Source organism: Micropterus salmoides, unplaced genomic scaffold (assembly GCF_014851395.1).
Source record: "Micropterus salmoides isolate LMB-PRFRI ecotype aquatic unplaced genomic scaffold, ASM1485139v1 Ms_hic_scaffold_6, whole genome shotgun sequence".
Taxonomy (NCBI): Eukaryota; Metazoa; Chordata; class Actinopteri; order Centrarchiformes; family Centrarchidae; genus Micropterus; species Micropterus salmoides.
This window is the reverse complement of record NW_024044348.1, coordinates 22090634-22234812: the sequence shown is the minus strand read 5'-3', so window position 1 is coordinate 22234812 and position 144179 is coordinate 22090634. Positions and strand designations below refer to the sequence as shown.

Below are 144179 nucleotides of genomic sequence, written 5' to 3'. Positions count from 1 at the left end.
GCAATGTAGCAGGATTACACAGATGTCCAAAGAGCCACATCAGGGAGGCTCTTCTCCATCACTTAAATGTCTTTCCACGAAACCCTTTTTGTTATGATATCTTTTGCTGTTTTCATCACTGCACTGGGCTTTTTATTTTTTAATGGTGATGAAGATCCAAAAGCACTTGATGATTAATTTAAACTCCATTCCTCTGTATCCCAAAGACAGAAAAAAGATCAGTTAAACCTATTATTTCCCTTTCCTTCCATTTTTGTGAATCCCTTGGTGCCATTTAGTGTTCACCTCATCAGCTTTTCATCTCACTTTTTGTCAATGCCATTGACATAGGAGATCAGGTCTGATTTTGCTACTTTGTCATGTTATCTATCATCCACAGATAGAGACTTATCTCTCTGTCAGCACCCGGCTGCTTCATGTAAGCTATCACACTCTTGGTGACAGGGTCTCCTCACCTGTCCATCCATCACAGCCAAGGCGCTCAGTGGCATCACTGGGTGTTTGTGTGTTTATCAGTAATTACAGGGGAGGTGTTGAGACTGAAACCAGCTGGGTGCGACTCAGCATTTAGTCAGCTGACACGACTTTGACAGGGAGTGGACAACAGCAAGGGAGCTAAACCTCTTCAACATGTCTGCAGGTCACAGTATCCAGTGTAATTTCACACGAGCACCGCTAAGATTGCATTCTGCCTCTTAAAGTAATTGCTGGAGATGAAGTGATATGCACATGGGAAGTTTTTTATATGAAGCACATGGTCAGTTGGAGAGGGAGGGACTCAATACTGAGCTCAAGGACACTACAACAGAGCAGATTATTACTGACATGAGGTTTTGCACCAGAAGCCTTTTGGTTGAAGGGTGGTCTCTCCACTCACTACACCGCTCTCTGAATGCCATCATTAGATAAAGGTTTTAGAAATACTTTGTTGTAGTTTTGTGTATATGTGCATGCCTACTATGTGGGTCTGCCTGTGTGCAGAAATCCGGCTGTGGCAGTGTTCTCCCCTCTCTCTTTTTCTTCATGTGTGTTCCACGTGTTCCAGCCACATTTCTGCAAATATTTATACCGGGTGTAAAACGCTCTTGATCTCTCTCGCCTGTTTACTCTCCTGTTCTTTCTCTCAGCCGACTCTCACACTGACCTTTTTTCATCCTGACTGAGAGTGACAGGAGGGAGGGTACAAAGAGTCAGGGGGCAGAAAAAGAGCAAGTGAGTGTAGAGGGAGGTCAGGGGAAGAGAGAAGGGAGCAAGGAGAAAGCCTTTGGTGGAGAGAGAGAAAGAGACCTGCTAGTGAGAGAGAAGCGAGCAAGGGGAGCGAGGAGAGAGCGTTTAGCGTGATGGATGACTTGTCATCTTATAGAAATCAAAAGCCCAATCAACCAAGCTCTTTTTTAGCAAAAGCACACAATGCACTCGTGCAAGGAGGCCCATTGGGCTAATTGTGGAGTAATTTGACATCTGTTGACGTCTGAAAACATAGCTACTAGTGAGAGAGCGAGAGAGGGTGGTGTTGTAATGATACCTGCCTGATTTCTGAATTAGGCACATGCTGCTGACCAAGCTGGGTGCACACGCCTCTGAAATGAGAACAAAAACACAGATCCAGTTACAGGACAAAGTATCACATTTGTGGTCTTTGTCATCAGCTCTGCTGCATTCACAGCGGCTTGGGGTTCAACGGGGTTTGTGTAATGATATTTAGCCTGAAACATGAAGTGATGTGTTGCTGAAACTAATAAGCTTTGCTGCTGGGTGGCCTATTGGACACCACACACGCACACTTACAAACATACATCTTGCTCCTCTTCCCAGCATTCACTTGTGCTTTCTCTGTCATGATCAATAAAAACAGTCTGTAAAATAATGCTGGCTTCTAACTATGATCCTAACATGTGGCTGAAATTCCTTGATCAGGGTCAGTAACGGATGTTATTTTACAACCATCAACAGCTGTATTCCATGAAAGGCATCACATCAGTCATGTAATTCATGTATTTTGAGGATACCTGTCATCAGATATATGGAGCATTTTATTAAACTAGCTGTTAAATCATTAAAATCTCAGTAACGGAGAAACCATTTCTGCTGTCAAGACGACATTAGAAAAGCTAATTCGTGGATTATTTTTCAACATTTGAAATTTCAAAGCTGCTAACAGGGTGCTAACATGTCTCCAGCTGTGATGAGTCCTTCAACTCTACCTCCAAATTCCTTCCAGTGTAAAAAGCTGCTGTTTTCTGCCTGTGGAAGGGAAACAGAGCTGGTAGCTGGATTCCTCTGCATGGTGTTGGCAAAAGCTGTGGAAGAGGCCTCAGGATCATTAGTGAGGCTGGCACGAGAGGTTGAAGGAGATCTGCTAACACTCTGCCATTATTCAGCAAGAATGAAGACAGCTTTTGCCTGACTCTAATCACAGCGGCAGTTTTATCCTCTTTTAAATGGCAGCTGTCAAAATAGATCCTTTAACACAAAACTTTCGGGCAGCGCAGGCATGTTCCAAGTCTCTGCCCATAAATAAATTGCAGACCGCGGCATGCTGCAGACCACTGTGTCCTCCCTCACACCCTGTGCACAGCCTTTTCACATATTTACCAGACTGGCCTTGCTCTCTTCTGTGCAGAGTCTTGGTGAACACCTGACTTAAGCGAAGCAAAATAAAGAAGTTCAAGACATACAGAAAAGAGAACATGAACAAGAAGGATGCTGTAAGCAAACATAGGCGAAATGGAAATTTGTTGGATATAAATGAAGAATCTGAGGCACGACTAAAGGATTAGGGAGGGGGAAAAAACAGAGAAAAGCTGTCCTCTCTATGCACCAGTGCATGACATCACAGCACTCCCAGCTTCCATTAAGGCCTAATAAATGAAGGGCTAACGAGGCAGAGTGGGTGGGAAATATGGGAGGAGGGGATGGAGGGGGGTTGCCCTGCCACTCCAAGCCTCCATCAACCCCGTCAAGAACACTTGAAGGAGGGGTGGGAGTGGAGAGACGTTTGCAGCAAAGCAAGGGTGGAAGGAGGCTAAAAAAACCTCTCGGCCCATTAGAGAAATCAGGCCGGGACTCTAAAAACACCCTGAGAGCAGAGAGGCCGAGTGGCCCTGGTGTAAACATACGGTGGGTGGCAGCCCCCGAGCGCTCTGACAGCCAACGGCGGCCATGATGGATCTGTGGAGTTATCTCATTTTCCACTGTTTTAATTAGAGGCCAAGCCGTGAGCCTCGGCAGCTGGCTGTGCTGTACTGACTCCTGCGGCCTGACAGAGAAAAATGTCCACTGATACTGCTGCCAAGTTCAGGCTGACCAGAGAAAGAGAAAAAAAAAATCTACTTCTTGGATCCATAACCCTGTTTACTGAGTAGGTTGCACTTTTATCAATATTACACACACAATAATTTGAGTTGACTTCTCTTCATATTTATGTACCTTTGACAATGTGTTTCGATTTTCTAACACAACTCAAATGAGAGAGTGGCATGTGCATAATTTGGAGGAGAAAAAAATCACCTATATTTACAGCTAATTAGAGCCATGCATCTTAGATGACAATGATAGAATGAGTTAAGGTATCAGGTATCCGTCCACAAAATGGGTCTGGAGTAGAACTCATGGTGCACCCTGTTATTAGGTGGCGCTCTCAACCCTGTAATTCAGCAGAGCACCACAGTGATGGGGTAAGAGAGGATAGAAGAGCGACAAAAGACTCAAACTACCTCACATAGTTTCTGAGGAGCACATAAAGTTTATTTCTGCATGTATGCAATTAAAGGTAGTCGGGTATGAAGGGCACAAAGTTTATTTAGTCAAATTAAAAAAGACTTAAAAATTAAATCTTGGAAATATCAAAAGTTATCAAAACACTGTAATGTAGGAAAACCTGAAATGTTTTCCACAGTTGTTCTGTAATTTCAGTGGATTTAATTGGTCTAGTAATCTGGTAAAACGTTTTTAAATCCCTTTTTTTTTTTTTTTTTTTTTTTACAGTTCTGTAATTTAAACTGATTTAATTTAAGGTTTATAGGGATACAGAGAATTAAAGGCTTTGTAGGGATCGGGCTCAGTAGTGGTCATTTTGGGAAAAACCCGTCTTCTCTAATCTAAAATCAATAAAGTCTAGTTAAAACAACTTGTGAAACAAAAATCAGATTTCATTTCATTTGAAAATGTCCACGTTCGTTTCAGTAGTAATTTATACTTTACTACTACGTTTTGTGGCTGCAGCTGTTTAAATTTGATGTGTAAAAACTAGATAAAGTTCCAGACAAATTCCTTATGATGATATACATAATTTCGACTGATGAACTTTATTGAATATTATTAGAGCTTTCTTTTGCCTATGTGCACAGTTTAAATGTTGTATATGTATATAAAGGTAGTCAATGGAGTCAGCTAAGGGATATGAGTGCAGGTTGTGAAATGTTTAAATTCCAATAAAAAGTCCTCAATATCTGAATAATTCTCTGTTATTTCTTATTAGAGTACGAGCAAATAATTTATACAAGTGACATGTGGATGACAAGAGAGAGAGAGAGTTAAAAAGAGGAGCAATGAAAAGAAAGTGCAAGCGTGAAAGTTGTTATATTGAGAACTCGAAAAGAGGAAAATAAAATCATGTCATTGTTGTTTACACTGGACCCCCCAACTGAAGGCCTGTGTGTGCAAGTCTGTGTGTGTTCCTCCATTTTCACTGTTCAGACTTGGTGTTATTGTGAGTGGGCCTCAATGGAAATTTTGAAATTCACCACCATCAGAGACCAATTTAGAGTTACTTTGCTGCAGAGTCTTTATTGTGCCGTGTTCACACGCAAATTCATATGGAGATTTTTAAATATGTGTATTCAGTTTTTAAATGAATGTAAGAAAGACAATAAAAAAATGCAGAAATGTGTACAATATTTTACAGAAAAATAGACCTTATTTCAAGGTAATATGTGAATATATTATTTAGGCACACACACACATTCCCTAGCCCCTAAATCTAACCATAACCTTTTTGTAACCCTCAAAAAGCATTCTCTACCCATTGGGTAGAGTCTCCATGGGTTAGTGTGCGTTCAGGTCAAAGTCCCCACAGGTATATAGGAACATGTAACACACATATACATGCACACACATGCATTCAGATGCACACATAGATGCTTTATGACTTCAGTGAGTGTATTGACTGTTTTCTCGTCCTATACCATGTGTTGACCTGCCTCCTGGTTTTTACAAACGGTCAGTATCTCACGCCTACCTTATCTCTACCTTTTCTCAGTTCACTCTCTTATTGTGTCTCTCACCACACTGCTGCTGCAGCCTCTTCGTCTCTCCTTGTTTCTCCAGAATTTCTCTCCCTCTCTTCTCCTCTCTGCCTGTTTAGAACGAACAGCGGCCTCCATTGTAGAATGGCAGGGTGTTATGACAGCAGGCTACTGTTAACTGTGTTTGGTTTGGGAGGACAGGGGAACACACACATACAGACGCCCTGCAATGCACACTCACACACACATCCACAAGGACACTGACATCTTTATCTTCAGAGCTGCAATTGTACATGAGCATGCTCTCACACACACACACCAAGAGACACACACGCATTCACAAACCCATGCGTATCTGGCGTCAGCTTCACCAGATGGAGCTCATCCCCTCCATGCCTGCAGTGATATTTTGACTGTTTACTCAGAATTTCTCTATATCTGGCCATTGTTAAGCCAGCTTGGCTCTGTGAATACATTCAGAAACATGTTTGAAGTGGGAGTATAGTATATGCTGCATGTGCCAGCAGAGAAGCACTGCAGTGTGTGTCTGTGTGTGTGTGTGTGTGTGTGCGCGTGTATGCATGTATAGTATAGTATATGCTGCATGTGCCAGCAGAGAAGCACTGCAGTGTGTGTGTGTGTGTGTGTGCGTGTATGCATGTGCACGTGTGCATGTGCTTTGGGTGAAAGCAAAAGGATTTCACTAAGCACTAGGTCATGAATGTGCAAGTGTTTGGTGTGCAGACATATCTGTGAGGCCACAAACTGTTTGACCTGCGCAGGTGGGTGTTATTCTCCGAAGCGCGTCCTGCCTCCTCAAGACATTTGTTTGTACACATGATGAGTTAGTGTAAGCTGCAGCAGGATGTTTGGGACATGAACATGTGTGAGAGAGTGCACATCAGTGTGTGGGTGGGTGGGTGGGTGGGTGGATGGTTGGTGTGTGTATGCGTTTGCACCCAGACGTTACCATGAGAGTTTGCAAATGTCCTTAAAAGTCGTGTTATCCCTCTAAATTAAAGGCTTTCATGGAGAAGCTTGAAATCTGTCATTGTGTTGAATTGCACGCCTGATTATAGTGGTGTAATATATAGTATACCATAGCTGCTGCAGTGAGAGGAAAATAAACACGTTTGAATCTTAGAAAATAGTGGAAAAATGAAATGGTCGACAGAGCGGAGCCTCATTGCGCTATTGTCTTCCTCTTCTCCACATTCAGATTTTCCACATTTAGCATTGGCTGCTTTGATGCATGCTGAAGGAATGCATGGTGAGTAATCATAAAGGGGGAGAGGGAGGAGGTAGGAAAGAGGTGGATTACACTGATGAACTGAAAAGGTGATGGAGACAATTAAAGAGGCCACAGGGTGAGAAAAGATGGACATTTAAGAAGAAAGAAAGGGAGGACAGAGAGGGAAAGCAGGAAAGAGAAGAAGAAAAAGAATAAGAGGGGCCTCCCTGGTCGGCGTTACGCCGTGTGCGATCATTTGGGTTGATTTGGATTAATGCTTTAATTGAGAAACACACACAGACCGTTAACATCTGTATCCCATAGCAGCGGAGTGGCAGCCAAGACAAACCAGTGCTGCGTCACACTGACAGATTCCCTCCAGTAACAAGAGCGCTCAAGCAAAAGTGAGAGAGACAAGAGTTTAATGGCAAAATAGTCTGTGCTTAAAACTGGGGAGCTCTAGGTCATTAAAGTGGCACTGCCAACCCAGAGCTAATATCTCAGACACACACACACACACACACACACACACACACACACACACACACACACAAAAAAGCATCTGTAGAATAGCAGAGAGCTGGAGATTTACAGTTTTACATCTGTTTCACAGAATTTTCATAGTGCCTTGTGCATACAAAAGAAAACGACTCACCACCATTTACAATTCCCTGAAATATTGTTTGCTGAAAGGCTTCCACGTCGTTGTTTTTATTTTGTACTACTAAAAGTAGCAGACTCAGCAGGAAGGTTTGAGAAATCAAAGGTCAAAATAGCACAGCCAGGGTTTAAGTAGAAAAACAGCAGCAACGCTTAATGATAATAGTGTTGCTGAATGTTTCTATCTACAGTACTTGAGAAACAAGTTGTTGAGAGGGAATTAGCAAATAACTGAATCAGAGGTGATGAGTGACATCATGCACACAGTTGGTCATCCAAAGAAGATACAGTGTCGGTACAGTAGCTTGTGTCAATAAACCCTGCAGCATCATGAGCTATCAAGTCAATTTTATGTGTATTACCCAAAATCACACAGTTTGATCAAAGAGCTTTAGAGCACATGCACCCTCAACCCTTAGACCCGTAGTTTGTACATACTTATTCTACCTTGTCTTTTACTGTGAGATGGCTTAAACCTGACAGTTTGTTTCATTATTTCGAAATTAAACATCTACATATACATAACAAATCTACAAAAGCACAGTACACTGAAATGTCTACAAATCTACATACTGTATGTCTTATGTAAGTCCAAGGCTTGTGACAGAGGGGTAACACTCTAGCAGACATGAGCATAAAATTCATGAGCACACATTCTTACAGACAATTGTGAGAAAGTGTTTCATGGTGACACACCGTCATTCATACAGACGGCCTGCCTCAGAACAATGTAAGGCTACACACCCTGTCTGTGTGACTTCGTGACCTCTGGGACCCTGTCCCCCTGACTGCCTCTACAACCCAGACTGGATCTCTACTACACAACTCCAGCGCTGACCCTCATTCATTTGGACCGACCCTTCTTATCAGGTCTGCCAGTTTTGGCGGTCGCACACACATACATGTAACCAGCCGCTCCTCCCGTTCCCTCTCCACCTCCTCCACTCCACTCTCCCTCAACTACACACATGTCAAATTTCTCTTGTTTCCTTCTCATGCGTTCGCACACATCTGAAACCACATGCTGTGGGAAACCATGCTGACTCGATGTTCACGGGCAGTGCAACGAGCAGAGTCGAGTGTCAAGGCCCCACATTCAGCGCGTGAGGCCAGGAAATCAGACTTTGTGGAGGGTGATTAATACAGCAGAAAGGCCTGGCTTAGTGAAAGGCCGCAGCATCCAGAGAGCATTCCAGCCAGGCTCGGAGTGATGGTGCTCTCACACACACACATACACACACACACTGACTGCCAAGACGGCTTTCGTGACTGCTTCCTCTGGTCCCTGTATGGTTTCACATTCATCCCACTGCGTTTGATCATGCAAGCCTGTAACATACTCACATCACCATACCTAATTAACAACGAATGGTGACTCTTACACACACGCAAACACACAATAGCAAGTACATACCCCCCTGGCACGAAAAACAATCCTGAGCAATATGACCCCCTTACTCATGTATGGATTAACAGTGCTGCTTGTCAGATACACACAGTTGCTCTTTGGCCGGGCACCACACACAGTGACAACTGGCTCAGTAGCAACTTACGCACACTGTCTGCAGTAGAACACAGCAAAAATCTACATTATTATAGAAAGTGACATATGAATGGGAATGAAAAGGAAAACAAACACATCTCATAAGGAAACTCCCTTATTCACTGTGCGGGAGTACTAACAGTAGTGGAAGATGTTTCCAACACAGATAACGACTACTCTAGGCTCAGATTTCATTTCAGGAAACTTGCTGCGCTTAATGATCGGTTTCCATCAAAACAGCAATCTGACTTGGAGGAAAGCAGAAAGAGAGAGCGAGAGCTCTGACATCTTCCCGACACTTTAATGACCGCCTGTCTTCACTGCAGCATGTTGACAAGTTTCACCTCAGCAGATCCCACTCTGGCTCAGGCCGTGGTGCTTTGTTTTTTTTTGGCAAACTTCACCTCACAAGTGTGAAAATGTAACATGCCTTCACAAGCCAGTCCTGTGCTAATGAGACATTAGAGCACCCCAGAAAATAGATGGATTTGGCGTCATTAGAAAATAAAATCATTCACTTCATCTTTGTATAGCTGTATTGCTCTGAGCCACAGTTACACATGCAGCAACTGGTACTGTCGGATTAGCTCCATTGTTAACTTAATGAAGCTATAAAAAAAAAAGCTATTCCTTCCTCGCTATGAGGGATTAACACGGATGTGATGGAGAAAATATACTGTTAATATACTGTTTTTTATGAGTTGGTCTAGTTATAGGTGATCCCCCCTCATCATTCACCAGCAGAAAAACAGAAAGATCAGGCATGCCCCAGGGAGTATAAACAAGGGGGGGGGGGGCAAAATTATGGGTGCTAAAATGTGGCAGAGAAAGGTGGTTTCTTTGTGACTATCTACTGTCTAAAAATACAGCAATGCCAACCCCAAAGGACTGCGTGCCCACAGAGGTATCCGTGCCAACACCTTTTATATAAAGCATCTTCTCTTAACTTGGGAAGTGTAATGAGCATCCTGAAGCATTCAATTACAGATTTTCTACTAACGAGGTAAACAAAGCATCCAACGCAGCTCAAAACAAAGCTCTTGATGAGAAGTTTGTAGTCAGGTAACACTGGACGTCTGTGAAGTTACGGGGGTGGAAAGTGTTGACAGTGTTAGTGAGACAACAGCGTTGGCGTTTTCCCATATTTACGTCAGTATTTACGCATGTGTGTACAGGTCCTTTGAGAGGTTTACATATTGAGGGTAATAGGATAACTCTGGCCTCAACCAGCAGAGAAACAGGTGCTTATCTTGTCAAAGCTGTTGTGCTAAGCCAACCTTTGACCCCTGGTTAAGAGCCAATTGAGAAATTAAAACAAATTTGCACGCCTTCGCCCCCTCCCCGCTCTTTACTCCTCTCTCTTACATACTTGCAGGCACAAAAATGCATGCATGTGGTAAAGGCCAGATGATGAATCATTTTACAGCTATTTCCCAGTATCCTTCACTGGTGTTCTGCAACCCAGCTTGCTGAAGAGAGCAATAAATGAGAAGGGAAAGACTGGGAAACAAAAAACTGGAATGAACAGAGGGACATGGAGGGTGTTTTATCACTGGACACAGAGTTGAGTTTGGGGTTTCTGGCGTAATGTGGAGGAAGGGAAGATCGAGGGGTGTGAGGGGGAGTGGATGGAGAAAAGATCACCACTGTGTGGGGTCTGTCTCATGTGCATTCACCATCAAGGCCTGGGTTATTGATTTTCAAGCATGAAGCAGGAATATTGTCCAAGGTTTTACTTTGCTCTGCAGAGCCTGCCAAACTCTTTCTAGTAAGCCTCTTCCAATTACACGTCTCTGTCTGACAGATAGACCGACACTGTCTCCTCATAAATATAACTGCAAACTGTAATATAACCGCTTCATAAGACTGCACAACTGTGTTATTAACAACAGTGAGTCTATTCATTCCACTTTCACAATCAGAAAGTCATTGAAAGTTTTTCACATTGATGTGGCAAGGCTCTGACATTTCAGGTTACGCCAAAGTAAATACATCCTAATTTTAGCTTTGTGATTTTACAGTAATTCCATCTAAATAAAAAATTATTTTTTTAAAATTTAATCGACGTGTCTCCCTTTAATGACTGACAGCTGTTTTCACTTTGACATTTATTTTTACAATTTCCATGTAAAATCTTACACGACAACATGGACAAAAATGCGCCAAAGAATTAATGTAGTAGTACTCTTTGTACTGCAAAATGTTTTGACTTACATTGACTCACATGACTGGAATCACATTCTTGACTAATACTGCCAGGATCACATTTATCATTGTGATTTTTTCATAACAAACAAATAGTAGAAGATAAAATATTTCATAACATAACAAATACTGAGTATTATTTCAGAACATTTTATCACTGTTTTGGTGAAATCGACTATAATCAGATTATAGTCTCTATGTCATCAGATTCATAAATGTTATTATGTCTAGTTATCAGGCTGAGAGTGTGCTAGTGATACTTATGAGAACTCAACTTCATTAGCGTTTGCCATGTCCATCATCACACCCCTCACACCACACATAAAACACAGACATAAGCATACACACAAATGCATGCCGACGAAAACACTCCTTCACTTATGCATAAACATGGATGCATAAACAAGCAGCTGGATAGCTTAAGGAAGTGCTCAGACACACTAAAACAGACACTCAGTACTTGGTGAGAGCTAAATTATATGAGCGTTGGATATCTGTTACTTTGAAGAATAAAGTGAAACTCAAAGCACAAAACACCATTTCATTTAGGACTCAACTTATAATTTCAAAGAAACACATAAACACCAGCCAGTGCATTGCAATCAAAAGACATTTTCACAATATATTTGATTCAGAAGAGTGCTACAAAATGATTATTTGGGTAAATGTGTGAGACATCAATCATGTGCCACTGATGGGACAGTGGTTCACTTCATAAAAAGAGCAAAAAGTTAAACAAATGAAAGCAGTCCAGTGTTTTGCCACTCAAAGAACGTGGTGAAAAATACATGGCCATGCAGCAGATACCGGGGGCCAGGAATAACAGCGTGAGGTAAAAAGAAAAAACTTTCATAATTATGTATTAACACATCTCCTTGGCCCCAGCTGCAATGTTTCCCAAATTTGGGGAGAGCAGCAGCCTGGCCGACAACCTGACAGCACCAGTAACCCTGTTGGTCAGGCCTCAGTCCAGAACTGTGGCTCTGAAAATGATTCAAACTGTCACAATTAAGAAATAAATGATAGCTGAATTGATGAGGATTTTGTTCATGTCTCCCGCTTAGATGTGAATAAAATATATTATACCTTTTTTGCATCATGATGGGAATAGATGGGCAAGGTTTACTACATCAGGACAGATGACGAAACTTTAGTAAATAAACATACTCTAAAATCCTCTGAAGTCTCTAATACTCCATGTTACAGAAAAAGATATGAATATACAGTTTAAACACATCAGAATATGACATAAATGTGTCATTTTAAATTATCTTAATGAATTATGCCATTGCCAATTATGTGTCCATACTAAAATAACTCTTCTTCTTTTGTGGTTGTAAATGTTAAACCCTGCCACCCACAGAAAGAAGCTGTCAAGTGTTTGGGGTTAGTTAAACTGAGCCTCCGTGTCTCCCCAGTAATCTTCAGGCTGCAGATGGCTATGGAAGGCAGAGAGTAGCCTGCCCTTATGCAGCCCAGGGGCTCAGAGCAGATCTGGGATTGAGGTTGATAATGAGCAGGGGGATAAAGTAGAGTTATGGAGGTCTTATCACCCTGAGCCCCCAGGTCACACGGCACTGCTGGTGGTCACAGACCCTTAATCATTACAAAAACTCACAGCTCTACACAGCAAACAGGTATCAGCTGTGCATAAAGAGGTGAGTCTGCTGAAAAACTATATGTTTGGCTCCTTGAGGAGGATACTAAATAACTGCAAAAGATGTAGTATTCATGTGAGGATTGAAAATATACAGGTTACAGTTTACAGGTTACACAGCCTTGCAGTACATATATATTTTATTTTATACATATATTTTTTGTTTGTTTGTCCAAAATGTGACCATTAAATTGACTGTGCTCCGTAACCCAGCTACTGGGAGACTAGAGGACAGGATGGCTTGACTCCATGGTCAGTTGAGCTTTAAAAAAAAACAGCCCCTGGGTGATATCTGTTTTGGGTGCTGCACCCAGTCAGAGTGAGCTGTGTGGGGGTTAGAGAGGGAGACAGAGATGAGTGTGGTGGTGGGTTAGCCAGACCTCAGGCTGTGATTTGTTGAAGTGCATCAGACGGGAGTCGACCAGTATCTGAATAAATCACCTCAGTGGCACCAGTGACAAAACCTTGATAATGCCCCCATTTTAAGTGCATTAGTACACCTCTAAACAGGCATTAATTAATGTGAGCCAATAAGCGGGCCAGTTGTTTAGTCACATTTTTAGAGAGAGGAGTCCCTTTTCATTTCAAAGATCCCCTCTAGACATGTTTTAAGACATAAAAAAAATACTCTGCTTGGAATAATAATATACTGATAATTTTGACGGAAAGGGTTTTTACACAAAAAAGTTTCATAAACTAGTTAATAATTAGTAAAATTGCATACACTCCTTCTCCCTCATTTAATATATGAATTTGCAAATATTGTTTGGGGTTTTTTTGAAGTTTAACTGCTGGACATGAGATGTCTTCGAATTCACTGAAAAGTCCATCCTGCATACTGGAGGCCACAGGTTAACACGCTTGTGTAAGCTGCATCTTAGACCACAACTGGTTTCTAAACTAGTAGTGATGTCACAAAATCATGCTCATGCACACACGTCTTAAAGTGAGATTTAAGGTAAGCAGAGGTATTTAGGAATACTGCACAGCAAAGGTCCAAGTGACATAGCAAAAAGCAAAACACTTTTTTGAGTGGAGTGGGACTTTAAGCCAGCGTCCTTAATAATAAAATGCAGATAACAGTGGAACAGCTACCCAGCAAACTTGCAATGTTGCACAATACAAAGATGAATTTGCGCTGGCAAAGAAGGGAATAGGAGGTCAGTGTAACTTGTAGGAGTATCATGCATAATTCCAGCCAGGATGAGACAAGCCAGTATTGTCTTACCATTACTATTCTTACTCTAGGCCGACCGCAGACACAGCAGCTGATGAAAAGATTGATTGGAGGAGGTTAAAAAGCCATTTGATACTGCTGAGTTTGATTTAATGACGTGTTTAAGGATTAAAACCGTATCAGCAGCAGTGGGCCAGTAAGCAGAGGGGCTGACAAGAAACAGAGCTGCTTCTGCTAATCACTATAATTCCACTTGTTAGGTAACTTTCTATCACCCTTTAAAAAAAAATCGAAATATTTTTCACAACAAACGTCAGCTCAGATAGTCAGGAATGGCAGCAGTAGTTCATCAGTGTTTCCATGGCAACAGTGGTGAAAACAGGAGCAGGCCTCCACTTCTTCCCTCATGTCAGTATGTATCCCATTATGGTTGTACTGTGCGGACAGAAGAGCTCTGCCTGCTCACCACAGCTTTATTTATTTTACTGTCTTTCATCTGCAAACCACCACCAATCTGCATCAGAGGGAAATCCACTCTGTGTATCCCATAGGTGTCATTTAGGATTGATTCCCTGGAATTAGCAGACGTCAAAGTGGAACCATGTGGCAGTCTGTCTGTCCATCTGTCTGTCCTTACAAACACCTGTGATAAGACTCTTTGGACAAGGAGAAATGGCATTTCACTACCTTTGGTTATCCGCACATTAATTATGGCCTCCTGGGATCAACTGAAAGTTCCCCTCTTGAGAATTCAGAAGTGATAATAAGCAAGGAGTGAAATCCACAACTATCTAAATCTGAGATAAATGCTTCAGAGGCTCCTGTGTTAATGCCAGATTAACTATTTTCCCCTTGCTAAAACATTCTCTAATGAAGTTTATCCACTTACCAAAAAGACCACGGCAGCTTTGCCTGATTCAGTTTTAATTTTTTTCCATCTCTGTGGGATGAAACCAATAAAATGTCCAAATTCTGCCATAAGAGACAGCAGAATAAACACACTGACTTTATTTCTAGGTGGAGATTTTTTAAACCATTTTTGAGCTCTTCTGGTTCATATGACCTCTTCAGAAAAACTGATAAATCAGTGTGAATCCACTTTTAGCCCTGCAGAAACCAAAGTCACACAGAGATAACTGGCTTCCAGCATTTAAGACCATCATATATCAGACTCAGGCCATTATTGATTATCATCTTTGAGTAGTAGTAGCTACTTATTTAGGTAGACCATGTGGACAGTGATCCATAACCCTTTGGTTGTTGGAGAAATTGTATAACACTGAAGTAAACAAGAGGACCACCAACAGCTTCAATATTGCTGAATTTATCCTCGCTGTGTTTATCATACGAGTCTCAGCACCACCACAGAAAAACAGGGAATTCATCATAAGGTCCTCAAGTGGTTTTTTACTTGAATTTTGGCAAAGGGCAAGACTTTGAGGCTTAAATTAACTCTAACAAAGTGGTTTCACACGTAAAAGAATTTGAACGAAGAATGTTAATTAAAATTCAATTTAAAATAAAAAATAAACTCTTTATTCAGTTCTTTGGCCGGCCTCCTTCTGTGACCGTGTCTTTTTAGTCTTCCTGTGCATCATCTTCACTTTTACTCAAAGAAACTCTATTCACAACCCTAGCTGTTTTTGACCGAGTCCAGTTTAAAAGCAGATTAATTTTGTTTGTTTGTGTGTCTTCACATAGTCATTTCTGACTATTAGATTAGCTATATGAGACTGGCATGGGGAAATTGGGAAATCAAAGCAAGTCTACAGTACAGAGAAAAACTTGCTCAAATAAAACTAAAAGAAATGTGAACAGGCACCACCACTGACTTGCGTTAAGTAGAAATGTATTAATGCATTGAAAATGGAAAATAAATTATAATTCCATTATTAATATTACATGCAACACTGCCACAGGAGAATGTATTGACACAACATCAATGTGAAATACATTATGAATAAGGTGAAAATGTATTTATTAAAAGAAAACACACAGAGCATGCAATACATAACAATGAAATGGATACAGTATGATTGTAATAGGTAATATGGGAACAATTATTGCACAAAACACCCTCATAAAACACCTTTAAACCTTTTTAATAACATATCGGCCTACGTATTTGTATTGGATATAAAAAACTGTCCACTTTCAACATTATGTATTTCACTTAGTGGATAGAAATTCCCCAAATCTGAATGAACAATGGGTAGATATTAGCACTGCAGGTACTCACTGATAAGTACAGCGCCATCCTCGCTAACTGGAGTGATGTGAACAAGCACATACAGTCTGGTGGCTGTATACACAAGAGAGAACCTACAGTGCTCACAGTACAAAAGAAAAAAAAACATCATCACATTTTTCACATTGTTTAAGGATCAATCACTTTATGCACACTGTTCCTTAAATTGGCCTAATTTTTTTTATTTTTTAGATTTTTTAAATAACATGGCATCGCTGATGTTTTTGTCTGCCTGAATTTACATTTTCATTTCATTGCCACATGCAGTCACTCAAGCATTTCTTCCTTCGTTTGGTTGAAAGGGAGAGTAGGACAGAGTTGACTGATCAAACATGAAACATCTGTCACCTGATTGATTCTTGAATCAAGTTGCCCATGGCAACGGCTCAAGCTTGGGCTTTTAAAAGAGCTATTTCACCCTTATACATGGCCCATTACCAAATGGCCATTCATCACATTAACCCTACCTCTAGAGAGCTGCCAGTGCCTCAGTCAGTACAGTGCCACAGTGCTCTCTGTCTCCAGTCAGGACACACTCAGCAGCATGTCCACTTTGCCATGACTGTGTTTACCTCAGGAATACACAAACGCAGCCTGCCACAGGCTCTATTAACAAAGCGAGAGGAAACCTCTGCTCATACAGATAGAACATAGACTGATTGACCCTCTCGTGTTATATATGCAGATACTGTACTGCATGTACCTTATTTGTCATTAGCAGGTTTTACAGCAAGGTAAAACAGTCTATTATTACGTATTGAAAGGCAAGATGTTTACACTATGCATGCAGCTTATGCGGTATGATTTTCTCTCCACTGTCCTTTATAATAACTGTGATCTCTCTGATGAAGATGCAACACTAAAGGGTGGTACTAAATGTTCCAGAGAGGACACAAATGCAACAATCAGCGCACTCTCATAAAAACACAGGCAACTATTTTTTAAAATTTCACAAAAATAAACACTTTCGCCAAACCTTTAATTAGCATGTAGCCATGTGCTTTAGCTGGAATTAAGGAGCTTCAGACTCAGCTGTGGTAAGCCTGATTACTTAATAATATGGTGATAAACACAACTATCAATCAAAGCCCCTGACAGGACTTACAATTCAGGAGAGATCAGCCAAAATAAGAGCCGCTGACTCTCTCATTGTGGTGGTGTGTATGGGGGTGGGTAACAGGATACTCGCTACAGTCTGCAATAAAGTTACTTGCACCAATGTAATGATGGAAAGAAATAAAGTGTCACTTGTATTTACAGAGCACAACTGCAGTAACTACAGCTGTCTCTTGAAAACAACAGTTGTGCAATCTCAAAATCTTAAGTTGCTCAGTGCGGGGGACAACAATGACACTATGTTTGAAACACTGGTCTTAGCCACTGTAAACACACCTTACAGTACATTGAACATACAGTCCTTCCGAGTGCAGTGCAATGCAATACGTGTCTGGTGTGTTTCAAGCACAATTCACATGTATCATGAACACATTTGAGCAAATTCTCTTCGGTATATTGTATTTTTGAGGCCAAAAATTCTACAGTGACCTGTTGTCAATATGAACTGGTGCACAAATGTAACATCAACGCAGTTTAAGTGAACGGTGTAAAGACATAAGCACCATGTCTACCTCTTTAATAAGAGTGGGAGATCTAACTTGCCACTTTTATTAAAGTCGAAGACAATAAAATTACTTATGATTTTGCATAGGTGTCTGTCACTGGGGACACTGTGTACATGTCTCCACCACTTTTTGAAAGTAATGTTAAAAAACAAATGAAATTATTTGAGAAAGGTTTATTTGCACAATAACAAAACATGTAATGCAATGTAAATATCTAAGAAACAAATGTACATTGTCCAAGAATTTTGTGTTTTGTGTTTACATAAATAAACCATTCAACTATAAATTAGTGTGGAAAATGTCTCCAGAATGCAGAAAATGAAGTGTTAAATGCTCAAAATCTTCTGGGGGAGGACGCCCAGACCCCCAAAATCATACATCGCACCACTGAATATTTATTTTAATATCTTCTTGTCTTGTTCTCATGACCCCATTATTGTGCATCGTCATGTCTCGTAAGCTAAGTGTATTACCCCTAATGCACCCCTAATCTGAGTCCTTAAATATCCCCACCACTTTTCAGCACAAAATGACGCCCTTGTGTATTTGGTATATTTGGTATATTTGGTATATCTTTGTCACAAACACACACGCTGCAGTCATTAGCGGTGACTCTGACTGGCTTGCTTTCATGAAATCTGCTTTTCACTTAAATATAGTAAAATCATAATTATACATATACCACTATGATGATTATGTAAACTTTGTTTCTAAACTGAGCAACCTGTGATAGACACAATATCAAACTGGCATAATAAAGTGCTGCATAATCATTTCTTAGGTAGATGTTTAGTTAGGGCCTTCAATTGTTTGATTACTTCTTTTTTTTTTTTTTTACATTTTTCTTTTGCAGGAAATCATAACCAGAAATTTGCATTGTGAATTAAATTTTAATTATTCAAGCTTTTAAATATTGTTATCAATATAATTTATCAATGATAATAAAATAAATTCTGAAACTTGTGCTTATGATATCATAAATATGTTATTGAAAACCCGTGTAACAGTTCTGGTGATTTAAATTTTTTTATTTATTAAATTTATCAATCAGATATTCTCCTTGTAGCTAAGGAAAATAGTTTATGAAAACAGTTCAAAATGACTGACAGTGAAATGTGCATTCATCAAACTGAAAATGTTTTTTCTTAGTTGAAGAATCATGGGAAGTTTGAAGATACAGGTTTTACATTCTGAGACTGTGATATGTGTGTTCTATCTGCCTTTAATAGAAAGCAACCGGATGTGATCAACACTGTGTGTTTAATAGGATTTTCAGAATTTAAATTTGTATGTTTTATGTCTTGAAGTAGCCAGTGACCCTTGCTGCAATCAGAATTGCCTTTTCCTCATCAACAGTCTACTGTGCTGCTAATGTTGCTGTTTTCTGCTGGTCAAAAGACCTCGTAGCCGAGATGACGTGAAATAAATTCTGACTCTCAGAGGTAAATCACTGCGGCGCTGGGGGACTGCAGCTATTCTCTCTCACCTCGCCACTTTTAGCAGACCGTGGCTGATTTCCTTCCTTGCGTGACTCCAGAGTGTAAACACACAGCCAGAGTGACTCATCACTATTTCTCACTTCCATGGTCTGATATAAACACATGAAGGGGTCAGGTGTCATTTTGGGGTGGTGAGTGGGTGGGTGGGGGGCCAGTATGTCTCCCTATAAGACATCTTCCATTCTCCAAAGAATTCACAGCTTCCTGTGGCCAAAGCCGCACGCCTGCCCACTCCAGTCTGGAGGAAGGAGAAAGAGAAACACAGTTAGAAACAGGGAGAGGGAAGGACAGATCATTTGAGTGATAGATTACCTTCTCTGCCACGCTGCTCTTCAGCAAAATGGAAAGAATGTAGATGTGATGAGCTTGTATCTCTTTTCATACAGGACAAGAAAAAGGGTGGTGGTTGCAGATGGAGGGGATACAGTTGGGCTCAGTTGTGTGGCATAAGTTAACTTCATTCTGTTCCTTCTAGTGGCAAACTGATTTATAAGTCATGAAACCTTGTTTATATGCGCCTGTCAACTTGTCTTTTGGGCCAATTGGCACTTTGTTAAAATGGGATGTCTAAGAAAGTCCTGATCAGCACTTTGCCCTCTTGATCCTTTTTATTATTGCAGGGTAGTCGGGGTGGAAGGGAGGGATAGCCACTTCCTTTCAGGCCCCAATCTGAAGAAGGGCCAAATACAGACCAACATCAATCACTTTGCACTCCACAGCTTTCCTAGTACCATTGTTATAGAGCAGACCAACGGAAAGAGGCCAGTAGCAGGTGGAAATAAAAAGCCCTTTGACAACTATAGATATATAGATCGTCACAACATTTACACAAGCCAAAGGGAGCAATGTCTGGCTGCCAGCACAAGTCTGTACACACACACACACACACACACACACACACACACACACACAAATATTTTGTCAGCAACATTTTGACATGCATTGATACACGAACACTTGCAGCCACAGACAACCATTACAGGCATGCAAAACCAAAGGCAGAAACACAGTTACTGATGTTTTAAACTGCGCGGTTACAAGATGCAGCCATGGATATACATGCGCACAGAAAAACAGACACAGATTGGTGGAGGGACACAAATACACATTCTTATAACAGGATTCCTCCTACAGTTAATGTTACAGACAGTCTTCTTCACAGTTATATTTGCCAGATTACTCAGTTGAAATGACTGTTGAAAATTGTGTTTTAAATCAATTAAGCGCAATCGACATCCTTTTGCAGAAGGAAATTTATTAGATACATTTTTTATCAGGCATATAAGTGAACACAAATAGAAGCAGATAATGGGCTCTGGACAGATTTAAACAGTGTGCAAATTTTTGCAGAAATATTTTTTCATTTTTCCACACTTTGTCACAAACATCACACCCTGTCCTCCCAGAGTCATAACTCTGCAAACACACAGACATGAATCCATTTAACATTCATGCAAAAATACTCTCCTTATAACTTCTAATATTTGATCATAATCATCAGATTCATATTTTTCATCTGTACAGTGCAAATAGAAAGGTGTTACTAGCCCAATCAGAGTAACTTTTCATGATGCACATTTGCCAAAAGTTAAACAAATAGGCTACATTGTAATAACACGGAGTAGATACTTTTAAGTTTGCCATTCAGACATTCACCAAGGGTCATCCAAAATTGATTTGTAGTTGTGCTATGCAGGACAAAGCTTGACTGATGTTGACGTGTTATTTTTACCTCATGGTAATTGAATATTGAAGCTTGGCATCTTGTGCAACTTGACGTCATACATGCGAACTGACAATAGCTTTCAAAATACATGTTTAAATCATAGACACTTCAGTCCAACGTTATTTTCATCTGGACTTCCTCCCATTATACAACCTCTAGTTTTTAAATGAAAAACAGCTGTTAAAGCTGTTAAAATCTCTTGTTGTATTTCCTCTATCTGTTTTCACCCAGAGCATTATCAGTTACACAGATTTTATGTAGACTCAGTTTACACTTTTAAAAATAATTGAAGGTGGGGTTCTGATAAAAATCATGTTTTTATTATTACATTTTTTTCAGGTATATGGTTAAAACATTTGTTATTTTGTATATTTTGCAAGCTGCTAAACTTGTACATATAGATATGCTTATGAAAATGAAGCAGCATAGCGCAACATTTCTAACAATAAATTTGTTAGTTTTGTGAAATAAACAGATACAGACAGTACACCTCTATTTTCTACACCCTCCGCTTAATCACTTCATCACTAGCCTTTCCTTCACAGGTTGCATTAGAACAGCTACAGTATTTTGTGCCCCTCTTGTCTTCATTCTAGCCTCTCCCTGTCCTCTCCATTCTTTCCCTGACACTGCCCACAGCGTCCACTCCACCTCCCCCATAGCTGTACTCCTCTCCACTCCTCTCTTCACTTGGGATCATAGGCTAAAACCTGGCAGGATCACTGTCACATGATGCCCATGCATGTGATGCTTCGCTGGGACCCCCCTCCACTCAGGAAATGCTCTCGGCCTTTTTCCCACCCTAGTGTTCCGCTGTGGAGAGCTGGGCATTACAACTGAATCCAGTTACCATCCCAAAGCATTCCTGACTGATTCCAACCACTGCCTGGCTCTGGGTTCCCACAGACAATGAGGATATGCTGTAATTTCAAACCGACTAGAGCAATGGGTATCAAGTTGTGAACTACCAAAGCTGTTTATGGCAGAACAGAGGAGTTTGAGCTCCACAATGGGCAATTACCATGCCCACTCACCCCCCTCCCCTTCTTTCAATTTGTGGTTTGTCTGTAGGTGGGTCCGGTTGTGCACAGATTAAAAATAGCCAACCCATTCCAGACAAAAACTTCGAGAGACATGGAACACACATTGCACAAATGATATCTCCCATTGTGGTGTACTGTTTGGGAATTCTTAATTGCTTTTTCCGAAGCAGCTTGCCACAGGAAAATCCCCCTTCAGAGTTAAGAAGAAAAAAAAGAGTTGGTGGGCTGTGCGTAAACACCATAGATATTATGTAAACGTGCAAGTAAACACATACGTATAAACCCATGTCTCCCCATGTGCACCCATCAAACTGCCATCAAGGCCGTATCAAAGGAGCTAACCTGCAGCAGACCCGGTTGTGGCCTGCATCTGCCCTCCCTCTCTCTTTTGTGTTCTTCACTGTGGTTTCTGCTTCAGCTCTTATTATTGATGTCTCTCCCTGCATCAGACAGACCATGATGGACTGGCCCTGGGAGGTGTGCAGAGCTGCAGGGTGGGGCACCAAACAAGCTCCCACTCACTGTGTGGGACTGAATCGTCCTAGAAAGGCCACAGTAGCAGAGAGGAGCTGTGAGGCGAAAACATGCAACATGTCAGTGTGTTTTCACTGGAACTTTTCTGGGAATAAAGAACTGAAAATCAATGCACACTATTTTATTTATATATATATATATTATATAGTGGTGGGAAGACAAGAAAGGTGCTATATGAGTATACAGTCCATTTACCACTTTGTGATTGCTATAGTTACACTGTGGGTGGTCATACAAGCAGAAATCACATGTGCTTTAACTTAACATACATCAAAAGAAAATATATAATTACCATTAATATGATAAATTAGAAAAATAAAAATCCATCTTAAATAAAAAAAACATGATTTATTTGTTTAACATGTTATCAGGGAATTCTAAAATCAACTAATAATGTAAGGTAAAAATTACTCTTAAAACATCAGTAACTCATGTAATTATTCAGCAACCCAAGAATGTTTAATTTTAAATAGTCCGTATTACATTTGTATGCACTTTTGCTTTCAAATTAATAGATCCAAACTTTTACTTGAAGACCACACACAAACACAACAGTGGAAGGCAATGAAAACCAAAAACTCTAGGGGATGACACATTTTGTAGTTCATAATTTAACCAAAACAACTTATTAGTTGTTATTTGTCATTAACTTTGATGACCAAACACCAGGGACAATACTGTAAATAAGTTGGACTTTATCATTCTATCCCTGACATGGTCTGATATGCTATATTTTATAAATATATTAGACACTAAATAGTCTAAAAATCTGCTTCCACCCATTTAACTGTAAAAGACAAACCCTCTATCAGCAGGCACAGTCCACACTGAACCCACAATCACGTTTTCCTTCATGCTTTAACCTTGAAGTCTAACCTTGAAGCAAGCAGAATATGCTCATATTTTCGTTGTTTTAACGTTTTTTTTTTCTTTATGTTTTGGGTGTTTTGTCTCGTTTTATACAGAAAACAGCAACGTGCCGAAATTCCAATTCGCTATGAACAGGTATTCTAAATTATGGAACTGTTCCCCTGCAAGTGCTAACCACATTCGGACAGTTTGGAATTTGTAAAACCTCTGGACCTGCCAAATCCTCCCCACTGCTGTCCTTCATGTCAAATTATGTGGTACTGCCTGCAATCACACAATAAACCAGAAAGAATTGTACATGTGCCTTTATTATTTTTCTTTTTTCATTGTCTGAAAGGCACGATTTCTTTTCAACATACAGCTGTCAGAACCAAAGCTGCTTTTAACATGCGACAAACTGCTGAACACTGAAATAAGAAAATTTGCAATCTGACGATGTGAGTGGGCTATCTTTAATTTGACAATATAGCACACACGGGACCGATGCGGGAAGGCATGTGAAGTTTTGCAGAGGAGGCCGAAGTTCTCACAATAACGTTTGCACCAATGACTCATGTATTTTGGCATGATGAGCTCCATATTTGCAGAGCGTTGGCTGTGTAAATAAATAGGCCTACTTTGTGTTCAATGCGCCATGATCCAAGATACAAACGTCAAATGACCCAAAGCTCAGAGCACTCTAGTGAACATTTTATTATCTCTGTTGTGGTAGGTCCTCATGAGGCTTGAAATTGGTTTAAATGAAGAATTTCACACTACACATCGAATCCAATATTCAATTAAAATCGCTGATATCAAAGTTTAATGTCGAAAAATAAATTCAATTTTATTAAAGATCTGCAATATCCAAGCATAATCGACGACTATCAATTATAGCTGAAGTCTTACAGCTGATAATTGCGTGGCCGCTGCAGCAGGTGTGCAGTGGAAGACAGACAAGTGGGCGTATGTCGGTGTGTAACATGTGACACGTGCAATTTACCAACCAATGAGAAATAACAACAGGAACTCCGGCCAACTATTTACTTATTACTCTAACCATTATAATTTCAAAAGAGTCTATGCACTGCAATGTATAAAGAGGTATTAAAGAATAAACATCGAGGCCTAGTGATAACGTGGAAAATTCCAAAGGTGTGTAAATCCCAGTCGAAATATTTTTAGGGAGAAAATATTAATGGAAAGCTAGATTCTTATCAACAGTCCGTTATTAAACTTGATCGAATCTAGTAGTCCATATCTAAATTACAAAGGCGCATCCACGATTAGCCTCCGCTTGAAGAACCGACAAGCCTTTTTAAACAAGTGAAATGCGATGAAAGATAACAGCACTGAATTAAATGTGATATCAGATTAATAAACGCATATTCCCATGAGACTTTTAACACACTCAATAGGGCGCACGAGCTGAAAATATGAACTGATGTGTCGTTTTACCGCTTTTAAAACTCTATTGAGTCAGACAGCAGGGTCCGCAATGCCCATATAGCTGACCTGGGCTTGGTGTCATGCTCAGGGACACTTCAGCAGGGCGGGTGTTTGCGAACTAGTTTCATTGAGTTCCAATAGGCCTGTTTCGAGCGTGGACATCGCTGTGAAAAGTGACATTAGCGCACACATTCAATGAATCAACCCATTCTGTGAGGGATGCTGTGCCAGGGGGACTACTTTCCTCTGCGCCTTCACAGACACATAACAGGGCGCGCAGCAGATATCTTGCCAAGAAAATTAAAAAGTCATCGAGCGCTCTTCTGCTGCAGCTGATTACTGGAGAGGGTGGTGCCCATCAAATACACTTCAAATCCATGTAGAGACCCAATGCGCGCAATCAGCGGTCTGCTAGCAATCCCGTCCTTTCTCGTTCACATAAACACCACTTAAACGAAAATATACACGGCCACCTACAGCGCAGGGAAAGTGATGAGGGGGTACCCACCTCTACATTACACTGTTTTCAATTAAAGCGACAACACTGAGTGAACTACAGGCGACATTGCAGCGACAAAGAGACAGAAAACCAATTAGGGTGCATCTTAAAACTATTTGTTGGACAAAAAAAAACGTCAGTGAAGACAGTGGAACATCTTGTGTAGGCCTACACATAGATTTGTAATCAAAATTATTTCACAAGATTAATTGTTTCATCATAGAAATTTTAATTTGGGCAATTAATGTAAATCAATACAAGATTGAAAAAAAATTATAAAATGTGTTTATTTCAGAGATCTTGTGATATAAAGAAGAGATAAACCACCAGTACTGGTTTATTTTCTAAAAAGCGCACGCACAAATATTTCCGCGCAAAACAAGTTTGCCAGTTGTCTGTGCATCTCGGAGTTGCATTATTTGCATTGTCTTTCACACGTAAAGTCCAACATCACACGAGAAAATAAAATCAGAGAAATAAATCCGGGAAATCTATTATTATCAAAAAACATATATTCTGCTATCAAACTGCAGACCCTCTGACTGCTGACCCTTTGTAAAAATCCGCTGTCACTGAATATCAACTTTTAAGTCTTTATGGGGTTTTTAAAATGTACCGATCTATGTATTTATTGCATATAATATTAATGAAAAAAAACAACATTTGACCTTTTCTCTCCATATTATAAATGAGACGACATCAAACGCGTGAAAGTTTAAAGAAGATAAACGTCAAACTTAAGAAAGTTCATTAGACTGTGTGATTGCCATATATAAATATTGCTTCAAAACCTGATTCAAGTTCAAGGCGGATGAATTTACGGCCAGTTGATCAATCACTCCGTCGCACTGTCCTCCAAACAAAGTCCCTGCGGCCTCTCGGTGACCCTCTGCGGCCCTCTTTCCATGCAGAGGAGGGAAACTGGTTTATTTCTCGAAGATGTAATAAATAAATGTAATGCTTAAACATTTTCTTAGTGACTTTATATCAGACGTGATCTCCCCAACAGTTTCATCTGTTTCTGTCAAATCAAAGGCCAAATCAAATTATACTGCTGAGCGCTGCAGATGTTGGATCTATAATCCGCCTGGTGTATTTGCCTAATTGGTATGAATAAGCAATACCTTTGAAGTTATCCATGTCCTGACTTGCTCAGATGATGTGACACAATGTAACCTTGTGAGGAGACCTCAGCCTGTATAATAAAGCCCAATGAAACAAATCCTCAAATAGGCTAAGCGGCACAAGACAACACTGAATTTAGGGCCTAGCAGTTATTATCGAAATAGACAATCATTTTGAGATTACGAGAAAAAAGCCTAAAATATCTTCTCGGCCTTTTAATTTAGTGTTCCACTGTGCCAGTGTTTAAGCTGACTGAATGAAAATGTAACCAATTAGAAAAGTACATTATGCAGAACGTTACAACATCGCAATTTTAATGGGTCAGACATTGGTCTCAATACACTAAATAACGGCCCGGAAAGCCTGTCAGGACTGTACACTCTGCGGTGTACCTCCACCTAAGTGGCCGAGCATTCCTGAGGATGCAGCGCTGTCAAATATTTCATGATGGGACGTCATGGAAAAGTGCATGACTTCGTCTGCGATAGAGCAACAGGGAAGCTCTGACCTCGGGACTCGAACCTCTGTAGTGACGAACATAATCTGCCACCGACACTGTTGCAGCAACTGTGACCTCTGAACGAGCGACGTGATCTGAAATTCTGGATTGAAATTATTTTTTATGATGCAATAATATTATGATATTAAGATCAGGATCCTTGTTATTTCCGATTGATTACTGCACTAACCTTAGGTTAGCCTATCAAAAGACAACTGATTTGGGAGCTTTTTACTGGTGAAAGAAGAATGCAGTGGGGAGTAGCGCATCAGCATCCAACACTGATGGTTTGCGTAAACATTTAACCACGGACACTGGCTTTGGATGGCTAAGTTTCAAAATAGTCTATAAATAGGCCTATATATGACAAAGAAAGAATAACACGACATGGGGCGAATGAGCGTGTGAGGGGGAAAAAAGCGCCCTAATGGAATGAAGTCATCAGTGGTAATTAAATGCAGTGGGCAGAGAGAGGACGGGAGCGCGCCTACCCCTGGTGCGCGCTGGGTGGTCTGCTATGCTGATAAATTTGTGTCCCTCACTCCAGGCGAGTGGCCGAGCAGGCACCGGTTAAAACAATACTTACATTCATTTATCTACGGATTTAAATCTCCCCTGCAACAGCAAAAACTAACAGTGGCACGTCTGTCACCTTTGGGTTGACAATGAAAATTTGCCAATGAATTGTTATATCGCTTTCCCTGTGGCAAACCGCCTGAAACCTACAAACAAACAAAAAAGGCAGCTGTTCCTGTTTTGGGGCTGGACAGTTCCGGTAAACATCAATAAACCATTTAAAATTGCACTTATGTATCGGAATTTAATTTAAATATGCTTCCTAAAATTGAACTAACAAACATTCTGCCGCATTATTTAACACAAATATATTAGCCTATAAGAGCTGCTCGTGGTCTTCACTCACGGCCAACAACGTCTCCAAACATTTTCATGGTTTTATGCAGAGGCAAAAATTGCAAAAATGTTCAGCCACTATATTCTCCTGAGTTATTTTCCATTGTGTCAAAACCAGCAGGCATCAGCAGGTATCCACTAGAAACAGTTACGCCGGCAGAGATCAGAGCCACAACACGCTCAACTAACTGAACCCACGGAGAGGCGAAAGGTTGCGGGCTGCAGCTATCGAGATCTCCAGGGAACAATAAGCAACCTACTGTCAACAGTTTTAGGTTATGGACTGATCGTCTTTCAGTAGCTCTCCCAGGCAGGCAGTAAAACGAACTAAAATAAAGCTTTTCGACTTTGGAAACACAAACCGATAAACAAACTGGTGCGAATCTTCTTCTGAGCGAATTACAACTCAATGAGAGCCAAAACATTCTGTGGAGCTTAAGGGATAATTTAGACTTCGTTTATAAATTATCCTATAAGATAGTATGCATATAAAACAAACTAAACACCCCATGGTTTCTGTTGTGGCACTAAATTAAAGCGGCCACAGTTCTGCTGGGGATGCTCTCACTGAAAAGTGTTAAATCCACTTTACCTTCATTCCTGGATCATTCGATGGTAAACTGCCTGCGGGAGTCGAGCTCAAGTCCCCGTCCGAGTTTCTGCGCTCACAGTTCGGCGGAACCTCCATCTCGCTCCTCCTGCGTCTCTGCGTAAATATTATGACTGCATTACACAAACAATATTCATGTGTAAAAACGTCCAACATCTACACAAGATGCTGCGAACAGACGGGCATAACGCATCAGATTGAGTATTAACTGATCTAACGGGGCTTTAGCTTGATTTTTTATTTAAAGAAGGCCAGGGAAAATGTTTACATTTTGCTGTATAAACATCCTGCCCATGTTCCTGTCTATCTTTTACAGAAATCAGGAGGGTGGTTTTGAATATGAGGGGCATGTTTGCTGTTAAATGCTTTTCATACACTAAAAATGTTTCATATATTATTTCAAGTTTAATAATAATGGAGAAACGTGATCTATTTGCCGTGCTGGTGCATCAACCATGTAGCCTGATATGGAGATCCTATTTGCACTGCAGGCTTGTGATTCCACACTGTTTATATCACAATATTTCGAGTTGAAAATAAGAATAAAAATAAAATAAAGTCATATTAGAAAGCAAGGCAATCAAAATCTGTATCTAAAGGCCCCAGCCAATATACTTTCTATCAGTGTGTGATGGTGCAGTATATTATAATCCAATTAAATGTTTTTCCATTCTATGGTATATAGTACTATAAAGGTTATTAAAGGCTATATGGGAGATATATTCCCTATTTCAATGTAAGGAAGGGGGAAAAACATGTCCCTGGAAAGTGAACGCACACAGATGTGCTTGCTTGCAGCCCACCACTGGAGTAGGAGGGAACTGGGCGGGTCCCAACATTAGGATGGCCAAGACATCCAGCTTCCAATGCGCTGATGGCAACAGATAAGTAAAAAGTGAGCTCCTCGGACGCACGACAACACACCAACTGAAGTGGAAAGCGGCTCCTGTTCTGCTCCTTATCCCATTTCGGACGCTGAGTACAAGGCGGTACGGCTTCAGACTGCTGCAGGACAGACTCAAAAGGAAGAAGTCAGAGTTAAGAAGACCGTCTCGCCTCTGGCTTTTGCGTTAAGTTTGCCCACTGATCTTTTCTTTTTGGCTCTTTATGTCAGCGAATTAGTTTCCGACTTTGTAGTGATTATTGGTGGAAAGGTGGAAAGCATCAATTTCCGTTTGCCATCTCGAAGACTACATTTAACTAATGACGGCAGAGGTCCAGCAGCCCCCAGCGCAGACTCCTGCCCAGAGCAGCCCGATGTCTGCTCCGGAGAAGCCGCACGGACAGACGGGGGTGATGGAAACCGCCTCCTCCACTACGAAAACCAAAAAGACAAACGCAGGGATCCGCAGACCTGAGAAACCTCCATATTCATACATAGCTTTAATAGTGATGGCTATCCAGAGCTCACCAACGAAGCGCCTGACTCTCAGTGAAATATACCAATTCTTGCAGAGCCGCTTCCCGTTTTTCAGGGGCTCCTACCAGGGATGGAAGAACTCCGTGCGTCACAACTTGTCCCTGAACGAGTGCTTCATTAAGCTGCCCAAAGGCCTCGGTCGGCCTGGCAAGGGCCACTACTGGACTATCGACCCAGCTAGCGAGTTTATGTTCGAGGAAGGCTCCTTCAGAAGGAGACCCAGGGGTTTTAGGCGCAAGTGCCAGGCGCTGAAGCCCATGTACAGCATGATGAACGGCCTGGGATTCAACCACATCCCCGAGTCCTACAACTTCCAGGGGAGCGGCGGGGGCCTGTCCTGTCCGCCCAACAGCTTGTCTCTGGACAGTGGGATTGGGATGATGAATGGACACTTGGCAGGTAACATGGACGGGATGGGTCTGTCCGGGCACACCATGTCACACTTGTCGGCCAACAGTGGACATTCCTACATGGGAAGTTGTACAGGATCCACTGGCAGTGATTATCCCCATCACGACAATTCCGCATCCCCCCTGCTCACCAGCGGAGGAGTCATGGAGCCTCACCCAGTGTACTCGAGCTCAGCCTCGGCGTGGGCTCCGGCCCCCTCGGGCTCGCTGAATAACGGGGCCTCCTACATAAAGCAGCAGCCTCTGTCTCCATGTAATCCAGGTGCCAACCCGCTGCAACCGAGCTTGCCCACACATTCACTAGACCAACCTTATCTGCACCAGAACGGGCACAGCACTACAGATTTACAAGGTAGGCTAAGCTCGATTGTACTATTTCACCTATAGGTACCTAGACCTACTTAAACGAAAACTGTAACATGTTGTCTAAAACTGGAATTTATGAAGAAAACCTATAGACAAAGTGAAATCATGGAAAGAAATGTGATCCAGGAATATTAAACACCAAACCATTTATGGGCTAAATTATATTTGTAGTTAAGGGTAAAGTATTTGTTCAAGTATTTGTATGGTCTTATGCCAAACGTGGTCCTAATGGAAATATAGCGCAGCCTGACATACCTCATTTGAGTGTGCATGTATTTTTATTTTTTTTTCTGTCCTTAAACACTTGCTTATATATAGTGTAGGTTACAAAAGACATCAAGGCCATTGAGGGAAATGATGCAACTTAAAGAAACCACGTATTTTCTCCCACGAAAATTAAGCTTCGTCATTGTCATGCACCCACTTAAATAGAGTAGCAAACAGAACTCCAAAATAAAACCCAGATATCAGGGGGGTTCAAACTCGCACGTTTTCAGTTTCTGGAAGTGGTTAGAAAAATAGGCACGAGAGGACAGGGAGAGCCTATCTAGAAAACTTTACAGCCGTGCCAATCTCCGGGCAAGAAAAACAAGCGCGGTTAGGGCCAGCCTGCCTAGCCCCGAGGCCCTGAGTCCTCCGGGACTGGCGTGCAAGAGGGCCACTGTCAATTAGCCCTGCGAGCCCGCCTCCCCCTTTGACAATCTTAATCTTGCTTGCTAAATGGACTTCGGGTCCGTGCGGAATATACATATGTAGAGGAAAGCTCTACATCCGGCCTCTACAAATGAAATACTGAATTTATCTTAAAAAAGGATGAAGATATAGTAGAGCTTCCTTTAACAAAAAATACCATAAAACAGGTGTTGAAAAAAGAGTTTAATTTAACATGTCTGTTTCAAGTTACCACGACAAATATGAATATATGAATATATTATTATATTATTATTATTATTATTATTATTATTATTATTATGTTAAGACGTCTTTTATGACTACTACTAGATCCACAATATCAAATTCAAGGCTAAGACTGCTCTTAGAGGACTGACAACCGCTTGACAAAAGAATGACAACCACTTAATACGTACACAAGTATTTATCTAAATGTTATAATAATTCTATTATTCTTAGATATTTTATTCAGAGCTTCAAACAGCTTTCTCAGGATTGTCAAAGTCTCATTAAACCTCCGTCAGTTGGCCTACAATGAGGTTTACATAGTTTTGTAGACCATGTATACTTAATATATATTTTAAACTACCTCTTCACAGGTATTCCTCGGTACCATTCCCAGTCTCCAAGCATGTGTGACCGAAAGGAGTTCGTCTTCTCGTTCAACGCCATGACGTCCTCGGCGATGCATTCACCGAGCAGCGGCTCTTACTACCACCACCAACAGGTCGCCTACCAGGACATCAAGCCCTGTGTCATGTGATGCCTCCACGGACAATCTGCAGACCAGAGGACGGCGTCACAGACTTGAGCCATGTAGCAGAGTGAACAGAAACGAGAACAAACGAGTAAAATAACCACTGCGAGACAGAGAGGCCTGCCCCGGCCCCGGAGAGTGCGCCCTGCTTCAAGCAGACCGGACTACTTTTCTGTACTTTTCTACACAGCGACAAAGACACGGAGACAGGCCAATCACAAAACAACCACATAATAATAATAATAATAATATATAATAATAAAAACTTTTTCATGCCATCAACATCGGCCAGCGGGGTAAAGACTGGCTGTATGAAACCCTGCTGCTGTTTGGTACTTAGTCCTGCAGAGCGGATGACTACCACTTCATACTTTTGTTAATGTTTAATCTTCTTGTTAAAGTAGGCCAATGTAAAAATGCACACGTCCATTTTCTCCGTCTGAACGTTTTACTTTTCTTTGACAAATTAGACCGAGGCTCTTTTTTGGGGACTTTCATACCAGCGTTGAATTTTGAAATGAACGATTACGGGCATCACATATAGGACATGTCCATGTATACTGTATAAAAATGATGAAGGCACTTTTTGAATAGCCTATAAGCGCAACTTTTTATTTATTCTGTAGGCCTACATATTTTAATTTCAGGCGAATTGGCCAAGGAGGTATATGCTTTATTGGCAATATTTGTCAGGACGCTTGTTATTTGTTTTAAAATGAAAATTGAGGATATATTGTAAGCACTGTTATGTCGTTTGTGTTAGATATATGTAGACCATTACTTTCAGCACTGTATACTTATATATTGTTAGGAATATTAGCAAGGGTCCATCAATGAGGGCTAATCTTTAGGCTATATTACAGCAAACCCTTTGTAAGAAATAAAATATATCTGTTGGGCTGTTTAAGCCTAAATCCACAAAATACATAGGCTTATTTCGATTTCATCACACAACCACAATTCACGGGAAATGTTTCCGGACACTGCAAATGAATGTCCCACTATGTTAATGTCTGTAGATCTCAGGTCAAGCTGATGGGTCATTTCTTTTTTTCCCCCCAAAAACAGAAACATCACAACATTTATCGTAATTCGACAGGATTCATATATACATGTAGACGTTAGACTTGCAATTGATTAATTAAACCAAACTAAAAATGAGGGTAAACTGAGTGCATATGGTTTTAATTTAGTAAACATTTCGTGATACTGAAGGCGAAAATGTAAAACGATGTAAGGTCCACACCACAGAAATATGCTGAATATCACAGTGGTGTCTTGTTACAATGCAATAAATGATTGAGGCCAAAGTCTGACAGTTTAACCAGCATAGCAGTCTGTTTTGGAGCAGGTCATGTCTGTTATTGTAAACTAACATTAAATGAACAAATCTGATTTCCCATAAAACAAGGATTAATTGATTAAAGATTTAAAACAAATGTTTTTAAAAAGTCATTGGTATTATGCCCTCTACATAACGACAGTGGGCTCAGCAATTAAAGGCGTAACAAATCAGAGGCAGAGATCTCACCCACGTTTGGTTACAGGATGAAAACCTGCAGCATGGCTCTGGTAGGCCTACAGCTGTTTTCCTCTAAAGCATTTTGTCCAAAGGGTTGATCTGGTGAATAGCTCAGGGTTGCCCAAGAGGAATACATTTCTAACAATCTACACACACAAAAAAATATTGGCTTTAAGAAAATAAACATCCCAGACTTACAATATCCCCCGACCCTGTACGCAGGATAAGCGGTTGACGATGGATGGATGGACTATCAATATCTAAAGAGAAAAAAATATTCAATGGGTTTTTACATAAAGTATAAAAAGGGATTATGTGCAGGTGAAATATTTATTTCTCCTCTTAAAAACACCCTTGTTTTTAAATATTACAGAGACATCAAAATGGAAAGCAGAGAGATGGGAATAAAATGCAACTGAACATCAACAACTGAGCACACAAAAATAATATATGTCTTATCACACCATGGAAAAACATAGCCACTAGTTATATAACAGAATATTACAAAAGACACATGAACCAATCCTAAATAATCTTCATTGTATTCCTTATTATTTATAACTTAGTTACATGAGAAGGCTGCATTTTAAGGCTCTTGCAAGTAATATTAATTGGATGAGAAAAATGCAAAAGTGAAGGCATCTTGGATTTTAGGTTCTCTTAGTTTCAGTTTCTCTGTGGTGTTAAAATTAATATCAGGTGCTCTTAATGTAGAAAAATATGGTGGGCAGAAATCTATTTTGTGAGCATTCACATAGTTCACTCAGTCAGATTAGACAAAGTAACTAAACTGTAATTTAGAGGTCTTATTGTTACTTTTATTCTGTAAGTAATGCTGTTAAGGCGCGTACATATCTGTACTTGATGCTGCAACCTGCTGTGTTTTAATACTTGTGTAGCTTTGAAATCTCACAACATGACCACTGACTGAACCCCAGTAAAATGAGCATACCATGGAGCACAAGGGTAACAGGCTCAACAGAATTGGAACAGGACATTAACAAACTGATGACATTTGCCGAGGTTCAGTGCTCTGGCGGGGCTGAGGGAGTGAGATTGGGCTCCACAGCTGTTCCCTTTGCCAGGCCTGGATGACAGCGCCATAAAAAGCCTGAGGTCTGCTCTGTGCAGACAGACATGCTATGTGCTTGTGTCTCAATACAATCAGTTAAAACAGGACACTTGCAGTGCAGACTGACAGGAGAGTGATCAGTTACCAGGTAACTTCTGTGCAGAAACACAGATTGATACAATTATGACATTACAGAAAACAAGATGCAGGTTAATGGGTGCTTAAGTCTGGATGAGTGGCTTGTGTGCGTATGATCCTCTTAGTATATATTTTAGTTTGAGTTCATCTCTTGTTCTGTTTGACAGCCAACCTGGGCTACTACATTTTTCAAAACAAGGAAACAATGGTCACTCTAAATGATGTGCGTTACCAATCAAGAGAACAATAGCTGGATGCATATTCCAAATTTGCTCTAATTCATTAATGTAACAGATAAATTAATTTAAAGTTTAAAAGGTTGACCAGTTAAACACTGGCTTTTTATTTGTGAGATCCATCAGCTCTCTGAATTTTGCCAAAATCCGATCAGTGTTCTAAGATATCATGCATAAGTTTAACTTTTCCCCGTTAATTACTGACTATTCAGAAGTAGAATCTGTGTTATTTGTAAGGATTGTTTGAGGGGTAACACACTGGACTTGTTACAACTGGACATCAACAACGTAGGAGTTGGGTGTTTTCAAAGTTTGCAGTCTAATGCCCAAAAGATGCAATCATCATTTTTAAAAGCAGAAAATGATGTGAAGACGCATCATCCTTCACATATTTCTCAAAAACAGTAAGAGTCTGCACAGTGTTGTTAAAAACAAAAGACACCAAGACGGCAAGTACAGCCAGACGCTTTAGTAGAGAATGTGTTACAAACAGATGCATTAACACTAGAACAGTTCATGGTAGCATATCTTAAATGTGAGAATGGCTTCATTCTCAAACTGACCTAGCCAGACAATATGCCATGAATATATCAATATTAATAAATGGTTCTAATATCTGTTTAAATGTCTATTTCCAAAATATTCTGATAAAAAAAAACTTAAGTACAAAGTACAGTAAACAAGCAGAAATCAAAAAGCGTAACTCCAACAAGGCTGCACTAACTAACATCATTAAATAAAGTAGGTTTACAGGTTTATAATCTGCATGTAGATCCAGATCTTTGTCAAAGTACACTGAGCCAATCATGTTAATTTTTAGAGAATGCCTACACCCTATGTGCAAGGATGAGTTGAAATTCTCAATCATGACTAATGCATCTTATTGCTGCAGTCTGTAATCAAAATTGCATAACAATTTGCTAATATGTTCACGTCTTCTAAATTTGGATGAAACTAAACAATATAATCAAGAATAATGGCAATTTATGTCAAATGGGCCTCAACTTTTTCACAATTTGGCAATAAGATGTGGGAAAAAAATGTTTCTAGGGTCATTCAAATGGTGCAGAATTTGTGAAGATTGGATAAAATGTATGTGAAATTAGTAGTGAAAGGTGTATTTTGCAAAACAATTCAAAATGGTGGAAGATATGTGTGGTCAGAAATGGGTGGGGCTTATATGGATAAATAAAATGTTAGGCCAATTTTAATACTAGGCTTAATGGGCCAGGAATCATAAGGACTGTATGAGGTGAATGACGACCACAAAGCGGCGCTATCCGCAACAAAAACTACTTCTTAAGCCCATGGCCTTAGTTAATAGTTTTAGAAATAACCAACAAGAAGACAAATAGGTGTGAAAATATGACCTTCTTAGAGGAGGTAATTGCTGTTGGTTGTGGAAATAAAATGTGTATTTTAACAAAAGATTGTAGGGTCTATGGTTAGAAAGGGAAATAACTAACTCTAACAATTACCCAAAAAAGCACCTTCAAGAAATGAAGGCTCTGGGCACCCAGACCAGGAGGGGTGTGTGAATAAACAAGGCACATAGATGTATTGTTAATATAGTGAACTGGTATGAACAAAATACTTTTCTAATGCAATGCTTTATGATGCTGGGATTCAGCAGTTGCATATTTTAATCAGATATTGTGAAGTGCATTAGCCTTAGCAGTTACTTCAGATGGTTCATATAAGTGAGGTCAACTTGTAATAAATCCAGAAATATTACAAAGAAACTACTCTTAAGGCATTTAACGTAGCTCCACAATAAATACTTGTTGGGCTGCGTATTGCCTATTGTTATTACTGCTCAGTCATTTCATTGGTATCACTCTCAGTATCTGGTGGTGCAGATTTAGATTTCGGAGCTGTTGATGGTCTTGGTCTCCGATTGGACTGCCCGGACCTCTTGCCTCCCCGCTGGCTCTTGGCCAGCTCAGCCTGCAGACTGTGACCATTCAGACTGAGACCCTGCAGAGCCTCCAGGGCCTGCTCTGCAGCCTCAGGGTCACTGTAGTCCAGGAAGGCCCTGTGTTGAGCTCCCTGCCAGGTGAGCCTCAGTGGGGCAGCCTCCCTCTCTCTGAGAGCAGTTTTCAGCTCACTAACACGCAGTCCAGCAGGGATTCCCCCCAGATAAACTGTGGTCACACTAAGAGGGAGCTTACGCTGAGACACGACTTCACTTCCAACCTCCTCGGGGCCCTTCTCCTTGACATTCCCTCCACTTCTTCCCTTTCCTCTCTCGACGATTTCTCCCTGTTTACCACCCCCACCGTCTCCTCTGCTTTCTTTTCTCACTCTAGCTGGGTGCTGTCTGGCTTTCTGTTCAGACTCGGCTCTTTTCTCCTGTTTAAAATCTCCCTCAGCGTCCTGCTGCGTGTTCCTCCTTGGCCTCCGTCTGGTTTGCCTTTTAGGTTGACCGGTCAGCAGACCGGGTTCTGCTGCAGGAGGCGCCGCCCCGAGCGTTACATCCTTTCCAGCCTGTTCTTCCAGAGCACGCAGCGTCTTCAGGATAGGGATCTTCTCTAGCTTTTCGGTGTCCAGCTGAAGACACAAAACCAGACAGGTTCAGTTAGGCTGAAAGAGGAGGAGTGTCACACAACAAACAAAAGCCCTGCTCTGAGCCAAGGCACCATAAACAGCAGATGAGTTAATTTAATAACAAAGAGAAAGCTGACAAATTAATTGGTATTATTCCATCCTGCTGATAGCCCATGCTATACTAATAAATTTAACAGCAAAAACATTTCACTTCCCAAGCAGTTAAAAATAAAGACTGCACTCTTGATTTGTTGGGCATTTAAGCGTCTTGGCAGCCTTTGATGCTAACCAGTCGTGTAAAGGATATACGGGGCTATTGTTTTTACAGTGGCCTGCTTGACCCGTCGTCCCCCTGCCCCTGCAGAGCCAAGCTGGCTGGGCAGAGGAGCCTTTGATGATCAGACATGGCCTTCCTGCCAGTGAGGTCACTGGGTCCTGTTTACTTACAAGTGTGTCTTAAGGAACCCAGAGGTTACACACATACATTTCACATGTTAAGAAGACTGTCCCCATAATGTCTAATCAAAGACAGATTATCAGTCAGTAAATCAGAAGCAGTTTAAGGTCCTTACTTACATTTAAATATAGACAGAAGTGTGATTCTAAAATGATACACTTAATTATTGTTGTTGGACTGTTTTCCTCACAATGTTTTTCAGAGCTCTTGTGCATTATTTTTATTATTACTGAATAAATGAGTGAACAGAACATAAGGCCAAATGTAATACTGTGACAGTTATCAAAGCACAGAGAGATTAAATGCATACAGAAGCAGACTCAATATGAGTGGAGGTGTGGTGTCATTACATGCCCATTAGAGGGCAGCGTTGCTAAGCAGAGAGGCTAGATATTATATCGCGCTTAGGACAGAGCATGTCTGTACAAGAAGCTTACAGTATATCTGTTCCAATTAAAGAGTCAGCAATATTTGCAGTCCGATTAGGTGTGCAAGAAGCAGGCTGCAGCTAAAATGCTACAGCACAAACAACACATTTTATTCTAAAAGGGATAACTTTTGTTTTAATGTATAACACAACTCTGCATTATGATGAATTGCAATTGGTAAAGATTATCTAATTTTTCATCTGGTTAAAGTTGAATCATCGTATTTTATAAGTATTGCTTATTTCCTCAGCCTGAAGTAGGCTCTCCTTTGCCTCTATACTTTTTCTTATAAATTCTGCAAGTCTGATCAATTTTAAGATTAAAACATTACATAAGGGCTGCATTGATGATGGTTTGCGTTTAGCCATTAGTGAAATGGTTGTAGTGATGTTTCCTATCCTTTTTCTTGATGCATTAGGTTAAACAAACCTTAAAATCAGTCAAATAAACCTGACATTTAAGTCTGGTGTGCTGTATTTCTGTATTGAGGACTTGCAGAAGCGCTACACAAAGAAATTATTAGTTCTCTTAATTTACCTTAGTCCAGATGATTCCCTGTGGCTTGGGGATCTGGCAGTCTGTTTTAATAACCCTGGTGGGTGTGAGGATGTAGTCCACAGTCAGGTCATGACTTTCTACCAACTCTTCAGGGATGTCCACCACCTGAAAGCACAAACATGGCGTTTGTTATACTTTGTTTAAATCGCATTTTCATGTTAAAATGATTACTTTTGCTAGTTACAACTTCTAAAATATGAGCGTACTCACATTGGTGCAAGTTGATGACCTTTGGAATTTGTGTCAGGCACTTGCCATTATTTTTGACATTTTACACAGTACATGGCAAACTGCTGAATTGAAAAAAATATACATAATAGATGAAAGTATAAATTTTTATCTCACCACTGTGTGCAAGTAACACTTGACAAGAGACATTTTTAATGCTATGGTGCTTTTATTGGAGTGCAAATAACGTTATGTAAATAATAATTTCTCCACTAGATAAAAAAAAACAATCAACTTCCATGACAAAACATGTTCAACACTGATGAATAAGTAAACTAACCTGGCAGTCATGGACAATAGTAACCACCACAGTAGACTCGCTCACAGCTCCTATTGAGGCCATCATGCCGTATTCCAGGTCAGCAAAGCCCTCTCCTTTTCCAATCCGAAAGCCTGTAGGAGAAGAAAGGAGCCATAAGAACTAGAAATAATGAGAGCGAATAATGAGTCCACATTTAATCTTTGGTGCGCCATTTTCTTGCTTGGACTACATCACAGATCCACTTTATGGGTGAAAATAATAAATAACGATCATCTGAGTAAAATTCAGCATTTAATATTGCTGATTTTAATCTAAAAACTGAATTAGAACAGACTAACAAACATGTTATTCATAAAAACAACTTACTGAAATGTAGCCTGGTGGGAACATGTATGAATCCTGTGCAGCAGACGCTTAATGAGAACCATGTGGTTCATTTTCAAAATGAGGATCAAAATCCATTGTGAGCGATGGGACAATTTACATGGAGGGCAGAACACAGTAGAACCCACAAGGAGCAACATAGAGCCGATTATGCACATTATCCCCATTTTAATTTCTGTTCCTCTTCAAAACTCCCTGACAGGGTGGCCTTGTTGCTCAGTAGGCTAGAAACGCATGCAATGATCACAACACAATATTTAATACGACCCAAGACCTTTGTCACATCCTTTCTCTACCTTTCTCTGAGACCGCCACAGAGCCGACAACAACCAGGTCTACCTTCATCTTTGCATCCAGGCCAACAGGCACACTGAAGTCTTTCAAACCCTGTAGGAAGAGGTTCAGATCACAGGAAGAGAAAAAAAGAGGTTAACTGTTGGGGGCTTATGAATCCCAATGAAATTCTAGGTGAAAATGTTAATGAACATACAGTGCCTTGGGAAAGTATTTGGCCCCCTTGAACTTTGGCCACATTGCAGGCTTCAAACAAAGATATAAAACTGTAATTTTTGGTGAAGAACCAACAAGTGGGACACAATCATGAAGTGGAACGAAATTTATTGGATATTAAACATTTTTAACAAATAAAAAACTGAAAAATTGGGCGTGCAAAATTATTCACCCCCTTAAGTTAATACTTTGTAGCGCCACCTTTTGCTGCGATTACAGCTGTAAGTCGCTTGGGGTACGTATCTATCAGTTTTGCACATCGAGAGACTGAAATGTTTGCCCATTCCTCCTTGCAAAACAGCTCGAGCTCAGTGAGGTTGGATGGAGAGCGTTTGTGAACAGCAGTTTTCAGTTCTTTCCACAGAGTCGATTGGATTCAGGTCTGGACTTTGACTTGGCCATTCTAACACCTGGATATGTTTATTTGTGAACCATTCCAGTGTAGATTTTGCTTTATGTTTTGGATCATTGTCTTGTTGGAAGACAAATCTCCGTCCCAGTCTCAGGTCTTTTGCAGACTCCATCAGGTTTTCTTCCAGAATGGTCCTGTATTTGGCTCCATCCATCTTCCCATCAATTTTAACCATCTTCCCTGTCCCTGCTGAAGAAAAGCAGGCCCAAACCATGATGCTGCCACCACCATGTTTGACAGTGGGGATGGTGTGTTCAGGGTGATGAGCTGTGTTGCCTTTACGCCAAACATAACGTTTTGCATTGTTGCCAAAAAGTTCGATTTTGGTTTCATCTGACCAGAGCACCTTCTTCCACGTTTGGTGTGTTTCTTCTTGCCACTCTTCCATAAAGGCCAGATTTGTGCAGTATACGACTGATTGTTGTCCTATGGACAGAGTCTCCCACCTCAGCTGTAGATCTCTGCAGTTCATCCAGAGTGATCATGGGCCTCTTGGCTGCATCTCTGATCAGTCTTCTCCTTGTGTGAGCTGAAAGTTTAGAGGGACGGCCGGGTCTTCGTAGATTTGCAGTGGTCTGATACTCCTTCCATTTCAATATTATCGCATGCACAGTGCTCCTTGGGATGTTTAAAGCTTGGGAAATCTTTTTGTATCCAAATCCGGCTTTAAACTTCTCCACAACAGTATCTCGGACCTGCCTGGTGTGTTCCTTGTTCTTCATGATGCTCTCTGCACTTTAAACGGACCTCTGAGACTATCACAGAGCAGGTGCATTTATACGGAGACTTGATTTCACACAGGTGGATTCTATTTATCATCATTAGTCATTTAGGTCAACATTGGATCATTCAGAGATCCTCACTGAACTTCTGGAGAGAGTTTGCTGCACTGAAAGTAAAGGGGCTGAATAATTTTGCACGCCCATTTTTTCAGTTTTTTATTTGTTAAAAAGGTTTGAAATATCCAATAAATTTCGTTCCACTTCATAATTGTGTCCCACTTGTTGTTGATTCTTCACAAAAAATTACAGTTTTATATCTTTATGTTTGAAGCCTGAAATGTGGCAAAAGGTCGAAAAGTTCAAGGGGGCCGAATACTTTTGCAAGGCACTGTATGTGAAATCAGTAAGTTCAAACCTGAGAAGAAGAGCATATGCGTAGCTGTTCTTTGTTGGCCCCCTGAGGAGGTGTAATATTATTGAAAAGGCCAGTGCGAAGACGAGGAGTCGGGACCAATAAAGTTTTCTGTGCCTGAGAAGATTATCACAAAAAATTAGCCACCAGACATTTACAGTTATTAGATGCAAAGCACTGATGTGCCTAAAATGAGGATGCAATACAGAAACTTTTATAATCTTATTTAACAAGTTCTGGAGTCTAAGTGAGGGCTTCCTTTTTCTTAAATATTTTTAAACAGTTTTAAACCCCCACTCATAGATCAAATTGACACGGTTACAAAACAAACAAGACACAGTAAATACAGCCTGAGACAATCTGGTTATTTTTCCACACTGCAGTGCTACCTGTAGCACTGCCAGCCGGGCACCCTCCAGAGGTTTATCGGGATCCACCTTCACCTCAGCTGTCTGGGTGAACCCCTGCAGCTCAGACACCCTGGCACATGCTGTGAAAGCACCCTGGTTGAGAGGAGAGGAAGGCATAAGGGCTGATGATAGTTTGATTATAGCAACTTACTTCCAGAGTGACAAAGCGTGCCTGCTGCTGGGGCCTGTCTGGGTTTACTTTGACTCTCTGGCTGGACTTGAACTCCTGCAGATCTGCAAGCTTGTCGCATGCTTGAATTGCACCCTGGCCAGTAAGTACACAATAAAGGAGACGCATAGGTGCATATAGACAGGACAGCCATTAATCTTTTAAAAAATCCAGAACATCAGTAAAGAGCTGCTGTGTTAACGTGATACCCTGGTGTTATTATTGAAGCAATTATTTTACGTTTATAGGCATTTACTCCCTTAAACTGTTATCTATAATCATTTAACACGTTCATTTACGTTCTCCCAACAGGAGCACAACCATACAACACAGTGACTTAAACTAGAGTCTAGGTTGTCATCTCTCTTGTTTGATTGAAAAGTGAGCTGTTAAAAGAGACACCTTTATAGTTAATGGAAAAGCAGAATATTAGTCTATCATCTAACTTTGCTGATTTTTAAGTATCAGTCCCTCCTTAAACTGTTATGAACATATGTGTGATTCTACACACTAGGCTTTACTATGTAATTTCATAACCTATTACTTAGAACTGCAATGATTAGTCAATTAATCTATTAGTCATGGAAAGAAAATTAATTGTCTACTATTTTGATAACTGCCTAAATGCAATTTGCATCTTTTCTTTGTCATTTGTGGTTGTAAATAACAAATAAGGTTGGTAAGGTTAGACAATAGAGGCCATCTTAAGAAGTCACATTTGACATTTTATAAACTTAAAAACCGTGAAAATAATCTGCAAATCAATTGATAATGAAAACAATCGTTACATGCAGCTCTAATATTGCTTTTCTTTAGGTCTGATGTTCTAGTTTGCCATATCAAAATTAACGTTAGCTCTGTGTGTTCTTCAATGTCTGCTCCTGAACTGTTCTTTTAGTTCAACTGCTTTAACCTGCCTTGAAATTTGGGATTCTGTTGTGAACAGGCCTTGGAAAATTGGCCAGATTGTTTTCTTCAATGTAGTCCCAGATTTTCTGACGGATGTCCCATTTCGACGCCCCTGGAAAGAAAACAGGACAGACACAGAGTGAAGCAAGAGCAAGACGCAGCAACGTTAGCTAACGTTAGCCAACCGTTTCCAACTGCTCCACATTGGAATAACGTTACATCGACATCCCCTTTAAACGACTAAACAAACGCCACGAACATTTAACTTACCAACAATTATTTGTATAACAGTCTCCATTATGTTAATGGGGATGCAGACTAGTCTCTTCTATAACGGAACAGGTTTTATGACCAATTCAAAGCGAAGCGAGACGAAGCAACGTTACCGTTAGCCAATCGTTTCTAACTGCTCCACATTCGCACGCATCGATATTCATTTTTAACTAAAAACAAACGTGACGATCATTTAACCTACCAGGATGTATCTCTAAAACAGGCTCCATTATGTTATTGTTGGTGATACAAATGAGTCTCTTCTATAACACTCGGTTACACGTCTGTCTTAAAGTATTACACGTGAGCTATGTAACATAATACTGAAGGAACAGCTGCTTGTCAGTGTTTATCATTTCTACGGCGGCTTAGGAAGCTCAATTATAACAAAACGCGAAACCTAAAGTCGCATTACAGTTTTTCTCGTTTGATTAAACACATCGCTGGAATTTATGTCTCCTTTTCTCAAACCTCTTAACACAAATCCATAACATCTCATCCAATTCCCCAAACTTCCTATTTTCAGGTCAAATGAAGCTATCCACTCAAAACCATTCAGTCGTGCTGAAAAAACAAACTTTGCCCTCAAACATGACACACAAGCCCTCAAAAACGCACACACTACAACACAGTGTTACACACTGGTGAGATAAATTCAAAACAATACTACAAAAACAAGTTATTATGTGGTTCTCCCCCTCAGAAACCTTTTCTCATGATGGACAAAACAAAAGAAATAACAAATGTAAACATTTTCACATTTTTTATTGTACTATACAGTACAACACACCAAACAACAAATCATTCTGCCCCATCGTCCTGTCTTTTGTCTGGGACAGGCCACAGATTCTTGTCCTCCACCTCCTTCTCCACCCTACTCCTCCTCTTCCAGCTCCGCCTCCTCTTCCTCCTCCACCTCCTCATCTTCCTCCAGTCCCATCTCCTCCTCTAACTCCAACTGTTCCTCTTCCTTCGCCTCTTACTGCTCTCTACATACTGCTCTTCATCCTCTCCCTTATTGTCCTCCTTCTCCTCTCTGGTGTACTCTACCTCTTTCTTCACATCTTTCTGGATCCATTTCTCCAAAACTGAATGAACTGACTCTGGCCCTTTTCTATTGAAGGTTCTGATTGGTGCGTTATCAATTATGACTCCTTGTGTTTCCACCAGGGTAGCTGTGTGCTAATTGAGCTCACCCTATGCTGACTTGAGTGAACAATACTGAATGTCAGTGCTCTCTCAATGACGACATGGTGCAGGCAATAAGAAATGAAGGGATTTGTGTGTAGAATTTAGGGAAATGGGCGTGCTTTTTGAAAAATGGTTTTGAAATGTCAGTTCAAAAGCCTGGTTATAGCAACTGAGAAAAACTGTAAAGGCCTGAAGCTGCCAGGGTACCACACTGATCTCATGTAGTAAAATGAAGATGCATGCTTAGTGTGACTGTTGATGAAGAGGATCATAACATCCCATGTGTGGGATGTAATGACAGACAAGTGATCTAATGGAAATATAAGGGGAAATAGAACTGAACTGGCTGTGCTGGTTAAAAGCTTTTAAAATCTGTACCCAAAGCCGTTCTGTCTTTTGTCATTTACTCATTTATTGAAGTTATTGTTCTTCAGGTTTTACAGTGAAAGCAGAGAAAATCTAAATGTGTGGCTTCAGACAAAGATTGGATGTCCATCTTGAGGTTTTCATAGTCAGAACATACAAATAATTAAATATTGAGACATATCTCCACCAAGGACAATGTCTACTACCAGTATATCTATATTAATTTATTGCATTAAATAATTTACTAATTAAAAATTCCTTCATCATGTGTTTAGTACCTTACTTGTGTCATCCTTTGTTTAAAGATATCAGTTAGACAAATGAAACTGAATGCTAAAGGAGGAACACAATGGTGGGAAACATCATAATGACACTCAAAGGCCACAACAGCTTGCTGAAACATTGCTCTCCCAGTAGTGGTGCTCTGAGTTTTCATTAAATGTAAGATATTTTCTATTTATCAGGGTCACCAAGCTATGTACACATTCTGTCACATTCATTTGGCCTTGTCTTCTCTGCGTTCTGTGTTCTGATTCTTGTTTCTATCTGTTTCTTGGTTTTGGTCTTTGTTCTGAGGTTTTGGTTTTGTATCAGCGTTCTAGTTCTGTCCTCTCTTCTGCCTTGTTTATTCTTACGTTAATTTGGATATCAGCTTAGTTCAGGTACTACCTGTTCTCTCGTTCCTGCTTTCTTGTCTTGGTTCTTAATCTTGTGTCTTAGTGTGTAGTCCTGGCTCTGTGTTGAAGTTCTTAGTTTTGAATCTTAGATCTGTTCTCTAGTTCATTGTTTCCCGTTTAGATCAATCTGGTGTTTGTTTCATGCTTGTTTGCTGTCTGCCTGTCTTATTATGTTCAGTTTGTATTCTGCATTTAGGTTTGGTCCTGTCAGTTTCCCCTGCTTTTTCTCTGCCTGCCTGTGCTCCTGATTAGTCCCTGATGTCACTCACCTGTGTATCCTCTCCCTGCTCGTTAACCCTGTGTATATATTGCCTGTGTTTCCCTGTCTGTGTTCAGTCATTGCTTGTCATGTGTGATGTCTGCTGCCTGATTCTTAAGCTTGTTTCATGTAGATTTTTGGATGTTGTGTTTAGTTTGGGATCAACTTGTTTGTTTATGTTGGGTTTTCTGGACATTTCTGTCTCTTTAAACTACAGTACAAGGTGGTTGTTTTTTTAAATATATAATACATTGTGATTGTGTGTGTGTGTATAATCTGGACATTGCATTCCCATGCAAGAACCCAACACTATCTCTACACAGTGTACTTTACCTCCATAAAATGACCACAATAACCCTCTGCATGTGAGCACTCGTGGTGCCTGAATCATGTTTCCCACAATCTGGCCAGGACTTTGCAGTAAAATTCCAGTGGATTGTTGTTTTTGTTATGGTTTTGAAAGAGTTGCAGTTGGTCTGAAAGTGAAGAAAGAAGGCTCAGAGAAAAATAACTGTTTGGCAGACTTTCCTAGTAGTGAGAAAATGAGGAGAGTGCTCCTCTGCTGGGGAACACTCTACAAGTATGAAGGTATTTTTGTGTATTTTTAATGCAAGCAACAAAAAAAAAGTTTTGAGAGCGTGTTTATTGCACAGCAATCGAAGTTTCTTTTGTGTGTCACAAAAAGCTTGAATTGCTAATTTGTCCTTATTGATTGCAAGTTAAAAAGTTTTCCTTGCGAGTCAGAATGTTTTGCAGGTTCAACCGTTTTGCAAGTTGAAAAGTTTTGCGAGTAAAAAAAAGGTCTAAATAAGAGAATCTAGTGGTGGTTTGACTGACCAAACCTTTGGTTTGCATCGATCGCATAGCCACGCCTACAATCCCCTTGCTCCAACAGCTCCGACCACTTTCTGGAGACAGAGCTGTAGTGTGCACAGGCTAGATGGACGTAAGTTGACGTTCTGTCGCTCATTTCAATAGAAATGCTTTTTAAATGTAGTATGGCATGATTTAATGATTATTTATATTTACTGTTGGCAAGGTCAGGTTGGTATAACAGTTCGCTAACGTTAGCCGTATTGGCATGAAGCTTGACTGGCAGTGCATTTGTGCACTCAGACATGACGAGGTAACATTAGGCTAAGTTTAGCTACTCATGTTTAAAACACATTTTATATGATATCCAGCTAAACTATTTTTTTGTGACTGGCTGGCTTCTCCCCTTCTTTTCCCCTCCCTGCAAAGAGGTGCACCATCAGATGTCCTCATCATCCACTGTGGCGGCAGCAGCATGGGGGAGGTCATCAGCGTGAAGCTGTTCAACATGGAGGACGACCTGCACAGGCTTTACCTCCAGCACCCTGGCATGAATATCCTGTTTTCGTCTGTGACGCAGAGTGTTGGTGGAAGGCTGGTGCCAATCAGTGAAAAGTGTTATGGCTGTATTTGTTTGTAGCTTAAATGATGCCATGATTAAGAACCCTCGCATCAGACATGACAGTCCTGGGCTATATTTGAAAAATGGATTTTATTTCACAACTAGGGCAGATTATGTTTTCAAGTACAGTAGCTAATTGCATCAAAGACCACCTCCAAATGCAGTGAACTGCTTTCAGTTGGTAGTGTTACTGCTTTTGAATTTGGCTTTTAGGACCCATTTTCCTGCACCTAAACATAGCTGACAGTCATGGTTAATGTTGTTTATGTTCACAATAGTTGTTAAAAAAAAACAACACTCTGTATCTATGCCGGACATACAGTAGCCGTTACCACTTGTACAGTGTACAGGCCCAGTCTATTTATCTGAATAAATGTGTTTACTACATGTCCACATTTGCAAACATTTAAAAAAATATGGTTTACATTGCAATAAATTTCATTTATATTTGCACTCCTTTTGTCTTTAATACTGACTGGAAATGTTAGATTTCTCATTGTGATATACTGTAAGTGTACTGTCTAGTTCAAACACAAAAAACGTGCACATCCAACAAACTATGCTCACATAGTGCTGAATAAAAGGGCTTAGAGTGAAAAAAATAAGAATGACCTGCACACTAAGTAATTATGAATCCCACAAGGCAGTATCATTTATTACAATGTTTCAAACTGAGGCCTTCTCAGGCATATACACAGGTATCGTGAAGCTTTTACAGTGAGACAAAGACAAACAATCTGCTGATATGCACCTCTGATTAATAGGTGCTTTCTATCAGCTGATTTAGTTTTTTTTCCTTTTGCCTCACTAAACAAGTAAAGCCTCACAATACCTGTGCAATATCTACAAGACTTCTCAGAGGTCGCAATAAATGACACCTCCTAGGGAGCTTCAAAACTATTCATTGTGCAGCTATTTCTTTGAGTATAACTTCTAAGTGGATTTCACACTGGTCTCTTGCTTTCCAGTTTTTACTTTCTGCAAAAAGAGATTCAACATGTTAACCTATAAATACCATCTCATTATTTTCATTTACAACTATTAACTATCATATTTTGTGAAGGGTTTAGATCACTACTATGTTTCAAATTAACATAGGGAACTGATGATTAGTCCCGCGACCCTGTATACAGGATAAACGGTTGACGATGGATGGATGGAACTGATGATTAGTCTTGCCTGATTTTATTTAACAAATGTTTACACTACACAAGAAACAGTTAAACAAATTAAAATCATATCCTGCATTCATGAAGACAGCAGTAAAAAGGATAAAATTGTTGTTGTGTATGACTTGAAATAATGTACAGTTAAGACAAATAAATGAAAATGTGTAAAAGTTGTAACAGTAATTATGATAATGGAACCTGGATAGTAACAGTGGTAAATAAGTAGTGTTCATATACTGTGGGATTAGGTTTGGAGTAAAAATAAAAACAATGGTTCAGCAAAGCAGTAAGGTGAAGGTGCTATCTGGAAGAGAGCCAGCCACAATGGAAGGTTGGACTTTTATATCCTGTAGCGCACTGGGCCCAGGCGCTCCATATCAGGTAGAAGTAGACTAAGCACGGGCCGTCACATGTCCTGCATGAGACAGACGACAGGTTAGAAATACGTGCAGCCGGAGAGCGAAGACACAAAATAAGAAGCACCTATCACACACATATTGCTAGCTAATCTAGCTTTACATTACTCGCCCTACAGCCCAGCTACCAGTCTTCATAAGGTACAGCCACTGATTCTTATAGTGTCCGCAAATCCTTTCTCTCCCTGACCACCCTGTTATAGTAATGTTACCTTGCAAAGTAAAGTCAATTACTTCTCAAAAGTATTATCACTATAAATTATAACACTTCTGTATTACGTCTTGACTTCCATGCATGCTGGTTTAAAAACTACAGCTAGCATACACTCACAATATGTTAGCATCGTTAGCGCAGCTTGGCATTGCTTAATGCTGGCTAATTTGCTAGTTAATTAGCTAACCTTACATGCTGTTGCCGCCACAGATGATGATAAGGACATCCAGTGCTGCACTTCTTCACAGGGAGGGGGGAAGCCAGCCAGACCAAGAGACGTCCAGCAGGGTGAAGATGTTTCCTATGCTCTCTGGCCACCATGCTGGACATAGCTGTCACCAATGATCCTCACTGCAACTATGGGTGTAAAATAAATGAGTGTAATAAATTCTTCTATGTCACATCTAACGTTACAGGAGAAAACGTAACAAGGCAGCAACACTATATATCTACATAACAGTCTATATTTCCAATATAACATTAGCGGTCTAAAGTCTATTACAGTGTATGCTGTGTGACCATAAACTTCAGTTACCGCAGTCACAAAAAATAGTTTAGCTGGATATCATGCAAAATGTGTTTTAAACATGAGTAGCTAAACTTAGCCTAATGTTACCTCGTCATGTCTGAGTGCACAAATGCACTGCCAGTCAAGCTTCATGCCAAGACGGCTAACGTTAGCGAACGGTTATACATGTCATTCTAAAAAAGGAGACAGCGATAGACTCCGTGACCTTGCCAACAGTAAATATAAATAATCATTAAATCATGCCATACTACATTTAAAAAGAAAGTCGGAGCTGTCGGAGCAAGGGGATTGTAGGCGTGGCCATGCGATCGATGCAAACCAAAGGTTTGGTCAGTCAAACCACCACTAGATTCTCTTATTTAGACCTTTTTTTTACTCGCAAAACTTTTCAACTTGCAAAACTCTCTCACTTGCAAAACGGTTGAACCTGCAAAACATTCTGACTCGCAAGGAAATCTTTTTAACTTGCAATCAATAAGGACAAATTAGCAATTAAAGCTTTTTGTGACACAAAAAAAGGCCTGTTTATTTTTAATTACAAACTTAACTAATTATCTAATTTTTGATTGCAATGCAATAAATATGCTCTCAAAACATTAATTTTGCTTGCATTAAAAAGACACAAAAATACTTTCATATACAAGGAGCTGTCAGAAGGAAAGACATAAAGGCAAAACTTTGTACTGGTGAACATATAACTGGAAAGAATTGCAGGTAAAGTGAATTAAACCTACTTAGATCAAACAAGCTAGCACTTACTAAAACAAATTAGAATATTACTTTTATTTTGGCAACCCTTAAAAACAAACTTTGTGGTTTGTAGTATTTAAAAGGCAACATGTCAAAAATTGCAAACATTCCACTAACTAAATACATTTAAAGGTAGAATGTTTAATGTGTGTCCCTCAGTCCATCAATAGAGGATGAAGAAGTAGAGCTTCCTTGAAGGCTTGTCAATCAATGCTGCTGCAAAAGCTGCTCTCCCTCTCTCTCCCGGACCTCTTGTTCACTTTTTTTTGTTTCCTGCAAACCACTTGATCTTCCCTGTCTCTGACTTGGCAGACTGTGTGTGACATTGTTGCTGTACGGGCTGTGACGGTGTACCGTCACTACGGTTGAGAATGCGATTCAACTGCCATACCAACAAGCCTGGCTCTTTGGCGTTGCAATGTTGCATGTTTGGTACCCTGTAGAACCAAGTTTTGAATCTGGGTAGGGTGACTGCTCTCGCCCTTTGCTACATGGTCACACACAGGAGGCAAAGTGTCCCGAAGCGCTGCCCGCTTCCTTTCGGGGCTCATTTTAACCAACTGGGCTGTTCAGACAGAGGAGGTGCTCTACGTGTGTGTGTGTGTATATACTGTATATATATAGGTATATATATGTATATTTATATGTATTTATATGTATGTATATGTACATATATATGTGTGTATACTGTATATAGATATATATATTTATATATATATAATGTGTACATGTGTATATACGTGTATATATATTGCAAATTCTTTGCATCGAGGCAACAACATTGTGATTCCATATGTGTCTGGAGAATCAGAGAAACTCAGGCGAATTTTCAAGAAACAACACATCCCTGTGTTTTTTTAAACCCAAGAACACGTTAATACATATACTGGTACACACCCCAAAGACCGCGCACCCAAACACAAGAAAAGCAATCTAGTGTATGCAATCCAATGCAGTGAGGAATGCACAGAACTGTACATTTGGGAAACAACCACTACACAAAGGCATGGCTCAACACAGAAGGGTCAAGACTCAGCAGTTTATTTACATCTGAAGGATAAAGGACACTCGTTTGAGGACCACCAGGTGCACATTTTAGCCATTTACACTTGGGTTGAGAAGCCGTCGCTGAATAGAGGAGGGGGTCTACGCCACCACTTATCCCCCACTTGCAATGCTGTCCTTTCAACACTTCCGAGGAAACTGAAAAAGCATTTCCTCTTGGCCTCAGGTGAAGATGCCAATGATATACAATCTATGGTTCAGACTTGGCCACGTGTGGCTCTAATGACCATGACGACTGTCGTTAACGTTACCACAGCCAGGAGCACTGAAGAACCAACGGTATCAACTATCCTAGCTAACGATCCCACAGAGGTTAAATAGCTGAATTTCCCTACCAGTCAGTCAGAACTGAAGAAGTCTCTTGGATGACGGAGCTGCACCTTATTGTATCTTGTATAGCACTCGGGTGATATTTGTGTTGGTAAAGCAGTTGTCTGGTTGTTGGTCTGATGTTTGCTGTATGACACACTTTGAATTTCCAAAAGGACTAATAAAGATTTATCATCCTCCTCTTTATTTGTCCCCTCCACCGTTTAAACTAAACCGGTGCTCTTGCACTTCAGGAAAATTACCCCAGTAATTTTACTACAATGCAAGAAAATAGTATCTGTGTTGACACAGACTTTATGGGGGGACACGTTCACAGTAGGTTTGGTCTCCCAATTTAGGTTATGATGTGGAGGTTGACAAGGCTATGTGGAGGCTGATCACACTTCTTCATTATGGATCATGATTATTGACTTCAATGTTCATCCATAATGCTAAAATTGTGAGTTTGGCTGTTGAACGTTTTAAACAATTCCTGAGGATTGAGAAGTGATGACCCCAACCACTGTGGTGGACTTCTTAGGGCCCGTGTCCACCAAAGCGTTTTTACAACCTGGTAAAAACGCCAGCAGCGTGACGAGGCGCTGAGTGTCTTTTCCATGCAGGGCGCTGAGCTTTTTTTCCCAGCCGCCAAGAGCTCAACTTTGCACTCGTCACTGTCACTTTTAACCCAGTTGTCCAATCACAGTGCAGGAGGGGCAGGACAAACATCGCACCAGGCACATCCGATCTTGAACGAAACGATGTGCCTGCTCGCCGAGGTGTTTCCTATCCAGCAATATTTCATGAACGCACGTACGGAGAGTCTGTCCTCTAATGTTTCAGCCTTCTCTTCATGCAAAGCAAGGGCCAGAGCAAGTAAACCTACATACTTTGTGGTCCCATTTTTACATTCAGTAAAATTAAGTACCCACTGCGCGTCCTAAACGCGCCCTAGCGCTTCCAGCTAGGCGTTTTTAGAAGAGCAGGTGGCGTTTTCAGCTGGTAAAAAACACTTTGGTGGACACGGGCCCTTAGGATTGGGCGTGGGGGGGGGCGCCAATTTCAAATCTGGCCTAGGGCTCCAACATTGTCAGAACCGGCCCTGCTGCAAACCCAAACATATGAAAAGCAATGTAATGTGTGCTGTCCAGTGCAGTGAGGAATGCACAGACCTGTATATCAGGGAAACTAAACAGCCAATACACAAATACATGGCTCAATACAGGGCTAAAACTCAGGTCAAGACTCAGTTTTGCAGTTTACCTACATTTAAAGGACAAGAGACACTCTTTCAATGACAACAATGTACATATTTTGGATCGAGAGGACTGATGGTTTGAAAGAGGGGTGAAAGTGGCCATTTACATCAAAATATAGAGACCATTGCTAAACAGAGGCGGAGGGCGAAGACTCCGCTTATCCCCCACTTACAATGCTGTCCTTTTATGTCTACTCAAGAGAGTGAACAAACATTTTTCACATTTGGCCTCACGTGACTCCAGCCACACAGACTGTCACCCAGGAACACTAACGGACCAAGCAGTATCCATCACCTTGTTTACAACCTCACAAAGGTTAAATAGTTGGTATTCACTACCAGTCAGTCGAGAACTGAGGAAGCCGCTTGGATGAGAGGCAAAACATCTTCAAGTATCTTCAACTATGTCCACTTGCCCTTGATTTTAACCTTCCTTGGATAACTATGAACTGGATGACCACACCACTTTCTTTGGGCTGTGTAGGAAAACTGGATTTTTTTTTTCAGAGCACACACAAAACGAGAGCTAGCAAACCATGAGGAAATATTTGCTGAGTTTAACTAAATGTGTATTGGATTACAATCACTACTATCCCTGTAATAATGTTTTTAACTAGGGAGGAGCTTAGATTACTCTTTGTTTTCTTGTGATTCTTCATGTGGTAGACTCGAGTCACAATCGTATATGGAGGGTGTGTGCCCACCCTGCTGATAGTAGTATAGTTTGTGGTTTCTGGTGCGTGTATGGCATGGCAACATAATCACATGCTGCTGACTTGAAGATGTCAGGACCCACCACTAGAGAGCGAGCTCTATTAACAGATTCCCCTCAGCAGAAAGGAGTACCATTTCCTGCTTCTCTGAAGGCATGGGATTTGGATTTCGATTAAGAATCACATAAAAGTAATTCCATGGTGGGTGTATGTATTGGTTGTCATAACTAAATTGTGTGTCCTGTGTATATATTGCTACATATCCCTTACTGTCATCCAGAAACCATGTCTGAGCTGTGTATAGCTGACATGAACTGACCCATCATCAGGTTTAACAACTTGCCTTATCCTTAGTAAGCCACATTCACGCACATCATTCACACAGAGGCACACACACAATTCCCCCCCTCCAGTGGTCCATAAACCTCCATGAAACCCCATTCTCTCTTTGTCTGCCTGGGCAGACTGCCAGCTCAACCCTCCCTCCCTTTCTCTCTCTCTCTCTCGCTCTCTCCCTGTTTTCCTCTGGATCTCTCTCTCTGTGTATTCTGTACATACCAAGCCAAGCCTCACAATGCTGCGTTTACTAAACCAAGTGGCTTTGAAATTTGCAGTGATGTTGCTGTTCCCAGACCTCCCTCTCTGTGGTGGGCTCACTCTGTGAGGCAGTGCAGCTCTCAGACAGCTCTGATGGCAGAGCGGGGCCAGGGGGCTGTGCAAGAGACGAAACCAACATCACCTGTTTGGGAAATCTAGTACAGCGGAGGATAAAAAAAGGAGGAGCAGAGTCTTCATAGAGCTGAGGTCTTGCTGTGTCTGCCCGTCCCGCCCTACTCTCTCTGTCTCGCTTTCTCTCACTCTCTCTCTCTCACACACACATGCACAGACACACTCTCCCCTTGCCTCTCCCTTATCCCCTCCCTGTTTGTCTCCTCCACTCTCCGATGCTGGTGTGGTGAACAGTAGGACACTCTCGGCTGAGCTGCATGGAGGCACAGGGAGGGGCAGGGAGCCCAGGTAATAGCCATTTTCTATTCTTTCTTATTTCTTGTTTAAGATGCATGTTCAAGATGTTCATAATTCTATAGAGAGTTTTTTTAATGGTGGGACTGACTATTGTTTGTCAGAGGAGCTGCTCTTAGATCATGTAACTACATTTTTTTGATTGTCTACTCAAGAGTTGGTCCCTGATAGATGTTAGATTTAAATATAGCACCGGTACACTATCTTTGAATATTTTCCTCATCAAGGATCCAGCTGTGGAGGGTTCATTTGTTCATTCAAGTGTCATGTTTAATCAATTACCAAGCAGTACAGGCCTTTTTATACCCACTCTCTGTAGGTCAACCATGCAAAGGCAGGACAGATTAAATCCAAAATGCAGTACAATAGTGGGCGCATATGGCCTTTGTGTAAAGGCCATCCAGAGGGGCCTGTGCTGGTAGATAGCACTGCTCAATGCCTCAGTGCACTATAACATCTAAACATTCAAAGGGCTGATAACTACATCTTAAATGACATGTCCAATGTGGGAGATTCTAACATTAGCTTTGATAAATAAAAAGATCTACATCTCATAATGTACAAAGTGAGGCAAAGCAGTAGAAGGGTAGTTTATTTCTTTAGTGTATTACATATTACATATTAGCTGCCTCTAAACCTGCAGTGTGTATTCAACCGCTAGTAAAATGTTGCTTTATTGCTCTATTGTACCTTGGGGCAAGACAATGTATCTGCAGCCACTGTAAGTAGCAATTTCAGCAGTATTTGTCTTTTTTTATTGGAGATGCTTTTGTTGTGCCATGGCTTTGTTCCTCTTATCATTGTTTACATACAGTATTTGAGCACTGCCCATGACAAATTGGGATATTATTTACTCATTATGATGGCATTGAATTAGAGTGCACATAATTATTATGATGTATCACAGGGTCACAGTGTGATATCTGTATAACACTGCCTGTGTTGTGGCTGTTCTGAACCAACAACCAACCTGAATTAGGAAATTAGCAGAAAAGTGCCCTACTTGTGAGGATTAGAATTAATATTGCTAGAAAATGCTCCAAAAACACTATAGACTGTTAATTATTTCTGGAGTCAACATGGAGTAACTTATTCCCAGTGCATAGTGATTTAGTCATCTATTTTTAGAGACATTTGGATGGAATTGCTGATTGCAGTGTGTGTTGGAAAATAAAACAACATTACTATAAAGTACAGATGATAGAGAGCAATCAGTGTGTACAATGAATGACCTGGCAAAAAGGGTGTTGTGATGTTAATCCCTCCTGCATGTGCTACAAACAACGATTGATTTATTGAACCGAGACACTGAGTTTAATTCAACTTTTGGCAAACGTACAGTACATTATTCTCATCCTCCCTATCGCCTTCTCTCTCCATCTGTCTGTCTAGGGTTAGCTGATTTACAGACAGTCACAGCTGACGGCTCGAGACAGGGTCAGCCATTGCCTGAGAAGAACTCATTTCTGATTTTTTTTTTTTTTTTTTTTTTTTTTTTACCAGAAGTGACTTATATTCTTGTTATTTACTCTGGTTTCTTCACAGCCGCTTCAGCAGGTGGCAGCTATAACAGGCCATCTGTGTAAACATGTCCTCCTATACATAAGGATAGTACTGTGACTTTCTTGAATGCGCTTTTCTTCTGTCACCGATTAACGTCCTCGCCGAGAGCCAGAATCATCTTCCGCCAAAATACTAAACCTTTTCGTATATATGAGCAGACAAAGCCTTAGAAAACTGTATAATCAGAACAGCAGGAACCATCTACCTAGATAGATAGATAGATAGATAGATAGATACTTATCTCGAGGGAAATTCACACGAAACATACATTCATTAAACATACATTAAACCTATATTAAAATAAAATTAAAATTAAAATAACTTATAATACAGTAGCCACAGTGAAACAGTGCAGAACAGTAAACAGTGCAAATGGAGTGCAGATGAAAGTAAAGAGTGCAGATTTGGGACAGCAATCTGACACTGAACACACTCCTCTGCCCGATGAAGGTGTTGTGCGGAGGGTGGTGGGCGTTGTCCAGTATGGACAGCAGTTTGTCCAGGGTCCTTCTTTCTGCCACTGTCACTAGAGAGTCCAGCTCTGAGCCCACCGCTGAGCCAGCAAACTACAGCGTAAAAGAGGATGCTGGCCACCACAGACTGGTAAAACATCTGCAGCAGTTTTTTGCAGATGTTGAAGGACCCCAGCCTTCTCAAGAAGTACAGACGGCTCTGCCCTTTCCTGTGGAGAGTGTCCATATTTTCTGTCCAGTCCAGCTTGTCATCCAGCTGCAGCCCCAGATATTTGTAAGTCCTGACACACCTCCACATCGACCCCCTCGATGGACATGGGTTGGAGATGTGGTTTCTTCCTTCTGAAGTCCACCACCATCTCCTTGGTCTTGGAGGTGTTCAGCTGCAGATGGTTGGTCCTGCACCACCTCACAAAGTCCTCTACCAGGCTCCTATACTCCTCCTCCTGTCCATCCTTGATGTAGCCAACTATCACAGTATCGTCTGAGTATTTCTGCATGTGGCAGAGCCCGGTGTTATACTGGAAGTCAGATGTGTACAAGGTGAAGTGGACGGGAGAGAGCACGGTCCCCTGTGGTGCTCCAGTGCTGCTGACCACCATGTCTGACGTGTGGCCCTTCAGTCTGATGTCCTGTGGTCTCTCTGTGAGGTAGTCCGTAATCCATGTCACCAAGCGTGGTCCACCCTCATCTCTGTCAGCTTGTCTCACAGCGCCGCTCACCTTGTCCAGATGTGAGTAGGCTCTGTGGAGCAGATAGAGGATGGCATCCTCCACCTTCTCCTGGTATCCAAACTGCAGTGGATCTTGTCCATTGTGAACCTGGGGTCTGAGGACATGTAGCAGCAGCTGTTCAAAGGTCTTCATGATATGTGATGTCAATGCTACTGGTCTGAAGTCACCCGACTCCCTGGGGTGTTTTTTCTTGGGAACCGGGATGAGACATGAAGTCTTCCAGAGCACTGGGACCCTCCCCAGCTGCAGGCTCAGGTTGAAGACATGCTGGAGTGGCCCAGTTCAGCAGAACAGGCTTTAAGCATCCTTGGACACACTCTGTCCGGGCCTGCTGCTTTCCTTGGACAGAGCCTCCTCAGCTCTCTGCTCACCTGATCCTTGGTGATGGACATGGTGGTGGCATTGGGGGAGGTGATGGACATGGTGGTGTGAAGTGGTCCATTGCTGGTTGTGGGAGCTGGAGTATTAAACCTGTTAAAAAAAAGGTTTAGCTGGTTTGCTCTCCCAGCATCCCCCTCTCCTGCAATACTGTACGTCTTCTTGCTGCCTGTGATGGTTTTCATGCCATCCCAGACCTCCCTCATGTTGTTGTGCTGCAGCTTCTGTTCTACCTTCCTTCTGTAGTCCTCCTTCGCCTCTCTCAGGTGGACCTTGAGTTCCCCCTGTACGCGCTTCAGCTCATCTCAGCCCATCCTTGAATGCCCCCTTCTTCCTGTTCAGGGTGTCCTTGACATTACTGGTGATCCAGGGCTTGTTGTTTGGGAAGCAGCGTACCGTTCTGGTGGGGACCACAACGTCCATGCAGAAGTTCAGGTAGTCAGTAGTGCAGTGTGTGACTCCCTTGATGTCCTCATCATGTGCTTCCTGCAGTCAGTACATTCAAAGCAGTCTCTCAGAGCCTCCGCTGCCTCAGGAGACCATTTCCTGAAGGAGCGTTTGGTCATGGACTGTGTCTGGATCTGTGGTTTGTACTGTGGCGTGAGCAGGACCAGGTTATGATCAGACTTTCCCAGTGGGGGAAAAGCAGTGGCAATGTAAGCTTCCCTCACATTGGCATACAGGAGGTCTAATGTCCTATTCTTCTACCTATGGTCTAAACAAGAGTAATTTCCTGATAAAACATAAATAGCTCAAATGGTAAATGTTTTTATGAATGCATTGCAACTCCCACAGCTCAATACTCTTGTGGCGAAAAAATTATTTTACAGTTAATGGAAAAGATGAGGATGATAAACTTCCTTTAAGCAGAGGTGGAAAGGTCAGGAAACAGTAATCCATGATTTCTAAAACGAGTGTTTGGTGAAGAAGGTGATGGAAATAGACCAAAGCTGCAGGGAGTCTAAATATTGAACAAACATTTCATTATAACAGCAGAGGTAACGCTATAGTCTTTCAGTCTGTGTGACTCCTCGCTGGGGAAAACAATCAATTGCCCTTAATGAATACTGTGCTTCTCCTGCTGAAATCAGAATCTGTCATATTCTGACTTGGCTTTGGCTGTAACAGGCTTTTAATTTGATATGAGAAATTCAACTGTCTAGGAACATACTGCAAGTAGAAATAGCTAAAACCAGCCATCTGGTGAGGCCCATCAGAAAGCTGCTATACTCCCACACTGCTGCTATACTCCATCAGCTCTGCGTGTTATCCTATAAAAATCTATACTTCCAAATGCTGCTCCATATACACACAGATTTATAATGTTGTTATAGTTTCCTGTTAAATGTATTTTTTAATGGAGTACAAGTTTATACTGTTCATATCACTGGAAACTCATGTAGTTTGTGTTGCAGTTATTATTTCCTGCATTTTTCAATTAAAAGTGCAGCACTTCTGTACTCTTGTCCTTACGTCACTGAGCCTCATCACAAACACCACTGTATTTTCAGCTGTGTCAAATAGGTGAGAGTGCGCATTCTCCTGCATTTGAACGGATGCTATTTTAAGCACCTTCTATTTTCAAAATTTGTTAATAATACTGTGAACTTGTTTTTCTATTTTGAATCGATGTTGGAGATGTTTTTTCGGCTGGCTTGAGGGAAGAGCATGATCAGGCTCTCAGAAAGCATTTTCTTTATAGAAAACGTTAAAATGACGATAATGTAACAACTGTTGAATTAGACTAGAATCACCTAGTGAGCCTAGTGAACCTTTAACTCTGTCTATACACATGCACACAAAGATGCAAAATGATATTGATTCACATGTGTTGACTAAAGAATGTATTCAAGGACAAAACGGGGGGAAATGATTGTAAAATCGAGATAATCAAACAATACATGGGCAGGTGATACAGTTAGCTGGGGAGTCATGGCAGGTTGAGATTCTGTAATTGATTGGGCAAACACAATATCGGCTGTACAATGAGGATAATAACTGAATGTGACACATAGTGAATATTGAGTTCTTTCACTAGTTGGGATTTCTTAAAGGATTTCTTCCCCTTCAATACCTCAAGATGTGCCTTTGTATTAGATCTAGGCCTGAGATCTACAGTGAGTTAAGTAGAGCAAATAAGCCAACAGCTCTAATGTAATCTTTTATTAAAAATCCAAAAAGCCATCTTTTTATTCTCATTGCTCCCTCCCACTCTCCATTCCTGTGTCCTGGTAGAGCCCAATAAAGACATCCAGAAGCTGCTGAAGCCCTCCAGCTCAGGTGACCTATCCAAGGAGTTGTTCCAGCATCCGGGGGGGGAAGGGGAGGAGGGTGGCCTGTCGGGGCACACTGCTAGCCTGCTGCACATCACGGAGAAGAGACGTGAGTACCTGGGGGAAGGGGTGACAAGAAGTTGATATTAAGAGTGTGAAACAGTGGTGACGGTGATGAATGTTCATCAATGTTAAGGAGTTGTTAGGCTAATCATGGGTGGAAAATGCCTTGAGCAAGATACCTAATCAATAGAAAGTGTCTCCAACAAAGAAGGTGATGAGGAATGTTAAATAAGGAGGGCAGAGGATATCTTGCTTCTGCTAAAAACATGTCTTATCAGTGACAGTGACTTGTGGATCTTTACTGAAAAATAGTAATACTAACACATAATGAATCTCCTGAATAGGCCTGTGGAGCGTTAATGCATTATTGACACACATTTCACACATATCATTCTGGACTATATACATCCTAATCCAGTAAGTTCAGGTTGATGTTCTCTGATGTTTAAACCCACTGAAAGATCACTGCCTGTTTGAGGTATTCTGGTCCCACATTCTCAAAGACCGCTGCAGCTTATCCTTGGTTGAAAGGACTCATTGTGCATCAGTACCATACAGAGGCTTCTCTGTACGTGCCTCACTCAGAGACCGGGGCATAGAACCACAGAGACGGATACTGGGGCTACATGGGTGACAAGGCCACCTTTATCTGCTTCACTAACCAAACATTTTTTGTGACAGCCTAATGTGTATGTGTGTCTCTGTGACCTACTAACTAGCCATGCCACCTGACAGGTCAGCTAATAGTATTTAGCTATGAAAGATCATTGCTGCTTCAAATATTCACAATTTGCTCTTCAAATCCCATCTTGAGAGAACATGTAAACAAAAGTATTATCCCTCTGATTGCAGTACATTCATTCTGACCACTTCATTAAGAGATCAGGAATCATCATAAAAACATGTACCTGCTCTTATCCACAGAGCCACATCACAGCTTCATCTTCAGTGGCACAGAAACACATTCCTTCCTAGTGCTGCAGTTTTGTCTCCATAAACGGGGACTACAGTTGCTCCTGAGTCATCTGCAACATTTATTTTTAGGCCCAGAGCAAAGAGCGTACCTTAAAAAGACAAACATATTAATATCGCAGAAAGAAGAAGTTGTCAGTTGGTTTGTGGCAGTTAAACCACTGAAAAACAACAACATGCACTAATACACACAAACCCATATAAAACTGCAGTGCGGATAAGTTGCCTTTTGTTTTTATGAGTGGGTGGATGTGCAGGAATTGAATATTAAAAATTTATGGTGACTGCTGTTTAGTACTCTGAGAGCAAAAAAGTGTGTTTGCTTGTTTTGACCTTTAATAGCAGAAACCACGAGTCAAAGGGAAGAACAGAGAAATGTGGGATTAAGTACATTTTATTATACCTTTTAAATTTAAAACCTGTCGCACAGCTTGTTTCAGTAAACCATATTCATCAAACATTTTTGGTTAACTTGCCTTCATCAGGGTGGTGAATAAAGCATGACGTACTGAGAAGAGTTTTGCAACATGTTTTCATTTTGATGGACTTGCACTAAAGCGCTCACTGGTCTGCACTTCGGTGTCGGTGCGTTCTCAAGCCACAGCCGAGAGACCTCTACCTCCTGAGCCACAGCCATGTGAGCAGGTCGTCCACTAATCATAAGGTCGTGGTTGATCCCCAGCTCCTCCAGTCTCCATGTGCCCATAGGAAAGATGCTGAACCCCAAATTGCACCCTCTGTGAGTGTGTGTGAATGTATTAGTTACCTGCAACGGACAAGAACTGGACCTGTTAATGATTAAAACTGTCGAGTGCCTGTATGCTGTCATTGTGTCATAGTCAGATATATTGGTCAGGGAAAATATTTTTTGGCATTGCTTGGTCTTCCATCAGAGTCATCATCACAAGCTGCTCAGGCTGGACTGATGACCTTAGAGACCCGATGAGCCAGTAGAGAGGGAAGGGGATTACACAGATCCAGCATGCAAGGCACATCCCTTCCGCTCTCTCATCCCTTCTCCCAAATGTGAACTCTTCCCTCTTACCCATCCTCCCTGTTCTTTGTTCCTTCAGTTCGATCTATCTGTACCTTTCTACATGCAGAGAGAGGAAAGGAAAAAAGGGAAAGAAAATGAAAGAAAACCCCTTTTATAGAACGTCAACTTGACAGCACGCAAACAATTATTTTTCCGACAGTGATATTCTGAATGAAAGAAAACATAGTACTTTTCAGTAAATTGAAGGGCACTTTATTTTACACGCATTAACTGTAAAGCCATGAATATAAAGTACGAGATTAAGGACATGCTAAAAAAATGTAATGTCATCATGGAGGAGTCAAAATAGATCAGTAAACACAAATAAAATTTTACAAGCCACCAGGCTGTATATCTAAGAAGAGGTAAGAAGAGGTTGTAGTCTTTTAAATCATCCATCTGCTGTAGACAAAAAGTCTCAGCGTGAATTCTCTATTGTCAGTCCTGGCATCTCAGAGCTCCCCCTGATTGGCTTTTTGAGAGGCAGTTGTTTCTGCCTGGGAGAGAAAACATACTGATCAATTATTCAGAAAGAAAGGGTGTGGGAGAGGGAAAAAGAGATAGGGGAGAGGTGGTTAAAAATTAAGCACAGCACAATGGGAATAATCTTGTAAACCATTTGAAAATAATGGCAGGAAATAATAGGGGTATTTTTTATATAATGCCTTTCTTCCTTTTCATCTACTTTTGCTTCCCCTTGTATTCTTTTACATGAACCTTCTTACGCAGCTTCATCTCTCAATCTCCCCCCACCATCCTGCTTTTTTTCTCTTCCTCTCCTCCTCCACAATTTCCATCCTCCCTGTTTCTCTGCCTACAGTTTCTTCACTCTTCCCAATAGGGGGCAAAATGACTGATAGCTGTTCAGCAGGCACCTTCCAGCCGGAGGGAAATGCAATATATATTCACAGACACAGTCAAGAAGCAATCTGAAATTATGGAAAATATGAAATGAATAAAACAAAACAGGTTCTATGTGATTCTTGTCGACCAAAAGTTGCATATTGCAGTGTATCTTCACTGAATCAACCACCATCAAACAACAGACATTTAATATATGCGATAATTAATGGTGTGATAATGAAAGCTGGTTAGGTTCACCCGATAATGAGGTTTCATGTTGCCCTTTGCCTTCAAAGGGATAATGTATTATTTTACTGTACAGGTATAAAGGACACAACTACAAAAGTTTATTACATTCTCTATCTATTCTCCAAAAAAGAGCAATAAGGATTATAAATTATTAAAATTCATAGATCTTAAATATAAATGCCCAAATATGTTCAAAGCCGAAAATAACCTATTGCCCAGAAATATTCAAATATTGTTCAGGGAGAGAGAGGGAGGTTATAATTTAAGAGGGAAACACAATCAAAACAAACAGGACACGGACAACCAGGAAAGGTTTTTGTATTTCAGTCTCTGGAGTAAAGCTATGGAACAGTCTCAATGAGGATCTAAAGCAATGTCCAAACAAAAATCAGTTTAAAATCAGGGATAAAGATATGGTTTTCATGGGTTATAGGGATGAAGAAGGGGGTGAATTATCAACGAGTGTTTTCTGGGGCTAGTATTTTCAATTGTTGTTGTTGTTATTTCATTTTTCTGGGTTGCTGAAATTCATTCTTTCCTTTTTTAAATAATTTATGTACATTTTGAATTGCTTTTGGGTATGACAAAGTAGATGTGTAAATATTTGGAAGGGTAGATTATTTGTAAGCATTTGATTTGTGGACACGAGGTGAAAAGTTTGTTTTCTTCTTCCCTCTCCTTTTCGAATATGTAAGGAAATTGACAAGAGTTTCAAGAAAATTCTTTGGCTGTAACTATTATTAATTATTTATTATTGTGTTATTTAATCATTTTGATTTGTTTATTTGATTGCATTTTCTTGTCGGATGTTTGTGTTTTACATATATTCAAAGTAAACAATTAAATGAATGTGATGTGTTAAGCCACAGGCAGCTCTTTCCACAGTCTGATACAGAAGTTGGATATTGTCAGGATGGCAGAACTAGCTTAGTAACCAGGGGGTAGATGCTAAAACTGACATATCTCTTTTGGCAAAGGCTGGATTTTTAATCATGTGAGACTGACTGTAACTGGAAAGGGATATGAGTCAAAGTTTCTATGATCTAAATAGGAATTGGTAATAGCATGAAAGATCACATTTAAAAATTACTTGCTTACAGCTTTATACTGGACGACGATGGATCAGGATTTCTGGGGCTATTGGAGAGCCAAATAGGCTTATTGTTGACTTCGTCCTCAGACATCCAAACAGTGTGGGTTTGGATTTAGTAATATGAGGATAGAAGTGAACATGTGTATAACAAATCAATAGATGGGGACTAGAACGGAGCCCTGGGGATCCCGCAGGTTTTTACATTAAAGAAAGAGAAATCACTTGTTTTATGGGAATACATTTTATTAGTATGTAAAATCTGGGGTGATATTTGTCAATATAATTTATTATTTGTCCTAAAGGTTTAACATTTAAAATGAGTAACATGGCACTATCACATCCATTCCTCTCTTTCCTGCTTTTTTCTCCTTCCTTAGTCTTACCTCATATTAGTTGTCATTCTCTGTCAGTCTTAATTCTCTCTCCTTTTGTAGACATGAATCTATGAATCTATGCTGGCCACACCGTCACTGGCTTTGGTAATATTCATGCTTGTCATATCTACCTGGGTTATGGCCGGCATGTAACCCTGTCCTGGTTATGAACATGACAGTAAAACTGGACTGTAGGACTGTACATTTTGAATAGAGCAGAAATTATGGGGTGAAATGAAGCACAGGTGAGGTTGGTCTTTGCGTTTGATCGCCTTTAGTCATTTCTTATTTGTATTCTCTCATTGTCACTGCTTCCTTATTTTCCATTCCACATGTCGCCTGACATTTCTGGTTTGTATTTTTAACACTTCTGAAATGTGGCACAGCAGCCACTGCTTCAGCATGATGATCAGCTGTCTTAAAATCCATATGTGCTCGATCAGGAGGTACAATGCAAGGAATTAAATGAAGTAGCAGCAGGAGAGTGGGCTCTGCTTCTTCAGCCCATCTTAAACAGCCTGGAAAACAGCAGGCAAACAACGTAGCATAATAACAGCTTTCAACCTGTCGCACAACCCGTCGTTTTCTCCACAAGGTTACGCCCAAACAACCAGTGAAGTGTTCCATTCAGGCTTGACGTTGCCTGGCATGTAGGCATCCACTGAATCATAAGGAAATGCAAACACACCTCCATCTGCCTTAGTATAGTCTCCAAACATCTTTCTCACTGTAATGGTAGATTAGTTCAGCTCTGTTACACAGAATTGGTTCCTAATTTGGGTGATGCTGAGGCAAGCAGAGGTTCTTCAAGCAGAGGTTCTTGAACCCTTGCTAGGATGTATTGCAGTCTTTGAATATATTTCAATTTACATACATTACATAATATATTCAGCTTTGGAGGCAGCCTGATTGGAATGCTGAGCCTGGCGTGTCAACGCATACTAACCACATGTTGTGTACAGCAGTAGTGACCCGTGCCTGCTGAGGAATCAGAGCCTTGTGCAGAAATGAACAGGTGCAACACACCCAGGAGAAAGATGGATACCACAATGTGTTAAAGAACTTGCTATTTTCATCTCCATGAGCTTAAGCTCTTGCTTCAATTCTTTAGTCAATGCCTGTGTTTAACACACAGGTGTCAGGCTGAAACAGAGACACTCGCTGACTACAGTGGCGAGCTCAAGAAATCTCTTCTTTCTGATGTAGAGAGCACATAGCTTCACAAGAGATGTACAGATAAAAGCTGATGAAAGAGTACTCATGTTCTTTGTTGAAATAGATTTTACAATAGTACAGTAAGAGCCAGTTATTGATCTGATTATGAGTACAATGGAGATTCAGGATTGGCATCACACAATGGGCTGTGTATTCAGAGTACAGTGGGTACGGAAGGTATTCAGACCCCTTTAAATTTTTCACTCTTTGTTTCATTGCAGCCATTTTCCAAAAATCAAAAAAGTTCATTTTATTTCTCAGTAATGTACACTCAGCACCCCATCTTGACAGAAAAAAACAGAAATGTAGAAATTTTTGCAAATTTATTAAAAAAGAAAAACTGAAATATCACATGGTCATAAGTATTCAGACCCTTTGCTCAGTATTTAGTAGAAGCACCCTTTTGATCCAATACAGCCATGAGTCGTTTTGGGAAAGATGCAACAAGTTTTTCACATCTGGATTTGGGTATCCTCTGCCATTCCTCCTTGCAGATCCTCTCCAGTTCTGTCAGGTTGGATGGTAAACGTTGGTGGACAGCCATTTTCAGGTCTCTCCAGAGATGCTCAATTGGGTTTAAGTCAGGGCTCTGGCTGGGCCATTCAAGAACAGCCACGGAGTTGTTGTGAAGCCACTCCTTTGTTATTTTAGCGGTGTGCTTAGGGTCATTGTCTTGTTGGAAGGTAAACCTTCGGCCCAGTCTGAGGTCCAGAGCACTCTGGAAAAGGTTTTCGTCCAGGATATCCCTGTACTTGGCCGCATTCATCTTTCCCTCGATTGCAACCAGTCGCCCTGTCCCTGCAGCTGAAAAACACCCCCACAGCATGATGCTGCCACCACCATGCTTCACTGTTGAGACTGTATTGGACAGGTGATGAGCAGTGCCTGGTTTTCTCCACACATACCGCTTAGAATTAACGCCAAAAGTTCTATTTTGGTCTCATCAGACCAGAGGATCTTATTTATCACCATCTTGGAGTCCCTCAGGTGTTTTTTAGCAAACTCCATGCGGGCTTTCATGTGTCTTGCACTGAGGAGAGGCTTCCGTGGGGCCACTCTGCCATAAAGCCCCGACTGGTGGATTGCTGCAGTGATGGTTGACTTACTACAACTTTCTCCCATCTCCCGACTGCATCTCTGGAGCTCAGCCACAGTGACCTTTGGGTTCTTCTTTACCTCTCTCACCAAGGCTCTTCTCCCCCGATAGCTCAGTTTGGCCAGACGGCCAGCTCTAGGAAGGGTTCTGGTCGTCTTAAACGTCTTCCATTTGAGGATTATGGAGGCCACTGTGCTCTTAGGAACCTTAAGTGCAGCAGAAATCTTTTTGTAACCTTGGCCAGATCTGTGCCTTGCCACAATTCTGTCTCTGAGCTCTTCAGGCAGTTCCTTTGACCTCATGATTCTCATTTGCTCTGACATGCACTGTGAGCTGTAAGGTCTTATATAGACAGGTGTGTGGCTTTCCTAATCAAGTCCAACCAGTATAATCAAACACAGCTGGACTCAAATGAAGGTGTAGAACCATCTCAAGGATGATCAGAAGAAACAGACAGCACCTGAGTTAAATATGAGTGTCACGGCAAAGGGTCTGAATACTTATGACCATGTGATATTTCAGTTTTTCTTTTTTAATAAATTTGCAAAAATTTCTACATTTCTGTTTTTTTCTGTCAAGATGGGGTGCTGAGTGTGCATTACTGAGAAATAAAATGAACTTTTTTGATTTTTGGAAAATGGCTGCAATGAAACAAAGAGTGAAAAATTAAAGGGGTCTGAATACCTTCCGTACCCACTGTATATGCAGTTCCACTTCTTTTTGAGGAGTGGCTTTTTTTCTGCCCTGTCAGCCAACACAGGTGTATAATTTTAATCAATTACCTTTCCCTGTTTTGTCTATATGCCTCGTAGAACCACTGAGTAGTGTGTCTTCTTTGGAGGTGCACTTTGACCTTCTGGATCTGACTGAGCTGACTGACATGTCTGACCAGGAGCTGGCTGAAGTTTTTGCTGACTCTGATGAGGAGAACCACAATGAGTCCCCAGCAGGTAAGGCCTGCAAAACAAAACAAACAAAAAAAAAATGAATGCACATGTTTTCAAAATAAACAACAATAACTAAAATATAAAGGGATGGGGCAACATCTTTCATTGCGAAAAAAAAAACTACATTCTCTCAAGGTTTGTGTACAACACAGTGCATGCCATGTAGAATTTAATGTTATGTAGTATACATACGGTATACTGTAAACAATCAGTACATGCACTGAACATTTTAAGTGTGTTGTTAAGTGTCAAAAAAGAGCAAATGATATTTTAACTGATAGCTTTTCCGTGAGCCTACAGGAGCTTTTCCTAAATTAAATTTCCTCAATACAGTCCTTTAGCTCAGCTCAACTTTTTGGAGTGAAAGGAATGAAAAAACATCTGTGTAGGAGAGATGTTTGTAACATTGTGGCCAGGGTACTAAAAAGGCCTGCCGAGCCATAATGATTTGAAATGTCACGTTACTCCATTAGGGACTCATCAAATCATCGAGTCATGGATAAACTGGAAAGGTTAAACTGTTTAACTGTTAAATGTTTTACATTGTATCTTCTTAAATTGTTTGATTCTTATGGGAAACAGTTTTATTTAGATCCTATCAAATAATAACATTTTGAATCACAACTAGGAATTCAGTCATCCTGGAAAGCAGGAATGAAAGGAAACAATGTTGTGTTGAGCAGGGACTGCATCACACCAGGCAGAAACAAGCCAAATTAATCAAATGCAGTAGACAGGCCTCATGCACATGTGCATATTGAAGAGGAGAGACCGTTCCCTCTGCATGTGTGTCACAGCAGCAGGGACAGGAGAAAGGCCAGCATGTCTTTCTACAAAAGGAAGCACAAATCTTTCCCATGTTTTATTTATGCCACGGGAGCCTCATGCCTGCATGTGTACAGTGAACTCTCTACTCCTCCGACGCTCTTGCAGCATTCACACAGGATTTCATGCCAGCTCAAGATTTAAAGGGCCACTGACATTATTCAGACCGTGCCTTACAATAATCATATTCTGTGCATGGACTGTTTAAAGCTTCGAACTTTACTTGATAAAAATGTCCAGCTTTCACAGCAAGGGGTGTGACCGGTTATCATACTTTGTGTGGCTGAGAATACATAGTGAGTTCAAAACCATTCACCATTTTGGTGACAGGGCTTACTGGTCTTGGTGGAGGTTGACCACATGTGTATGCAGAGATCTAACTCTGAATTTTTTTTAATCTACTGAAACACAGTGCTGGACAAAACAAACTGAAGACAATATTCCAGTTTATAATATACAAGGTGAGGATCCTTAAATAAGGCTCGCCCAGTTAATTTCTCACTGCTACTAGTGCTTAGACAGCTGTAGCGTGGCTGCCCCCATGATGGAGTTACTGTACCAGCTATATCATAGCAACATATTTACTTAAACCTGCAATAACAGATTGTTTGGACCACTCAGGGGTAGAGGAATCAAAATGCAAACACAACATTGACATCTTTACACATCCAACAGTTACAAAGCAACATTATGATTCATTTGGAATTGTGTTTCTGGCCACCTGGCAAATTTAAGTCCAATATTTGCTCTCCCTTTCCTTTGTTTTTGAGATAAATAACTGGCTCTTCAGTGCTAAATGCTTCGCTGTTTTCACCAGCTAGTTGCTAATTGTGTTTTTCAAAACCGTAAAAACAGCTATGAGCTGAAGCTCACTATAAAGCTCCTTAAAGCTGAGGGGGAACTGCAGATTCCAGTGATTAATTCTTTGTAGGTTCACCACATTGTTTACGTTGTTATTTGATACATTGTTATTATAAAACAATATTGATTCTAGCTGCTTTAAACTGGATGGGAAAAGGTTGACCAGGCATCACTGTAGGCTGTTAACTTTAGATTTCAATGTCTTAAATGCAACACTTACAAGTGAGTTGTTAGTGTAGGGTTCAATGTCAAAGGAAAAAAATAATGTATCATTCATTATCAGTCTTAATATTAACAAATAAACTGGGTATTCTCCTTTGAATAGTGAAATCAAAGGATGTATAACATTGATTTCTAAATGAATTGATGACTTCGTAGAAAACGGAGTGACACACTTAATCCCACAGTAATTTGATTTGATTTGCATCATTAAATATCACATTATTCTGTGATTTGAATCGCTCACTCTTTCAATTCAGTTTGATTAATGATGATAGTTTTACAAATTTACACTTGCAAATTTGTAAATGTTGTGAGTCACTCAACGATAAATAAACGCATGGACACCAATGCTATTGTCATGAGTTGTAGTTTTTGCCATTTGTTTCTGGTGTCCTTCTGTTACCTACCTGTTCCTACCTGTTCTTCTCGTTTCCTTAGTGTTTATGTCTTGTCTGGTGTTCTAGCTCGTAGTCCTGTGTTGATTTGGTTTGGTAGTCTAGTTGTTATATTGTTTCTTAGTCACTGCGTTTTAGTTCTTAGTTCATGTTAAGTGTTCACTCTGGTCTGTTTTGTGTTCAGTAACCTGTGTTCCGTCTGTTCCCCCGGTTGTCACTCTGCCTGCATGTCAGTCTCTCTATTTCCCTCTGCTCACTGTCTCTCTCTGCCTGCCTCGTTAATCTCATGTCCTTCACCTGTGTTGCTCCTGCCCTGCTCGTTAGTCCCTGTGCGTATATACGGCTGGTGTTTCTGTCTTGTCTTTGTCGGGTCATTGTATGCTGTCTCCTGGAGTTGCTGTGAGGTCTCCTGTTGTTTGTCGTGTCTCCCAGTCGTGTTACACTGCTCCCTTTGGATCTCTGTTTGGACTACATTAGTTTTTGGACTCTGTATTCAGCCACTCACCTGTAAGTGTACTCGCTTTTGGTTCGTTCATTAAAACCCCTTTGTACTGTACCTCTTCCTGCTTTGTGTCCTGCGTTTGGGTCCTCCAACCTGCCTCACCCACACCAAACCGTGACCGCTATCTCAAAGATTTTGACTTATGTTCAGGGCAAAACCTAAGCAACAAACAAGTGTGTAAATTACACTAATGTACAAAAAAAAAAAATATATATATATATATATAATTTATTTTAAACCTATGTTCTCACAGCCGAGCAGACAGTTTTAGCTTATTCAACCTTTCCAGCTGTCCTCTCTAACACCATCACACTAAGTTTCCTCAAACTCTTGTTGATCAGGGGCCACAGCTGCTTTTTAGTTGCCAGGTGCAGGAGATGCAATAGCCAAGACCCTTCCAGTCCAAGGTCTCACATCCTCTGCTTTCTGCTAATGAAGATGAAGTCCTGCTGTCAGGAGATGTACAGCTGTACACCACAGTTATGTTTAAATGATTTAATTTCATTCCCAGCCTCAGATCTGTGAGAAACAAAATCCCAACAATGATAAAGTGTTTGCATACTCAGAATGACATTCAGATGACTGATCTGTCTTCACTGCCAATGATGACCTCACAATGAGCAGTGTCATTCACGCCAGTATTTTTACTTGCAAAAATCCCACATAAAATAGACCAGCCATCTGAGAACACTTCTTTCTTATTGAAAGTCATTAACCTTCCGACAAAAGCTTGCCTCTCTATCATTTCCAATCTCTCGGTCTATCTCTCTTTCTTTCTCTCCATGTCTGATCCCAGATTGATGAAGCCACTAAGATTGCTGTAGATGATTTTTGTAAAGTCTGCAGGCAGATACTGTAGAGAAACTGTTTTGCTTGTATGGCCATGGCTGTAAGATTTACAGAAAATCACATAAGATCACAAAAGACATGAAACATTTTATTTGAAAATGTGTAGCTCAGCAGGTAGGGCATACACAACGTGAATTAGACAGGTGGCAAATGTTAGTGAACGCTGCCTAAGACTGCCAGGCTCAGTGTGGTTTGAACACCACTGGGGCTGAATGTGCAAGCACTTGCATGGAAATGTGGTGCTGTAAGTCATTTTGGATAAGTGTCCATGAAACAACATTTGATATATTATGCAGGAAAACAAGATGCTTGATTTGTTTTCCACCATACAGAGTTGTTGCCCTATCAAATATCACTTTGTCATTTGAAAATTCAAGCATTCTCATTATAAAAATACATTTTTCTTAATTGTACAACTTTATTTTAGATTATCTAAAACAGTAAAAATACATATTTCATACATCAACAAACATTCTATTGTCCCAAGCAGATGCTGTGCAGACAATGACAGTGGGGGTTTATCCTAACAGCGACTCATTACACAAATCTCATATGTTAGGACCAGCTGTTCTGTTTCATCTGGATTCAATAAAACCTACCTCATTATTCAGCCCTAGAATTTCATGCAAGGCGATTTTATTTTATTTTTTTTAAAGTCTTGAACAACCCTGCTGAAACCAAAATAGCAACATATTGCAAACTAAATTGTAATAAAGGTAGTGTAATGAACAAAAGTTGGTTTATGGACTGCAATTGAATTAACTTGTCAGAGTTTGCATTGCAAATGTGGTAGTATTGAGCTGTGCTGTGAGGAGCAGTAGACCATGCTCTGGGAAACTGCTGAGTGTGTGCCAGTGTTTTGGGGCCATGTAGGAGTTGAAGGAGAGGTTAAAGGAAGCACAGTGAAGAGAGGAGAGGCGAAGATGGGTGAGTGAGTTCATGCTAAATGTAGGTTGCTGAATAATTCACAAGGCCTGGTGCTTCAGATCCATTTAAACAGTTAACATAATCTGAGTAACTACACTAGCACATTATTTATAGATGCTTGTTTCTTGTTTGTTTTGTTTACTCTGCTGTCTTTCTTTACCATGTTTCCTTTGTCCATTCCTGTGCACCCCTCTTTCACTTTCTGCTACTTGGCAAATTAAAGCCTAATTCAGATTAACATTCGTTCAGGGACAGTTCAACCAAAAGTAGTAAACATGATCAGTTATACTTAGCTATATATAGCTAGAACCCAGCGAGCCGAGAACATACAGTAATTAGTGTTTCATCAATCCTTTCTTTCTAGAAGGCACAGAACAAAAGGCTGACTTTGTCCAGTAGGTTTGCTCTTTGTCCCCCACTGAAATGAGCTTGATGAACCATAAAGTTTACCCACATCCCTGGAAAAACTACCACATGCGTAGCTCTGCCCTTCTATTCTTTGTCGTTGGAGCAGTAACAGCATTGTTAACTGATGACAGTGCAGAATATCACCTATTGTGTTTCTGCCTGGTTTATTTCCGTCATGTTCAAGTAATGGGAGTTGTGTTTTTAGGTATTAAGGATTTGGCCAAGGATTTCTTAAGTAGACATGTGAAGGGATGAAGTGATGCCGAAAATGGGGAACAGAAACTCATTTTCCATTCATGGTTTGCTAACTACACAGCATGTAATATACAGTATCATTCTCAAATCCTTTGACGGTTTATATTTGGTGTTTGCGTTGGGGGACAGAAAGATTGACTGGAAAAACTACTCTACAACAGGAACCAGCAAAATTACAAGGGGCCACATTGTAATCAGAGATGAGATGGTCCATTGTATTTTGTTTCCAATCTGATATAAAAGACACAACTCCTGTAGTGATGTTATTGCTAAGGGTATAGCCAGAAGTGAAGCATGTTGTTAAGGTTTTAGCCCATAGGGTGGCAGTGAAGCAGCAGCTTTCTGTCTTGAGTTATTCTGTGGTGATTTATCTTGTAGGAGCACAATACCATATTTTATGGACCATCCATAAAAGCTCCTTTGATGTAAAAGGTAAAATGCCAACTTAACTCACAGCCTTTGGGGTTGCTCCAGGCTTTTAAAGACTTGTTCCAGTGCACAAACACTGATTGGGCTGTGCTAGAATTAGCATACACAAAAGAAATGAGTGTTGTTTCCCTTAAATTGGTTGAAAGAGAAGGGTAGTGTCCCTAGCTCTACATGTCTGCATGTACATGCACACATATTCAGTAAACACAAATGTGGTGCTCAGTTGTTATCCCTTTGCCTTCACAGGTTTTCTGTAGGAGTCTATTGTTTCAGAAACATTAAGTAATGCAGCAACATGCTGATTGAAGAATCTAATGGCCATTAGCCAACAGCACAGAAGGAATACAGTACAGTATCCCATAGCTCAGGGTACTGTGTGTGTGTGTGTGTGTGTGACAGCAAGACAGCGAGAGGGAGAACAAGGGAAAATCTATGTATGTTTTCAATTATTTCCGTGAATTCATGTTCATGAGTCTTTCAATTAAATGTCAGGACAAAAACAAGTGACCAGAAATCGGAACAATGCACACAGGGAATGGGAAAATTACCCCTCATACACACATATGCTCACATATTATGCAGAATGTCCACATCGCAGACACATTAATATAGCTATGTAGACACAATAAGCAGTCATCAGCAGGTGTTCATGATGCTTGCTGCAGCAGACTCCTTCATGCTGCTGAGGAGGTTGTTGCCTTTCTCATTACAATTCAGTGGAGACGCCATCAATCTCCTGAGATCAATATGTCTTTTACCTCCCCTTTTCTCTCCACTCTTTAATGTGTGTGTGAGGATATGAATGTGACTTTAGGGAGATATATAAGCCAGGTACTTACTATGTCCTTCGCTTAAGAGACCTAACATTAGACTGATATGGACAGTTTAAGGCAGAGTAAGTTGCCAGCTCTCTATCAGTCATTCTGGTGTTGCTTTGTTGTCCTGCTAGTAGGATGGACATTACCACCAAGTGGTACAAAGAGGAACTGAAAGAGAAAAGTTCTCATATGGCTAACATTTAAATAAACAACAAAAGATTATTGATTATTGAGATAAGATGGCCAAGTTGTTGTGAGTTGCTGAACTATTTATGGTACATTTACTGGTTTTTATTAAGAGCTTTATGCTTCAAGATTCTTCTTGTAGATCATTTTAGATTCTTCTAAATAGATACAAACTGTTTTTTGACCCTTTTAGCTGGTCATGATCTCACTTTCACATTTTATAGGATATTATAAATAAGAAGAAGAAGAATAGGAGTCCCTAAAAATATAATCCGTGTGATCCCAGTATTCTTCCGAGGCCCGTCTAGAAATGGCATGTGTATATGTGTGCGAAGGCATGCTACATAGACTAAAGGATGGCTGGGAGGGAACTAAGCAGCAACTGCATTTAACAGCTGAGCTCTGAAGACAGTTGTATATGCTTTTAGCATATGTCAGGCGTAGAGTGATGTATACTAATGCCAATAAACAGGAGCATGACCTGTGTGCAGACTGATTTCCTTATGTCTGTTTTCGTATGATATAACAACGGTTTGGATTCCTGTTGGTAACAAGTGGTTGTGTGTTTGGTTCCCAGGTTCCCACCAGCCTGTGCTGCCCAGAGGTGGGTACATGCGCTCCCCCTCGTGGACACGCTGCAGCAAAGTGGAGCCCCCACGGGAGAGAAAACACCACAGCGACTCAGACACCGCAGAGCCCTTAATGAAGCTGGAAAGGCCTAAGCAGCCGTGATATCTGAGGTGATACAGCCAGACCACAGAGAGAGAGAAAACCCAGAGCCAGAAGGACACAACCAGAGTGGGAACACAACGCGGACCAGAAGCCCCCATCTGCCACTGTGCACTCACATAATATTTCATGGTGCTGAACAGATGAGTTCAGGTTGAACTCTGGACAAAGTGCTCTGTGCTCTAACTACAGATGTTGAGATGTGCAATACACACACTGTCCTTCTCTCTCCCTCTACTCTCCTTCTTTCTCTCCCTCACACACACAGACACACACAAGAATTGTGTTTTTCATGCAAGGGGTTCTTAATGCACTCTGGGCTGACAGATGATTTTAAGCTTTGTTTTTTGAATGACAGACAGGGTATGAGGTAAGCAGAATAATAACAGCACCTCCATTCTTATAGCCTCTCAGGGTGGGAAATAGCCTGGACAGCGAGATTGGTTCCTAAATTGCGTCCACAGCGTGTGCAGACCTTGCACATAAAGTTCAGACATTGGAATTCACATTGAATTACCGGGATATGATTTTAAACAAATCAACAGTGCTGTTCAAAGGAAAACATCATGCTGAGGCTCTTACTTAATGTGTTGGCTTGAAAATGAGACGGTTTGGGGTTTTTTTTGTTTCCTGCAATGAAGGTAACTTCAGCAGAAGTGGACATCAGTGAGGCCACGCTCTTTATATCCATCACACCTTCTTCATCTTAATGAAGAATGTGTGTTGCTATCATAATTGCCTAAATGAAACATGTTGCACTTCTCTCACTGAATTGTATCAACAGTGCTCCCCAGAATTATTGGCATTTGGTGCAGATGACACAAAAGATAAAGAGACCAAGTAGCAAGCTATATGCACACTTTTCCATACTCAAAAACTTGCTTTCACAATTTGTTAAATGATAAAAGAAATTGGAAAACATTTTTTAAAACTTGGTTGCTGCTACTAAGATAATTAGAGTTGGTCCTTCAAAGTTAACTTGATGAGGAATACTTGAAATAGTTAGACACAAAGGGAGAATTGCACCATAGTCTGGACGGCTTCAGTAAGCTCTGCATGAATGCCAAAAATACAACAAAGTGCCAACAATTTTGTATTCATCCTTTAAAAGATGAATTTAACCGATAATGCAATATATCACATCTTTCTAAGCAAAGGTCATAGCTGATTACTTGATTTATTTATCTCACGTGTAGCATGTTTATGCCAATAATTCTGAATGCTGTGACATGATGTATCAAAAGTGACACTGGGATGATGAAGAATAAATAACTCTTGAAAAAGTTTGTTTTATTGTGTCATATATTAATTACGCTTCAGAAAAGCAGCCCCATTCTGTACTGTGTGGAGAGCATGGTTTTTTATGGTCATTAATTTACACTACTGTATACAAATCTTCCTTAGTGTTAGTGTAGTGTTATTTGACAGCATCACACAGGCACAAAAATGCTGTAATGAAAATACTGTTGTTAAAAAAGACACAGTAACAATAGAATTAAAATTTTTAAGAAATTATATTTTCTTGAAAGAGAAACTGGGCTGATGGAATTAAAGACAGACCGCTGGGGTATAAAAATTGTTTTATATCGGTGCGAGCCACAAATTGTCAATTGTTATCTCAATCTAAAATCAAAAATCCTCACTGAAATGTAAAAAGAAATATTCAAGCAAAAACAAGAACAGCGCATTGTCAAGCACACAATATGTTTCATACACACTGATATACAACCAGCCAGCTCATTTATCACAATAATTAATGTTTTTCAAAATCTGGATTTCAACACCATGATGTTCCAAGTGTCGTGCTGGTAGGGGTCCTTAAACCATTTACTGAAAAACCTGATTCAAAATTGTAAAAGGGCCCACACTGCTCACACATCAGTTCTTTTATAGTAAACTGGTTTACTCAGCTCAGGAGCTATTGGCTTAACCATTAAGACACTATTAACATTATGATGACATTGTAGTAGTGGTCCTCAAATAGATGAAATGAGAATGCTACATTTAGCTTTCTTGGCTCAAATGGAGGAAAAACATTCAAAAATAAGCCACAAATGACAGAATGAATGAATTCCTGTATAACAGCAATTTGTTCTCATGTTAATAAATATGGGAGGAGGGTTTCAAGATATCAAGATGAAGAAGGCCACCCAAAACATCCATGGAAAAGCCAATTAAACTCAAAACTCATTTGTGTTATCCACATTAAACTAAAGTGAAGCACAGAAAGCACATGCCAGGGAGTCCTTTCATGTGATTAACAAAAAATAGTGTGGTGTGAGTACTGTGACCAGTGAATGAGTTACTGTTTCATCTCGTGTCGGGCAGACCTGGCAGGTCGCACATATTTGTTGTTAATTGTTGATCTTTGTTGTTGTATATTTTTATGTTGTCAGTTTATATATTTATATGTACACAATATTCTCTTCTGTTGCGTTACTTCTGCACAGCACAGACCCAGAATAATGCACATGTATATATCTGCAACGTTGGTCTTCCATTCCATATTTATACAGTATATTTCTACATTTATTTATGTTGACTGTATGTTTGTCTACGTGTAGCACCTTATCACCACAGCAAATTTCTCCTATGTGTAAAACACTACTTGGCAATAAAGCTCCTTCTGATTCTGATTCTGATGAAACATTCAGTGGATAATGTTATTTTAAGAGGCACTGTGAGGTAGTGTGAGTGAGCGAAGAGTTTAAAAAAATAAATAAAATGTGGTGTAGTACTTTCTTAGCTTATATTTGATTCTCACTAAGCTCAGTTGTTCCCACTTCTGAAGTAACCATCAACTGAAAGTAATGGATGTCAACATCAATACTGACTCTTATTACTATGGGACACTGAGGGGGAGAAAACAACCTACAGTACATGTGATCCAATAACATTTGTAATAATATCAGTCATATGCGCACAAAGTAAATTTAAAAACAGATTTATACCAGGTTGAGGAAGGTTGGGGTCTGCTGGAAGCCTATAATGGTGATTAAAATGTGTTAATGTATTTATGGTGAGACACAACATCCCAGAAATGTAAGTCTTCATTGCACAATGAAGTGAAAGAAGACTTGAGACAGTCAAAACTACCTTTGAAATCTTAAACATCTGAGAAACAAGAGAAGAAACCTGGTTTAAACACTCAGGGAAAATAGTTCGCTATCACCATAACAAAGTGGTGGCTGAGAGTTGAAAAATTCTTATTAGAATTATAGATTTATGGAAATCTCTACCACAGACTAAAAAGTATACATTACACTGAAATTGAGAAAGGTTGAATAAGGGCAATGAGCGTTAGTGTAAAATGTATCTTGTATAATACCAGCAATGTGTAACTGTCTAACACACACCCCAAACAATGTACCTGTCACATGATGTTAACTGATTTTGAATTTTAAAAAGCATATTTCATTTGATTTTTGTAACTTTAATTTAGCTTAATAACTTTCCTGACTGTGACTACAGATTATTCTGTGGTATGTTTGTCAGTGTCATTGCACTGTAGGACACAGCGTGGAAGAAACGGTGTAGAAGGCACCTCCAGTGAAGTGTAAGCCACAAACTGCACTCTTCACAGAAGCTTAGTGACGTTAAATTGCCCTAACATTAAAATGAGGAGTACTTTTTTGCGATTCCCGCTGGAATATAGATACAAAATTACAAATTGCATATTCTAGGCCATTTAAGACCTGTGCAACACATCACCATCCATCCCTTGGCAGCTGTCCTTGAGGTGAACAAGTTTTTTTTAAGAGCCCTGACAGGCTGCAGTCTGGACCAGATGGTGCTGACATTGAGAAATATTCACCTGAATCCAGCGGAATATTTGTTTTGGGGCTGCGTGCCCACCTACAGGTAAAGGGCTGATTTGTTTTGCCGACTCTGAGACTGTTTTTCATCCCCTTTATTCTTGTCCCAGTTCTTTAGCCCTTCAGGTAGAGAGGTGTCCTCCTCAAATTCCCCAAGCCCTTCAACAAACTCCTCATATGATGACTTCTCTTGACAGGGACGAGTTCCTAGCAGCTCCACCATGTCAGCCTTGTCTAGAATCTCCTTTTCTAGAAGACGTTTTGCCACCTGCAACACATGACCAATAGTAAACAACAAGAATTTTAATGACTTAATTGCTAAAATGCTAACTTCAGCATCATAAAAATGTGCTACTGATCGCAGACATAATGAACAGATTTTCCTTTCGCAACACAAAACAGGCTGTGGAGCAACAGTAATAGCTGTAGTAGTTACATCAAATAGCAGTTGTATTTATTCATTATTAAATAAAGATAGTTACAGTTAGCTATCTTCATCACAATTCTTCCAACCAGTTTTTGAAAATGCTAATTTAAAGCACAAATGAGCTATCAGTTGCTGCATCACACTGTTCAGTGATCTGCTTTGGAGTACAAGACTCTTTATCTTTACTTCTCTCCATCCTTTTCGTCTTTCTAATCGTTCTCTGGACAGTGATGACAGTTCTCACCTTCTCCACCATTTCCTTCTTATCGGTGACAAGCTGAAGTGTTCGTCGGAAGGCCGCATCTATAAGCAAGCGGACCTCCTGATCTATAAGCTGGGCTGTAGGTTCACCGAAGGGTTTCTCAGTTACTACGTCAACCTGCTTGGGGAGGTCAAAGGACAGCTGACCCACCGGCTCGTTCATACCAAACTGTACAACCTAAAATTTGAAGAGAAATGACCACCGTAAGTCAAATGACAAACAGTGTTGCTTCACTTCAAACCAACCACTTCTTATGTTGCTTAGGTTTGGTTATACCATGATTCTCTGACGAACCAGATGTGTTCAAGTGACATCTTCCGACAGGGTTGTTCAATCAGAACTGGCATTGGAAGAAGGAGTCAATGTGCTACTATATAGATAACTGTCTAATGTATATGACAGTATGTGTTGTGTTGGATGAAAATATGTGTTGAGAGATGCTTTATTTCTGCATTTTGTGTTGTCTTGTAAAGCTGCAGAACGGACAGAGCCCAAAACAAATTTCCCTTCGGGGACAATAAAGTATATCTTATCTTTTTTTTTGTGCAAAATGTTGTGATTACCTGTGCATAGGCAGACTGTGTGACTTTCCTGAGGTCATCCTGCGCCCCCGTGGTGATTCGGCGAAAGAAAACCTGCTCTGCCACTCGACCTCCCAGCATCATGCACATTCTGTCAAATAGCTGCTCCCTGGTGAACAGGCACTGTTCTTTAGGCAGATACTGCACATAACCCAAACCTTTCCCTCTGGGAACAATGGACACCTTAGGGAGTACATTATAATCAACCAAATGAATTGTTATTATACACATGTGGTGAAACTTAATGTGATTGTACAAGGTAAAAACAAATTATTCAAGGGCTGCAGAGGAATTCAGTCATGCAGCAGTACGAGAGAAAAGAAGTGGTCTGAGTACCTTAAGCAGAGGGTCTGCATGTTCTAGGAACCAGCCCGTCACAGCATGCCCAGCCTCATGATACGCCACAGTAGTCTTCTCTGCAAGCTGCAGTACCTGAGTCTTCTTTTCCAAACCTGAGAGCAAGGTGGATGTCTTACCAAACTGTACAACTGTTGTTGTACAAGCAATAGGTGGGTTTAGGGTTGATGTGTCCTACAAGCATGCAGTAGTATAATTGATCAAAACTTTATACTACAGAAATGTATTGCAAATCTCATCACTTTAAGGCCATTGCTTTTATTACTGACCAACTTTATTAAGGTAAGTACTGTCATAATATCAAGTGAATCATAAATGTGGTTGTTAACTTACCTCCGATAACTCTATCGACTGCCTGCTCAAAGTGCTTAGTACTGATATGCCGGTTGAGGTGACGTGCAGCTATTAGCGCAGCTTCATTACATACATTAGCAATATCAGCCCCTGCAACACACGAGAGGCACAACAGCCAAGTTAGCCTGTGGTGTGATGAAAAAAAGAAATACAGTAAGACACAACTGTATGAACTTTTTAGATCAATCCAGAGACTGGGCTGTTTGCACACACACGGACATGGACACAGATCTCTTGTCCTTACCAGTAAAACCTGGGGTTAGCGCAGCTAGCTTCCTGGCTAAACTGTCTACTTCTATACTGGAGTCCAACTTCAGAGGTCTTAAGTGCACCTTAAAGATGGATGCCCTGCCTTTAATATCTGGTGGGCCTGTGGAAAAAAGAAAATATTGTGAATTTTAGGATTAATTTCAGGACATCCTCTTTTTAAAACAAAAGAATGATAAGAAGTGAGCTAAAAAATATCTAAATAACTGTTGCTGCAGAACTAAAGTCATGAAATGAATGTTGATAATGCCTCCAACTTTACCAGAGTGTATACAATACATCAGTGTGTTGACTCAGCTTCTGAACATCATGAGAAGCTCATTCAGCACCTGCATTACAGGAGTCCATGTCATAGAGCTAATTTTCAAGATGCTACTGACAAATGATTAACAGCCACCACATAGCTATAGACACCATGGCTGTCTACACACTTTGGATTACTTCAAGTCAAATAACAGCAGCATAAAAGAGAATATAAAAGGACGTAAGCTAAAGAAAGTCAAATTAGAAATGCTGGTGCCACCAACTGTAATGTGACATTTATTTTGTAGTGCTGTGCATCAAACTAGGCAGTAAAGTCAACATTGAAAGACTCCCCCGTACAGCAGCATTAACACTTACAAGGGGAGAAGTGTTTTCATGGGCATAGTCACAAGATAAAATCCCAATCATCTTGAAGACAGCCTCTTAAAAATGTGAATATTCTGGAGCTTTTATCTGAAGGTCTGTTCTTAAGCTGACAGCTAAGAGTGACACAAACGTAGCTGAGTGTGTGAAGGAGCATTAGGAGCCTTTTGGCATACTTAGAAAACTTTAACACAATGCATTATTCATGCAGGTTTGAGCCACATTTATTTTTGTTTAATGTTCATAAAAATGCAACAAGTTATGACACTAATTACTGATCAGACATTAATTTGTAATGTTTTTAAGCAACGTTATCTGACCAATACTGTTCACATGTAAGAACAGAAAGATTAAAGGACAGAAAACAGTGTCCCATCCCTCATGTTGGCCTACAGTCATCTAATCCCTCTTTTATAGAAAGCCAGCTCTCTCATTTTGACCCACTTTTTTTGTCAGAGAGAAAACTGCCCTGCCCACCATTGTCCAGCACAGCTGGTGTATAATAAATTAGATCTTAGCAGGCAGAAAAAGATAAACCATTTTAACCGCAAAGATAAAAGCTCACAGTGCGCAACACATGCTTTTAATGACATAACAAGTGAACAGGCGCAAATAAAGAACAGAAGTAAGTCTATTAAGCTTGAAGCTAATTTGTATGGGAACTATACAGTAAGTACAAGATACAAGTGTCAGTAAGGTCATGATTAGCACCTTAACTGGTACCTTAACAAAACAAACTAGACAACGTTGACAGTGATAAATGATGACATAGAGAAAAGATTTAGAGCGTGCATAAGATAAATGTCATTAATTGAAACCTGTTCTCAGGCATCCCGGTGAGAGCAGGGAATTATAAAGCTTGAGAGAAGACAGCTTGGGGCAGACCTCAGACCAGTGCTATACTTTACCTATGTATATATGTCGATCAAAGCGCCCAGGCCTCATCAAAGCTGGATCCAGGATATCCGCTCGATTGGTACCAGCTAAAATGACCACGTTAGTGCTACTGTTGAACCCTGTAAATGACAAACAGCATCTTGTGAAATATTGCACCAGGAAAGGGCGAAAGGCTCAAACACATACAGATAGATGACACAAATACTTACCATCCATTTCCACAAGCAACTGGTTGAGGGTGTTTTCCTGCTCGCTCTGGTTGCCAAAGTTCCCTTTGCCTCTCTTCCTGCCAACTGCGTCAATCTCGTCGATGAAAAGGATGCAAGGGGCATTTTTTCGCGCTGTGGCAAACATATGCCTTATCTTATATGGACAGGGCAAAGAGATGTATAAATCAGTATTCATTACTGCTATAAATAGCATAATTTCCTACAGTGGTATAATTCAAATAGAGAGAGGAAAGATAAGGTACTGTAGATTGTCCTCTGTGTTTGTATCTTTGATATAACAAATTATTGTGTTCACACATTCAACATTTAGCCCAGTACTGACCCTAGCTGGCCCCACGCCAACAAACATTTCTTGGAACTCTGAGCCACTGACGGTAATGAAGGGGACGTTGGCCTCTCCTGCAGTGGCCTTAGCTAGCAAAGTCTTGCCAGTACCAGGTGGACCCGATAAAACTGCACCCTGAAAATGAAACGGTGGCGAAAAGTATCACTTTAAGAGTTAGTTTTTTTAGCCCATACTCGTCACCATCACTGCCCGACCCTATGCCACAATCCTTTATTATATCCAGTATGGCACACCTTTGGGATCCTGGCTCCTAGGTCCTGATACTGCCGTGGGTTCTTCAGGAAGTTGACAAACTCCAAAATCTCCAGTTTGGCCTCCTCGCAGCCTGCAACGTCCTTGAATCGCACGCTAATGTTGTCTTTTATAATCTTTGCTTTGGATTCACTCATGCTAAAGGGGTTTCCTTGCCCCCTACCTCCACGACCTCCCGCCATTGGTCCCTGCCGAGTGGCAAAAAGCAAAAATCCAGCCAGCAGTAAGGTTGGGAGGATGTTCAAAAGAAGTGTACTGTGAGGAAAGACAAAGAAGCTCAATTAGGCACATCCAACATGCATAAAAGTCACTTCAATATGAAAGTTCCGATCAATTCTCACCCATCGCTTTCACTGCTATATAATACAGGTACTTTCTGTGGGGACTCCAGACCCATCTCTTGCTGTGCCATCTCCAGGTTGTGCTCAAATGAGTCGACACTGCCAATGTTGAACCACAAATAGCTCTGAAACATACAAAAAACAGAAAACATAACATGCAGTACACAGTATATGTGTGTATACACTTTAAATCCAAAGCAAGACTATATTACATTTTAAAAAGAAATAACAAGGAAGAGGTCAATTCTTCCTCTTACAAATGAAAATAAGCAATAAATCGCACCATTGCTACTTTCAATGCACTCTGAGGTTTTGCTGCTACAGTCTTACTTGGCCCAGTAGCTTATGGTAGCAAATATTAGCAAACTCTTGGGCCTGAAAAGTCATTTTTGACCTTGGGAATTGTAGTTTGGCCAAATAATCTTAACTCATTTTTTACTAGCATTTTCAACCATATCTCATGGACCTAATCAGTGGATTGGATTGGCATGGATTTTGCTAAGCTGTCAGTCTCGAATGAAAGTTTAGGTCAAACCTAGTAAGAGGGCATTAAAATTATTTTGTCTTTCCTACTTGTTTTACTGTTAAACTACATTTCAAAATTAACCATCATTTCCACTTTTGGTCACAGTGGCTGCTGTTCAGCAAGTTACATAGGGTCATTTTAATCTATATCGTTTGTGTGTGTGTGTGAGCGACATATACATATATTAGTACTATTCATACATATTCATGATGATCAGTTTTATTAACTTTGCTACACGGCGGCAAATCAATCATGCACATTCATGAATTAGACAGCAAGTGTACATAAAAGACTACAGGCTGTGAGGCCATGAACACAGTGAAACTAAATCATTATTAGAACCTATGACTCACCAACAAAGTGACAAAAAAGCATTTTCATGCAACTAACCACTTCTGATGTTTCCACTCCGTGGGCAGGAATTACTTTGACATACTGTTTATTGACAACTTCCAGGTGATCCACCTGTGTAGAGAGCACAATAACCAATTTGTTTATATGACTGCAGAAACAAACATGCAGATAAAAATGCCCTCGTTCAGAAGATACCAAAACTGAAACTCTCTCTGCCTCTTACTAAGCCTCTGCTCAAGTAGTGATGCACAAAGTCCTTCCAGGAGATCTGGACCCCTGTCTCTCGGAAGTAAAAGTACAAAAAAGCTGTGGTCATGCCTGCTGCACCAATTCCAAGGTTGCGAAGTGCTTTTTCATCCAAAGGGAATTCATCCTGTTAGATAAAAGAAATGTTGTAAGGGAGAGGAGACCAACTGATTAAAGAAGAGACTGTCAGAATGCCAGTGAAAAACAAGCCATTCTTCCCACCCTGCAGCTGCATTATGGTGCCTCTCACAACAACTAGGATCTCCAGTGTTATTAGTAAAGTACTATATGTTTTAAGGAAAATATTTCAACATCTGAAGGTTTTAAAAGGTCTGACATATGAATATATGAGCTTAAATTTATTTTCTAACATAAATATACAGCATCAACAAACATTTTGGTAATGCGGCAGTCAGACCAAAGGCGAATTTTCGCCTCGCAACGCTTTCCTCGAGTGAGTACATTCGCTGCAAGTGTTCACACACAACGCCAGAAGGAGATTTTAACGCGATAACGTGAATAAACACAACTCGCCATTACTACAACTGTATGAAGTAAACATTTTGCTGTGATTAAATAGCAATAAACGGATTAAACTGATGCCAAAATAACTACAACATAATGCAGATTTGTTAAACATATGAATTCATGATTTGTCATGTCTGCCAGCAAGACAGCAGGACAAAAACTTCTAAAATGTTTGTTTTCTGAATGGAGTTTGGATCAATCAGGGCTATGCTATGCTAACTTGGTCACAGTAAAGTACAATGATATAATTAATGATAATGATATCAATGATAATGATATAATGAATAAAGTTACAGACACATGTTTTCTGAACTCACCAGGTAGTTCAACCTCCTTGCTTTCTTTTCTCCAAGTAATGTCCAGTTTTGTCCGGTTTTTATATAAATATGAAGTCGTACTCTGACAGAGCTAACGACACTAACTAGCTACCATCTACTATAACTACATCATTCTATAAGGTTAATATTATTAGTATATATTATTTTAGTATTATAGACCTGAATAGTCATTTATGTGACATTATGTGTTATGAAAATTATAAAAAAATGAGTCAAACCAAGCTTAGAATTTACCTTAAAAATTGTCTTATTCCAGCATTTTAGTAAATATATTCCAAGTTACTAGCATTTGTGTGTGTAGTGCATTTTAATGACATGCATAAACAACCTGTAGGAATAACAGTTCGTTAGAATTCTGGCCATGATTCGCACCTGAAAGCGTGTCCACCAGTGTGATTCTTCCTTTTTTCCTCCTCTTCGTCTTTCATCTCCATCATCGTTTGTGTCCCTCCCTTTACTTACAACAGATTCTCGCTCTTTGGTATTTTCATCTGAACAGTAACAGAAAGTTAGTCATACACTTCAGAAGATCTTAGAGCAGAAGATACTATAGGTAGTATACAAATGCTGCTTGAGAGGATGACTCCTCACCTTCAGCTGATTTGTTGACGCCAGCGCTTTCTTCACTCTTCGGGAAATCCTTTTCAAAACCTAAACCAGTTACACACACAACAAAAGGATTAAGTACAAATGGCTCACATTGACCCTAGAAAGATTAAGTCATTGTGTTCGCTCATTTTGCTACATTACATAGTATAAGAGCATTAAGAGGTACACTACCTCTCGGTGGTTTGTTTGAACTAAGTAATCGAGTGAGTGGGAAACTGTGTTGATATAATCTTCCACATCTCCTTTGGATCAGTGACGTCTTCTGAAATAAAGATACTGTATGATGAATATGTTAGCAGTGAAGGCAGGGCCCTATAAAGACATGTGGAAAACAAAAATACAGCAGAAAGGCATTAATTCAACATGCTATGTGTAATAGATGTTGTTGCACCTCTTCTAAAACGGTAGACAGGAAACATGATGATGAACAGTCCCATGGTATCTGCAGCTGTTATGAATCAGTCATGGAGAATAACTGTCATGTTCATATGAGAAATCTGTCTGTTTTTTTCCAAACAACAGGATTACTGAAATCTCATTATGACCTGTGTCATGTCATGTCAGACACTGAACATTTGCTAGAAAACTCACATGGTGTTAACTTATTTATCTGTCACCTATATTAGAAGCCAATAAGAGTAAATAAAATTACATTCCACCTCAGGCCTGTGTTAGTGAGGCGTTACTACACCTGGCCGACCAGATAACTAACATCCAGACTCCCTGCTCATTGTTCTTGGGGACTTTAACAGAGCAAACCTCAGCCACGAACTCCCAAAAGACAGACAGCATATTAAGTGTCCCACCAGGGACACTAACACACTGGAACATTGCTACATTAAAGGACACCTATCGCTTGATCTTAACATACAGGCAGCAACTGAAATCTGTTAAACCTGTTGTACAGACTGTGAAAAGATGGAACAACGAGTCAAAGATGGAGTTACAGGCCTGCTTTGACTGCAGTGACTGGAGTGTTTTTGAGGCTGCAGCCACTGACCTGGATGAACTAACTGACACCGTGACATCTTACATCAGTTTTTGTGAGGACATGTGTGTGTAGACTAAAACCTACAACCAAAAACCCTGGTTCACAGCGAAACTCAGGCAACTTCGTCAGGCCAATCAGAAGTCGGAACAGAGTCCAGTACAACCAGGCCAGGAACACTCTGACTAACGAGGTCAAAGCAGCAAAGAGATGCTACACTGAAAAGCTAGATAACAGCTTTGCAGCCAACGACCCTGCGTCAGTGTGGAGAGGCCAACTACTGGACACCATCCCCCAACACTGCTGGTACTCAACAACTGGCAGACGAGCTGAATGGCTTTTATTGCAGGCTTGAAAAGCCCACAGTCACACCTCTCCCCCGCTCCAACACCATCTTCAAACAGTCACCTTCCCCCTCTGACACACTGCCAACCTCCTCTCTGACCCCTCACCTGCACTCAAGATCTGTGAAGAGGACGTGAGCCACCTCTTCCAAAGGCAGAAGATCAGGAAGGCTCCTGGCCCCGACAGTGTGTCTCCATCCTGCCTGAAAATGATGGCCCCCGTCTTCACACAGATCTTCAACAGATCACTGGAGCTGTCCTTGCATATGTCCCTGGACAGATCTTCACACAGATCTTCAACAGATCACTTGAGCTGTGTGAAGTTCCCTTCTGCTTCAAATGCTCCACAAATGACTACAGGCTTGTCGCTCTGACATCTGTGGTCATGAAGTCCACTGAAAGACTGGTGTTGGCCCACCTGAAGGACATTACAGACCCCTTGCTGGAGCCCCTGCAGTTTGCCTACAGCGCTAACAGGTCAGTGGATGATGCAGTCAACTTGGGACTGCATTACATCCTGCAACACCTCGACTCTCCAGGGACATATGCAAGGATCCTGTTCGTGGACTTCAGCTTGGCGTTCAACATCATCATCCCGGACATCCTCAGCACCAAACTCACCCAGCTCACTGTGCCAGCCTCCACCTGTCAGTGGATCACAAACTTACTGACTGACAGAAGTCAGCAGGTGAGACTGGGGAACATCACATCCAGCACCAGGACTATTAGCACTGGTGCCCCCCAGGGGTGTGTGCTCTCCCCACTGCTCTTCTCCCTCTACACCAACGACTGCACCTCCGGAGACCCATCTGTCCAACTCCTGAAGTTTGATGACGACACAACGGTCATCGGCCTCATGTGGGACGGTGACGAGTCGGCCTAAAGACGGGAGGTTGATCAGCTGGCTCTCTGGTGCGGCCAGAACAACAACCTGGAGCTTAACACGCTCAAAACTGTGGAGATGATCATGGACTTCAGGAGGAGCAACCCAACTATGTCCCTCATCACCATACTCAACAGCCCTGTGTCTGCTGTGGAATCCTTCAGGTTTCTGGAATCGACTATATCCCAGGACCTGAAGTAGGAACCCAACTCGGACACCATCATCAAGAAAGCCCAGCAGAGGATGTACTTCCTGCGCCAGCTCAAGAAGATCAACCTGCCTAAGGAGCTGCTGATCCACTTTTACACACCTATCATCCAGTCTGTCCTCTGCACGTCCATCACGGTCTGGTTTGGATCTGCCACCAAAAAGGACAGGAGCGGACTACAAGAGACAGTCAGGACTGCAGAAAAGATCATCGGTGCCAAGCTGCCCTCCATTCAGGACTTATACATTTCCAGAGGCAGGAAACAGGCAGGAAACTGCAGATCCATCTCACCCTGGACACAATCTGTTCCAGCTTCTCCCCTCTGGTAGGCGCTGTACGCCAAAACCAACAGACTTAGGAACAGTTTCTTGCCACAAGCCATCACTCTGATGAACAGCTGATTTCTGACTCACGGTGTTAGGAACAATTCTTGTGCAATAACCCAGTAACTCTGCCTCTAATCAGCCACCTGTTTACTAGCAAGCTTTATTATTTATTCACCATTCTCTATTTCAGTGCTGTTCATACTGTTATATTGTCATATTATAGACTAATCCACCTACCTCAAGTCATTACTCCTGCACAAATTACTTATACTTATTTATTCCAGCATCCTTTGCACTATGCTTCATTGCACTGTGTACATGCGTACATGTATGCACGTATATGTACCTCTATATCACATCCACCTCCGACATGTACATACTCCTGCATCTATTGCACTCTGCTCACTGCACTATTTATCAATATGTCTATATTGTTTTTATTCATAGTGTGTATATTTGTGTTGTCTACACTGAAGTCTGTCTGATTTTATTTTATTTTTTTAGGGTTCATACCGCGTAGCGGTAGAACCCTATTGTTTTTGTGTGTTTTAGTTATTATTATTTGTTGTCTGCTGCGCCGGCTCAAATTCCCGTGAGCTGGAATGAGCTAGAAACATGAAACTTGGGGGAATAACTGGAAATGGTGTGCATCAGCTTCCATAGAAATATGAACTCAATCGGCCACATGGTGGCACTATAATTAAGGCTTAAAAAGGCAAACTTTGAAAGGACACGCCCCTTACGCTGTAAGTCCGATTGACTTGAAAACGAATTTTTCAAACAGGTCCAGCTCAATGTGCTCTACAAAAAAGCCTCAAGGACTATTAAGGTCCGCCTAGAGTTTTTTTCCGCCATTTTGAATTTTTTGAAAATCACATTTTTGACATCTCCTCCTAGACCGTAGCTCCGATTGTTGTCCAGTTGTTACAAAACTTGCAGGATGTGTTTAATAACAATGTTGAACCGTATGTGTGAAATAATATTGATGGCGATATTGGGGAAAAATCGCGAATCGCCGCTTGCGGCTATATTTATTATTGTGATTTTGTATTTTTGTATGAGTAAGCACATCATGAGCAATGTACAATCCAGAGGGAAATTCCTTGTATGTGTACATTTACCTGGCAATAAAGCTGATTCTGATTCAACAGTACATTATATTTTTAAATTTAACTATGAATAAAAACATATAATTTAATTGAAAAAACATGAAGTAAAACAAAGACATTAAAATATAGGCAATAAATCTTTTCAATTTCAATTTGCCCATACCTGCTCACACAGACACCAATACCAACATATCTGTAATAACCCAATATTGACTGCTAATATCAGCCTGTATCTGTTGGGCTGTACTGACCATGCAGTCCATCAGAAAGAAAAAAAAATCCTACAAGAATTACAGGAATATTTACAAGGAATAAACAACTATACTATTATTTTATTTCAAAGGAACAAGTGTCATCCTCCAATAGAAAAATATCCCTCATGTGACATCAACAGTCAATCTCAAATACATTTTTATTAAGAAAACATGGTTTGGAACTCATGATCAATGTTGAAGTGCAGCTCTTTATCTGGTAGGCCTAATGACCGGGCAAAATATCACAGATAAGATACCCCTTCCCAGTCAGAGAACCTCCATTATGTCAATGAGAAATTCAAACTCCAATTCAAAAAGTTCACTACTTCTAGATTCCAACTCTCACATTTTTTTAATAAAAAGTATTTCAATAACTTGAACCATGTAACATTTGCTGAACCTATTATTAAAAAAGTAAAACTGAATAAATGAATAAGAATTTACAACACTGACCGAGAAACGCCCCCCTCAAACAAAACATTCTGAAACTGAGGAAACCAACTTCAAACGGAAATATCGTGAGAGAAAAGCAACTTAGGAATGATGACATATAAACAGTGCAGCAGTTTGTTTGTTTAGAGGTTTTAGGGGGCTGCTGGCTATAACGGAGGAACAGTGTGTTCTTTCCCACGACAGACCTGGAATAGCTTACAGTCACACAGGGCTCCAGCTCTTGCAACACACTGTTATCCGACGCATCTGCAAGTAGCTGTTGTAAAAGAACACATTTGCATGCAACTATTCTGAGAGAACTGTAGCGGGCTTGCATAATAAAGAAGAACATAAACAATGTCACCTTACCACCGCGAGCGCGCAACTGTAGCGGAAAGTTGCTGAAATTTTGGATAAATCTCGACTCCACATCCGAACCCGGTTCCGAAAGTGCCCGACACTCACAGAGAGCAGCCCCATGGTGTCAGTTACTTTTGTCTCCGCTTCATCGGACTGGTATCCGAGTCATCAACAAGTGAAGTGCCCCTGATATCAACAAAGACCCAATGTCTCGCGAGATTTCGATTACAAAAGCACAGTGTGGGGGCAACTTGGGGCTGTCTGGGATGTGTTACGCCGAGAATTGGACGCTCCTCCAAATACTCCTTTTAAAGCTATAATATATCCTTTGTGGGGATCATCAATGGTGATAAATGATTCGAAGTATATATTTTATGAACGTTTAGAGTAGTTAATATTGTATTACACTTAGCAGAAGAAGCATTCCTTGACATTCAGCGTAAATATGCGGCGATAACTGCGTTTCATTAATGTGCACAGCAAAGTGTCTGAAAAGCACCTTATTGATAGGCGGATGCATAATTCGGCAGAATAGATGTTAAAGGCTACCTGCCAAGATTTGCATTCACCCCTTTTCTTAGCATAAATGAGCCTTACCACCCGCGAGGAAAGCTAAATCATTTACATTTTTTTTTCTTGGGGGAAAGAATCGCTTTTGCATGTCCGGTCAATCACTGGCGATCTTCTGCAGATTATAATACAGTATGTAGTCTATGTCCACTTTGTCCAGACATCCAGCATGCATTGTGTCCGTTTTATATACAGTCTATGATTGTGTCCAAGAGCGACTGATTATGTGGCTGCTTGTCAGAAACGTTGCACCTTCCCGAGGAAAATAATTCCTCTATGGGGTTTGTAGTATCCAATATTTATGCATTTGACTCATAACAGTTCAAAATAGCACTGTAGCAGCAAGACAGAGGGTCAGTCACCTTCTACGGGGAGAGTAGTGATTGGTGGTTTCCTCTCAACACATCATCGCAGCATTATTGTTCGGGCACCACAAGTTGAGGAATGGAGAAGGTGGAAGGAAAACTGACACCATCCTGGGACGGATTGTCAACCTCTGTTACTGGAGGAGAACGGGGAGACGACACATTAAATGTCCCATTAAAACAACAGGCCCTCAGTGTTTATGATTGTTTTTTAGATGTAGCAGAATCAAAGCGCAGGCTAATTTACATTGAATTTTGTGTCAAGCTATTTAAAGTGACACACAGTTTATGGTCTACACTGTCTTCTGTTGTGCTGACTGTGTGAAGACTTTTGAAAAAGTGAACTCAGTATTAGTGAACACTGTGAGTTACAAATGATTAAAAAAAAAACTGAAACATAAAGAATATGTTGGCTATAGGCTAATGCATAGCCTGGGGATTTATGTCCAAAAAAGACATGACATTTTTTGTAGCTTGTTTTTTGTTTGTTTTTTTGAAGAGCCAACTGTAGACCATATTCTGTAGGCCTACTCATGCAGCAGTATGAGAACAAATGAATTCCTATCATATAATTTGTATTTTGAATTCTAACATAACATAATGATTGGATTTGAATTTCAGGAAAGTAAGTATATTTACTTCCTACTTGTACTTTATTTGAGTAGCTCTATTTTCTGCTACTTCATACTTATACTGCACTATCAGGAAGCAACATTTTTTATAACCAATTCATTGTTTTGAATAATTTCATATGAATATATGGCAAAATTCTCTTGCTCCAGCTCCTCATATGTGAATATTTAATGGTTTCCTTCAACTTCTGAATCTCTCTCTTGAGGTCATGCCACAGCATCTCAGTCGGGTTGAGGTCAGGACTCTGACGGCGCCACTCGATAAGGTGTATTTTCTTCTGCTGAAGCCATTCTGTTGTTGATTTACTTCTCCTGCAAAATTTCGTGATAAATGTTGGAATACCTTTTGATAGCAACCCTTCCAGGCCCTGAGGCAACAAAGCAGTCCCAAATCATGATTTCCCCTCCACCATACCTCACAGTTGGGATGAGGTTTTGGTGTTGGTGTGCTGTGCCTTTTTTCCTCCACACATTGGGTTGTGTGTTCCTTCCAAACAACTCAAATTTGGTTTCATCTGTCCACAGAATATTTTGCCAGTAGTGCTGTGGAACATCCAGGTGCTCTTCTGCAAACTTCAGACGTGCAGCAATGTTTTTTTGGACAGCAGTGGCTTCTTCTGTGGTGTCCTCCCATGAACTCCATTCTTGTTAGTCTTCAGCTGACACGCCTTCTTAACCTCATTGAGCATTCTGCTTTGTGCTCATGCAGTCATCTTTGCAGGACAGCCACTCCTAGGGAGAGTAGCAGCGCTGAACTCCATTTATAGACAGTCTGCCTAGGTCTTCTGAGAGCGCTTTTGGTCGAGGCATGGTTCACATCTGGCAATGCTTCATGGGAATAGCAAAATTAAAATTTAATTTTCTCTAAATTTTTTTTAGAGGGCAGGGCAGCTCTAACCAACACCTCCAATCTCATCTCATTGATTGGTCAGGTTGGCTGACTTTCAATTAGCTTTTGGAGAAGTCATTAGAGTAGGGGTTCAAATACCACCCTGCGCTGTGACTATTTACTCTGTGTTCAATAAAAACATATAATTGTTTGTGTGGTATTAGTTTAAGCAGACTGTGTTTGTCCATTGTTGTGACGTAGATGAAGATCAGATCACATTTTATAACTAATTTATGCAGAAATCCAGGTAATTCAAAAGGGTTCACACACTTTTTCCTGCGACTATATATTACAGTATATATACACATCTAATTTTGTAGAATATATATATATATATATATATATATATATATATATATATATACACACCTACAGCCAGATTTACTAACGTCCCGAAGGATTGTTAATTTCCTCGTGATATCAAGTTTGCACACGTTTTTGCTCACACAAATCTTTAGTAAATATGAGAATATTTATATTCTCATATGTTTACAAATATTACAGCTGCAAACAAACTTTTAACAGCATCACAAACCATTCAAAAAGACTTAGTATTAGCTTGTCAATCAGAGAGTAATAGCATGGGCCAATCTTGCACTTTGAGGGTGCTTTTGCTGACAGCAGAGCAAAATCAGATATTTATTTTTATCATAACTTTTTTTTACATTGGGGCTGTAATAATTCAACCCTGAATAGGTTAAAGTTTAACTTTACTTGATCACAACGCGGCAATGTTAATGCATTTCATTACTTTATTCATGCACTACTTCATGTTTTACAACAGGGCATTGCTTTTCACCAACACCATGTCTGTTCATTAGTTTGAAAAAAACCAAAACAAATACAGTTCATCATGCTGAAAGATAACACAGCCAAAACTCATTATTTTAAAACAAATATTTTAGGTCAACATTTACACATTATCAAAGGTGTCACTTAACATCTTTGTCATCTCTGGACAAAATGTGCTATATGTAATTAAGACTGAAACCATTAACATGATGGTAAGTGTATTAAGATGTTTGGATAACAGCTTTATGCAACCTGTAGGCACAATGTTTATGAATATTCACATCTATTTGCTACACACTGCACTAAAGTGAACCAGATTAAAACACAGACTGTCTACAATGACATCATGGTTTTGAATGAAAGGAAAACTCCCACAATCCTTTTCTTTTTCAGTTAAACTATTCTCCTTACGAGAAAATGTTGCATGCTTTGATTAGAGATCTGTTGCCAATATATGCATGTATAATTCAAAGTACTGATTTAATGATTGTATATACACACTCTTACTTGTCAAAACTATTTCAAGCCATATAATTGTTTCCAGTATCCAGGGTGGCTAATTGACAATTTACAAAATCAAAGCAGGCCTACACTGTAACCTGAAAAGAAACATTGTTATAAGGCCTGGCAATATTTTTTCTTGGTATGGTATGCAATGTAAAACAGATCAAACGATTATGAGTCTGAAAGGAAAATAGGCACAAATGGAGGAGTATAGACTGCTTTAAGGACAATACTTCTGAGATAAAGAGTTTTATAACAGCAGATTTAATAAATTTCATATTGTAAAATAATTAAACACTATGCATCATATGACCTAATAAACAGATGTTTGGAAATGATATCTCAGTGCAAGGTCACCCACTTCACTTTCAAGCATGTTTACAGGATTTTGTTTCTAAAATGAAAACATCCACTGGGACGTGAAAGGTGAATTTCTGGTTAACATGATTTTGTCTTTGCAAACTGGAGATGTAATCCTTAAAATTCAATAACATTTTTAGATATGGCAACCTTAAACCTTTAGTATTCAGCAAAGTTGGCAGTATATGTTCACTCAGTCGAGCCTCGTAACACTTAATATACAACTCCCGCATCCATAATCACCTACTGATGAGGTGGCTTTTCACTATAGGGCATTTATTTTGTACATTTATACAAGCAGACATATGCACTAATGCAACTCACTCACTCACACAAACAAACATACACAGTGTTCAGTACATCCAATTTCAGTATGGATTAAAAAGTTGGATAAAAAATATACATATATATTAATTTCGAGATTGTGTTTAGTACCCTGCTTCCTTATGAAGTGCGCAGGAAAATAAAGACACTACAGTTCTAAACATATGCACAAAACAAACCAAGGACAAAGACGAAAAGCTTCCATAAGACTTTCTTGATCGATTAGAGCACAATATGAGGCGAAGTGCAACATCCAGTAGCTTCAGGTAGTCCTCTCCGGAATCATGCATCTTTGACGTCTGACTCCTCTTCCTGCTTGCGATCAGTCATTCGGGCACACCGTGGACAAGTTGTGGAATTGTCATAGTAACAATCTCTAACGAGACACATAAGAAACATTTTTTGTTACATAATCCATCATATTGATGGCGTACATTTGAATAACGTGTTGTTTATTTTAATAGACAGATCACTGTTTGGGCAAATGTACTGGTTTTGCTATTTGCTATATAGTATGTTTAGTGGGACAAACTCAACACTGCCTTTCTTATTTCTGTGTATACAGCTTGAAGATATGCTACCTGGTGATTTTAGATTAGATTAACCCAAAAAAGATGTCTTAGCTCCACTCAAAAGTAGGGAAAAACACCTTTATTAGTGCAAAACCAGTACACTTAAAGTGATACCAATACCAATTGAGTACTTCATTTGATACCTTGCATAAAATGCCACCTGTTGAAGCCATAGTAGTTGATTGGTAGCCTATTATTATTTTTATTGTTGTTTAGGACAAGCAATTTTTCCATTTTATTTTTTCTTGTTTCAAACAACTGATCACTCCTCATCCTAATTAGGTCATCCGCACCGGTAGTATTAGCCTTTGAGGAGGTTTTTTATATTTGAATGAGAGAGGAGTGTAATAGTTTAGTGACCAGGTAAGTTGTGGGAAACCAATTTAAGGTATTCCATTGATACATGTGTTAAAAGTAAACAACAGAAAATTATTTTGCTAACTTTCGATCAATAAACTGAATTGAAAGATCTCGCCGAGAGCCTTTTCCTTTATTGGTGAGTCGCAAACGTCCTCTAAAAAATAAGTCACTTAACTACACTAAAGACTCACAAACAGAGGAAAAGAGAGGCTGCAGTGCACGTCCAGCCGATCAAACCAACTACTCCTGAAGCAGCCGCAGCTCACGGACCCTCCGTGAGTAAAATCAGCTGATCGCTGCTACGCCACAAAAGCGTTTAATCGATGTGATGGAACGCAGTGATCGATCAGTGTCAAGTGATGTGAATAGGAAATAAAAATGTACAGAGAAGTGTTAAATGATACCAGAAGATGCAACCCATGGAAAGCCAAGTTTGTGGTGGTAAACTTGCAACAATGACAAACATGCCTGAGACTGCAGCCAAAGGTGAGCGGCACACATGGACTCGGCGTGTGCATGCCTTTTTTTTAATACACTTTATGGTGCAGGCACATAAGAAAAAAAGGCGTGCTTTTCTCTTTCTTTCGGTGTGTTGTTTGCATGTTTGGCTGCAAGTAAAACCATACAAATCCTAATTTTTTGCGGCAATCTGGTTACAAAAAGTAGCGATTGAAGTACTGGTTTGACTGGAGACGTTTCGATTCTACTCGATACTGGGCTGTTTCAGTCGATAGCATAAAGGTATCGAGTAACGATACCCATCCCTAGCGCTAAGGCTTTAATATTTCGTACCAAAATGCAAAATCTTCACAAGTAAATTTCAAACTCCTTAGAATCACATAATTTGCAATATTTTTCAGTGTGACTGGTTGGCGGTGACTTACCTGTGGAAGACAGCAGAACACTCGTTGCAGACCGAGGTGTGACTGTCAAAAGGGAACAGGATGTCTCCTTCCTTACACAGCTCACACACAAATCCTTTGGCCTGACAACGCTACACATAAACACACACACAGCACAGACAAAATGGGACAGAAAGTCAGGGTTTCAGGATGATTATGTTTTCTACTCCTTTAGCAAATAATAAAAAAAAAAAACAAGTGATCATCAACAAATGCCTACTGACTAATAGTGGATACTACAAGATTAAGCTATGTGTCTAACAAAGAAGTCATTAGTATGTCTTCTTTGCACTTTATGATTGAGCTCACCTCACAGTCTAGTTTGATGTGCTTAGCAAACGTAGTGTGGATCTCTGTGAGGGAACAGCTGAGCCTGCCACTGGAGATGTCAATCAAATCTTGTAGTGAGTACATGTCATCGTTCTCCACAAAGTGCTGCCGATCTTGTAACTGCAGAACACAAATACAAAAGAAAACAATTTGCGAAAATCTGTTTTGGGAAATGTATGCAACCTGCATGCCATGAGACCGAACCTTGCTCAGGGACAATCCATTTCATGAGATCACAGAAGGCAACAAACATTACAAAATATGGACAAAAACTGTTTTTTAAAAACTTTTGTGAACATATACAGTATCTCACAAAAGTGAGTACACCTCTCATTTTTCATATTATTATATATTATTTTTAATATATACAGTGGGTACGGAAAGTATTCAGACCCCTTTAGATTTTTCACTCTTTGTTTCATTGCAGCCATTTTCCAAAAATCAAAAAACTTCATTTTATTTCTCAGTAATACACTCAGCACCCCATCTTGACAGAAAAAAACAGAAATGTAGAAATTTTTGCAAATTTATTAAAAAAGAAAAACTGAAATATCACATGGTCATAAGTATTCAGACCCTTTGCTCAGTATTTAGTAGAAGCACCCTTTTGATCTAATACAGCCATGAGTCGTTTTGGGAAAGATGCAACAAGTTTTTCACATCTGGATTTGGGTATCCTCTGCCATTCCTCCTTGCAGATCCTCTCCAGTTCTGTCAGGTTGGATGGTAAACGTTGGTGGACAGCCATTTTCAGGTCTCTCCAGAGATGCTCAATTGGGTTTAAGTCAGGGCTCTGGCTGGGCCATTCAAGAACAGCCACGGAGTTGTTGTGAAGCCACTCCTTCGTTATTTTAGCGGTGTGCTTAGGGTCATTGTCTTGTTGGAAGGTAAACCTTCGGCCCAGTCTGAGGTCCAGAGCACTCTGGAAAAGGTTTTCGTCCAGGATATCCCTGTACTTGGCTGCATTCATCTTTCCCTCGATTGCAACCAGTCGTCCTGTCCCTGCAGCTGAAAAACACCCCCACAGCATGATGCTGCCACCACCATGCTTCACTGTTGAGACTGTATTGGACAGGTGATGAGCAGTGCCTGGTTTTCTCCACACATACCGCTTAGAATTAACGCCAAAAAGTTCTATCTTGGTCTCATCAGACCAGAGGATCTTATTTATCACCATCTTGGAGTCCTTCAGGTGTTTTTTAGCAAACTCCATGCGGCTTTCATGTGTCTTGCACTGAGGAGAGGCTTCCGTCGGGCCCCTGCCATAAAGCCCCGACTGGTGGATTGCTGCAGTGATGGTTGACTTACTACAACTTTCTCCCATCTCCCGACTGCATCTCTGGAGCTCAGCCACAGTGACCTTTGGGTTCTTCTTTACCTCTCTCACCAAGGCTCTTCTCCCCCGATAGCTCAGTTTGGCCGGACGGCCAGCTCTAGGAAGGGTTCTGGTCGTCCCAAACGTCTTCCATTTGAGGATTATGGAGGCCACTGTGCTCTTAGGAACCTTAAGTGCAGCAGAAATTTTTTTGTAACCTTGGCCAGATCCGTGCCTTGCCACAATTCTGTCTCTGAGCTCTTCAGGCAGTTCCTTTGACCTCATGATTCTCATTTGCTCTGACATGCACTGTGAGCTGTAAGGTCTTATATAGACAGGTGTGTGGCTTTCCTAATCAGGTCCAATCAGTATAATCAAACACAGCTGGACTCAAATGAAGGTGTAGAACCATCTCAAGGATGATCAGAAGAAACAGACAGCACCTGAGTTAAATATGAGTGTCACGGCAAAGGGTCTGAATACTTATGACCATGTGATATTTCAGTATTTCTTTTTTAATAAATTTGCAAAAATTTCTACATTTCTGTTTTTTTCTGTCAAGATGGGGTGCTGAGTGTACATTACTGAGAAATAAAATGAAGTTTTTTGATTTTTGGAAAATGGCTGCAATGAAACAAAGAGTGAAAAATTTAAAGGGGTCTGAATACTTTCCGTACCCACTGTATGTTCATGTGACAACACTGAAGAAATTATACTTTGCAAGTTGCATGACACCAGGGAGGGCTAATTGGGCCCAATTTCGACATTTTCACATAGGAGTATACTCAGTTTTGTTGCGAGCAGTTTAGACATTAATGGCTGTGTGATGTGTTATTTTGAGGGACAGCAAATTTACACTGTTATACAAGCTGTACACTTAGTACTTTACATTTTAGCAAAGTGTTATTTCTTCACCGCGACCCTGTATGCAGGATAAGCGGTTGACGATGGATGGATGGATGGTTATTTCTTCAGTGTTGTCACATGAAAAGATATAATCAGATATTTACAAAAATGTGAGGGGTGTACTCACTTTTGTGAGATACTGTATTACATATACTTTTTGACTGTGCACAAATATCAATGCACACTATACAAGCCTATAGGGGACTACCGGTATGTTATAATAACGTAAACTTGAAAATATCATTCCTCAAAAGTGTTATAACTTTCCACATGTGTATATTTTATTATTGCATAAATTACACTCAAGTGGAGTGTCTATGAACATATAAAAATGAAAATGGAAAAGCTGTTTGAAATTTAATTAGTTACCCCGCTGTACAGTGGACAAACTGAATAACACAGACATACACTCACCGGCCACTTTAGTAGGTACACCTGTTCAATTGCTTGTTAACACAAATAGTTAATCAGCCAATCACATGGCAGCAACTCAATGCATTTAGGCATTTAGACGTGGTCAATACAACTTGCTGAAGTTCAAACCGAGCATCAGAATGGGGAAGAAATTTCAGAAACTGCTGGTCTACTGGGATTTTAACACACAACCATCTCTAGGGTTCACAGAGAATGGTCCGAAAAACAGAAATTATCCAGAGAGCGGCAGCTGTGTGGACGAAAATGCCTTGTTGATGTCAGAGGACAGAGGAGAATGGGCAGATGACAGAAAGGCAACAATAACTCAAATAACCGCTCGTTACAACTGAGCAGTGTTGGGCAGGTTACTCAGACTTTGCAATTACTAAGTTACTCATTACTTATTACTCTTTTAAAGGATTAGTGTGTAAGATTTAGTGGCATCTAGTGGTGAAACGTGATTCCCCTAAATGTTCTCTGCCTGGATATACTAGGGAAATGATAAAGCATCCATAGGCTGATAGATGTGGATCAAACACCGAAGCACAAACACTGCAGCACATTTTGTACTGAGAGAAGCAGTCGCTGCAGAATCCATTTGTTGAGAGAAAAAAAGAATTGTCCCAAGGTGAACTCACAACCCTTAGGGTGTGAGACCTGCACTTTACTGACTGAGCTAACCGAACGGCATGTTGGTAGAAGTCAATATTATGTCTTATATTCTTACCCACCATCTAATGGTTGAAAATATTGCTCTGATGCCAAACTTATTTGCCGACCCCTGCTATATATTGTTACTACTTCTTCTTCTTCTAACATATGTATACAACGTAGCGATGAATGTTTACACTGCCTGAATTCTACCAGAAGTAGAAGAAGAAGAACTTAGTGATGAAAGGCGCTCTGTAGTTCTGTTTGTCTGTCTGTTACACTGTTACACCCATATTTCTACTGTAGAAATATGATGATGCAACGTGGCGACGTCCGCGGTTATGTAGATATAAATAGCTCATTCCAAGGTAATAAAGACGGTTTATTATATAAGGTCTTTCTACACAACTAAAAACATAGTTATGTATCTTATATAGCATTTCTTTCAGTAAATCCTCAGAAATATTACACAGTAATTAAAAAGTAATAATATATTACTTTACTTATTTTGTTATTACACCCGCGACCCTGTACGCAGGATAAGCGGTTGACGATGGATGGATGGATTTTATTATTACAAATATGCAGCAACTGTGTGATGCTATCATGTCATATGGACCAAAGTCTCTGAGGAATGTTAAACACCTTGTTGAAAGTATGCCACAAAGAATGAAGGCACTTCTTAACTTTTTAATTTTCAAGTTTACGTTATCATTTTTATATACTAATTATAAAAAGAATTTCAGCTGAACTTGCACCAATAATAGCAAAGTCTTAAGTCTATATTAGTGTCTCAAGTCCACATCAGGAACGTTTCCAGATGCCTAAACTTTCAACTTCCACACACATGGTGGTGCTGTTGTAACATATTACTTATTGCTTTAACTGCACGAAGCAAAGTCAATTTAATTTGTGTTGAATAGATATTATGCATAGATGCTGACCTGTAGTAATAGCCGAGCCTCCATGGCCTCCTTACAGGTAATAAAATAGGGTTTCATCAACAGAATATCTTGACGGAGTTTCTGTAAAGGAAAACACACACAAACACACACATTGCTCCTAGTCAAACATAATGCACAGAGTGGCAGTTGATTTTCCATCTCACTGCACATGCTAGCAGCACTCCATATCAAAATTGTTTGATTTTCTGCATAATAGCACCTGATTCAAAATATAGTGACAAAGCGCTAGGATGGTCGGGTGACAAATCAAATGGAACAGCAACTATAATGAAGGTGTTGTGGTTAAATCATTTTATAAGGGATTCCAGGTTAAAACTGAGAACATAGCATTCAACGATAATTACAGAACTGTATTTCGTTTTAACTACATTGGGAACATCTTTACTTCAGTTTCTTGTTGGATCTTTACTTGTACGTCCAAAAAAGTGAAGCTACCCACCCTGATCTCAACCAGTTCCTCCACAAAGTTGAATAGCAGCGGGTTGATTTCTTTCAGCTTCAGGACAGGTCGTGGCAGCATCAGGGCCAGGTAGCGTAATGAGGAGCGACAAACCTGAAAAAGAGGCACACTGTCAGAACACAGACTGACTGAATATGCCCACATGAACACGCTAATACCCCTTTCATACCAACACAGTGACGTGGGTTAAACCTGCATTGGTAGACAGCCTGAATAGGTCAATGCGCATCATCTGACCTGGATTCCCAACCCTCCTCCTGACCTGGGTGGAAGTGGGTCAGATGCTGACTGGCTTTCATAAACAGGCATTTCTATTAGAGATGGGAATGTAATTTAATGTTATTGATGTTTTAACGACATTAAGCTGATTCCCCTTAAGACATTTTCTTAGACTCGACAAAAGGTCCTTCACAGGCTGTGCAGCACTCCTCGTGACTAGTAAATTGACTTTGACTGTTTGTCCGTAATATAATTCTATGAAATTCTGATGTTTCGCAGTAACATATATAAGAGTACAGTTCCCGATCTGAGTCTCTTCCAACAGAGACAAAGAGAGAAAAACATACAGTCTGACAGCAGTTTCATCCAGTAACTCAGATGCTGCTTTAACACGTGTAAAGAAAACACACATCATACACTCCTGTTTCAAAGGGGTATAAGAAGTCTAATAGTGTGAAATATAAAAGATGAAGGGATACATGTTGAGAGGGTACCTTGCGTGGTTCAAACTCCCAGTTGTGGATGACGCGAGCTGGGACGATGGTGGTGTCATTCCAGTGGCATGTGCTGCAGTAATATTGGCCTGTGTAGTCACACTGTCTGGCTTCACTTGGCACGCCCCCTATAAGACAGATGGCACAGTGCAGTCAAACTATGAATCAAAAGAAAGCAAGATCTACATAAAAACATTATAAACACAATTAAATATGTAGAATTTAGATATGTTGGGCGGCGCGGTGGTACAGTGGTTAGCACTGTCGCCTCACAGCAAGAAGGTCGGGGGTTCAAACCCCAGTTGCCCCGGCCTTTCTGTGCGGAGTTTGCATGTCCTCCCCGTGTCCGCATGGGTTGTCTCCGGGAGCTCCGGCTTCCTCCCACCATCCAAAGACATGCAGACTAGGTTAATTGGTGTCTATAAATTGCCCTCAGGTATGAATGTGAGTGTGAGTGGTTGTCTGTCTATGTGTGGCCCTGCGATGGACTGGCGACCTGTCCAGGGTGTACCCCGCCTTTCGCCCAATGTCAGCTGGGATAGGCTCCAGCCCCCCGTGACCCTGTACACAGGATAAGCGGTTGACGATGGATGGAATTTAGATATGTATGAGAGAATAAAGATCTCCAGAAAATGATGTTCCATATCAAATATAAGCATACTCAATGTTTGTAGCTCAGTCATTCCTAGATGGCTGTAAAGTAACCTTATTTACAACTGTGTGCACATGCCCGTCAAGCAAATGTAAGTTCAAATCAGCCTACATATTGCCTTTAGATCCTCTGTTTTCCATACATCAACATGCAAGACATAAACCAACACAGTAAATTTGTACGCACTCAGTGAAATAGGTGTTCGACATTCCGCACAACGGTAGTCTTGCCGGTCTAGTCCTATCTCAGGGCAGATGCTGAGCTCATACTCGGACTGGTGGCTGACCTTCGACCTGACGCAGGGCTTTGTGATCATGTTCATACACTTACTATGGCATCGATAATAGCAACCTGAAACAAGAAAGGGATGATCACATGGCATGAATCTTTAATGTATAAAAGCATTATCACTACAGGCAATGGGTTTGGGCTGGTTAACAGATTCAAAGGGCTGTACAAAGATGCTCCCACTGAGCCCACCATTCAGAAAAACAGTATGCATGGGGAGCTTTGAGAGAACAAGCGAGACAGTAGGACTGAAGATTAATCTTTGAGAAAGTAGAATATTGTGAGCCTGTGCATGAAACACAAAAAATGATATTCAGATAGAGCTGGTATGATCTTACACAGAGGTCTGACTTTTTAACAAACTTTTGTTTTTAAGTTTTGCAACTAAAATATCTCTATAGTGCTGTATCTGATTGATACACTGTATGGTGTGTCTCACCTGTGCAGGTATACCAAGTCTGGATAAGGCCCCAGATGATAGTGCTACACTTGTCACAGGTCTGTTTCACACTCTTGCTCTTTTCCTTGGAAAAGCGGTGCTCCAGTAGGACTCTCAGATTAGGCTCATCCTCCTCGGGGTCCTTTAAAGGGACAAAATACCAAAACATTCAACAAATAAAATATGCAGTATTTGTACTTGTTTATGTTGCCGTATTTTCATAGTGCTTCTGTTCTCGCTGTATGATCCTGATCCTTTGAAGCGATGTCTATTCTCTAGATAGAACTTGCATAAGATGGCACTTCAACATTCAGCTGCTTTATTATATAACATAAAGTGCTCTGCCCTGTGGTATAAAGCATTGCACATGACATTCAGCTGCTTCATGTGATATCGTTAAAAAAAAAAAAACTCAGTAAAAACAAATGCACAGAAAATCACTAACATTCTCTTTTCTATAAAACGCATTTAAGTCCCAATTGAACTCTTAAGTAATTGACCGATTAACTGATTTGTTGATGTGAGTGTTCCGCAAGAAACTAGACTGTAAGTAATACTGTCCTTTTGGTAATTTAAAGAAAATCTCAAGAAACAGAAAATGTGCGATTTCAAAAATGAGGAGTTTTTAGCAGAAAGTTGCTGATCTCCACAAACTTGTTTATCACCTCATCAGTCTCCAAGAAAGTCTACAATGCTTGCTCTCATTTATCTTATAAAGCGCAACGTGATCAAATGAAAGCTGAAGAAAGCCTTTATTTGATGTGTCGTTAGCACACAGTGGGCTCAGCGGAATTTCTTGTGTTCTTCCCAGTTACCTCTGACACTCCATGTGTAAGCATCACTTCTCAGTAGGGCTGGGCAATAAAACAATAATGATAATTATCGCAATGTAATTTTCCTCAATAACAATATAACAAATGTTCAACATATCGTCAATAAAGTTTGATTTAATTAATCTGAATCATGAATGAATTAGGGACTTCATGTTTCAATTAAGATATTTATTTTGTTGAGGAAAAGGGACTGTAACAAGATTTACTTAGCATATTTTTTTTAAATAAGATTTGATCATAATTGTTTTGAATGTTCTGCGATGGACTGGCGACCTGTCCAGGGTGTACCCCACCTTTCGCCCGATGTCAGCTGGGATTGGCTCCAGCCCCTGCGACCCTGTATGCAGGATAAGCGGTTGACAATGGATGGATGGATGGATGTTTTGAATGTACTACCTCAGAAGTGTTCCACTGTTTGACATCAAGTGTTTGTTGACCATAAAGAAAAGTTTAAAACCACAATAAACCATCTGGTTTCTTGAATTTTCAGTCAGGAGCAAAAATCAACCTTTAAACTTGAAAGAAATATGATTTGACATTTATTGTGATATTTATTGTTATTGAATGATAAAAAGATTTTTTATTGTGATAACATTTTTGGCCATATCGCCCAGCCCTACTTCTCAGCTACAGGCCATCTACAATATAATTTAAAGGCCCCAGCTATTATAACTATTGCACCCATTAGGTTATGATTAACCCTTAAAATCTATTATTTCTAAATGCACTTGAATGCAGCAGTAGTTTCAGAAAATGCCTCTCCAGAAACACAGTAAAAATGCATGCTTCAGATAATACATTTCCATCTGCTGACATTTGTGTACAGCTGTTCATTCCACAAAATCAAAAACATGAAGGTAAATTTAGTCACTTATGAATTTTTGGAAGTTAAAGCGATCCTGAGCCAGCACCAACTATGATAACATGTTATCCACTCCTCACTTCCGACCTTAAGTTCCTGCAGTTTGAGACGAAGGTGGATAAGTTTCACCACAGTGTCCTTCTGTCTCTCCGAGTGTTCTGGCAGCTCTAAAATCAGCTTTTTACACTCCTCTATGGCCAGTTTCAGCTGTTCAATGTCGGATGCCACAAACGAACCCTATCACAGGTGAACAAGAGCAAAAAAGCAGTCTCAACATACAGTAAATAGAATAGGAAGTTATATTCATATATATATATATATATATATATATATAAATAAAAAGAAAATATAAAGGAGTGTGGGTATGTACAATATTTACATTATTAAAGAATTGTTATGGTGAACAGGACTAGTGAATAAATAGCAGCAGAATTGCAGTAGAGAATATTGCACATTAATTATTAAACAGATAATATTGCACAATAGACAATAAGGTCCAGTTTAATAACTAACTAAGGGCCCGTGTGTCAGACACTTAGAGGGAGGAGTTATAGAGCTTGATGGCCACAGGCAGGAATGACTTCCTGAGGCGCTCTGTGGTGCATTTTTGGGGGGGGGGACTCTTGCACTGAAAGTACTCCTATGTTTGAGCAGCACATCATGGAGTGGGTAGAAGACATTGTCCAAGATGACATGTAGTATGGAAGCATATAGGGGACTAAATTAAAACTATCATGCAAACTTGAAAATGAAAATGTAATCCCACAATAACATTATCATTTTCCACATACACACATGTATGTGTTATTTAGGTAAAATTGAAATGAAATCTATCAATCGAACAGCTCAAGGATGGATGTGGCTAACTGTAACGTCAAGCTGTTTCTGTTGTGTATTGTGACATTAAGCTCACACCTGGTCAATGCATGGCATGTGCAAAAAACTTTAACTTGCTTATACCCGAAAGCATCAGTGTCCTGCTGGGCAGTGTCAAGGCCAGGCTAATACAAACCCATTCTCATTCAGAGATATACTTCACATTACTGCAATACTAGTATTAGTGACAATACCGCAACTCAGTCAAAGTTAATGTTATAGGAACAGTCAGACTGTCTGTCATATCAACTACATAGCTGTAATAGTTACCGCTATGAACAGTGCAAAACCATTATCATAACTACACACTTGAGATGATATTGGACTAAGGTTAAAGTGTTTCCTGCAGACAGGCCAGCAGAGGTGTTTCCTGCCAGGCTGACAGAAGACAACAGAGGACTCCTCCCTCCTCCTCAAGTACAAGTTTGTACTTAGCTGTAGAACTCATGTTAATACTGCTATTAACAATATTTGTTTCCTTGTGTATTTTTCTGTAACATAAAGTAGACGTTATTTCCCACTTTTACCACAAGAGGGAGTATACTGTTTAGTGAGTCATTTTAGGAGCAGTCGCAACACTGTAAGGTTAGTACTTTGCTGTAATGTGAGTCTGAACAGACCATGTGCTGGTAACAATCTACCGATCTGCTTGCGTATGTTGCAGGTAGTCCATTTGTTAACTAAAACATCCTCTTCTGAATTCCAGCAAGCAAACGAGAATTACTAAGTTTGAGTTTAAATAGAAACGCTGGCACTCCGGTTGGTGCTGCTGCAGCGCACTGGCTGTTACTGTGTTGGAAGACAACACAGCGGCCAGCAGCATCAGAACAATCTAAGCATCCCCAGGAAGACGCGTCATGATGACCACTGTGTCCCGGATGGGACATGATCTGGACAGTTTCTGTAAATTTTGTGGCTTTGCTACTTTGTGCATTTTAAATACCCAATTTAAATTTTCATTTCATTGGCCATGAATAAAGTGCTTTATTTTTGAGGTTTGGTCTTTTTTAAATGTACTATTACGGGACCTGTGGTATTACAAAGACATCATGTTATTACAAAGGGTTTATGAAAAACTTTTACTAATAGTAATGAATAGTAGTGTAAGCAAGACAAGACATTTTCTTATTTCAAAAACTTTATTATAGTTTTGACAGCTCACAATATAAATTATATCAAATTATCTCAAACTGAATCTGCATTTGAACATTTTTAAAGAGGTGGTATTATGCTTTTTGGCTTTTCTCCTCTTCTTTATTGAGTTATATATTTTGTGCATGTGACAGGTTTGCAAAGTGAAAAAGCCCAAAGGGAGTTCCCATCTCCCACAGAAAGCTCTGCTCTGAACCGCTTGAAAACAGCTCGTTTGTAGTCCAGCCCTTCAGTTCCTTTACTTGTGACGTCACAATGAAAACGCGTCATAAAGGCTAGCGGGGTCAGGCACGCCCTCAAACCAAGCTAGTCTGAGCGGAGGCCCTTTGTATCGACCAGGTAAACTTACATAGGCTACTGCAGCAACAGACACACAGACAGGCGACGGCGTGTGGGCTTAATGTCACAATACACAACAGAAACAGCTTGACTTTACAGTTAGCAACATTAGCTGCAGAATATGCTAACGCCAAATTCAACAGGCAAGTGTTCAAAAAAACTGAAAAGCTACATAGAAATGGCAACACTTACAAGTTCCAAGTTTGAAGTCGGTATAGATCCATCCTTGAGCTGTTCGATCGACAGATTTCATTTGGTTGTGAAGTTACAGCCTAGTGTTGTGTAATGGTAGATATAGAACTGAACCATGAGAACCTGAAGTGGCCTTCCAACTGAAGAGTAAGTGAAGTCTTAACTGAGGACGCGCCTTGATGAGAGGACTGACAGATTGCATTTTCATTTTCATTGTGTCCCTTGGAAAGCTGCTTGTAAATGTAAATGCAATGCAATAGACTGGGGGCGCTGTTTCACTCATTGCATTTGAATATAGTCCACTATAGAGCAGACTAAGTCTTTTAAAATGAAATGTCAAATGCTGTTTCCGTTTTCATTTTAATATGGTCCTAAAATGCTCACACAAGTATGTGAAAATGAAAATGATTGCATTTTCATTTAAATAACACATACATATGTGGAAAATGATATTGTTATTGTGGGATTACATTTTCATTTTCAAGTTTGCATGATAATTTTAATTTAGTCCCCTATATGCTTCCATAATGTAGCTTGGACAGCATTCTCCTCTATGACATCACTGACAGAGAGTCCAGCTCCACCCCTACAATGACACTGGCCTTGCGAATCAGTTTTTTGAATCTGTTAGCGTCCGCTACCCTCAACCTGCTGCCCCAGCATGCAACAGCAAACAGGCTAGTAGGGGTGCAACAACTAATCGACGTAGTCAACAAAAATCGATTATTAAATTTGTTGCCAACGAATTTATTCATCGATTTGTTCATGACGTCATCGGGCCGTAGCGAGACCGTCAGCTTAACAGAGTAAAGTGATGTGAACAGTAATGTTAAAGTTACTAAAACAACATCAGAGCTGCAGCGACACCTTCACTACCTAAAGCCTCCAGAGTGTGGCAGCATTTCACTCTTCACTCAGCCAGAAAGGTTGTGAACTGCAGCAAAGCTGAGCTCTCCTGGAAACACCGGAGCATCTGAAGAGGAGGCTCATAACGTTGTGTCTCTGTGTATGATGAAGACTTGTCTCGGTAAGCTAGTTAGCTAGTTAGCGAGCTAGCTTCACGTCAAAGCCGTGTTACTTCAGGTTATGAGCTGAAACGTTTTCTATACAGTTGGTCAATTTGATTGTTACAGTACTGGTACTGTGAGTAGGACATAATTATGATACACAACGCTCGCATTCACGTTCCGGATGCGCCCTGACTTTACAATCAAACGATGCATCGCTCATGCCGACGTTCCCAGCTGGAGAACGTGTTGCTGCCGAGTGTGCAAGATTAACCGCGGTGAAATTAGTTGGATATTCGACAGACATTCACCCAGGATCCGGTGACGATAATAAATTACAATTGTTAAAATAGTGTTATGGGAAAATCATCATTTATTTCAATAGCTTCCATGTCATGACCCAAAGTCATCAAACCAACGCCAAACTGTAGAGCTACACTAGTCGATTATTCGTTTCAATAATCGATAGATTAATCGACTATCAAAATAGTCGTTAGTTGCAGCCCAACAGGTAAGCACTGGCCACAACAGATTCATAAAACATCCTCAGCATTGTCTGGCAGATGTTTAAGGACCTCAGATGGCTTTGGCCATTCCTGTAAAGGGCTTGAGTGTTCTTGTTTATTTTTCAAATACTGTCAGTTTTACAATATGAAACAGTTCCATTTAGTGTTGAGTTGAGGCAGACAGCAGAAACATTGCTTTACTTACCATAGGCCTTGAGAAGTGGTCCTCAGCTAGACCAAGGTCCATGGTCCGATCTGAACTGTGGGTTCTGCTTGCAGAAAACAGCTCAGGCCTTGCTTCTGAAAAGAGGGCAACGTTGCATGAAGCACAGTTCTTTATGTAAGCACACACACTATGGTCTGGTAACTGCACTCAGTCATGCGTGCTAATTTCACACACGACTGTGGTCACTCAAGACAATCGGTACACTCTGACTCACCACTCAAGAAGTCAAGAAGAACAGAAGCTGAAAATGGACAAATGAAGGAATCAGAGGTAACTGTCTTATCAGTCGTGGTAATGTGTAACCAAGCCACTCCTACTGTATTTATTCATCATTCTCTATTTCAGTGCTGTTCATACTGTTCATATTGTTTTATCGTCATATTGTGTATATACTGTATACCAAATCCACCTACCTCAAGTACATAACACATGTATGCATGTATGTGTATGTATACCTGTATCTCACATCCACCTCCGACATAACAATAATAATAATAACGATAATAATTTACTCCTGCATCCTTTGCACTCTGATGATTGCACTATTGTCTCAATCTGTTTATATTGTTTTTTTAATAGTTTGTATATATATGTGTTCTCTATACAGTAGCCTGTGACTGATTTTATTATTGTATTATTGTATGAGTAAGCACATCGTGAGCAATGTACAATCCTGTGTCAAATTCCTCTTCTGTGGACACATACCTGGCTAATAAAGCTGATTCTGATTCATTAAACCTGCTGCAAACCAAACTTTGAAGTGCTTAGGCATCTTCTATATATGGACAACTACTAGCCTGGAAACCAGACAAATCTGTTCTGTATGAATCTGGGAACTCTCCCATTCAGACATTCTATCTGTCCTGGATCCTGGAACCATTTATCTAATATGGAGCGGGTTTGATACGATGACTGACAGAGGAGTGCTGTTGAGACATTTTCCTAAACAACCAATATGGCTGCCGCTGCAGTTTCTGTTTAATCCGCTATCAAGTCAGTATTACATGAACTGGACAGTACAGTACTGAACCACAACATCTGACTCCTTATAAAATTGTTATAGTGAACTAAATCCCATTTACACATCCAGCAGACACAGAGCAACATTAGCCCGGGATAAGCATTCATGTCTATTTTGATCTCCAAACAACGTCTGAGAAAGACATTTGGCTCTTGATCTGCTAAATGCTCCACTATGTTGAGCAGCTAGATGCTAACTTTGTCTGTCCTACGCTTGGTGCTGGAGAAGGCACATGGATGTATTATCCATGGTTAATGGTTAATGTAAAAAATATTGATGAGTCCAACTTAAACAGAATGCAGGACTAGAGGCTAAATTTAGACATACAGCAAGATAACACAAAACTGGGAATAACTGTGCATTTTACTAAGAGGACAACATCACTGTACAGCTTACTACAGTCCAATAAAATACCTTGATAAATACTACCTTAATACTCTTTACTGTTTTTGTTAAACTTTGTAAGAGGTGTGTGAAACAACTGTGGTTATTTTACAGACCCCTACTTCTCATACACTGTAAAGGGTTCCATTGTTTCTGCCCCTGTGTATACCCTTGAGTTAGACTGAGTTATATACAAGCAACACTTTTTTGTTTGACTAAAAGCCTGTTTACATTCATCTGCTGAAAGCGGAAAGTTTCTGTGCTCTTTGAAATTTTGATTTTAAGGTGTGACCCTGCACGCATGATGTGTGACATCACAAATAGTTTGGAAGCCAATCCAATTTTCAACTTGTACAAGTGTGATGTAGAAACTTGAAGCCACCAGTGCACATACACTGAGAAGTAAGAGACTGACATCTTGTGTCCAGTGGAAAAACTTTGGAAATTAACACAATTTGCATGTTTAAAGATTCTGGAATTTGAGCTAGAAGGCGTAGATGCCATTTTAAAGATTTGAATGTGGAAATTATACTTTTTTGTGTGTAAAAACATATCAGACGCATTATTGTTCCAAACAGACTATTTGTATATATGTTTTAATTTAGTTGTCCGACTTTTAACTCTGTCACATTCTACACGAGACCTCGTTACATTGGTATTAGTAGCCTATGCAGCGTACCTGAGTGGAGCAGCATTGAAAAACAAATGTAAAACTGATAAAGCCGAGTAGGTGCGAACATGCGCAAATCAACTTCAGCCAGCTGATGCGAGACACTGGCATATGCAGTGACAGTCCAGCGCAGAGCTGGACAGCCCCGCCTCTCTTTCCTGTCAAAGGTCAACGCATATGTTTAAAACCTTTTTGTTTGTTTAAAAGAATGGATGAAGAGAGAGACTATCCTTCTAGGCACGAGAAGATAAATAAACTCAATGAGAGTGAAGTGCGGGAACAGCAGTCAGGTATACTTGTGTTCTCTCCTCTCCAAGTCAGCAGATCACACTTACCCTAATGTGCAGCTGCAGTGAATCTCTCTGTCTGTCCGTCCTGCTAACCAGCTGAGCAGCAAGACATAATAGCGTGGTAGACTGGGCAATATGGATGCACATCTCAGTAAATAATAAGCATCACGTATTCAACCCATTTATACCCAAACCCATTTAGTCATTATATAAATAGTATTATATATCTTAAAGAGATCATATTATGCTCTTTTTCAGGTTCAAAATCTTATTTAGGGGTTATACCAGAACAGGTTTACATGGTTTAATTTTCAAAAAACACCATATTTTTTTTCATATTGCATATTGCTGCAGCTCCTCTTTTCACCCTGTGTTGAACGCTTCGTTTTAGCTATGGACTGATACATCTTGTCTCTAAATGATCTTTGTTGGGAGTTGCACATGCGCAGTTCCTAGTTAAGGACTACTAGCCAATCAGAAGCAGAGAAGGGCAGGTCAGCGAGCAAACATGGCTTCGGTTCAGCTGTACATGTTGCTGACCAGCTTGTCAATAGTTTCAGAGTGGTGAGTAGTTAATCTGTAACAAATGTATCTTTCATCCATGAGGGCCCGTGTCTACCAAAGCGTTTTTCCCATCTGAAAACGGCACCTACTGTTCTGAAAATGCCTAGCTGGAAACACTAGGGTGTGTTTTGGAGGTGCAGGTTTTTTTTTTCGAGACGCTGTGGTTGCTATGATACATCATTTCCGTGGAGGCGATGTGTTACAAGTAGGGTAGCCTACTTAATTTTAGTGAATGTAAAAATGTCACCACAAAGTATGTAGGCCTACTTGCTCTGGCCTTTGCTCTGCATGAGGAGAAGGCTGAAACATGAGAGCACAGACTGTCCGTACTTGGGTTCATGAGATTTTGCTGCACTGTGATTGGACAGCTCGGTAAAAAGTGACAGTTAAACATTTTTCAACTCTCGGCGACCGGATAAAAAAGCTCAGCGCCCAGCGCGGGAAAGACACTGAGCGCTTCGTCACGCTGCTCCCATTTTTACCAGCTTGGAAAAACGCAGCACTCCCATTGCAATGAATTAAAAATAGACGCTGGCGTCAGAAAAAAACACTTCGTCTAAGACACGGGCCCTAAAGTTTTAACTGAGCTCTGTCTCTACATCATAGTAATAACTTTATGTCCATTGACTGCCTAGAGGGTAATCTGGAAGGAAGAGGAGGTGTGTTCTGTAGCTCAGTGTTTTTCCACCGGTGTTTTTGAGGGGGTGTCGGAGTAGACGCTTGGCGAGCGTTATATGAGGCGCATGTCGTCACAATGATGAAAGGGAAGCGGCTGGAATACAAACAAGCTGTTTTCAAGTAGTTCAGAGCAGAGTTTTCTGTGGGAGATGGGAACTCCCTTTGGGCTGGACTTTGGGCTTTTTTACTTTGGAAACCTGTTACATGCACATAAAAGATATATAACTCAATAAAGGAGAGGGAAAAATCCAAAAAGCATAATACCACCTCTTTAAAATGTATCAAAAGTACGAAACCTAGACGAGCCAGTTTGAATGAGCCTGATGCAGCTGAAGAAAATATCTATAATTTACAGGGGCTATGGTTAAGTCTGTCAGAGTAGATGCTGGATCATCAGCCAGTACAGGAACAGACTCCAGCCAGTCAGCCAGTTTAAGCACAGCTGATCCACATCCAGCCTCAACCAGTACCAGCACAGACCCAGTCCCGAATCTTTTAGCAGGTCACACAGACCCAGGTGAAACACAGGCAGCCTCAGCCAGTACGAGCACAGCCAGAGATGTGCAGCCAGAATCAGATACAAGCAGCTTAGACCCTAATGGAACACTTGCTTCTCCACCAAATGACCCAGCAGATTGGCCCCCAGTCTTAACAGACTTCATGAGAACTGAGTTAGCGCGCATAGTCTGGAGTCCCTGTTTGGGACTGTGCGTTGCACTTTATGAGAGGTGCTGAAGTTAACGTGTGGATTTTTGGTGAGATTGTGAATTGAGAAGTGTTTCAGTTAGTTTTGGTTTTCGCTTCCTTGTCTTATCTTAACATACCCAAAGTCCCAAAGAGGGTTCTGTGTCTGTCTGTAGGTCTGAAGGGAATACTACCACAACAGCAGAGCAATGACGCAGACTTAGGCCCCATCCACACTACTGCATTTTCGAATTAAAACGGAGACCTTCTGCTACGTTTGCACCTCCCGTCCAGACTACAACGATGAAAACGAAGACCTAAAACGGAGAAGTTTGGAAACGCTGCGTTTCAAAACTCCGGAGGGCGTTTTAGTGAAGACAGGCGGACTTTAGAAACGATGACGCAGACGCTCACGCTCAGCTCTCTGATTGGGTCTTGCAAAGCAGAAACACAATGCTGCTGACCGGATTTTTGACATCATATTTTTATTAAAATATTCTGTGCCATGCAAATAACATTCATCTGCCATTCATCTCAGATCATCTGCCTACACTTGTACTGTGCATGTCGCTGTTTACTTTGCAACATCACCCACACTGTTTTCTGCCGCCACACTCCCGTGTTACATTCAGTAACAGTCCCAGCTCGTTATTGATCCATGCAACAAAAAAAAAATAAAATAAACTGGTCTGATGCTTAGTCTGTATTTATTTATTCTTTCACCAAATCTTCTGTAACTACGGAATAGACCATCTGCTTCATGTTTACACTGACACACGCATGCCCAGTGCACCAGAACGGGTCCTAGCTGTGCGTTTTCAGTCGTTTTAATGTAGACGGAGATCAACTCCAAAACGCAGCCGAAACGCTGGTGTGGACGGAGATCGTATTCGTTTTAATTCTCCGTTTGTAAACTAAACGGAGTAGTGTGGATGGGGCCTTATCCTCCCCACATATAGGAAATATCCACTTGTCCCCTTGCGACTCAGTTTTCCTTATTGTGATTCACTATAACTTGTAATGTTGTATTCAAACCCGCCTTGAGATTTTTATGTGTAGTACTTTTACTTTTGATTGCTTAAGTATTTTTAAAACCAGGCGCCGTATTACAGAAAGTTCCTATCTTAAGTCTTAAGTTAAGATAGGAAGAGCCTAAGATAGGATATTTCTCATTTTGGTATTACAGAAGCAAATCCTAACTAACTTTAGGAATCCTATCTTATCTCAGGTTAGGAAATCCTAAATACTCAATCCAACAATGTCGGTTATCAACTTTTATGTCTGTTACCTAGCAACCAATGCCACTTTGCTCATCTCGCGAGCTAAACGTTTTTTAATCGCTGTTTTTTGGTCGTTTTTTTTAATGAAAGATACACTGAAAATGAAGCAGAAACAACAACTATCATTGAAATTCACGGAACACTTAACTGGGGAGATTAAAGAGAGAGAGTAGGATAAAATAGCGGACACAGTCACCGCCGCATATCCGGCATCCAGCGGAGCATTGATTCTATCAAAAAGAAAATAAGTCTATCGACAAGTGGTACGAAGAGAAAGGCAGCAGTTGTGTCCAGAGAGCAGAGGAAAACCGCTGGTGGCTCCTCCTGCGCTCCCACACTGACCCCGGCAGAAACCCGTACTCTGCTGGGGAAAGTTAATAATGAAATAATAATAAAATAATAATAATAATAATAAAGGCTGTGGGCTAACGTCATCATGTATTTCTTGAATTTAACGATCTCCTATCAAATCAAATACTTGCACTTGGATAGGTTTTGTTACATCAAGCCTTTACATTATCTTATATAATGAGACGTTATCTAGCGTTACATCACCTACAGCCTTTCTACTAACGAGTGTTTTGTCATCAGACACATCGTTAGAATCAATTAAGTTCCACCTGTTGAAATTTTGTTGATTTTGTAAAAGCAGTAAAAGAGCGACCATGTGGATTAAACACTAACTGGTGGAAAAGTAAAGGTTAGGACAGCTTAACAGTTATCCTAAAGTTGGAGAGTTTATTTAAGATTTTACAAAGTTAGGATGCTTCTGTAATACACTTTTCAAGGTACAAGGTTTATTAGTCATTATACAGCACAAGGCTGCATAACGAAATTAAATTTGTAGTTCCTTCTTGCTACACACACAACATATAAATAAGTGTAGGCCTATATTAAAATATGGTAACATCTATATAGGCTGTGTATTTATTACTTAAGATTTACCTGAGGGCTCCCCTGTTTTAACCCAAAACAGTCCTGGATACGTATGAGTATGTACATATATTATCAGGACCATCAAAAAATAGAGTGTCCTGTTGATTGTGTCTATTTATATATGTATGCACTGATACCACAAGTTTTTTGTTGTATACATAATGTGGAGATTGTAACATTTACTGTGTTTTTTCTAGAAATGTTATAAATTTTATTGTCAGTCTAAATCTATATTGAAGTTTGATAGTGTTGTCTTTTGGACCTATTTTTTTTTGGGCCATATGTTGTATGTATTTGATGTTTTTTCCTCTAATTATCTAATGTTGTTTATTATGATATTTCGTCTAAGCTATTTGTCCATAGCGATATAGAAGGTACCAGAAAGATTTGAGAGCATGTCTGTTCATGAGTGCAGTTTAGGATATTGTTTTGATGAACATTCAGTACACAGAAATTTACACTCATCCCATGGAAATATGAATGAGTGTTTTTGTAATGGTTGCCTTACTTGATGAGGAAGTAGATGATTGGTGTGTTTCAAACAAGTCACCTCCTACAAAAGATGGCTTCTAATTTAGTAACACCATTTGCCTGATGAAGGTCTAGCACCGAAACGTTGTGTCAATACAATCTTTTTGCAAGTTAGACAGTGTGCGGGAATTTTCTTTGTTACGTTTGACTCAGATGTACCCCCTCCGACGCACCTGTCTCTCGTTATAGAGGTGCGAAGTAATTTAATGTTTCGAACACATAAAATAAATAAAAAACAATACAGTTATTTATATACATACACGTATTCACCCAGAACATTCCATAGTGCATTTTTTTAATTTGCATCCAGGGTGACATTTGCATCTTCCAATCTTTAGTTTGGAAAGGAATATTTACTTAGGAACTGTTAATCTGTAATGGTCTTTTTCCTAAATCAGTTCCTAACCTTTATTACCATGGTTAGGAAAGGATCTCCTGGTTAAGAAGTTTCTGTAATACGGACCCAGGTACTTTTTTACTTTTACTTTAGTAACGTTAACATTTATCATGTGGTATCTGTACTTTTACTTAAGTATGAAAATTTAGTACTTCTTCCACCACTGGAAAAGGGAGACACCAAAATTAAAAATGGCAAGGCAATATACAGTTAATTGTCAACACTAATCTGTGACAAATTTACACTCAAATTACAATATGATCACAACTACTAGATATCAACACTGTATTCTGAAAAGACATACAGGCCTTAGATATATAATCTTTCAAATCAAAAGATATATAGTAAAGAAACTTAATGTCCATCTAACTCACAAAATGCATACAAATGCGGTTGTTACCTGCATACACCTCAGAACAAAACATGTTGAGTGAATTCAGCTTCTCAGTGCCAGACAGAGAGATGACAATGAACCAAAATGAAAAAACACAGATGACACCAGTGAAATCAGTCCTGCTAACAGTTTGTCAGGCTTGCCTGTCAAACTGTTCGAAGAAAAACTCCCAAATCCTAAAATACAGGAAGTGTTACATAAGTACTGCTCATACTTACACTTTTCGTTTCCTCTGGTTGAGCTACAGTATTTTCTACTTCCTTTTCCAAAAGCTTAAGAATTACTTACAAAAGTCCCAGTGTTCTTGTTCTTTATGTTATGGAGATTAGTTCTAGACTAGACAAAAACTGTTTAGCCTGTGTAAATATTTGGGGGAAATAATTTGTCAAAATCAGTTTCACAAGGGATTCAATGCTTCATACAGTAAATGAGCCATAGTGACATAATCTAAGCACCCAGCAGCCCCATTGTAAGTTTACATCTGCAACTAAAGTGACATTTAGAAAAACAGAACCCATGACCTCAAAAAATACCTCCCAGTGCAGCTCCTATCTGTTTAGTAAGGGAAATGTCTAGAAAATCTATAAATTTTATCCTCCTAATGACACACCACAGGCAGCAAACATGTTAGTTTTACACAACAAATGCAAATAAAATCCCAAATCAACTGGCCTCTTTTCACAGTCTTCCAAACCAGACATTTTTTCAGAGCGTAACAGAATATTGAAGGGATGGCTGGATGTCTGCCAGTGTAGACTAGACACACTTCCTAGCCAAAGACAAAATTTACATCAGTGAGGTGCAAATTTGCCAATTCTGTAAACTTTACCTTGCTGTGGAGGCATCTTGCCTTCTTGGAGACCATCTTCTTCCTCTCCACGATCAAAGGGATTGAGGCGGGTTTGGCGGAAAAGTGCAAGTCTCTCATCATACTCCATTTCATTGGCTACATCTAAGGAAGACAAAATACATTACAGTCACACTGGTTAAATACTCTGAAGTGAAGCAGGAAATCAGATACTGTAATGGTCATCTTTTAATAGAATCCAAAATGTGTCTGAATGGTTATTATGCATTGTCTTCCCATTTACATCCCAATTCAACTGTGCTGCTACATCTTTAAACCTGGTCACAATACATACTTAAAACTTTGAAGTCTCCCATCATTAGGGTTATTTTCTCAGACTTTACAACTACTCCAGCTACTCCAGAGCCAAGGAAGACATCAGCAGACATTACACAACTGTTCACAGGCTGAGTAGTTCTCCCTTTGACTAAGTTAATAAATTAACTTTGACAATGACACCTCTTTTTAGGCTACAGATTCTCAAATTGAATAATGCATTGCTATATCAAGAGGTTAAGAAACTGCTCCACAGTTCTTTTAAAAACAAAAACAGCATGACCAAAACATGTTCCCAAGAGGCGGTGGTGCATGAAATAAAAACGATATGATAAAAACGGTATGCTAGTATTGTGGTGATGCTATTCAATAAACCTACAATGGCAGAGAAATTAAAACCACAGCACTCCTATGAAAACCAATGTGCTAGCAGGCTGCTGCAAAGCTGGTTAACAGGAAGTAATTTCTAAAGAATGATCCAAATACAGACATTTACTTCACTATTTATCGATCAGGCTAGAAAACACTGCAAAGCGTTATAACGTTAATAATGTGATAACGTTACAAACACAGTTTTAAGCCTCACATCACCAATTAACTGTTATAACCTAACGTTTCATCAGGGCTGCTGTTGACAGTCCTCCTCTATAAAGCGGTAACCTTGATTAACGTTATGCTTCGAGTATCACGGCTAAACATGTAGGATATTGAATATTAACTCATTATTAACACATTAACATCAATATAACGTTAACGTTACACAGATGTCAACAGCCAGCTAACGTTAGCTAACTAGCTTTCAAAACAAACCATCTGTTTGGATGCTAATGTTAGCTAAGTTAACGGGTCGGTCTAGTCGGAATCTTACCCCGTTGTTGACCTTATTTATCACCAAGGAGTCGACTGTTTTAAATTATACCCAATAGTCGACGACTGTAGTTAATATAAACAGTTCTCCCCGTGTTGTTTTGTCATCAGCAACATTGTAAGAGCAAAAACAGTCAAGTCATCCATTGTTAAAAACCTCTTTCCGGTTAGTATTTCCAAAACAAAAACCTTCATGGCTGCCATGCAGTAGCATTGTGTGATTAATGTGAGGAAATTAAGAATGCTTTTTCATAAGTTACTGTACTTGAACAGAATACTTCTGTCTCTTGTGTAAATATAGCACATTAAGCTACACTGGCTTATGGAAGTAATGTTTTATGCTTTTATTTCGAAAATACACTTACCTCACGTTCTGTCTCTTTCCCTTTCATTGAAATAGAGCTATTAAATAGCTTTTAAGTAATCTCAGAAATAAAAAACATCACCTTCAAAGTGTAGACTACATGTCATGGTAGGACTTTATTTCTTCTGCATTTAATGCTTTGCAGCTACATGCCATGACATCTATTAATAACAGCTGATTGAACTGGAGATGATGATTAAAAGGAAATGTTCATAGCCTGTATTATTCAGAGATTTTAATGACATTTTCAGAAATGTAGTTTTCAGAACTTAGGATAGATTTAGTTTGCCTAATTGCTAGTAAATTGAAAATTATCTTTTCATTAATAGAGATGAAACACTTTCTATAAATGATCTTAGTATTGCAATTGTTTTGCATGGATTTTGATCTGTCTTAAATGCCCAAGGTGCACATTGGGTACTGCCAGGGGAAACTGTCTGGGCCCATAATATTGTAAAAAAATATTTTGAAAAAGTTCTAATTTCATTTTTACAGCGTTACATTATTTTGACTGCTGCTGCCACTGTTGTGTATTTTACATTTATTTGGGAAAACTGTCATTAACATGCACATTTTGCTTGTGATGTGTGTGCTGTGATGTTTGTGTGTGATGTGTAGGCTTAAATTAAATGTTGGTTTTGCGTGGTAGAAGGGGTGGCTACACAGACAGCGTGTGTGATAATGATAAGAAATTAGCTGTTTGTTTTGGTGACAGCTCTCACTCCTTCCGTGCTGTTTTCTTATTGCAGTTGAGCTGGAAGTTTGCTTTTTTCTTCAAGTTTGCCATATTGTCTGCCATGCTGTAGTTGACATCTCAGTGTAAGTGTATTTATAAAGAAAGGAAAATAAATACATTATAGAGTATAAGGAAAGAGAGCAATGCAGGGGCTTATCATTGTACACTTACAACATAGAAAGACAGCTCTTAAAACCATATCAATCCATTTAAAGACCACTGGGTCAATATAAAGCTGAGAAATCTTAGTGTAAGAAATTTGTTTTATTTGTTTTGTTTGTTACATCAGTAAGGGTCAGAGTCTTGGTTTCTTTTCATATGAATAACCTTGGACTCTTATAGCTTGAGAATGTTTGTTGTGGCAGCTGTGGACATTTTTCTTGCCGTGAACAGATCTGCTTTTTGTGCAGCAAAATAAAGACTAAGTCATAACCTTAACTGTAAACGTGCTGCTCCCTGCAAAGAAAAGTACTTTGGTCATCCTTTGGACTAATCTGTGATAATTATAGTCAAGTGACATGCCTATGTTATGTCTGCTTCATAATGTCATTTACTTATTATGTTATTTACTTCACTGACAATTATGGAAAGTCTTTAAGAGTATTTGTAAAGGATTTCAATGTCACATAGATGGATGTGTATAACGTTCAGTGGTTGTCCAAACTGGCATAGGGTATTGTCAGAGCATGTTCACACGGACAGTAAGTCATCCACTTATCAGAAGGTAGGTGGTTTGATTCCCCGCTGCCCCAGTCTGCATGTCGAAGTATCCTTGGGCAAAGTAAACCCGAAAAAGCTGAATGTGTTAGTTTCTGATGAGCACCTTAACCTTCAGTGTGATGTAAAGTACTTTGAGTGGTTGGAAAGACATGAAAGCTATACAAGTCCAGACCATTTAGCATTACTAACAGGTAGTTGTCTCTCTTTACCTCAGGGTGTCATGTGATCAATTAGCCAACTGGCTACTTACTATTATGAAATAATGAAATAAAAATATTCAATATCAAAAGAAAATATAAATTCAGTAATTCAATTTTCTAAATAAATTACACTAAAAGGAAAATAGTGTAACAGTGTTTTCCCATTACACAGTGGTGCATCACCGCTGCTATTAAAAAAAAAAAAAAAAACACTCCCTAAATACAATAAAGTCACTATCTCTACTTTAGGAAACCAAAGTCGGGGACCAGCAAGGATTATAAATCAAACACCCCCAGGCCCTACTGTTTAGCAATCTGTTATTAATGGTTATTGGTCATTTGGAAGCACAGTTGGTGGCACGTGAATGTAGTCCAATACACATCAGGTTCCTCTGTCTCCTCCTAGTGCACCTAAAGCCGTTTGCAAGAATCCACCACTCCAGAGTCAAAACTACCAATCAGAACCAGGAGGAGTCTCAGTGTGTGATTTAGTGCTCTTGCACACACTGCACAGCCTCCCTCCTCGCGTATGCACTCAGTCAAGCTCAATATCTTCAGCCTCTGGCTTCAAAAGTTTTGTAACACAATGGCTTAAAAACAACCTCCAGCAATGAAATAACTGCCCATCCCTCCTTTGCCAACAACACCATACAAAACACTTGAACACACGTCCCTGCTCCGCACAGAGTTTCGGGCTCATTATGTTCAATAGCATGGCGCTCGTATCTACAGGTGACAAAGTGGCATGATGACAAACAGTGGGAAATAACTCTGAGGGGGGGACAGGGGTGTATCAGTCACTGTTGTTTCTGAAAGTACTTGCTACTCCCTCGCTCTACCTACTTCCACTCTGAAGTGGATGAGTACCATCCGAAACCAATTAGTGCAGAGTGGCAGTGGGTTATGAAACCCTCCAGTGCTGAGTGAGCATCGATGCTGGCTTGCTGAAAGTGTGTAACACCATTTGCTGCACAATGGTGGACCCTTCTTTCAAATGTGAGTTCCGTGTGACTATGCCCGTAAACATGTAGGATTTTTAAATTTCGAAACTACACTAACATATATCACCAAACGCAGGTTAACAATGTAGCCTAAAGGTTATATTTTGTTTACTAAAAAAATGCTCGTCTGATTTTATGGAATCTTATCCATCTCATACGAAAATCTCCAGGCAAAACAAAAGTAAATAAAACGACAGAATAATAAAACATGACACACCTAGTTAGTCTACATAGGGGTATCATGTAACAAGCAACAAAGGCATTAAAGAAAAATAATTAAATCTTTATACAATTTAACAGTTTTAATTGTTTTACTATTCTTCCAACCATATAATGCTTTAATATAATGTTTGGTTTCTATTTTGAAATGTTGTATTTGTGATTTCTTTTTAGACCATTTGTGTTTGTGACTGTGATATTTTACAATATTTTATCAGATAAAGAGGTTCAAAATCTTTAACAATCAATATCAATCTTCCATCCATCCATCCATCCATCCATGGTCAACCGCTTATCCTGCGTACAGGGTCGCGGGGGTCTGGAGCCAATCCCAGCTGACATCGGGCGAAAGGCGGGGTACACCCTGGACAGGTCACCAGTCCACCGCAGGGCCTAAACCAAGAACATGAATTATTAAATTTTGTTGTTTTTCTTTAGTGACAGCTCCCAGGCTGAGGGCTCTGTAGTTAGACATAACAAAAATTTCCAACAAATGACTTAAAGCTATTGCGCAAAATCTCTTTAGCAACTATCATCTAAAAGTATTATTTAGTCAGGTTGACCAATTATTTTTATACACAGATCACTAATTATCGCACTGAAGGGTTCTTTCATTCATTTTTGGATTAATTTTTAATCCCTTTCATAATCCTCTGAAAAAACAAAAGCTATGCCCAAAAGTTCCAAATATAAGTAATAAAACTATAGTGATCAAGCAAACAGTACAAAAACTTAAAGAAAAAGATTAAGTAAAAATTCAAGAGGTTAGCAATAATAATAATAAAAGTTAGTAATACATTTTTAAGACAAATGTTTGCTCTCTTGCCCTTTCTCTCTTAAAATGCTGTGAGAAAAACTGTGAGATTAAATTTTATTAAATTTTTCTCAATGATGGCCATGTGGATGAACTACAACAAACCCAATAATTCATGAATTAATTTTTAAACAATTAAGATGTTTCTTCTTTATTGTTCCTTGAGGACAGGATGAGGATTTATATTTGTTCCAGTTGGAAATCCCCTTCAATGATGTTATTTACAGCACAGCAACTAGACTTGATCATGAGTTTAAAAATGGAGAGTTTCAAAAACGTCTCTGTTGTGTTATATATCAATGGCCCTTCTGTCCTCTGAGAGTAAATGTTGCACTGCACTTTTTTTTTTATGAAGCCAAAAAAATATACAATATATTTAATATATATTAAAATTCAAGGACATGTTGTTACGTTGTAGTCTTCCGTCTTTGCTTCATCAGATATTGCAGATACACTCCAGAGACTAGCCTATACAATGTGTAATGAATTGAGATGTTTACATCTGAAACCATGAACAGCAGCCATCATTTCATAACCTGTATATCTATCTCCTTCTTTGGCACCTCTGACACATCCTATGGTGCTAAGTGCACAGCCTTTTTTGCAGTCTCTTATCTTTTAGCCTTTACATGAATGACTCTGTTTTTTTTATTTGGTCTCCAACTAAACTAAAACAACCTGAAAACCGAATATATCCACAACAGCCTGTCCCAGGGCTCCAGACTTACTATTTATAGTAGGAGCACTGTAGCCCCTAGCTGAAAAGTTTAGGGGCACACACCTTAAATAAATTTTTCATATTTACCCCATTTTAACTTTATTACTGATAAATACTTTGGTAATAAATACAGAAACTACAATGTGCTGTTTTACTTTAGTTCACAGTCACATTTTAAGTGAATGGTGTTTAACTAATTCAGATACTGGAAGTTGTGATGTCATGTATCTGGCTTGGCATATTTTATGTTTTAGTCTGCTGTTGTGCTTCATTAAGGTGTTGTGTTTAAACTGTGTGGTGCCAGTTGCCACAGCAAACTTAGTCTTCCCCACATGTTGTGGACCACATTTAGTGCAACAGATACAGCTCATGGTGTTGGTGTTTTTGCTAAATCCAAGCCATGTAAATTCCCTCAGCCAGGGGCAGACTGGCGCAATAATTTAGGTCAGAAATTTGATTCAATCTCAGGCCACCCTGTTTACGCAAACAACCAGACCGCTAATTTTGTAGACCAACCCTATTTGTTGATGTAACGGGTACCAAAATAGGTATTGATCTGGCCATTATGTTGATCTGGGAAGAAAGTTATCCACATTAAAAAATACAAACATTTGGGACACAACATTAAAGTAGCCTATCTGAACAGAATTTTCAAGGTGGCTATGGGTGCACCCTCAAAAACTCCCAAGAAATAGTCTACACCAATCATTGCACACACAAGGCTAGACACAAAAACAATTAGCCTACACTTTTAAAAAAGAGAAAAGATATATACACTGCTCAAAAAAATAAAGAGAACACTAAAATAACACATCCTAGATCTGAATGAATGAAATAATCTCATTAAATACTCCTTTCTTTACATAGCTGAATGTGCTGACAACAAAATCACACAAAAATGATCAATGGAAATCAAATTTATCAACCCATGGAGGTCTGGATTTGGAGTCACACAAAGTGGAACACCACACTACAGGCCGATCCAACTTTGATGTAATGTCCTTAAAACAAGTCAAAATGAGGCTCAGTAGTGTGTGTGGCCTCCACGTGCCTGTATGACCTCCCTACAACGCCTGGGCGTGCTCCTGATGAGGTGGCGAATGGTCTCCTGAGGGATCTCCTCCCAGAACTGGACTAAAGCATCCGCCAACTCCTGGACAGTCTGTGGTGCAACGTGGCGTTGGTGGATGGAGCGAGACATGATGTCCCAGATGTGCTCAAGTGGATTCAGGTCTGGGGATCGGGCGGGCCAGTCCATAGCATCAATGCCTTCCTCTTGCAGGAACTGCTGACACACTCCAGCCACATGAGGTCTAGCATTGTCTTGCATTAGGAGGAACCCAGGGCCAACCGCACCAGCATATGGTCTCACAAGGGGTCTGAGGATCTCATCTCGGAACCTAATGGCAGTCAGGCTACCTCTGGCGAGCACATGGAGGGTTGTGCGGCCCCCTAAACAAATGCCACCCCACACCATTACTGACCCACCGCCAAACCGCTCATGCTGGAGGATGTTGCAGGCAGCAGAACGTTCTCCACAGCGTCTCCAGACTCTGTCACGTCTGTCACGTGCTCAGTGTGAACCTGCTTTCATCTGTGAAGAGCACAGGGCGCCAGTGGCGAATTTGCCAATTTTGGTGTTCTCTGGCAAATGTCAAACATCCTGCACAGTGTTGGGCTGTAAGCACAACCCCCACCTGTGGACGTCGGGCCCTCATACTACCCTCATGGAATCTGTTTCTGACCGTTTAAGCAGACACATGCACATTTGTGGCCTGCTAGAGGTCATTTTGCAGGGCTCTGGCAGTGCTCCTCCTGCTCCTCCTTGCACAAAGGCAGAGGTAGCAGTCCTGCTGCTGGGTTGTTGCCCTCCTACGGCCTCCTCCACGTCTCCTGATGTACTGGCCTGTCTCCTGGTAGCGCCTCCATGCTCTGGACACTACGCTGACAGACACAGCAAACCTTCTTGCCACAGCTCGCATTGATGTGCCATCCTGGATGAGCTGCACTATCTGAGCCACTTGTGTGGGTTGTAGACTCCGTCTCATGCTACCACTAGAGTGAAAGCACCGCCAGCATTCAAAAGTGACCAAAACATCAGCCAGGAAGCATAGGAACTGAGAAGTGGTCTGTGGTCACCACCTGCAGAATCACTCCTTTATTGGGGGTGTCTTGCTAATTGCCTATAATTTCCACCTGTTGTCGATTTCATTTACACAACAGCATGTGAAATTGATTGTCAATCAGTGTTGCTTCCTAAGTGGACAGTTTGATTTCACAGGAGCGTGATTGACTTGGAGTTACAGTGTGTTGTTTAAGTGTTCCCTTTATTTTTTTGAGAAGTGTACATTGTTTGCTCAAATGTTCAAACGATTATCTTTATATTCAAGCATCAATTGTCACACACACACCTTCATTGAACTTGATTAGTGAACTAATTTCTAGAAGCTATATTTTTATGTTTTCTATAGTCTATAAAGAAAATACAGATTAATTATTGCTGCTGCTGGTCAAGTTGACAATTAACTTATTTTCACCCAAACCACAATCTTTTACTAAACCTAACCAAGTAGTTTTGTTGTCTAAATCTAACCAAACTGAACCTTTTTCACAACATCAATCGCGTGTTTAACGTCATGTGACTTACATAACATACTTAACATCTGGTATGCCTGATATTTGACTGCTAGCCTACTTTCCAGTGGTCATATAGGCTACTGTATGTTGTTTTGGGACAATTGACAATCAACCTATTTTGTCCTTTAGGTGTGAGGATGTGTTGTATCACAAATAACGTAATAACAAATAAAAAACATGGAAGATAGAAGGGTGCTCAATGCTGCAGTAAAAGGGTGATTAATGCTGCAGCTGTTATTAATTTACCACAAGCGCTTGTTGTTTTGGCCTCTTTATTTGAGACAAATAGATAACATGTAAACACTTTCAAGGATTACATATAACACATGTTCTTTCTATAAAATAACTGTACAACACAGTCCTGTTTTGCTCAGTTTCAGTTGTTTTTTTAAGTTATACCCACAGCATTTGCAAAATGTGTTAATTCAGGGTTTCATTACCTTAAATATTGTTATTTTTGAAGATTTAAATAGCAGATACAGATAGCCATATTGTACATTCACAATCCTCTGTAAGAACTTTCATGCCAAAAGCAAAAACAAAAATTATGATATTAAAACAAAAGTTCCCAAATATTTATACCTCAGCACTGTGTATGAGAAGAAAGCATTCTACACTTCATGGCAGATATATGACTGCATTTCAGTTTTTCTACTGGAAAAACGGTCTATTAGAATCTAAAATGTATAGCTCCTATTTACAACAAATCCTTTGGATCAATAAAGAATAGGATATCATAGGATAAATAAAATAAAATAAAATGATTTAAAAAATAATAAAAATAATAATAGTATGCTTAGGCTAATTTCCAGATCTAAAAGTATTTTACATTTCAGGATAATGTATACGGAAGCCTATAGGGGGCTATATTAAAATGGTAATGCATTTTAATTTACATTTTAATTTTAATATAGACCCCTATAGGCATCCATAAATGTAATTATCTGAAATTGTTAAGAAAGCATAGGCTTTCTTTTGGCAGTTTCATATATTTGCTGGACTTTGACATCTTTGCAAGTTCTATAGACAAAAAACGGTTAACAGGCCTAATAGCTGTAGCTAAAAAGTTACCCACAGGCCATCAGGCACACATTTCTTTGACCTAGGCCTAAATGACAAATCAGATGCACATTTCAGAGAACCAAACAAACTTCCAGAAATACAACTTTGATATGGCTTCTTTCATAAAGCTGTTATGCCCTGCAGGCCTGCCAAGGCCACCCATGTGATTTAGCATGTTTGTTCGTCACCCGGACATTTATTTTTGGGGGAGTAGTTCACACAATGCCATGAAAGCTTTTTTAAGATGCATCATATAATCTGAACTACAATGCTTTTCTCTTATATTTTATTTCCTGCTCTTCTTGCACCATGCGTGAACAAATTATTCTGGTCAGTTCATTGCTATATTAAATAAAGTGTTATCTTAGCAGCTGTAAATGTTATTGTCAGTAGAAATCAGATGATGAGATGCGCAAAGATGGCAGTTATTTTAAAAACAGTAGGAAAGAAGCGGAGTAAAAATTACTAGGAGGGTTGAAAGGCAGCTACATCAGAAAACATGTTTTGTCAAGCACTGAGTTTAGCTTACTTTAAATATGGATAAATATAGATAAGACATAGATCCAACCTCTGGTATAATGCAGAGACATTTGTTCATTAATGAGCAGGCTCATTAATCACAAGTTAAAAATTCAGTTCAGATATATAATTTAACAATTACAGGTTTACAAAATAAATGACTTTTGCCAATATAATCTTTACTATAATTTAGTCCAGTAAACCATGGACTCTCTTAACAGTTTCCAATCTAAGGATCTCTCCTAGTTAAGATGATGTTTCACAGTGCCAGAACATGTGCACTGAGTGACTTAAAAATAAATTAACACTGAAATGAAACTGAAATCCATGCGTGGAAACAATCATAGAATCCACGATGAGGTGTACCACGGTCTTTTTTAGAGTCTTTGTTACACTTCAGCTTCTGACACAATGTAGATGCAGGAAGAAGAGGTGGCCGACAGTGTTGATAACCTGATGATATTGTTGTCTTCCTACATGCACATGGTTTCACACACCAAAGCACCAAGAACACAGGACCAGTTCCTGCAGGGTTTTACGCAGCTCCTGGCTCCGGTAGGCGTAGATGAGCGGGTCGATGAGCGAGTTACAGATGATGAGGATGAGGAAAAGGTTAAAGTTTCTGAAGAAACAGTTGCAGAAGGGGCTGGTGGGGCAGGTGAGGATGAGGATAAGGTGGAGGAAGAAGGGGCCCCAGCACAGAATGAAGACCCCAAGCAGGATGGTGAGGGTAATCGCTCCCTTCATGCTCGTGGACTGGCGCCTGCTTTTATGAAAAGCCTCAATGCGCCGGGAATGCACGTGCGCCAGGAGAAACATGTGCAGGTACAGCACGGCGTTAAACACCAGAGTGATGCAGAAGAAGGTCACGAGGCACACGATGACAGCGTTGTCGGTGTGGTACACGATGAACAGGATGCTGGAGGTGATGCTGGCCAGCCACACTACCGCGATAATGGTAACGGCGCGCTGCGTGGTCATGATGCTGTGATAACGCAGCGCATAAAATATAGTTATGTAGCGATCCGCCGCGATGGTGCACAGGAAGGAGAGCGAGGACACCACTGAGCTGCAGATCATCACGTCGATAACGTTGTCCAGGTGGCGCAGCATGCCAGGGTGCACGTCCATCAGGCCGTGGTCGTTAAGAAGCATGAATATGGTCTCCACCACGTTGCTGACACTGACCAGCATGTCAGACACGGCCAGGCAGCAGATAAAGTAATACATAGGCGAGTGCAGGTTGCGGTTCTTGATGATGGCCAAGACCACTAGGATGTTCTCCACCAGGCTGATGACCCCCAGAGCCAGGAAAAGCTCCTGTGGGATGCGGATCTGCACGCAGCTCAACGAGTTTCGCTCTCCGGTGGTGGAGTTTGTTTCGTTGTCCTCCATAAAGTAATTTAGCGGGATGAAATCCACATGGAGGATGGAGGGGTTATGCAGGGACCTGTTGGTCATTTCCATGTCTGACTTTTGACTGGTTTACAGGCTGTCCAGGTGGATCTAACTTTCACCACAGCGTCAATGAAGTTTTATCAGTTTTCTCTGTGGTTTCGAGGATCCCTCTGTCTGCTGTTGCAGTCACACGTTGCCCCGCAGCCAGTTGAAAGCGTCTCGACCGAACAGTTGTTGAACCCATCAACGAGTTGACTGTTAAATATCCAGAAAGCGGCCCCCTAACAACTGTCAAATTTACGCACAGCAGCAGTCCGGAGAGTTTGCGCGTTTATCCGTGTGAAAAGCGCGCGTCCTTGCCGCAAGTCTTCTTCTTAGGCATGCGACTTGTCCAGCACGGAAATCCATATAGCTCCCTTCTCCATCAAAACATTACGCTCACAATTCGTGATTTTTCACTCTCTTGGGGGCCCGACATGCCCATCCGCAAAACTCCTCGTATCCGTTGACAGATGTCAGCCTACCTCGAGAAGTGGAGATTGTGACTTAACATTTCTCAAAGTGATGCTGGATTCTGAAGGACTTCAGGGGACTCCTCCTCTCACGTCAGTTGGGCTGAGATCTTGTCTCGGTAATGTCTGATACTAACTATAAAAGGAGAGGAAAACAGCGTTGCTCAGCCTTCATCTTTTACCTCTTTGACATTCGGATAAATGACAAACTGCTTCCTATTAGCCTATCTGTGAGTGTGGTTTAACTTCAATAATTGACGGTAATAGTAATTCACCATCTCAAAGAACACCTATATGCACCATGCCCAATGGAATCACCACTTCACCTGTCAGCCTATTTTCTCGGTCATTGCTTATCCAAGCACTGTAAACGTTTTCTGTGCGTGGGGTTTAAAAAGCACTTTCTTTTGAAATCCTGTATTTGAAGTAAGCCTACTGAATCCAATGTATAAGTTAGATCAATCTTAAGTAGGCTATAGGTTCATATTTTTTCAAGTGTATCTTAATACAATACTCACATGCCCTTATTGAAAAGGTTATGCGCTCTAATGTGAAACAGACAAATCAATGGGTTTTGCACTGACCTGTGAAGACGTCACCTTGAGCTCTGTCAACTTGCAAATGGCTTTTTTCACTATTACAGTGCAGTTTTTGCAGAAAATAGCTAGGGATAAATAAATATTTGCTTAAATTTTTTGAGCGGTGGATGATGATAATTATGTTACGGATATAGATTTGCTCAAGTTGTTTTTTTTGTTTTTTTAAATTCTGGTTACCTGCCGACGTTTTCATTCCGTAAGGGTCACATCCGACAGACTCTCACACAGCTACTTTTGTGGCACTGATATGAAAGCCTTTCTATACCACCACTGGATCACATGAAATATTCTCACAGCATCAACTAGCTCCAGGTGAATTAGGAACAATGACGTCATTTTACCATGAAGTACAGTCACACTGTTATCATGTGGCTCACTGGGGGACCCAAGTTAGTGTATGGACAGCTACAGTATGCCTGGAGGGTGATTTGTTCAGTATCTCCAAAGTTGATGTCGTCTGGGGGCCAAGAAGCCATAGGTTGAATCAAGCTTAATATTTTCTATCTCTAATGAAAATCTGCTGTGCTTATTGTAACGAAAAAAGTAAAAAGTAAATTCATAAAATTTAAAATCTCCAACTGGGAGGCTTATGTGACATGTTGTCTGAGAGGTTTGACAGGTAGATACAACCAGCACTTCATGAGAGACACTTCCTTCTGCCAGATGAAAACCATGTATGGGCTTTGTTGACTGTCAGGTTCAAACATCTTCATTCACACATGGCAAACGGTGAAACATAAGTGATGTAGGTTAGCCGTTACAGCCTCATGTCAAAGATGCTCACAAGTCTTTGAGCTAGAGTCCAAGTCAAGTCTCAAGTCACTCGTGGTTATAATGCATGTTGTATCACATGCTGCGATCAATCCAGGCTGCTTATAAAACTGCATAGCTATAAAGGGATTCATTAGCTGTAACCTGTTTTTCACAGAGCACAACCATGTAATGTGCAAAGCAATTAATGACAGCTTATTAACTACTGTAAGTCAACACACACCCCAGACTCTCAAACCCAGTGTAACGTTATAACTAAATTAAACTGTAATGTTGCATGATCAACAATAAACCTGTAACCTGTTTGCAGCCAACATTAATAATTAACGTGATGGCAGCCAGTGGGACTAAATGATTACGTTAATCGACTACTACAAGTTCGGCAAGTAAACAAACGCGCGTTCATCTTTTCATATCTCGTAGCTAAAGCAAGAAGCAAGCTAACGTTACATGGCCAAAGCTGGGCTAAACATGTTTACTAACCTATTTTGCGTTCGGCACTTTTAAAGCCAAAGTTTATGATGAATGGCACAGCAGCTGCTGGTGTTTATTGTCCCCTCTCACCTGTGGCCGCGCTCAGCTGATATTACGTGTAACATAGTTCTCCGGTGTTTTGACGATCTATGCTGCCTTGTCGAAAAATGCTACCTTATGTGTTCCCTTTTCCAATTCCATAAAGTTATAACTCTCACAGTATTATGACATATTCTGTTTTTTGATTATATTACAACATCATTTCAGGGGTAGCGTATTCTGATAGACTAATATCCCCCATCAAATAATGCTCCCATTACAGAATCATTTTATATTGCACCACTACTCACTCCACATGTACTGTACGGATATGGGGAGCATGTTGAAATACTATATTATGCCATCTTTATTTAAGATATCAGGGGTAGCGTATTCTGATAGACTAATAATGGTTTCTTTTTGATGTTACTGACGATCAGCCACTTTCTCGACGGTATTCCCAACAGCAAGGTTGCAGATTTATGGGCGTGGGAACAAACCACGCTTGTGGGTCGTACACATGCGCAGAACCCCTAAGTAGGACATCTCGATAGGTAGCATAAATCGACAGAACACCGGAATTCCCGGCGAGGCGTTTTTGTATTCGACAATATATAAATATGTCAGTGGAAAATATTCTTGCATATTTTTTGTCGCGTGTTAGGTGGATGTGTACAGCGCCAGTCTTCCTCTGCACAATTGGTGGGCTGACACTCATTGGCTATTGAAGGCCGTGAACAGGGCATGGAAGTTTCTATTGGGTCAATGAAGGTGTCACTCAAAAAGTCAACGTGTAGACGCGTTTTGTGTTTACATGCTAGCTGTAGTTAGGCTAATATAAAGCGACGCAATAGCAGTCCGTGTGTATTTATTGAAATAATAATGAGTTTTTGACTTATTATTTTAATGGACTGGATCGTCTGGACCTTTGCCAACGTAACAAGGCCATTTTTGTGGAATGTAATCCACCGGTGGAGTAGCTACAGATAAGTGGTGTCAATTTTGATAATAGGCAGTGCTTGAAGTGGTCCACCGATACCAGTAAGTTACTTGTACATTTTACGCATTGGCGTCCCGGGACTTTTCTTGCGTACCGCTCAGGTACCGATGGGCTCTATGTGGCGCTCATCTGTTCCCATTCTCGCCCGTTTGCTAATTTCTGTAGAGGAGCAGGTAGAAGCTACATGCTTTTCATGCAGCTGTGAGCTCCCATGTGAATGGGGAGTACCAGCAGGGCTGGGCAATAAAATAATAATGATAATTACTGCAACATAATGTTCCTCAATAACAATATAACAAATATTTAATAAGTGTTTGATTTCATTAATTTGAATCACGAACAAATCAGCACTTTACTTTGTTAAGGAAAAGGTACTGAAAAAAATATTAATTAATTGAAATTTACTTAATAATTGTTTTGAATGTTTTACCTCAGTTTTGTTAAGTGATCCCAGTGTTTCCCATAGAATAGACAGTGTAACTGTGGCACCACCTATAAACAACGTGGTAACCTCGACACCCCAGCTGTATTCTAAGGTTAACTTAGCTCTTCTTATTAGCTAGGCTCCTTATGTGCTCGGTAATAACGTTTTTTTAAGCTGGGCGTCCTACAGCGTTGTGTTGGACAGATTTGTGCAGCGGTGTTCATGAGGGGGACGAGCGAGAGGATGTGCTGCGTGAATACGCTACACGCTCTGCAATCAAATACCAAAAATCAGTCAGCCTTAATATTGTGGCGGCCGCCACAAATACATTAACGTATGGGAAACACTGGATCCACTGTTTGGCAAAAAAGTTTAAAACCACAATTAATCCATCTGGTTTCTTCAACTTTAACTCAGGAGCAAAAATCTGCCTTATAATGATTTGCCATTTATCATAAGAATAATCGATACTGAATGATGCGAAATGTTTTATCATGATAACATTTTCAGCCATATTGCCCCGCACCTATATTTTCCACTTCAAGCACTGATTATAGAGATTGCTAAGACATGTGACCAACTAGGCGGGAACGTCATCAAAACGCAAAGAATTATGTGTATGTTTGGCCTGTTTACATGGGCTGGCATAGCAGGCTAGCGTTCAGGCATGAAAATAATGGAAAGTTAGCCACAGAAAATAATGACAAATTTGCGTGACAAACTTCTGGTGGCATAAAATGTTACCAGAATGCAGGAAATGAACAGTTTAATGCTCAAAATCTTTCCACATTGAACGTTTTATCAAACCAGTGTACAACTATCTTCTTGTCTTTTTCTTGTAAACCCAGAATTGTGTTTCTTCATATTTCCTGAGCCAAGTGTAGAACCCTAATCTGAGTCCCTATGTCCCTGTCAGTTTTCAACACAAAGCTACACTCTTGCCCCCTACCCTCCATCTTTCAGGCACAGAAAAATTTCTTGCTTTAAGCCCTGGGTTATAGTTAATGAAGGGAGGGGAATAATGGCAAGCTCATCAGACATTTCCTAAAAATAAACACTGATCACGAGTCCCGCACCTCGAGTCCGAGTTAAGTCTGAAGTCTTTTGAGGACGACTCTCAAGTAGAGTCTGAAGTCACTGTGTGTGCAACTTAAGTCAGACTCGAATCGAGTCTCAAACTCGAGTCCCCATCACTGCCTCAGGTTTTAAGTGCAGTCAGCCGTCACTGAGTGGGGTCATGAGAATTTGATGGAGTGCAAAGGAAGTATTAAAAATCCATTTAGGAAAAATTTATAAAATATCTACCATACTCTTGCACTGTATATAACTTGACAGACAGCAGCAGACTACTGGAAAAATTCGGACCAATTCTCTGTACTGTTTTATTGGGTGGAGTAAGCCACAAATAATCAAATAACGGCAATCAACTCAAAGTTAAATGTGAGAATGGGTTCCAAACAGAGCAGGAGTGAAGGAGCATAAAAGAAAAAGGGAAAACATCAGACATCCTGCTTTAGTGATAAGAGTTACACAAGAATAAAAAAAAAACGATTCTCATACCAGTTTTCCAATAAAATGATTATGTGACAAAAGTCAGAAAATAACCATTTAATCAACATATTTTGGTTTGGGTTAGACCGAAGAACAGATTCACAGCATTGTGATGGTTTCGATTTAGGATATGCTGAAATCTGCAGGAGACAAGACTAAAATGAAATCATGATGATGGAAAATGAAATGCGAATGAATCATAAAAGAGAATGAGCCAAGTCAACTGGAGACCCAGCCTTGCATTGCTTGAATGCATCCACAACAGGTCACAATAGAGATAAGATATATTATCTGAAAATTTGGTGATTATTTTTCTCCCCATCGGAAGTGACTGAATTTGCAGCAACTTTTCTAAAATACTGTGATGCAATTTGGCACTGTTTGTAGAACTAGAATAATTAATGTTAAATTTTTTTTTTGGGAGTCCCTTGCCATATTTAGCAAATCTTTTGGTAGGAAAGCACAGGTCTGAAGAGTGGGTAAACACAGTTATCATTTATAAAAGAGCTTCATATATATTGATTTTTCTTTTTAATTTAACATCTGAATATGTGCTATTCCCAACACAAAATCCCACAACAGCTGTGGTTATTTATTCCACCTTCAATAACATTTAACAGATTAAAATGCTTATCTGGCTCAGAATTTAACCATTAAATATTTCCATTAAACAGTTCCGTTGTGTTCAACGCAATTAATTAGCTTTCCGTCACTAAAAGTTAACATGGACTTCAATGCCTTGAACTGCTTTGAAATGTGTTTTAAGTGACAAGATCTGTTGGTCTTCAATGAGAATAAAAACTCTCTCTCAGATTATGTGGTAAAAACAAAAAACACAACCTGTGTTACAGTGCTGCCAACTCAACAAGAGAACCTTTTCAACTTTGTTCTCGTTTCATGAAGCAGTCCACTGTTTGTGAACATGGAAAAACTCCAAAAGCCAGAAACTAGAGGAAGAAGAGTAGCTGCCATTATGTACTAATGCTGCTCAACGCATGACTGGAGATGTTAGATTCCAAAATGATTATAAATTATAAATAACACCATCAACTTTAGTGACATGACAAGTTCAACTAACCAATCTGTTTTCTGACTCTGGAAAAAATTTCTCCATGTTAACAATTGTGTGGATTGGCCAAGAGTACTGTTTTTTCTTCATTCAAATGCCACTAAAGCAGAGGAGCGGACTGGCTCGTAAGACCAAGTCATCTCTTCCTCTCACTTTAGTATTCTGAAATTGTGACAATAATAAAATACTATTCAGTTATCCCACACCAACTCCTATTAATTATACTAAACACCATTCAATTTATCGATTTTCTTGTCATTAAGTTTTTAAAGGTTCGTCGTCTACTTGGTTCCTCCTCATCCTCACGCTTAAAATTCCATCTCTGTCTCCCTCCTCACTCAGTCCCATTCATCCTCATCTCTGTAGGGGTTGTCCTCTCTCGGTGGCTCTTGAAACCTGATGTTTGCCAGCATGTCCCTCATTGCCACCATTAGACGATTCACCTCCTGGTTCAGCTCCTGACCGGCTCGAGCCACTTCCATGTCATCCTCCTGCCTCTGTCCACCCTTAACAAGAAAAGAGACGTCAGTTAATATACAAATATCTAGAATCTAATCACTTCTATGTTAGCATATGGCCATCGCTAGTGTTGCAGTTGTTCTCTGCCATGGCTATCGAATGGAAGACAATCTGACATTTCTGTTCATTTCTTATATTTCATAATTTTCTAAAAGTGTATTTTAATAAAATCCTGTAATAGTTACCTCTAGGTTCAACGGCCTTACCTCTCTGGAAACACTTGATGGTGAAACAAACAAAAGTGCTCTGTTGATAGCAAGGTTATTTTGCTAACGTGAACATTATTTATTTAAATCGCTTGTATTGTTAATGATTGATAAATATTAAATCCACTTTTGCTGGGGTGGGGGCAGCATGAACTTTTTTTGGCTTCTGAAGGGGCGTGACAGAAAATGTTTGAGAACCACTGCACAAAGGTGAACATTTGATAGGTACACAAGCAAACTCAGATAATTAACACAAAGTGTTACAAAGTACCCTTATGATGTTTTTAGAAATACAATGGATGGAACCTTCAGCATTTGTCTGTTTAATCAAACAGAGGTGATCCAGGTTTATATAACATAACATTCTGTTTTCAGATATGTAACTCTATTTCAACTGTAAAAAAGAGGAACGTAGTAGCACATCTTCCCTCGTCTTAACTATACTTCTATGTAGCTCTTCCTCTCCATAAGTGGATAACATGATCAGGATAAATGGAGCCATCCTGATGGAAACATGCCCTGGGCCCATCTGTTAACATCATGTATTGCTGACCACATGATGTTTTATTTGTGGATGTACCTTTTATGTATCTTGTATGTATTGTGGTGCCAGTTGGTTTGTGCTGCACGCTAGCAGTGGAATAAAAGACCAACGATGTGATACACGAAACTTTAAAACTTCAAATATTAAAGACTTTGTGTACAAATATGAAGAAATATGCATTCGCAGTCTGCATAATGTTTAAGATCAGCTGGGTACGCAGCGTTCCATGCTAAACACGTCAGTCAATGTCTCCTTCTTTATTCTTGTTGGAACGTAAACCAAACTTGTTCTGTTTTGGCACCGATAACATCCTTCCAAAGAACCAAGAAGCCTTTGTCTTTACAATATTCACTAGTACATATTATAGACTGTTACAGATTGTTGTGTTATTACAGGAATCCTTCAAGTTATTCTGATTGCAAGTTTTTGTTTGTAGAAAAATAAAATTACCCCAGTGGAAACAGGTTCAGTCCATTTGTTCCTTACAGCCAATGTGATGAAAAGTACATTGCTGTCAGACACAGTGCCTTTTTTTTGTTGCCACCACTGGGGGGTCAGAAATGTTCATTTTCTATACAGCGTTTTTTACGTCATGGATTAAAAACCCTGTAGCATTTTCTTTTACACAAACAAGTTCTGTTTCCATTCAGTGTTTCTCCACTGAACTTGCTATATCACACTTAGAAACTGTCATAAAAGCTGCGCTTAGTTCCTAAAACACATTTTCCTCTTGTGTCAAAGGAACATAACAGAAAGTCACAAAGAAAATAATGTGGAGTAAAAAGGAGCAGAAAGAGTGAACACTCATTTGTTTCTGAGGACAAGATGAACTAAGGATGATTAATTTATCGAATACCACCCCCAACTTAAATTGACCACACTGCTGACATTTGAAATGTTTTAAAATCAAATTATACTTCTGGTTAACGGAGTGAAGTTCGACAATTAAAAACGAAAAGAAGCATTTTTTTCCCGGCCCACTGGACTGATTGGCTAGGTAGCATCAAAGTAACATCCACTTCCACAAGGAAGATTCAAGATTGACTAAATGCCCTACAAAAAATAAGGGGAAAAACCTGATAGCTTGGCTCTATAAATGAATAATCAATAAAACAAGCATCAAACTTTTATGAAACACTATTATGAAAGAGACAGTAAAAAAACGAAGGCCACAAAACAACTTTGCACTTTATGAATGTTGTTTTTGTTTTGCTCTTCAGTGACATACTGGGAATTGGTGGGCAGAATTAACTGTAACAAGGTCATATGCCTTACTTTGATATTTTTCAGTGGTCACCCCCTAAGGGTAACCATTATTTTTTGGAGGAAATATTCCATCAGTCAAGGATACGTTTTAAGATGTTTTCCCAGATCTTTTACCAGTTAAATGTTTTCACCAGCCCTGGAGGGTCCTACTACTAAAATGGTTGTGTCTGTGTGTTATTCTAGTAATCGTTAAAGAGAAAACCCAACCTTAAAAACACATTTTACATGATGTTCTTTCCAGCATTTTGGACAATAAAGTCAATTAACAGACAACTCTCAGGATAGCTCGCAGGAAATCAGAGCACCAAGAAAATAATTTGTGATTTCATTATAAATATTCACAGACTCACAGAATTAATTAGAGACAAATTAGTTTTATTTGAAGCTTATTTCCCCACATCCACCCCATGGGCCCTTTATTTGTGTCCTAGAAGCACCAGGATTCGTCTTCAGATGACAGCCCTACAGTTTGGTCGTCCGGATTAAGGAGGGACTTGCTCAAATTCACAAATTATAACTGAGATGTATAACATAATAAAAAAAAACAGCTGAACTCAGCTTTGAAGTGTATTTTGTTTGAATAGTTGAAGTTGTTTTTAAATTCATGGACGACAACCATAATTTGTGTCTTCCCATAAAACTAACTTAACAACTCTTGCACATGCACTAAACAACCACTATTCAATTAATTCCCTACCAGACCTATTTTGCATGATCCATGCGACTTACCTGAAGGTTGAAGTTTGGCAGCAAAGACCGGAAAAACAGCGACAATGTACTCTCATTGGATGCACCGACACGCTGCCTATATGCAAACACACACACACACACACACACACACACTAAAGTGTAAATGTGTCTTCTTTGACTGTACGATGGAATTTCATGTACACAGATGTATGGGTTCTCTATCACCTCTCTGGTCGGGTGTATGATATCACAGAGTCCAGTGGAGGCAGAGGGTCAAAGCCCATCACAGGCTGACTGGTCACATCCTGAGGGGATCAAACAAATAAGCAAGGTTAGAGCCACTTCCATAGGGATGCATAAATACTCCAGAGGTTGTCAGCATTCTATTGATCCTATTATGTGTCTTTAAGCCAGGTGTGGATCCAAGTTATCGATCAGTTTCACCAGCTTTTTCGCAACCAACAACCATATGTTAAGACATGTTAATGGTGCAGCTTATGATTGTCTGAAGGTCTGCGTGTCTATATTGGTATACAGTTCTTCTTGGTGTTCCTTTTGGTGTTTTGACTTGTGTCACCATAATAATGATGGAGACAAAGCAATCTGTGAAAAAAACAAAAAATTGTATATCTTCTTTCTTCAATCTAAATCTCCCAATATATCCTTCCCTGAGAACTAACCTACTGCCATAACTTAGCCTGCAATTGAACTATTGCATGCTTGATGATTTATGACTAACTTGTCACAAGCCAGACAAATCACATCACTATAAATGGCTAGCCTTTTTCCTTAATTGTAAAAAGGCGAGGCTGGCCACAAAGTGGTATTGGAGATTGATCCCCGGTTGGTGACCAATGTGAGGTGGAACACAGCAGGAATCTTTTACAGTTAGGAAATATAGCTGCAAGGTTTTGCTTCTATTATTTCATCATTTAAAAACATAGATGTGTGTGAACAAGTAGCAACAACTAAACTGACAAAACTTATCAGAGAAAAAACTTTTTTCCAGATGAGATTTGCCAGTCTGATCTAACAACTGCTTGTATTTTTGGTATAAATAAATATATAAAAATGTTTTTTTTAAAGCCATATCTGGTTACAGTTATGGTGAACTAAATCTGTGAATGTGCAATATGGGCATCAAATATTTGGAAAACCTTAGCATGCATGCACAAGAAAATTGACAAAATTTTGATCCTATAGATGCCTTGGATGGATCATTGTAGGCTATATGAAATGGTGCAATGGTCTTCACTAGCCACACGGAGACAGTTCCATTTGAGTGTTTTTATCTACAGGGTAATCCTGGTCAAACTACTCAGTTATCTGGGTAACCTCCTTAACGTCGTGGACAGTAGTTACCAAACATGGACTAGCAGGCTACTACCTCTAAAGGCTGATTTCTCAATTGACCCTTCGCTAAGCTGCTGTTTTAGCTTTTGGAAAGGTAGCAAAGAAAAATTCCTTTCACTGTCTAACTTGTAAAAAATATAAATTGACACAATGTTTCGGTACTAGCCATCAAAAAGAAGCCATCTTTTGTAGGTGACTTATTTGTCTACACCAATCACCTACTTCATCATAAAATAAGGCAGCCATTACAAAACATTCATTCATATTTCCATGAGATGAATGTAGATTTCTGTATACTGAATGTACATCAAAACAATATCATAACATGCAATCATAAATAGACATACTCGCAAATCTTACTAGTGCCTTATATATCAATAGATAACTTAGAGGAAATAGCAAATAAACAGAATGCTAGATAAATAGAGGAAAAAAACCTAATACATACGACATATGACCCGAAAAACAATAGGTCCAAAAAACAACAATCTCATACTTCAACAATATAATTGTAAACTAACAGTGAAATTTATAAAAATTCTAGCACAAAAGGAATACATCACCATATATGTTAAAATATTCACATCACCATAAGTGTCAAAATCTTCACATTATTATATATGTGCAACAAATAACTTGTAGCAGTGGATACATATTTAGATGGACACAGTGTTTAATGGTCTTGATAATGTGTGTGCATATTCATACGTATCCAGGTGGTAGGGTGATTTATTTTATAAGGAAGTAAGTGATTGGTGTAGCCAAATAAGTCACCTCCTGCAAACGATGGCTTCTCACTATGTAACACCATTTGCCTGATGGTCTAGTACCGAAACGTTGTGTCAATATATATTTTTTGCAAGTTAGACAGTGTGCGGGTGTTTTTCTTTGCTACCTTTGACTCTCCCGTCCCCCTCCGATGCACCTGTCTATCGTTATAGAGGTGCGAAGTTATTTACTTATTAGCTTTTGGAAAGGGAATAAATCGTACTTCTCTGTGTTGCGATTATAACTATTAAGTGCCCCAGGAACAACTCTGACCACATCTTGGAAAAATATGGCAAAAGAAAGCTAGAAAACGACTCTTTTTGCATTAGAGTCAATGGAGCGCCACCATGAGTGTCGGACCTCACTTAGAACGAGTCCTATACTGCACTGTGATTGGCCAGCGGCATATTCGGGGCGTGGCTTAGCAAAGGTCAATTGCGTAAATAGGCATCTTGGAAATTTAATGTACTGTATTGTCATATGTGTGTATACGTGTTTTATTAATGCTTCATATTGTCGTATGTGAACTTTTAATGCTGTCCTGCTGCCTTTCTTGGCCAGGTCTCCCTTGAAAAAGAGATCTTATCTCAATGGGCTCTCCTGGTTAAATAAAGGTAAAATAAAAAATAAATAAAATTTAAAAAATGCCCATCACGCCTCTAGTGTTTATTGTGGATATAGTGAAATGTGTTAAAGTGTAGTTGCTGATTGTTTCTCACTAGAGGCAGACTTGATGTGGCTTCTTTGATCTCGGAGAGGAGGACGTGGCGATGTATATTCCTTGGTGCACTCTGGTACCTTTGCTTTCTCCTGAAACAGAGTGATGAAGGTAT

The 144179-nt window shown here is 40.1% G+C and overlaps 7 protein-coding genes and 5 long non-coding RNA genes across 23 annotated transcripts in view; 3 read left to right on the top strand and 9 right to left on the bottom strand.

Annotated features, from left to right (window-relative positions):
* Positions 1-1580, bottom strand: part of LOC119890547 — a 15344-nt gene extending 13764 nt beyond the window's left edge. The window contains exon 1 of the long non-coding RNA XR_005442253.1: positions 1526-1580. This is a non-coding gene — a long non-coding RNA (uncharacterized LOC119890547). The remainder of the gene's footprint in view (positions 1-1525) is intronic.
* A 14100-nt stretch (positions 1581-15680) lies between these two features.
* LOC119889847 lies at positions 15681-28767 on the bottom strand. 2 transcript variants are annotated; one of them, XR_005442165.1, is made up of 3 exons: positions 28317-28767; positions 22200-22426; positions 15681-22047 (listed from the first exon to the last, which is right to left on the bottom strand). It is a non-coding gene; the product is annotated as an uncharacterized LOC119889847 (long non-coding RNA). The 2 variants fall into 2 exon arrangements; XR_005442164.1 differs by having other exon boundaries at positions 15681-19326; positions 28317-28754.
* Positions 28768-29218: 451 nt separating this feature from the next.
* On the top strand, positions 29219-33272 carry foxf1 (forkhead box F1). Its single transcript, XM_038700738.1, has 2 exons — positions 29219-30516; positions 31802-33272. The coding sequence occupies exons 1-2, from the start codon at positions 29538-29540 to the stop codon at positions 31963-31965; spliced, it is 1143 nt and encodes a 380-aa protein (XP_038556666.1). The 5' UTR covers positions 29219-29537; the 3' UTR covers positions 31966-33272.
* Positions 33273-35381: 2109 nt separating this feature from the next.
* On the bottom strand, positions 35382-44055 carry mthfsd (methenyltetrahydrofolate synthetase domain containing). Of its 5 annotated transcripts, XM_038700737.1 has the most exons (9): positions 43811-43844; positions 43344-43447; positions 42409-42522; positions 42237-42350; positions 41851-41964; positions 40088-40178; positions 39426-39538; positions 38897-39022; positions 35382-37477 (listed from the first exon to the last, which is right to left on the bottom strand). In XM_038700737.1, the coding sequence occupies exons 1-9, from the start codon at positions 43836-43838 to the stop codon at positions 36737-36739; spliced, it is 1545 nt and encodes a 514-aa protein (XP_038556665.1). In that variant the 5' UTR covers positions 43839-43844; the 3' UTR covers positions 35382-36736. The 5 variants fall into 5 exon arrangements, with proteins under 5 accessions (XP_038556665.1, XP_038556663.1, XP_038556661.1 ...); XM_038700735.1 differs by lacking the exon at positions 42237-42350 and having other exon boundaries at positions 43811-44055; XM_038700733.1 differs by lacking the exon at positions 42409-42522 and having other exon boundaries at positions 43811-44016.
* A 2111-nt stretch (positions 44056-46166) lies between these two features.
* Positions 46167-47811, top strand: LOC119890856. 2 transcript variants are annotated; one of them, XR_005442320.1, is made up of 3 exons: positions 46167-47047; positions 47141-47227; positions 47344-47811. It is a non-coding gene; the product is annotated as an uncharacterized LOC119890856 (long non-coding RNA). The 2 variants fall into 2 exon arrangements; XR_005442319.1 differs by having other exon boundaries at positions 46167-47227.
* On the bottom strand, positions 47610-50389 carry LOC119890857. Of its 2 annotated transcripts, none has more exons than XR_005442322.1 (3): positions 49952-50389; positions 49523-49692; positions 47610-49120 (listed from the first exon to the last, which is right to left on the bottom strand). It is a non-coding gene; the product is annotated as an uncharacterized LOC119890857 (long non-coding RNA). The 2 variants fall into 2 exon arrangements; XR_005442321.1 differs by having other exon boundaries at positions 49528-49692.
* A 4185-nt stretch (positions 50390-54574) lies between these two features.
* Positions 54575-76981, top strand: LOC119890302 (dysbindin domain-containing protein 1-like). Its single transcript, XM_038701499.1, has 4 exons — positions 54575-54976; positions 60366-60512; positions 68157-68294; positions 75546-76981. The coding sequence occupies exons 1-4, from the start codon at positions 54946-54948 to the stop codon at positions 75698-75700; spliced, it is 471 nt and encodes a 156-aa protein (XP_038557427.1). The 5' UTR covers positions 54575-54945; the 3' UTR covers positions 75701-76981.
* On the bottom strand, positions 60451-68207 carry LOC119890303. Its single transcript, XR_005442215.1, has 3 exons — positions 68127-68207; positions 61375-61530; positions 60451-60520 (listed from the first exon to the last, which is right to left on the bottom strand). It is a non-coding gene; the product is annotated as an uncharacterized LOC119890303 (long non-coding RNA).
* A 1919-nt stretch (positions 76982-78900) lies between the features above and the next one.
* Positions 78901-92153, bottom strand: LOC119890300 (AFG3-like protein 1). 2 transcript variants are annotated; one of them, XM_038701497.1, is made up of 17 exons: positions 91968-92153; positions 87226-87316; positions 87037-87096; positions 86818-86936; positions 85557-85706; positions 85370-85444; positions 84454-84578; positions 84094-84367; positions 83837-83974; positions 83494-83647; positions 83296-83403; positions 81738-81863; positions 81473-81583; positions 81119-81234; positions 80765-80965; positions 80184-80378; positions 78901-79780 (listed from the first exon to the last, which is right to left on the bottom strand). In XM_038701497.1, the coding sequence occupies exons 1-17, from the start codon at positions 92076-92078 to the stop codon at positions 79553-79555; spliced, it is 2382 nt and encodes a 793-aa protein (XP_038557425.1). In that variant the 5' UTR covers positions 92079-92153; the 3' UTR covers positions 78901-79552. The 2 variants fall into 2 exon arrangements, with proteins under 2 accessions (XP_038557425.1, XP_038557426.1); XM_038701498.1 differs by having other exon boundaries at positions 87226-87313.
* A 2993-nt stretch (positions 92154-95146) lies between these two features.
* Positions 95147-121332, bottom strand: def8 (differentially expressed in FDCP 8 homolog). 4 transcript variants are annotated; one of them, XM_038701318.1, is made up of 12 exons: positions 121175-121332; positions 120013-120135; positions 111334-111428; positions 107144-107293; positions 105362-105503; positions 104821-104985; positions 103983-104110; positions 103249-103362; positions 102789-102869; positions 98538-98678; positions 98211-98320; positions 95147-96770 (listed from the first exon to the last, which is right to left on the bottom strand). In XM_038701318.1, exons 2-12 carry the CDS (start codon positions 120119-120121, stop codon positions 96677-96679), a joined length of 1329 nt encoding a protein of 442 aa, XP_038557246.1. In that variant the 5' UTR covers positions 120122-120135; positions 121175-121332; the 3' UTR covers positions 95147-96676. The 4 variants fall into 4 exon arrangements, with proteins under 4 accessions (XP_038557246.1, XP_038557247.1, XP_038557249.1 ...); XM_038701319.1 differs by having other exon boundaries at positions 111334-111425; XM_038701321.1 differs by lacking the exon at positions 104821-104985.
* A 7508-nt stretch (positions 121333-128840) lies between these two features.
* On the bottom strand, positions 128841-132161 carry mc1r (melanocortin 1 receptor). The gene has a single exon (XM_038700504.1). It carries the CDS (start codon positions 131628-131630, stop codon positions 130653-130655), a length of 978 nt encoding a protein of 325 aa, XP_038556432.1. The 5' UTR covers positions 131631-132161; the 3' UTR covers positions 128841-130652.
* Positions 132162-136738: 4577 nt separating this feature from the next.
* The window catches only part of LOC119890346 (transcription factor 25-like), a gene marked incomplete at its 5' end in the record, with an annotated part of 7670 nt that continues 229 nt past the window's right edge, over positions 136739-144179 (bottom strand). Inside the window, 4 exon segments of the mRNA XM_038701585.1 lie at positions 136739-138506; positions 141265-141340; positions 141451-141530; positions 144066-144156. Coding sequence (XP_038557513.1) covers positions 138339-138506; positions 141265-141340; positions 141451-141530; positions 144066-144156 — 415 coding nt within the window.

What these genes read in the sequence shown, in the direction of transcription:
- LOC119890302 (XM_038701499.1), top strand. Translation starts at nt 54,946, where the DNA reads ATGGAGGCACAGGGAGGGGCAGGGAGCCCAG. An exon ending in GGGAGGGGCAGGGAGCCCAG is followed by an intron (nt 54,977 to 60,365) that starts GTAATAGCCATT and finishes GTGTCCTGGTAG; the next exon opens with AGCCCAATAAAGACATCCAG. An exon ending in GCACATCACGGAGAAGAGAC is followed by an intron (nt 60,513 to 68,156) that starts GTGAGTACCTGG and finishes TATGCCTCGTAG; the next exon opens with AACCACTGAGTAGTGTGTCT.
- LOC119890300 (XM_038701497.1), bottom strand. Translation starts at nt 92,078, where the DNA reads ATGGGGCTGCTCTCTGTGAGTGTCGGGCACTTTCGGAACCGGGTTCGG. An exon ending in TAGGAGCCAGGATCCCAAAG is followed by an intron (nt 83,975 to 84,093) that starts GTGTGCCATACT and finishes TTTCATTTTCAG; the next exon opens with GGTGCAGTTTTATCGGGTCC. An exon ending in TTGGCGTGGGGCCAGCTAGG is followed by an intron (nt 83,648 to 83,836) that starts GTCAGTACTGGG and finishes TGTCCATATAAG; the next exon opens with ATAAGGCATATGTTTGCCAC.
- def8 (XM_038701318.1), bottom strand. Translation starts at nt 120,121, where the DNA reads ATGGAGTATGATGAGAGACTTGCACTTTTCCGCCAAACCCGCCTCAAT. An exon ending in CAAGATGCCTCCACAGCAAG is followed by an intron (nt 111,429 to 120,012) that starts GTAAAGTTTACA and finishes CCCTCTTTTCAG; the next exon opens with AAGCAAGGCCTGAGCTGTTT. An exon ending in TGTTCTGCTGTCTTCCACAG is followed by an intron (nt 96,771 to 98,210) that starts GTAAGTCACCGC and finishes GTGTCTCGTTAG; the next exon opens with AGATTGTTACTATGACAATT.
- foxf1 (XM_038700738.1), top strand. Translation starts at nt 29,538, where the DNA reads ATGACGGCAGAGGTCCAGCAGCCCCCAGCGCAGACTCCTGCCCAGAGC. An exon ending in CAGCACTACAGATTTACAAG is followed by an intron (nt 30,517 to 31,801) that starts GTAGGCTAAGCT and finishes ACCTCTTCACAG; the next exon opens with GTATTCCTCGGTACCATTCC.
- mc1r (XM_038700504.1), bottom strand. Translation starts at nt 131,630, where the DNA reads ATGGAAATGACCAACAGGTCCCTGCATAACCCCTCCATCCTCCATGTG.
- mthfsd (XM_038700737.1), bottom strand. Translation starts at nt 43,838, where the DNA reads ATGGAGCCTGTTTTAGAGATACATCCTG. An exon ending in TGTTTTAGAGATACATCCTG is followed by an intron (nt 43,448 to 43,810) that starts GTAGGTTAAATG and finishes TTTTCTTTCCAG; the next exon opens with GGGCGTCGAAATGGGACATC. An exon ending in GCATATGCTCTTCTTCTCAG is followed by an intron (nt 40,179 to 41,850) that starts GTTTGAACTTAC and finishes CTCTTCCTACAG; the next exon opens with GGTTTGAAAGACTTCAGTGT.